This window comes from Salarias fasciatus, chromosome 14 (genome assembly GCF_902148845.1).
Source record: "Salarias fasciatus chromosome 14, fSalaFa1.1, whole genome shotgun sequence".
In the NCBI taxonomy this organism is placed as follows: domain Eukaryota; kingdom Metazoa; phylum Chordata; class Actinopteri; order Blenniiformes; family Blenniidae; genus Salarias; species Salarias fasciatus.
In genome coordinates, this window is record NC_043758.1 from 24,747,607 (window position 1) to 24,878,061 (window position 130,455).

Here is a 130,455-nt window from a genome sequence, read left to right on the forward strand (position 1 = left end):
CATGTACTGACCTGTTGCTGATGGTGGATTTGAACAGAATTTGAAAACCTGACCTAAACTGACTCCTGCTGGGCGGGCGGAGGTACAGACAGAAGCTGTTCCAGCTCCGAGCGAGAGTCTGCTTTCATCTCCTGTAAGTATGTCACGGTGAATAACAATATATAACGTGTCTGCTCACACATAGCATCTCCTCATTAAGTCTTTGTCAGACTATTACACATTCTGTCTGAACTGCAGAGGGTAAGCAGAGGCTGAGTGACCTGATAAAACCAGAAAATCATGACTGGGGGCCCTGAGGCACAAAAATCAAATGTACTCGTTCCAGTATTTATTACTTGTGTAAGGTTGTTAAGCATGAGCCTGGGAACAAGTGAATCTATGAACAAATGGATCATTTTAAACCGATGCTTCCACCTGTTGCTAAGATGATTTTGTCTTATTCTGTTATGAGAAGAGATGTTCTCTTTTTACACTTCCTCCTGGCAGAACAAGGCATGAGTATATTTCTGTTCCTGAATCAATAAATCCTAAAACAAGAGACCAAAAATCCACGAGGTTGCCCTGAGTGGGTGAGCACACAGCCCAAAGCAGAATAAATAGAGCAAAGCATGAGCAGATATGTAGGACCATGGAAAATAACTTTAATAAAACTCCTATGACAACAACAAAAACCAGCAAAACATTACAAAGCCTGTACATTTGACAATATCCAGTGTGTGGGGCTTCTGAAGGCTAGCGGTGCGAAATACAGCTGCGTCACACATAAACCAGCAGACGGAAACCATTAGAAGCCAAGGCTTTTGTTTTCTGAATCACAAGAGGTGGGACATATATAGTCAGATATTGCACGAGAAAAATCAAACTGAAGCGCGGCTGCATGTGGAGCACCGTGAGTCAAAAAAGAAAAGAAAAAAAAAGAAAAAGAAGAGGGGAATAGCTTTGCATCGCAGTGTAATGTCCCTCCTGATAAATCCCACCCAGACCTGCTTGCTGTATAAAAACAAACTCACTTAAAAAGAGAGCGGCACGTTTGCACATTCAATTTGGAGACAGATCAATAAAAACACAGTAGAAACAATTAAATAACATCTCACGCGCTCTCTCTTGTTTTGGTCCTAATGTGTTAAAAACAAAAAGTTACTCCTTTTCTTGAACAGGTCTGTGGCAGTTTATAAGGTACAGCATGTTTGCACCTTCTGCTTCTTCCTTTCCTGTTTGATTGAGGACATGCTGGAAGCTACAGTGACTCATCACACCCTCTGGTGGTACAAAGTGGCATTTCTTGACGAGACGGTCTTTTCTTGTTGTTCCAGTAGATAACTGTGGAGCGCAATGCACGGCCATAATTGAGATGAAACCATGAAGACATAATGACTAGTTTTTACACCGGATGCTGACCCAATTGCAAATAGGTTTCGAAACCTGTGTCCACCTCACATTTCAGGCCAAGACTGACCCGATGCACCACCAAGAAGGACGCCAACATACACATACTGCACCTTTAAAAAGTGTGGCAGGTCGGGGTAGTGACGCCTCAGAGGTGCGAACACTTCTTGTCCAGTAATTCTTTGATTTGATACCGTTCAAAATTAAACAATGCACTTTGTCAATTCAAAATATAAAGAAACTAAAATAAAGTGTTTAGTTCATTAAAAGTGAAAGTCCTCATAGATTTCACTCTAAAAACATTCCAGTGTTCCAAAGGTCCAACGTGGGATTCAGACGGTGGACCAAAAGTCTCAGAGCGTCTCTTTCTGTCATCATTTCCCTGGCGTGATTTCTTGGTGGATTTGTAAAGTAGTCTGGCACATCAATGTCTCATGATATATTCTTTAGTGGGGAAAAAAAAGGGGGAAAATTACTGAAAAGTCATAAACAATACAATCTTCCTGCAGTTTCGAGGCACAGCTGGAGCGAGTCTTGAAAGTCTTGCAGCGATGGTACACGTTGTTTCCAGACGATCTCAGTCCTGTCCGCACCCATCTGTTATCTACGCCCTACTTAAAGCAGTTCAGAGGCGTAGTCTGAGTTCGAGACCCTCCGCAGGCCAGTCACGCCCAGTGTTGAGTCTGTCCGACGACCTCTCCTGCGAGGTCGAGTCTGCTCCGCGTGGACAGCGCAGCTCTGAGACGCTCTGTGGGGAGACTTCCCGGCTTCCCTTCCTTTGGCTGCGAGCTCCATCAGCGGTTGGTGCCTGTGCAAAACGTGCAATGGTGTCCCCCGTCACAAATCCACAGAACTCAGACGTTAGAGGGGAGCTGTGCCGCAGTGGTGCAAGGCGAGAAGGGGACACGGGATATTCAAGGTGCAAGGTAACTGAACCAACTCAGAGGGTATACTGTGTATGCAGTATGAGGAGACCTAGCAGTCTGCTCATGTTTGGGATGTTCTGCCAGATTCCCTTCTCCAAACAGGGCGTGCTTTCATCCCGTCTCTTCTTGGGACATCTTGCCCCCTAGTCCCCTCACTGTGTGCTCGTGGTCCAGGGCAGCCCAGTCTCTGAGGGCTTCCAGCTGCTCTAGGAGCGGTTGTCTTTGGCCACATTGTGGGCCATCCAGTTGACTTTGGTCGTCCAGCTCTCTCGGAGGGCTTCGTCGAACTTCTGGCGGAACTGCTTCAGCGCCTCTTCGTCTGTTTTACCCAGAGCCAGAGAGTCCTGGAGGGGGAGGATCACAGGAGAGGAGGCAGGTCAGGCGACAGGCCAGTCAATGTTTGACCTACTGCTACATTATTTCATACCTAAGATCAGAATCAGAATCAAAACTGACTGAGGTGGAAACAGAATGTCAGAAATTCCTGACATTTCCTCAGTCATGGGTCTTAAATGTGTTATCTGCTAAATACAGAGATTAAATTTGACTCCAAGAACAGTGCAAACACTGTACCAAAAAAGGTGAGACATGAGGTGCAAACTTTTTAACCATCGCTTGATTACTCTTCCACTAAAGACAGTTCATAAGACGGTGTTCATAAAGCTCTGTTCACATCAGGTACATCGATGCATGAGCATTGAACTACTGGCAGCAAACCAGCGACTCCTGCTTCGTCCAGTGTTCAAACTCCTTACTTTTAGATACTGGATGTCTTTGACTGAGGTGAGCTCGGGCAGTCCAGCGGTGAGCATCAGGGCAAACAGCGTGATGAAGAGGTTTCCGTTCTTCCTCAGAACCAGATAGGCCTCCTCGCAATACTGACGGAAACTACGAAGAAGCACAAACACTGCACGTTATTCCTGCTGCACACGTCATCACATTTGGAAACAATGTTTGGAAAATAATCATAGCGTCGTCTGCAGTGCGAGACAGTTTGAATCATTTAGGCCATATTTTTACTTCTCTACAGCTCAGCGAGAAGCCTTGGGGAGGAGTGTATCTACTAGCGTGGGGTAAAGTAGATCAGGCTGGTTAGGGTTGACTTTCTGTATTTACACTTGATTTGTTTCTTGTGTGTCGGCTGCCCACACACTGTTCATAATGGGTGACAAAGCACTTCCTTTATGCTTCAGATGATGCACCCAGTGACTCAGTGCACCTCGATTTCAAAGCAAAGATATAGGTTGCTGCACATTCTGCATCAGAATTGCTGTCATCTACTCTCCCTGTTTTAGTTTACATCATTCTGATAATAGATGTGTCTTCAATGGATCTGATTCATACAAAGATTTTACTTGTTTTTTTTTTTTAAAAACTCAGGCATCTATCTTTGATCTGGTTCAAGGTGTACTACCTCGAGCCCACGAATACCTCATTTGCTGACATAGCAATGCTCCGATGCTCTACTTCTATTTTGACACTTAAACGATTTAGACCAAAACAATGGGTTTCATTCACTTGCTCAAACACGCCAGGCATGATGTCTATTTGCGGGGAGAGTAAAGAAGTGCTCACACAAGCCGCTTGTTAGGTTTCAACACTGCAAATAAAGACAAGTGGCACAGATGTGTGGAAATTCAGACTGCAGCCTTCAACAGTTAAGTGTCTGCAGTGAAATGTACCACGTAAGTGGACGTGAAGCTGATTTTATCGAACAAAACAAAGCCGTGTTTTTCTCATCAAAACAGAAAGATAAGAAAACATTTAAAAGCTTCTTCTGCTGCCACAACCATCAGTTCATTCATCTTCTGTTCTACTCACCGCTCATCACTGGATTAACAGAAAGAGAATCTCACACACACACACACACACACACACACACACACACACACACACACACACACACACACACACACACACACACACACACACACACACACACACACACACACACACACACACACACACACACACACACACACACACACACACACACACACACACACACACACACACACACACACACACACAGATCCAGGCAACTGAGCGTCGCATATGAGTGTTAAATGCACGCTTTACGACTGACGGAAACCCACACATGCATGCACAGGGTGAACATGCAAACTCCACAAAGAACAACTCGTTAGCCAGGTACAGAGTGTGCTGCACAAGCTGAAGCTGAAGAGGTGCAGGGTGCGGAGCCCTCGGGTCAGGCTGCTTAACACCGAGCGAGAGGACATTTTACAATTAGAAATCAGAAACAAATGTACATTTTCGCTGTGTATTTCAGTCAAATCTGACCACACCATGTGTCATACTTGGAGGTCTGGCCACTTCGGCGGCTGATGTGCTTTTTTGGATTATTTCTGACTGAGGGTAACATAAGTTGCAGAAGGTCTTTGATACTTCGCAGGGTCAGTCCCGAGATGTTTATTCTACTGTGGTACTGCGAAGAATGGAGACATGAAAGTGGGTCACAACAACAACAACAACAACACAGATTATTGCACCATGCGGGCATTTCCATATTCACATAATGAATCAGCCGGTGGTTCCCTGGCAGACTCGCACTCGATGAGATGGTGCAAATCAGATTCGTGCATGCCACTCTCTCACATGCTGTGCTTTGCCAATGTGCACGTATCTTATGTGTTTTTGAGGTTTCACCCACGTGATTGAAAATCTATTTGAAGCCTTTCTTAGAAGGCAGATGATGCATTCATGCAGATTTATCAGCAGTGTTTTGGTAATCTCAAAGATCAATTACCATATTGTATGCGAGTCATTCATCTGTAAAGAAACCACTAAAACTCTATAGTAACAAATTACATAATCATGGTCTCTGTTTTGACACAGATTAATTATTCCCCGACTCCAAACTTTAAATCTTTACACCAGTGCCCCTGAACACTGGTTGAAATGTTGAACTGCTGAAATGTTCGCCCCTGTCTTGGGCTGTACTGCCATCTGCTGGAAACAAGTGGTAATGCATGGATTCATACCGCCTTCTTCTTAATCTTAAATTAAAATGTACCAGTTTTTATTTATGCTGTTTTGCTACTGTGCTTCAAAAATAAATAAATGAATAAATAAATAAATAAAAAAATTTAAAAAAGCACATGAAGAAAACAGTTCATTTGCTCTCAGTCAAAACAGAACATAAGATAAGATAAGCCCGTAGGAAGGTTGAATCAGGCCAGCTTGATGAAACAAGCAAGCCACTGTGAGATGGCTGATTTTATTACATTTAAACCTGAGGATCTATAAAACTGGACAGTATATCACACCATAATGCTGTAAAAGTGAATGACATTAGATTGATATTAAAGCGGACCTATTATGCTATTTTTCACTCACATCATATCGGTCACAGAAGCCCCAAAACACAGTATATAAGTTTGTTTGCCCCAAATTCAGCTTATGTTGGGAGTTTGAGCAGTCTAAAAAGTGGCTCCTCTACTATTCTACTATAACCACATACCCGGGGTCCCCCCAAAAGGCTGGATCCTCTTCCCGGAGGAGGGAATCGTGTGTTTGAGTGTATATTTCCTTAAAAGTGGAGTGCACAATTGAGGGAGGTGACTGAATGTTTCACTTTTGGGGGCTCATACAGAGGCTCTGGGAGGTAATATGACTGTAAAGACACCTTTTTAAAGTGAATTTTGCATAATATGACTCCTTTAAATCAACGCAGAGGGTGAATGCATGAAAACGAGCACACTGAGTCGTGCAGAAACTGTGCAGCATGATGAGCTACAGGCACGAGCAGCTGTTGGAAAGAGGTTTTCGGAGTGCAATTAAAAGGGTAAAACATGAAATCTTCTGTATTTATGGGTTATCATGCAATAACTTTACTGGTATGTCGCCAATGACAACAAACAGGGATCTAATTGGCCACTGAACTGAAATAAATAAAAGCAACCTGAGCATTACAGTCTTTCAGAAGCTGAGTGCCTCGATGCTACAGCACTGACACAGGACACTGAGGGTAAAAATAAACATCTTATACAAGCTTCGCTTTCTGAATTTTCTTTCATTCTAAATGACTTCATGAAATACTCTCATTTTCTAAGACCCTAAACCCATGAGCTGAAGGTAACAATTTAAGATATTTCAGTTGCTAATTAAACTGTCAGAAAGAATGACATTTGCATTGCAGGTTTATGTTTTTCTAAAGATGCTAAAGTGTGATTTATTCATATGTATTCAGGCTTATAACATAAATTCAGCTCCATAAAAGTGAAGATCATCTGGGTTTAAACAGCTGGTCAGGACAAAACAATTTATGCTGCGTCTTCGGCTTCAATAAATACTTTTCAAACACTTTCTTACACTCTATGGTAGTTGCAATGCTCAGTCAATGAAAAACAGACTTGTAATATCCTTCTAATGGGGTTTTTAATGGCAATATAATATGATACAAACAAAATGAAAATCAACTGATTACATTTTAATCAAAGGTGGGACAATAAGAGACACCTCAGGCTGTGACCTTTCACGATTACCGAAGGAAGCTAAAGCAACAAATTAAAAAATATTCCTGAATGAAAAAGACTTAACATGGATGAACTCATAAAACTCCATTTAAAAGAACTAGAGAGCGGAACAGACCTGCCAAACTTCTCGGTGTATCCCGTCTTGCCCTGCTGGATGACGTGAATGAAGTCGTGCGTGAGGATGAACGGCACTCGCTCCCTCTTGATGCCAAACTTGGACTTGAAGTTTCCCAGGATGTGGCCGAAGTCTATGTGGAAGAGCTGAACGACAACAGGGCAGAATAAGTGAGCGCCATCAGTATACGGGAGGGAGAGAGCCAAACGCCGAGTGGACGTCGTCAACACGTCTGTCCGACCTGTCCGGTGCTGCGGACCATGATGTTGTCGCTGTGGCGGTCCCCGATGCCCAGCACGTAGGTGGCTACACAGTAGCCCGCACACGACAGCGTGAACTCCTCGATGGCTCGGTCCAGAGCGTCGCTGTAGAAAGCAAAGCAGAGGAATCTTTCACGGTCCGTACGTCTCTCGGGCCGGAGTCGTGCTCGGGTTCGGCGAGCGAGAGCCGTACCCGGAGTTCCTCTCTTTCAGCCAGTTGAGCAGAGCGTCCTTGTTGAACGCGGCGGCGGCCGCCACGTTGCTGCTGGTCAGCTGGATGTTCGCGATCGTGTCCGCCGACGACACCACCTCGATCAGCCCGGCCCGGTCGCCGGTTGCTAGGCAACCATATGGCACAATTCTGCACAAAAACAAAAAGCAATGAAAGAGAAATTTAACAATCCTGAAGTAAAACGGCATCTTTTGCTTTAATTTCAATGTTATAGAAATAAATGAGAAATAAATTTTGCTACTGTATACTGGAGTCAGTAAATAAACCTCACTGTAACTTCACAGATTGACCTGAATTTCAGATAAATCTTCTTAAATGGATCAGAGCTTATGCCAACTGGCAATAGAAATCTACAAGTTAAAGTGAATGGTAAATGGGTTTCGCTTATATAGTGCTTTTCCACCGCTCCAGCAGTCCTCAAAGCACTTTCCAATGTTAATGCCATTCACCCATTCACACTTCAATGGAGGTGGCTGCCCTGGAAAGCGCTCAGTACATCCATTGGGAATAATTTGATGTTCAGTGTCTTGCTCATGGACAATTTGACATGTGGAGAGACGGAGAGTTGAACACGCAATCTTCCGCTTGAGAGATGACCCCTTAAATCTTATGAAAAACCCAAACAGACCCATAACAAAACACAATTGTGCATGGTTGAGGCAAGCTATTCACATATTTGTATAGATTAGAATGAAGAAAATAAGAAAAAAATAGAGTTTGAACAGAGCATGGTTGTCAATCTGAGTATTTTATAAATTTCTGATTGACAGCAATTTAAAGTTAAAAAGAGAAAATCCCCACAGGCAGCAGTTTTCTGGGAGAAGATGTTTGTTTTCTGCCAGTAGACAACTGTTAGATAACCAAGGTCTGCAAAACTGACTGCTCAACACGAAAACACAGACTGACAAACGCTCAAAGGCCCACAAAGAGATTCACTCCTGTTCACAAAGAAATATAGGACTAGTTTCACACGGCCACAGCTGAATTCATGCGGCCTTATCTATCATGTCATCCTGTCATGTCAACACAGTAAAAAGGAAGTGTTTTTTTTTTAATGTTGGATGCCAAGAATGAAGCAAGTTTAGAAGAAAAATGATGGTACAGCCCAATACCAGCGATGCAGTGCATATATTTTGTCCTCGGACTGGTAAAGATGAGAATAATTCAGCTGAAGGGCTATTTTAGCCCAAACCCCTTCCTCCTTCCACAGCAGAAAGATGCAGATCAGGATGCAGCCAGATAATGACAGTTTCCTCTTCACTGAACTTAAGTTTCTCATTCTTGTCACAAGGTGGCAGCAAGTGTTTTCATCATTTTGGATCCAGATCAAGTGACGGGGTGGCAGCAAGTGTTTTCATCATTTTGGATCCAGATCAAGTGACTGAACCCTCTCTCAGTTCCAGACCTGGTGCCCCTGGGTTTACGTTTCTGACAGCCGTAACCCAACAATCAAAGCATGCTCACTTTCAAGGCTTCATTTGCAGTTTGAGCCTTAATGGAGACCAAATGCTACGAAGGCACCGCTTTCCGTGGGTGGGTGTTGAGTTTAAGTAAATTAAGAAAACCGACAGCCGACAGAAAAGCGAGCGGCAACGAACCACGTTGCAGCCGACATCGTCTCAGCGTTTATTCCCAAAGTCCCCATTACTGAACTCTGACCCCCATGCCCCTGTAATCTGAAGCACTGTCCACAAGCTCAACTGTCAAAACAACCCCCCTCCACCACCCAGCTCCAGATGTGTCGGGGCACAATGACGGAGCAGGGAGGCGGGTTTGTAAAAGTGAGAAAAGTGTGGATTTGATTAGAATGAGAGGCAGAGAGTGTGTCCGTGTGCGTGTGAGAGAGAGGGCATAAGGATGTTTGGAGTGTAAAAGGGTCGGAGGTCAAACTAGCATGGGGTAATTAAGTGTCTCCCCCTCCCACCGCCGCCGCCACCTCCTCTGCTGCACCCCAGCCACAGCTTCCCCTTCCCCACGGGGAGCAGGAACAAACAAGCCCGACAAAGCCGGAGCGTGCACGTGAGTGTGCACGCCGCGGCAGGAAGTTCACTCACCTGAGGTCTAGATTTGCTTCCTTCCACAAAAGATCCATTAACCGTAAAATCTGGAGGGTCAGCATGTCTTGTCTGAGGTCTGAAGAAACAAAAAGAGTGGAGGTGAGAACTTTAAAGGAGCATCTTTTTGTTTTTCCTTTGCCCTCCATCTCTGACTCCTACCGTCGCCATTTTTGAAGATGATTCCCAGGGTGTCTCCGCTCAGCAGCTTGTTGTTGTAAACGATCCAGAGCGGCTTCATCTTTGAGTCCATGTACCGACACCTTTCCACACTGATGAGGGAAAAAAAAAAAAGAGACATGGATTGTTGGTGACACTGTTGAGCCGAATCCATTTGGACTTCAAAACTCCGTCTTTTTACGAGCAGCAGCGTCTCCTTACTTGATACCAGACAGCTGGACGTTGGGGTTTAGAGGGGAGTGCAGGTCTGACAGCGTTTCTGTGTAGCCGCTCTGCCTCAGGCACGTCATCATGGCCTCCTTGGTCAGCATCGCCTCCTTGGTTTTGCTCCGAGCGTTCTTGATGGTCCCCAGTTTGATCAGCTCGTTGACAGATTTTAACTTGCTCAGGGCTTCGACCTGGTCCGGGAACAAACGAGGACATTTTCAGTGGCTGAAGCCAGTCAGGCATGGTTACTGACAACTGAGCTCATTGTGACTAAACCGTCCATGTCAGCACTATGATGGCAAAAAGTGTGTGTGTGTGTGTGTGTGTGTGTGTGTGTTCTTCAAAACAGGAAAGTGGGTGATAAAGGATGAGGAAATAGCACGAAGTGCCTTGAGAAGTGACTGTCAAAATAAACACACCAGAGAGCAAAGGTCAGAGGGCAGGATGGCAGACATTGTTGTAGCAGTGACAGTCCAAAAATACCATAAATTTCACCCTCTGTGTTTAACAATACACCGGTGTTTCACTGCATTAGTCCTAATAAGATAGATACAAGTTTTTCTTCATAATCTGATTAAAATAAAAATGAATTTGTTTGTACTGATGCATTTTGTATTGTGCATTTTTGACTCTGGATTTAGTTTCATTTTGGTTTTGCGGCATCTTATCTCATAGATTTACATTCATCTTATGAACCATTGCAAATCCTTACAGCACCGGACAGTAAATCATTCCCACCACTAATACAAGAACCTACAGTGAGGCTGCTTTCCAGCACTACGCAGCACGATCTGGAGAACAGCGAATGTTCATGTTTTCAAAAGCAGGCTCAAGACCATCCTTTCCACCTTTGTCCCCTTTTTACCGGTTGTAGAATTTTTATCTACTCATTTTTGGTAGGGGGCAGGTGAATAAGTTGGTGTCACTTGGTTTTTACTTAGTTTTTAACTTGTAAAGCACTTTGTTCTGCATTTTATTGATCTACAATCAACACATAAAGATGGAGTGTGACTTGCCTGCTTCTTTAAAACCTCAATATGAGGGATGCTGCCCCGACAATACGCCTCCAAGATGAGGGCAAACTGGACTGAAACAGCTGGCATGTGGATCTCTGACCTGTAGAGGGCACCAGAGAGGAGGCGTCAACAGATGAGGGAAACCCTGGCTTTCTAACAAGTCTTCCAATTCAGAGCATGGTGTTCGCTCGCTTTCGACATGTTTGCACGGACTGGAGTGTCCTAACGCACCGCAGGTGCCAGAAGAGGAAGTGTCCGATCTTGCGGTTCCCCTGAGCACGCTCCAACAGGAAGTGGGTGAGGGCACAGTCGTAGTAGGGCTCGTAACGCAACACTTGCACAAGCTGCAGCAGGTACTGCGATAGCTCCTCGTCACTGATCGAGAGGAGAAGTAACAGTTAAAGTGCACGCTTTATGATTCATTTATGGACTTCTCATGTCATAAAATGACATGGCCCGAGAGTTCTTATCAGCAAGAACACACGCGATGCTGCGTGCTTACTGAGCAGAAGGAAGCAGGAAATCTTTGATAGAGCATTGGACAGAGGATCATGATCTGAATGCCTCGAATGAATTAGGCCACACTGCTCCCCACGTGGGTGGACACATGTCCCTTACCTCATATCACGCAGACAGCGCACAGCATACTCCCTGACATACTGATCAGGGTAGTTGAAGTCCAGGAGCTCCAGAGCGTCTCTTGGACTCAGTTTGGGCCAAATCTGTAGCAGAGCCTGAAGCTGAGGAACAAATAAAACAACAACAAAAAAAAAAATCTCAAATGTTTCATCTGCTACGCATACAAACACATAAATGGATCATTTATAAAAGTTTAATTACATGTGGGAACAGCAGCAGTGAAGATGCAAATGAATCATGTCCTTCTCCAGAAATGAATATTTAATTTACAGGATGATCATGAAGAATGTGTTAGTGAGGATGTTGTTTTCACCTAATGTAAACAGATTGTTTGCAAAATAAAATTAGTAATGCTCACAAACATAAATGCAGTTACAAACCTAAAAAAAAACCCCACATGATTTATGAAAAACTAAATTCTTGTCATACATTAGTACTGCATAGTATAATATTTATAAGGCGAAGTTTTAGACTGCATGGCAGAATGTTGAAACCAGCAAACCTGCAGGAGTATGTGGCATATCAGACCTTACTTGCAGTTTTTACTGGATATGAGCTGAGTGATGCGGTTGCGATTTGTGGATGGATTAAAATGCCTCAGTGGAGGTAGTGCTGGCAGATACAGCTTGAGCTCTATTTTCAGGGTTTTGATGCATTGCAGTAAAATGTAAACCACACTTGGCAGCGAGGGCGAGTCCTCGCATGCCTGTGCGAGATGCATTCAGGATCAATTGAATCAGCGAGACACCAAAATTATGAGAGCGAAACAACAGTCTAGACTCTAACGGAGGTCCTGCTGTGGCTCCAGTCTCTCTGGAGCAGGACAGAAGTGCTCTGTGCTGGTAAAGGTCACTGGGCGGCTCACCTGGGCCATGTCCTCGTGTTTACTCCACTTGACGGAGAGCAGCAGCTTGGGCAGAGACTGCGGGAAGTTTTCCCAGCAGTCGTGGCGTAGTGTCCAGATCAGATCCTTCTCGTTCTCACACAGCTGAGAGAGTGGGTCACGCTCCATGATTTCCTTCAGCTCGATGTAGAACTTTTTCCCACCTCGGGCCTGAAGAGAGAATGAAAGATTGTTTTTTTTTTTTTCTTTTTAGAGAGGGTAAAAATGATGTAGAGGAGTCCAGACGAGCAGCAGAAGTGGCTGCAATGAGCCACAAGAGGGCAGTAGTGCTTCAAAGTATGCTTTCACTTTTCACTTTTCACCAACTGCTGGAGAGCTGGCTAAATCTGTTGCTTGCAGGTCATTTAAAGAGCACAAAATGTGCATGTGAAGAGAGTCCTGATGTGCAAACTGTTCCGTGAGACATTCCACAGGAAAATAAAGCACAAAGATGACAGCTAATCCTCAGCTAGCTGCGATTCATAGTTGGAGAGGCAGTCACCTTGCATCAAAGGGCTGTGCTCAGGCATGCCCTCCACATAACACAGGATTACGTAACGGACTGTAACACACCCAGGAGTGGGTTTTCAGTCGAGGGGCGGTGAGACAGGAAAACATACAAGTAATCTGATTAGAGCCAGTAGTTTGAGAGTTCTGTCACAGGGTTTAAGTATTTTTGCAGTTACACCCTGCTAAAATGATTACAATGTGTTTCCAAGGAAACTAGCGAGGGGTGTCTGCCGCAGAGGTTATATTTATCTATAAAGTGAGCATGAAAAGGGGGAGGGACTGATGAGAAAAGGAGTCCGTTTCAGGCCGACATGTAGCAATTCTGCACAGCGTCGTTTCTGTCCTTGTGTGAATCCTGGAGTTCTGAGTAAACACAATCGCTTAATCCCTCCTATTGTGCATCAACTCACTCCGGACACGCAGTCACTCGCTCCGACGATCTCAGCAGCTTTTTCTAGGATCTGCAAAAAAACAGAAACAACGAAAGCGGGCGTCACATTAGCGGACACGTGCCGATACCTCACTGCCACCGTGCATTAAGTGGGCAGAGCACGTTCTGATCCTCTCATGCCAAACAGCCACCACTTCAGCGTAATCACTAGGTACACCACTCTCAGGAGCACTAAGCCATCGTAACGACAAATTTAGCTGCACTCCCGTCTTGAAAGAAGACGCAGAGCACGACTGACAGCTTTGTTGCTTTTAATGAGCATAAATCCAGAGCAAGTTTGTTCAATTTTTTGACACTTGCATTAAGAATTCAAGCTTGGTGGCACATCCCAAAAAAAAAAGAGATTAGACCAAGTCTCGTGAAGGACGGCCGTCTGTCTGTCTGACCTTGTCAAAAGGAGGGAAGATGATAGGGTGTGACGAGTACTCAGGGAAGTGGATGTGCAATGCTGTGGCGTTTTCAGTGTACGGGTTGGTCTGAATGGTTCCTATGGGGTTCAGCATCTCTTCAAGTTCATCTATGAAAGAGACACAGACACAGATACACACTCAGATGGATCGACTGTGGTGGAAGCAACTGAAGTAGCATTTAACCCGACTTTAATCATTTAAGGCACAGTGTGAAGGAGTTTACCAGGAAAGGACGACCAGCAGTGCAGGGTGATGTCGCCAGTCTTCAGCTGCCCTTTAAAGTCGAACACCATGGTGTTGACCCAAGCTATGGGGTAATGCTGGGAAAACAGAGGGAGATTATTCATTAGTCAGCGGCTGTGGTTTCAGGGTCAGGCTTCGGCATTTCTGATCCAAGATCTGAACCGAAAGGTTTACAGAGAGATCATTCCACATGGTCTGATCTTCAAAACACAACAGTTTGATAAGTAATTAACACACAAATTACAATTATAGCTGACTATTAAACTTTTCCTGACAAGCATAATTGTGATCCAACATCTCACTCTTCCTACATGTTTTGTTTGCCAACTCTGGTTTCTTTCCACAATCCAAAAACAAATTTAATCAAGCTTACTGTTAAGTGACTAAAATAAACTGCACGTGAGTGTGAGAGCGTGTGTGATCATCCTCCTCAGTGTAATGGGATGGCTGGTTCAAAATAGACGACAAAAGCCGAAGGCAGTCAAGAAACAGCACATTTTCCTCCAATGACGCAGCCTTGGTATATTGAGACACACGGCGTGTCGGCAGGAACTTAAATCTGTGTTTTTATTTCCACAACTAGGATTAAACAGATTGAATTGTGTATTTTGAAGCTGTGGAGACAAAACGCAAACACAAGTTGAAGCCTAATGGTTTAAAATGAAGATAAATCAAAAAAATATTTTCGTCATGCGCACAACATTTTTAGGATATATGACTGCACCTCTGAGAAAAACTTGAATGGCACGTGGTCACGGAACGGAGTTTCATCTGATAGAGACTGATGTGTTTGTTTGGGCTTTTAAATGAGAACATCAAGCATGATGCACGTGTCCCACACACTCTCACTCCCGACTTACCACTTTCCCCGCCTTGCGGATGGTCTGGTACTTGTTTATGTGGGAGTTTTTGGTGGATTTCTGCTTTTTGACCTTGTCCATGACGGCGTAAATGGCGAAGCAGAGGCGGGTCATGCGCGGCAGGTCGCAGACGGAGATGTCAAACTCCAGCGTGTTGTCCCTCCACGTGTGCTCGGAGGACGCTCGCTGCCCGCTGCTCTCGCTGCTCACCGCCGGCTTGCAGAGCAGCTCCGTGCCGTGGAACAGGCCCGCCCTCACCTGGACCTGAGCGTCCAAGAAGAATATGACTTTATTCATTATTATTTACAGACATTCTGTAAACGATCTAAAGTGATCCACAAATCAGCCTCCTCCTCCTCTTCCTCCTCCTTGCCCAGGTTGATGAAAACCATTAACCCGGGCGACATTTCCCACCCAGCTGTGATGTACCACCATGATAATAATTGACTGTTTTTCATAGATGTGGGTGAAGCATGGGTTTACCTTGGCAGTCTCCTCGGCGTTCACCTTGCTGCCTTTCACCAGGACTATCTTAAACGGGCTCGACACGTCCCACACACACGTCTGTACTTGCTGCAGAGTAGAAAAGTGAGAGCAGAGCCTTGCCATGAGTGAGTAATATCACCATAATGCACTGTGAAAACATGTGCTCCGACGCAGCGCCTTCCCCGTGCCCGCCAGTTCTCCGCATGCACAAACAACACGGGAGGTCAGGCGGGTCACAGTGATGTCAAGCGGAGTTGGATTTGCAAGGGTCAGCAAGTCGGCGGAGCAAACAGCATCACATGACGCCCACAAACGACGAACGTGACTAACAGGCTCACTTCCTGCTGTTCGCTCTCTGTGGATGTTTGCTCCAACGTGCCTCAATGAATGTCATGTGTAGATAAAAGGCAACATTATAACTACACTGAGGAGCGTTGCTACAAATACACACCCTGCCGTCCAGTCACTCGTTCATCTCAAGGAAATAAATCTCACTTCCAAACAGACAGTCTTTCACTCCATCACTGTCTCACCAGTGTCTGCCGATTCCCTCCACTGCACTGATTAGTCCTCATAATAAAGGCTACTGTCCATATGCATACTTCTTAAAAAAAAAGTTTAAGTTCTTAACAGTGCCGATGATCAATATGACAAAACAGAATCACAGAAAACAACTCCTGAAAACGGGGAATTACAAACCGTATTTATAGCCCCGGTCTCCTCTGGTTATTCACAATCACGTCTTTGAATCTGAGCAGCTGAGGCTCATTCATCTCTGTGTCTAAACTTAGACGCTGGAACGATACTGACGATCTCGGCGGACAAAGGGAAGTCAAAGACGTAACACAAAGCCAAGCTGAGAGTGACTTTGAAAGGTTTCCAAAAGATAGTCTCGTTAGTTTGTGCCACCGACAGGCAGAGACAGCCGAACTACTGAGGGATCGGATTGTTCAAGATCAGTCAAAATTTGAACTGGAATTAACGAAATTCAATTTAATTCAATTCAGCTGTATTTCTAAAGTGCCAATTAAAACATAGTCATTTCTAGACAATACAAAACAAAATAAAATAAAAAAAAGAAGACTGTGAAAGCCTCACTGCATGATTTACAGTTGGTCAAATAGAAAAAAAACTATAAAAGAAAATCAACTGGTTATATTTTATCATATTTAATCTGAAAAAAACCCTAAACATTAGAATGATAATTTTTCTTCTAATTTTTCCAAATCACTCCTGGAATTACACAGTGATCCAGACAATACAAGGAGAGTCATTTGTACATTGCCATTACTTTCAACTTGTGGATGTGAAAACCAAACCAGCTCCACATGCAGGACGACATTTCAGTCGCTCCGACTGCCAACTTTTTCAATCAGTCCGACTGCGGTAACATTTATGAGCTGAGTCAACACCATGTCATCCAACGCGCAAACAAATGACTACATCAGAAGCATTGTGACAGGTACAGCTCTCTATTCAACAGGGCTGGGTAAGCAGGACTGTGATTACTGTGGCGATTTTCCAGTCAAGATGGTGGCATTACGCTGTGCATAAGTGTCTCCAAGCAGGTGAACACTGAATTCTGAATTGGTCGTGCATACAAGTCATGATTCAAGAAATGTGGCAGCTAAGAAACATTGGTGGGTGGGTTTTTTTTTCCTATAAAGTCCCAAAGAAATACAGTTTATGTGACGGACGTAATGAGATACTGACACTTCTAATGACCCACACCTGCAATATTTATCCACCTTCAAAAGCGCATATAATCGTGTCAGGCTTTCAAAACCCTGGGAGACTCACTAACCGACGCCAATTAGATCCAGCCTGACATTTGGCGTGTGGACGAGCACACCGAGCAGCGACGTGCACCTGGAAGCAGCGGAGCGTCATGGAATCGGGGGGGATGCTTTCGAACAACCTGGGAAATGTCAGCGGGGGGACACTGCAAGCTTCATCCGACACACTCTGAGCACTGCCCTATAAAAGTCAGGCGGCGGCTGCCTGGCAAGTGTTTACTCAGTAAACCCTCCAAAGCGGCCTCAGCCGGTGCAGGTGAATCAATTCAACCGCGCTGCTTTGGGCTTTTCTGGTGCAACAACAAAACGCACGCCGGCGGATATTACATAACCGATCTTGTGAACACTTCATGTGCATCAGTTTATTAAATCACGTCACGAATTGAAGCCAATAGCTGCAGACGTTCAAAAAGGCAGAGCCACAGAAACGGAGAAGTGAGATTCATCGGCATGAGTTTCTGGACTCACCGTGGGAACCCGTCTCTTCGGAGGTAGCGGTAGAGGTGGGTTGGAGGACCTGCGGCTCACCACAGCCCCGATGGCCGTCATTTCCTTGTCGAACATGGCCTTGACGGTGTTGGTGTGGACCAGAGTGAGGTGGGGAGGCTCCTTGGCCTGCAGGCACGAGCGGATGTACTGCGAACAAGACACGATAGCAGAAGGTTAGATATGTGTGCATATTTGACTCTTAAAAAACACATTTAATAGAGGGAAAAAGTTAAAAGTAAAAATGTGAAAAAACAATCCCATTGACTGACAATGTGAAAACACAGATTTCTTTTCAAATGGCAACACATTATGATGAGAAACTGAGCATATTTGGAAATGATTTAGAGCGTTTGCACAGAACAGATATGGTCTGTTGAAACAGGTTTTGCACAAACAAGAATAAATTGAACAGGAAATCCTGTTTCCACCTTCACTAAAATATAACTGCTGCGATCAAATGGTCAAAGCTTGTTAATATCAGTTCATAACTAAACTCTTCATTGTGTAACTTGCCAATATTTCCTATTGGCAGCATATAAAGGCTTTTAGCCGACAACGACACAACTTTTTCAGACTGAAAAATGTTCACCATACTGGATTAAGAATTATTAAATCTTTTCTGCATCTGCTCCACCAAGACACAAGAAATCAGAGTGAGGATTCGAGTCGAGTCAGTCATTTCTCCTCTGACAAGGCCCAGGTGCCTCTGCTGACCTTGTACTGAATGAGAGGGTGATCTCCACAGAGGAACTCCAGGCAGTGGCTGACCCTCAGCACATGCTGACCCCCCCACGCCTCTTCCTCGGGCCCATGGGTGGTCACCCACTTCCTTAACGCCTGCTCCATCAGCTCGGCGGGGGTGTAGCACGACGGCACCTTCAGGCTGGCCGAGTCCTGCAAGACCAGAGAGCAGAACGGAGAGAGACGGGCTGTGAGGTCTGATTTCTGGAGCAGCAGCAGCTCGATAATCACTACTTAACGGTCAAATTGAGTGGAATTTTGTCGAATCACGACTAAAACTGTCAAAAAGCAGCTGACAGGTGACCTGCCCGATGACAGCATCGATATGCTTCAGGTTTATACAGATTAAATTATTCTAACTATACAGAACTGGCTTATTTCCAAAGACAGTTTAAATTCTTTCCTTCTAATCTGCGGTGCCAGTAACTGAACCGCACTGTAAGCTACTTTACTCAGAATAATGCCGTACTGCTGAACATGGTTCACATTTAGTTTTAAAACTTAAAAGTATCTTTTGAAGTTTTCTTATTCAGCCACCAGTTGCTTATAGAGCCATTTTGGTAATAATGGATGTGGAGTGGCTAAATTATAATGTTACAGAATAATTAATAAATAGAAAATTCTCACCGTTCCAACTGAAAGAACATCTTAAATTGATTGAACTGAAATATGTAATGGTAACTTCTATGATCTGCTGCGTTAATACATACTCTCTGTTAATGTTCAAGTCATCTACTAAAACAATACACAGCTATCTTAACAGTTTCCTCATAGTCCCCCCCCCCCAGTTTCCTCATTGTTAATATTCACAGTTTAGAAGAGGATGCAATGTGTGGAGGTTTGAAAGGAATGTGGGTTCATGTGTTCGATCACAGCTGAACAAGCAGGCTGTAAAATAAAGCGCATCTAAATCCATTCGGGCATTATTAGAGCCAGTCCGACACGCTCCCTCTGCCACTGTCAGCCTCACTGCTTCATGCTATTTAAAGCACGGCGCTGACCTGATACCTGAGATGGAATTTTTAATTTCCTGCTGGGTTCCATCAAAAAAAAAAGAAAAAAAAAGTCATCCATTAATTATTAACTACGAAAAACGACCACGGCTGCATCTGACGGCGCTTCGCACAAACCTCGAGCTGGGGAGACGGTTCAGGACGCTAATGACATCCTCTGATGAGATCAGAGAAAGGAAGGATCGCGCCGCGTCCAGTTTTCCAACAATAAAGAACGCCGGCACACTTCCTGGCTATAATGTGGCTTATTGTGTCTGACCTCCCAAATATGACTTCCTGCCAATGTCCACCTGAGCGCGATGGCACAGATGGTCCGCCGCTGTGGACACACACACTGTGTGTGTGTGTGTGTGTGTGTGTGTGTGTGTGTGTGTGTGTGTGTGTGTGTGTGTGTGTGTGTGTGATGTTGATCAGAGCTGATATTCAAGAGTCTGGCGGGACCTGACCATCTGTTTTATTATTAGATAATATTATGAACAGAAGCAAAGACGCAGAGAGGCCCAGACAGATGGGAGCACGCAGTCGAGTGAGTTCAGAGCAGGAGAGGCAGAGAGAGTTTCATTTTAATCAGCAGTTTGGTCCCCTGAGCTGCCAGCTGATGTGTGTGTGTGTGTGTGTGTGTCTGGGAAAGTGGCATAATTTCACTGATGGTTTTGACCCACTTAGTGTTCGTGTCATGTGTCTTTTGGTGAGTTGGGCTCAGTCACGTGACCTGCGGCAGCATGCGCCCGCGTCGGAGGAGTCACACGCTTGGCTCTGATACGCAAACAAGGTGGTTTTGTGTTCTGTGGCAGTGCGGGAGGCCACCTTGGCATTTGGAGTCATTTATGAATGAAAAGAATTCATACATGAAACGGAAACTGGATTTGGCTGAAACTTTTCTTCTTCTCCTTTACTGTTTCTGTGTGTTTGACATTGAAACACACACATAATCAGGACAAAAAAGTCCAACTCGGAGACGACAAAGGCAGAACTCTAACAGCATATAGGATCAGGCATAGGATAAGGCAAGACGACGCACAGTGGCAGGAGATTAAAGTGAGGCAGACTTTACCAGGTCATGGTTGAAAAAGAGAACAGGTCCTTTACTAACTTGCCTGGTAGACAAAGGTTGAACAGAATTTTAAAAAATCCCAATTTGGCCAAAAAAAGGAGTTATGGAATTAAGCTGCTTGTAATAACTGAAAGTGTTTTCACATTTTATGCGGTCGCTGAGGTGTGAGTGAATCTGTCTTCTCTAAAATTCACTTTTTCATGCAACTCATGTCACCTGCTTGCTACAAATATTGTTCTTTATAATCACTTTTTCAGCTTTCAAGTGTTGCAGTCATGAAATTTCAAATTAGCTATTTTTTTTTTTATGAATTTGCAAGATGATTTACTTCTCACATTTGCCATGTGTGGCAAATCCTGTGTGGAAATTGCATGTTATTTGTCCACTTCTTTTATTTATTTATTTATTTTTTAGGACAAAAGTTTGTTATCCACGTGCGTGCGTGTGTGTGTGTGTGTGAGTGTGTGTGTGTGTGTGTGAGTGTGTGTGTAGCCCATGTGATGAACTGATAACTTTTCAACAACGTGGCAGGTTAATTTTTCTTCATGCCACACAGAGCTCTACTTTATTGATCCAAAGCACACGGTCTGAAGTGCGTATCCAAACCAAGATTCAAGTTTCCACTATTTTCCGCTATCAGCAGATAATCTGCGTGCAAACCATGGCATTTAGTTCAAAGAGGCTGCTCTCGGCTCCCTCATAAATCAAAGACATGTTTTGATGTAGTGTGGAAAAATAAAACCCTTTAAAAGCAAGATGTGCTCGCTCCTTTTCTTTGGGGAGAATTTGCCAAGCTGTAAAAAAAGGACTTTCAGGAGAGGAAAGAATCCGCTGACTGAGTTAAACAAGGAGAATGAATCCTGTAGAACAATCATGTGTACAAACGTGTGGAAATCAAAGAAAAGTGTGTGATATCCTGAGCCGTCAGATCCCGACTGATCCTGTCGTCTCTGAAGGGAAAACTTCCTGTGCAACGTGTGAAGGTGCTAACAGGTGCATAAATGTATGAAAACGATTCTGTTCCCCGTCTGGATCTGCAGCACTGACCTGGGACTGGTCAAAGTGAATGATGACTTTGAGGTCAGCCGCCCGGTCGTTGACCCCGTCCGTGACGGCGGTGGCGGCGGGCGGTTCGAGCTGCGGGGAGAAGCAGGCCTGCAGCCACTCCGTGCACGTCATCATCTGAACTCGCTGCATCCTCTCCTCGCTCAGGCGGAACATCTTGATGCGAAAGTCCTTCACCTCCTGGTCGTTGATGGCATCGAGTTCATGCAGACCTGAGGAGCACAAATGAATGAGATTTAATTTTAATTTTTTTTTTAAAATCAGTATGTTCGTACATTTTTGGATTAAGACGAATATCTAAAACATATAATCAGCCTTTCAATTCACCTGTAAAACATTCATGGAAAATGCTCAACCCTCTGTGAGACGCTTGATGCCCTACAGTAATGAATGTGCAACCAGGATGACAAATAACATCCCGATATTCACATTGATACCAAATACCGGAGCTATGATCTGCTGTCTGGCTGATCACGACAAACTCTCTGTCCCCGGTTGAACCTTTGTCACGCTGTTTTGTTGTTCAGCAGTCTCATGTAGTTTTCCAAAATGAGAATAGACAAGACAATTGATAAATCATTAACCGGAATTCAAAATTGAATCGGAATCGTAAAAATGGATCAGTCTACTCTGATCTGATATACTTAAATCACTTGTCAGTGTGGTGAATATCATGCATTTAGGAATGCATGATATTCACCAATGATAATTGGGGCTGAATGTTTATTTGAATCATGAATTAATCAACTATGTGTCTTTTAATAAGCTACAAAAAAAAAGGAAAGGCTCAAAACCTTTCTGAGGCTAATTGCTCACTCTAAATTTCTGAAAATGTGAGTGTGTGAGACTGTTTCTGTGAAGGACTGGTGACCTGTACATGGTGCATCTTGCCTTTTCCCACAGAGAGCTGGGAGCGAAAGCAGTATAGAAGACCGTAGACCGAGTGGAGAAAATTAGGTTCTAAGGGCCTCAAAACAGAATATTCATGTCCAACCGAATGTTGAACAATCCTATCAGCTTTCGAATAATTAGATTTTTAAAATCAGATTAACTTATGAAGAATTTTTGAAAATAACCAATATTCAAACTGATCTAAAGATGTTAAATTTGTTATAATTTACTTTTCATTATGCAGAAAATATTTCATTGTGCAGAAAGTATATATGAAAACAACCTCCTGAATTTCTTGAACTGTGAGCCCACAAAAGCCTGAAAACTGCTTCAATCGAGGAAAACCTGATAACATGAAACCTGCAAATGTGGCTTCAGATATGGATCAATAGTAAATTATCTGGCAAAATGATTATTACTGTCCAAGTGGAGTATGTGAGAACTTAAAAGGATTCAACCTAGAGAGCCCTGTGTGTCAGATAAGTATGTCTCTTCACTCCTCATACATAAATAAACACTCCGAGGATCTGGCTTTCTTCCCAAGTTTAATCACTTCAGACGACTGAATTGTTATGTAGCATTTATTGATCCCCTCTTCTCCTCTAATCTTCAGCAGAGATAACGCAGAGTGACATGTGATGGGGGACTCATCCAGTCAATCATCACACTCCTTTATCAGCCGCCTGGGCCCCTGATACCAGCCGGCGGCGTGCCAGCTCAGCTCTAACGGTCAGGGCACCCTGGAGGAGGGGCTCCAGACCCGCTGTGTGCAGAAGGAAGATTTACTGTCCTACTTACTGACTCTTAAGTGCTTTCCTGCACTGGGAATGTCAAAACAGGGGCAGTGAATCAATCCAGGGGAGACTAATGCACGTGAAACCTCAACTGATGCTCTCTTGAGCGTTCAAATGTGTTACTCTTGAAAATGAGACCCACCTGGATAAATAAAAGCGTCCTCGGTTGTGGTCTACCTTACCCTTGCCGATGAGCACGCCGATTTTGGAGTCCAGCAGGCGCTCGGCCCGGCCGCAGTTGCGCGTGACCAGCTTGAGCACGGGCAGAAAAGGGCGGACGTCGCACAGGCGGCGGGTCTCGTCCTCCAGCTCCTCGTGCACGGCCGCCTGGTTGACGCACTCGAACATGTGGCTCTCCATCTCGCCAAGGGCGGGAAACAGGGGGAAGCTCTGAGCCTGCTTCCATAAGAGCTGGAACGGAGGGACGGGAGGAAATTACTTCCAACAAAATTTTTTTTTTACATCACTAAAAATTACAGCGACTGTTTTAATTAATAGTTTTATTAGCCTAGTATAAATACAATTTTAATTGAATAAACAGGAGCATGTTTTAGGCAGAGTGGAGATGTTTACAGAAGAAGTCTCAGATTAAATTATGCCAGATCATTCAATAAAGAATCATAAAGACATTAAATTAATTGTTGATAATCTTTACGAGATCATGGCGCAGTTAGCAATAAAGTAAAATGCTGCAATACCGTTTTTAACCACTAAGCGGTGTCAATACAGTAGGAAATGTAGATGCATGACAAGGGCAACACACAAATTCAAAGATGCTGATGTATTGGGAAGTAGGGGGTGAATTAGCAATAAAATAACACACCGTAACACCATTCCTCCTGCGTCAGTCAGGAGGCTTCAAGCGACATGACTTTACCGGATGTGATAAAATGGGAGTAGTTAACTTTGAACACATCAGTAGATGTCCCAACAGCACAACACATGCATCTTTGAGGTTACATAACGACCCCTAAACGCCGCTATATTGCAAACTCCCAGCCTTTTTTGGAGCGTTTCACACAAAAAGTTCTGTATATGAAACACTTGAAGAGTTAAAACCAGCATGTGGCTTCAATGTGACGTCAAGTATTATCAGAAAGTATGTTTTTATGATCAGGAAGACACATGACTCATGGCAACATGACAAAGCTCTGGAGTGAGGCAATCAGGATGTGAACAGTGTGTCTGTGGCATGATTCATGCCCCTGTGTCCCCGACAGTGTGATCACAGGATCGAGAGTGGAGTCGTGCTTGGACGCACAGAGCTCAACACTCGTGGGACGAGACAAATCAGCCCTCCGAACTTATACTTTCTGTACCGGGAAGCCTTGTGATGTGACATTTCTCCTAAATCCCATGAAGAATGCAAAAGAGATTTAATTATTGGGCTGCACAATGTTCCACAGATGAATTACTTTAGTTAATTTCAAGTCATACTGTTGTCATTTGTCACAATTTTTACGAAAATCTGAAAAAAAAGACAAATAAACATATTTTAGGAGCTGTTTTTTGTTCATTTTTTTGAAGATATGTTCCTCAGACCATTTCAAAACAGCCTGTTTTCTAGGAAATCAGATGTAATCTCCACCATGACACAATCATTCAGAAGTGTGTTTGATGGCTGATAAAGGGTCTGTATGAAGCACCCTGGAAGTTTCCAAAAGGTCAAAGGAACCCTTTCCCCTTTGGCTAAGCTATGGTCTCTTCGAATATATCTTTTTCTCCACTTCTGAGAAGAGCACAGAAGGAGATGTATACACAGCACGTAACTAAAAGCTGCTGTAAGCAAATATCTGTGAATGTCACAGTGAAATCCGTCTGTATCTCTGGTCATGATACAGAGCAGATACAAGCCACCAGTGTGTGTTTTTCTCCTTCCTCTCTGAACATGGCAGACATTATGTACTAATGAACAGATCAACTTGTTTTCTATTCAGATGAATGTCCTCGGGCTTTAACCGTGTCTGGAAAACCATAATGTAATGTATGTCTCCATGCAGGATGTGGACGGAGTGAAAGATATCTGAACAGTTACTAAGAAGTATGTGGAAAATGTAATCATGTCATGAATGAGTGACACAGACTGACGTCTCCTGCTTCGCATAACGACAGAGCCCCAAAAAGCAGCTGACGTCTATTTCCAGAATCAATTATTTAGTTATTACACATTAATTTGAATGTCATACAGTAGTAAAACAAAATTTTAGCTTTTTTTCAAATTGCCTTGCTTTCATTTCAACCAGCCTTGTGCAACATTAACAGCTGATCACAGTTCCTCGCTTAATCTTAAAAAAGCATTAGTTACTTCACTAAGTTAGTTTAATTAGGAAAGAAAATTACAAGTAATGCTAGAGTTTCTTTTCCAACCAACTTTTTACGTTGCTGCAGAGACACATTCAGTCAAGCTGTGAGCGCTGTGTGGGTCAATTTTGGGTCAAAGTTACATAACTTAGGAGGAAGATGCTCTATTATCTGGATGTGAGTGGTTTGATCATAAGAAGACATATAATAAAAACGGCTGCCTATGTTACAGTGCGGGGCAGACTGAAAGTTGCTGTGAGAAAACCTGACTTACTTGAAGAATAATGAGTTTCTCTTCCTGCAGCGACAAACATTTTTAATAGTAAAAGCTAAGGAAAAAAAGCACTAAACAGTGGGTATAAACGGTGGCCATTAAAAACACACCAAGTTTAAAGGAATACTCCGAAGATTTTTGACCCATGCCCTATCCCTATCATTGACAAAGTTAGACAAGCTCATTAATACCTTTTTTGTGTCTCTTGGTCCAGTGGCTGGTTCCCAGCTGTTAGCATCGTAGTTAGCTTAGCTCAACTGCTGGAAGTCAATAGGGAACAGCGGCTGAGTCTATGGCTTCTACTGCTGTGCTCCGGTATATCCTTCCACAGAGCACTGTGCAAGCGCAGGTCTGTGTGTATCAAAACGTTATTTTAACGGATTGAAAAGAAAACACGTCTTCTAAAATGTTTTATAACCATTCGGATTTACTTCACGTGCTAAAACGCCGCCCCCTGGACCACTGGAAGGAGTATTTTGTCCACTTTCGTCAGTCCAGCTCTGTTCCCTATTGACTTCCAGCAATTGAGCTAAGCTAACTACGACACTAACAGCTGGGAGCCAGCCACTTGACTCAAGAGACACAAAAAAGGTATTTATGAGCTTGTCTATTATAGTAGTATTCCTTTAAGGTGTCAGTGAAATAACCAAGAAAGAACATGTTTTTTCATCTGGATACAGAGAAATTGACATTAAAAAGGAGCAAATAAAGAACTTACATTTAAAATTTGCTGCAGATTGTTTTTTTTTTTGCATTTGTTTTTTGTCAATGTTACAATCAATCAATAATTGCAGTCATTAAAAAACAAAAAAACAAACATGCTCAGGTCATTTCCTTCACTTCTCAGAGCCTCACTGTGGCCTCTGACCTGACAGCAACAGATCCTCACAAGAAAACCAGGAGCCAGCTGCAACAGTTACTTCAGTCAAAAGAATTGGATGTCTGTACGACTGACCAGGTGCGCCACAGTGTGAGTGTGTGTGTGCGTGTGTGTGTTCCTCCTCATTACAATAACAAGCACAAAGGGCAGGTAAGGACAAACCTACAAGGAATTCACAGAAAGTCCGCTCAAAGCTGATTATGCTCGATTTCAAACGAGGCTCACCAGTTTGATGTGCTGGATCGTGGCCTCGCGTGGAACGTCCAGCTGGATGTAGATGCCGGTGGGCAGCAGAAAGTCCACGGTGATCTGGTCCGGAGCGTGTCCGGCCAGGGGCGAGTGGGCCGCCCATATGTCCAGGAGGTCTGTCATGGCGGGAGGCATGGCAAAGATCACCTGATACCACCTCAACCATAAGGACCTGCGAGGAGACAAAGACAGAAGTCACATCATGTACACCGAAACTCATGGTAGCAGGAAACGGGAATCGTCAGGGAAAGCTTTGGCATTGAGATGTCCGTTATGACAGTGAGTCGTTATGAATAGGGGGATGAGTTTAACAGTTTTATGAAAGTACTTTTTTATAAACAGCTGCCAGTGTTGTCTTGCAACTAGGAAGATTGTTCATGTCTACAGACCTTGTTTGAACAGCAGCAAAAATAACAGCTTTTCAGGCTGTGCAAACAACCCACGATATATGATGCTGTGAAACAATGACTGAGTGTCATTTCATTCTTACATATTTACATATTGAGACAGACCTACACAGAAATACAGGAATCGTAGATAAATTAAGAGATGAATTAACAAGTAAGCCACGATCAGAGGAAACCTGTGCAGAGCCAACAGGGAAATGGCATTCAGGGATCTTGTGAGTGTCAAGTTTGAAACAACCTCAAGTAAACTTCGGAAATCAAAAGCTTTCTCTGCCGTTTCTGCCATAAGCACCACCGCTGTGCTGCTGTCTTGTGCTGGTATATTCATTAACCAGGCGTTGACAGGCACGAATGACTGGGAGTCACTGCGCCCCGTGCAGGGGGGCAGCACCGTGCCGGGTATGGTGGGAGGCTGCTGGCTTTAATTTGGACGAGCGCCAGTGCTCAGAGGAATGCCCACTAAGCAAACAGAACAAAAGTTCAGCTTGCCTTCCCTTCATCTGACAGTCTGGTCCCTTCAGAGCAGAACGCAAACACACAGTGAAAACACTACAAACGGGTAAAAGTGCACCAAAAAAAAAAACAATCGTAGTGAGCAGGATCTCTGCTTTCACAACACAAACCGCTATGGAAACGATCAGGACTGATCCGGGAGGAGGTAATGTTATCGTCATTCCTCTGGAGGGCTTCAAGAACAGTCGCGGCGAGTGCGCAAAACCGACGTCTCGATATTCAGAATGAGCCGGGGTAATCTAGCTCAAGTGCACTTGAAGGACGGCCAGCACGCACTCGCATGTGGAGGGATGAACACACACACACACATGCTGCATGTTAACTGTGTGGAGTTCCTTGGAGATGCAGTAAAGTGGGTTCCCAGCCCACAGCCTGGTTTCCATTCGGGCCCTGCGATTTAACCACAGCTGCTCCGTCACACCACTTCCACCTGCATTTTTCTCATTAGCTTGTCCTCGAGTGGCACCGGCACATTAACTCTTCCGCTTGGCCACAGGTCCATCTCCATGTCTGCTCAATCCGCCCATTAAAAAAAAAAAAAAAGAAAAAAAGAAAAAGAAAGTCCACAGCACTGATTGCCTCTAATGGCCCCCCCCACTAAAGTTAAGTGCCTGAGCGACCAGCAGATGAGCCGCTGCTTCGCCGCGTGCCTGAGCACAGTGCAATATCCACCGTGCATTTAGAGCCGCAATCTCTGCCCCTTATCATTATGGGCCATGGAGATGGAAACTATCTTCTTTAAGTGGAAGATTGCTGTTTGAACAATAGTAGAAGGGACTCTGCATGTCGTGCGCAGTCAGGCAACACAGAATACAACATGGATTTCAATATGGGACGTATCTTGCAATTATAGATGCACATTTTTGCGCAAATCTGACCGTGAGGTCAAGAGCAGCCTTCAACGAATTCACACTCAAATGTCTTCAAAACTTTTTATGACACGTTCATTTCTGAGTGACCTCAAACTGAAGACTTCTCTTCTCAGGGAATCAACTTCCTCCATGGAAACACGACAGTAATAATTTAAAACTATTTACACATCTTACAGAAGACAGGTCAGAACCGGGAGGATAAACTTTCAGTCATTTCAGGCTTCATGTGGTAGAACTCTTAACTTGGTGTCCCTGAAATTGTGCTGTATTAAAATAAGGACCCATTCAACAAGATTCAGCATTAAAATATTAAATATGGACAAGTACAGTGCATCATTTCATTTATTGAGATTACATTCAGTTCCAAATATTACTTGATTAAATAGTTTCCCATTTCACCTATTTAACCCACTTACCATGGAATATTTTAAAAACATTTAACGAAGACATAAACTGAGTAGTTTCAGTACCAAAAAATGAATTAACATTACAAGAACTTGCTAAATCCTTTCTAAAATGCATCCGCCCCTGCATGTCATATTTTGTTCAAAGCTTTTACAGGTTTAACAAGTGAAAGCGGTATTTCAGGTTCATATATAGACCCAGCCCATTTTTATTTTTTTAAGAGGAAAATTGAAGCACAATCCACAACAAAATGTACGTCAACCGAGACAATCATTAAAAATCCAGACAGTTTTTAACATGAAAGTACCCCTCTTTTTTTTTTAAACTCATTCCAGGAAGCAGCAGCATGAATAGCCTCACTCTGACTGTTAGACTAATATCCCTTTCATCTGCAGACACATGACGGTCTGTTGCTCACTACACCGTGCACGCTTTGAGGAACAGCAGGAGAACAACGCAGCACAAGCCGTCACTCACGCTCCGTCTCTGTGCAGACAGCGGCTGAGCCGCTACGTCACAAAGGTGCACGGTTACAGCCGGGGAGAAGTAACCCGACGCTGTATGAAACGCTGACGGCACGGTGTCACCGCGATCAGACGGCGGACTGCGTGTGCACAGCGCACATAGAGACACTTCTCCAAAAAAATTACAGCCTTTGGAGTACACAGCTTGAATGCTGTGTCATCCTGCTGTGGTGTCCACACACACACACACACACACACACACACTCAGCCTTTCTCTCTCACACACTGACTTCACTGTACACATGTACACACACTCACAGGTGAGCGGGGTTATTGAGGATGCAGTGGCACGCAGCCAAAGGTCCACTGCCAGGTCGGGTTTCAGCGGGGAACAAGCGGGTTTGCGAGATCAGGGAAAAAAGAGAGTTTCATGTGGCAACAGAACAGCCTGAAGGGAGACGTCCAGCTCGTCAGCATCAGGAGGGGAAAGACAATGTCGCCTTCATTTCAAAGCTCTTTGATGGATGTCTGCGTTTGAAGACATATGATCCTCACTTACTTGCTCTTTGTCTTCATCTCTATGAGCGCTTTTTTTCATAAATGAGATAAAACAAACACCATCACCCAAAACACATAATTTAATAAATAAAGACCGAAGCCAGTCGGCCATTCACATGTGTGACTCGTCCATCCCATGATCAAATATCTGCAGATGCGGTGAAAGAGGGGTGTGTCTGCCATTCAAAGGCTTGATGGCAGATCAGAGAGAAACGCAGAGACACAGACTGCTCCTGTGTGAGAAAGTCTCTCCCTACCAAAAGTCAGACGCGAACACAGACTAATATGACCTCTGATGTACAGTACATCGCAACCCAGGGATTAAAAAAAGAAATGATAGCACAGATATGAGAGACAAAGCGGATCTTTTGCTTCCTCTGAACCAGTGACATGTTGCGACGGCTTTCATGCGCAGATGCATTTAACAGTAACACTGCTGTTACTCAGCAGTCTCTCTCTGAAGCACTCTCTGTCCGACAGCAAGAGGCCAGTGAGGCTCGCTACAATGGAGTGAGTGTGTCCAACACGTCTGCGTGTGTGTGTACGTGTGTATATGACTGATCGAAAAACAAAAAAAAAGGGAGGACGAGACGGTCTTAAATAAATGATTTGTGTGTGTGTGTGTGTAAGAGGTTATGCCTGGTGATTTAGGGTCCTGTGACACATTTCCTTCCACGCTGCGCTAAAAATAAAGTTCGCAAAGAGGATCTAAGACCTCTTCACCTCAGCGTTACAACCACTGTGCTGCCGTACATGACTGTGGGGACATGAAGGCAACGCCGAGGCTGTCCGAGTCAGCTTTTCCACTGCTGGACAAACAGGGCGGGTGTGTGTGTGGGTGTGTGTGTATGAGGGAGCTTGTCCTCCGCTAAAGATAAGTTTGTCATTTTACATATATGTCCATTGAAGAAAAGTCCCTGGTTGGAATGCCTGTAAACATTTCACATATTTTGACAACAAAATCTGAAAGTTAGAATTGTAGTGGAGTTTGCATGTTTTCACTGTTTGTGCATGGTTTGCACCTGGATTCCAGTTTCCACAGATACATACATTTTCGGTTAATTGGTGACTCTGAATTACTGTAGATGTGAATGTGAGTAAAAATAATCATTTTCTGGACCAGAGATTTTTTAATGTTTGGGTTATTACTGACTCGATGTACAATCTGTTCCTGAGGCCCTGCTGCTCATGAGCAGCGTCACTGTTTGCTGTGAGGTTTTCAATCCATACTGGAACCGGCACTTCCTCCACACCTTTATGACAGGTAAGTGACACAGATACTGTGGTTAAACATGTGAACATCCTGTATCATGATGTACTGGTGTGATGAAGCATTCATACTTCCTGACAAGAAAAATGCCAGAACATGCAAAACATGCAAAATCTTTCAAAAGACCAGCTATAAAGCTCGCTATATTGCTTGGCAGTTTCCAGTGTTTGCCTACAGCTTCAGTCTGTTCTGCCTGGACATTCAACAAAACTGAATAATTTCAAATATTTCCTAAAATCTTCCAGGCCTGCAAAAAAAAAAAAACGTTTTTCTGCTGTTTTTCCAGAAATATCACTGCCATGCAGCCCTTGTAAGCTTCAGTTCCATTTAGTAAAAATGTAAACATGTGCTAATTTCCTCTTGCCTCGTAAACCAGCCCCGCCCACTCCTCATCTGCGTTTGGATTTTGGAGTTGGGCTCAGTCTGGGTAGGAGCCCATAGAAGGGGATTTCACTCGGTCGTGAATCAGCGTTGCCGTTTTTTGTTTTCAAATTTTTTTGGCGAACTTTCCTCTGCAACATGGCGAAAATTCTGTACTTGTGTTTTGAAAAGTTAGCTGTAAAAATCAGAATGAGATTCAAGAAAACCTTTTAAGGCCCTGAAAACACTTGATGACTGTTCTGAGCTTCCATATATCTGATTAAATAAACTGATTATAGGGAAACCAAAATAGATCCGCCAAACATTAAATAGAGGAAAAGATAATTAGCTGCAGTTTTAACAAGATTAATGTCTTCTATTTAGAGTCGGAACAGAGCCTGTTGATTTGACATGTTGGCGCCACCTGAACGGGGAACGGGCTCAGCCGCTAAACAGAGTGCCACAGAGCCGTGGCATTAACACACACTGCGCGGCACTTTACCCACACAACCTCCACGTGTAACCCGTTGATCAGAGGATGGAGGAAACGACCTTGAAACAAGACGCAGCTGCTGCAGAAGACGCAGTTATGAAAATGAACTCTTTCTAAGGTGATCAACAAACACATGAGGCGGCTACTGAAGGTAACGTATGCAGAGCGACGCCCCCGGCCTGGTGGTCAACACGATGGAACTGTACTCCAACACACAATGCACCCACTGTGTTAAAACCTGCCGAGCGTGTGGGGTTAACATGAAAGCTTTTAAGCTATATAGTGTGTCTGGATGGCGTGTGTGTGTGTGTGTGTGTGTGTGTGTGTGTGGCTGAAATGAGTGCATGTTTGAGTCACCTGCCGCGCAGCGCTCCAGTGTTTGGAGGTGGGTGTAGGCGGTGGACGCAGATCATAAACATGTATTCAAGTGTGTTGTTGATCTTGCTTCTGGCTCAGTGACGACACGCGTGTTTGTGTGTGAATGTGTGGTCGTGCATGGTGACTGCCACCACGGCTGAGACCAGTAGTCCGTGTCACCTGCAGTCACGAAGGTGAAATCAGCCGTGTTCATTTTGCTTTGTGCTTTCGATTCTGTTGCTTCATTTTTTTTCAAAAGGGTGTTTTTATTTACAATTTCTTAACTTTTATTTACATTTTTTAATGGAATTATTTGTAGTTATTTTAATAATTTAAATCATTTAAACTATTTTAATGTATACATTTTCATTTTAACTAAATTAATCTTTTAAATGCAATTTTTTTATTAGTATACATATAAGTATATTCCACTTGTTTATTTTTTGAGTATTAATACTTTAACTTAATTGTAAAAAGTCTTTTTTCATTAATGTAATTTAAAAATTATTTTTTCATTTTAATTATTTTTATAATTTTTTTAAATAAATTATTCTAAAATACTCTGAGACTTGGTTAGAAAAACCATATGAGGTTAATTAGCACTAAAAACATCCACTAGTGTGAATGTGAGTGTGTGTTTTCTGCCACTGTGTGCTGACCTGTGAAGGACTGGTGACCTGTCCAGAGTGTCCTGCGACCCCATGCAGGGTTTAGCAGTAAGACGGCTGGACGTCTGCCCCACTGACACATCACAAAGAATAAAACGGTCGGAGCAGCGACGGATTGACATGTTCAAGGTCCAGTTTTTAAAATATAATTACAAAAAGACACAGCACAGTGATGTGGTTGTTATGGAGATTAAAAGAAGGACAACTTGTTCAAAACATGTTGGCCAAAATGTCAAGACAAATACAAAACAACCTTTTAAATTTCTCATTTTGCTTTTTTTTTTTTTTTTGCATTTCTTTCAATGGGATAATACCAAAGAGGAAGAAGTGACGCAAACAAACCGTTTCTTCCTCCCGTTTCATTCACAACTGAGCTTTAATCAGGTCAAAGTCACATTGTTTATATCACCAAAAAAGGTGTGGATATGAATCACGGCCATAAAGTGTCTTCAGGTCGGTCCACAGGAAACACTGGATGAGTTTCAGTCCCAGGTATGGAGAACCCCTGACGGCCCAGACTTCTGACTGTTCCTGCTCCCACACACCTCGCTGTAATGTTTGTTTAAACACTTTCCACAACAGAGAGCGATGACCTCTAGATAAACCACACTTTCAAATATTCTCTGGTGCATCTTTTTTTTTTTCCTGTATCTAGCTATTTAATCTTTTCCTGACAAGGATCCTCTCTCTTCAGGGATTGGTTTCATCTGACATTTTAAAACCAAATCGTTATCTTCATGCTGCGCACGGCGAAGACGCATCGTTCTCGGAAACAGAAAAAGAGGAAGTGCGAGGAAACCGAATCCCTGTGAAAATGTCCTCGCAGCGGCTGGACGACAGTCCGCACTGCATCAGGGGAAATGTGAATGAGGTGATGGGAGTGGGCGGATCCCTGCACAGGCTCGTCTGCTGGATCTGCGAGCGCGACCCGACCACATCCGGGCAGTAAACAACGCTCCGTCAGAATGACCACCTCCACTGACACAGGGGCCCACACCCACTGCCCAGCAGGATGCAGTGACACTGCACAGGAAATGAGTGGCAAACGGCAAGCAGAGAGAAAAAGTCCCGACCAGTCATTCATAAAAAAAGCTGATGCTGGACTGTTATTCCTGTTCCTGAAGAGCTATTTTCAGCTTCATCTGCTTTAGTGCCAAGAAATTTACTAGAAAGACATAAACAGTCTTTAAATACTATTGAGACGAGAAGGAAAACAACAAAACTGACTTCACAACCTCAACTGATTTATTGAGAACTCTGAAGTCTTCATTGAGGAAATTTGTACAAACTTTTGATGGTGTTATAATTAGCGATCAATAATGGCACTAATCACATCAGAACTCAAGACTGGAGATGCGCGTCTTCCTCAGCGGCCTGAAAATCTCCCGAGACAACCGTGAGACTGCCTCCATCTGGGCGAGCCGGCCTGATGCACTGTGACCGAATTGACTTTGAAGGACAGCAGAGGGAACTAATCTGCACTCCTCGGCTTCTATTAGTGGAACAGGACGACAAAGTCATCGTCAGCTGAGCGAAGGAAGGACGGAGAAAGACGGAAAGACAGACAGCGAGGGAGCATCAACAGCACAGCCTGTTTTCATCCATCACATGCCAAATAAATTCAAGGATATTGGTTAACGAAATATAACCTGCATCTTGAAACATTATTTAATCCTTTGTCCAGCTTTCAGGGGCAAAAAAAAAAAAAAAAAAAAAAAAAAAAGCTTTACATAATTTTGTCAACTAGCAGTTTTGATTCCTTTTTGTTTTCGACTTCCACAAAACCCAGGTAAATAACCTTATGATGATGAATCCATTCAAAATAAGACCAGTGTTAATATAGCAGAGAATAGCAACAATCATACAATCATAACAAAACCAGAATGAAAATAAGTATTTAAACTGTTTAAACAGTAGCATGAAACATGCTATAAAGGCTGTCTGATTGTTTTGGACATATCACACCTGGAAAATCTATTGTTTTATGTCAATAAAATACTGTCAGAAAGGCATTTATGGGGCCTGTTGTTTGAAAACACTATCACACACATTGTTTTGTGATTTCAGAACAGTGAGAGCGAGAGAATGTCTCCTTCAAACAACAGGCATCCATCATGGGCTCTGCTTCTATAGTAAAGAAAACTGCCTTAAAAACCAACTGTGTCCTCATTTGACATACTTCACTTCTATAAGAGAATCAGTCAAGACAAACAAGACAACGCTGTGGATATCAGCGCAACTCGAACAGGTGCGGTCAGCAATGACTGAATCAAGGAGCTGTGCATCAATCAACTCTGAATGTACTATTAAACGTGCATTTCTGGAACCACAGTGGCATTTACAGTTTGTTCAACAAAGAGAAGAACCGGAGCAGGTGTATCGTGAAAAGCTGCGATGCCCGTGTTGGGTGCGTGCGTGATCACATCTCCCTGTGTTTGGCTGCACAAAGCCGGTAATCTCTGTGGTTTCTTTGAAACTCTTTGCAAGACCAGGTAACTATCACAAGACGTGGAAAACACCTGGACTGATGTCAACATGTGACGGTGAGCCGAAAGCTACGAGAGGTGCAGAGCAAGGCAACGTTCAGGCTTTTTGAATCGGTTACCAAGCAACCGTGTTCACTTCAGTTAAATAAAAACACAAAAAAAGAAAACACTTGAACACCAAGGCTACTTCACGCCGAACTGTCGGCGCTGAAAACAAGCTCAGATCACAGACTATCAGTTTGAGAACACGTCGTACACACTCAGCTGTAGCAATGAAAGCATCTGTGTTCAGCAGTCCCAGCAGTCCTGGGTCACAAGGTTCAAAGAGGGATGGGAAAATAAATGAATCATATGTACACACTTATACAACCGTATTGTTATTAGATAACAAGAAAGAAAGTCAATATTTCTTGATATACACAAGAACTAGCTTTTTTTAATTCAATATGAGGAAAGCTACAAGATAAATACCACATATATATTTTCATCCACAACCACAACAATCTGCAGTTTGAATCTTAGACCAAGATTCTGCTTCAGCCTTTAATTCTCCCGAAGAAGTCAGTGAGAAATGCTAATTCATTATTAATTAGAAGCATTTGCACATCTGATAAACAAGCAGCTGGCGACTAAATCCAAACATCAGGTGAACATTGCGCGGTGTGTTCTGTCGTCATCGTGCTGCATCAAACCTAATATCGCAACATTTCAGTCGAGCAGTTCTCCTACACCGATATATTCAAATTGAAAACACATTTTCCAAATGAAAAGTTATTCAAAAGAATAACAGATTTTAAAAATGACTTAAAATAGAATCCATAAATCAACACATTTTCTGCGTTCCATTTCCTTCAAGGGATAGCGCCTGCATCTCGTCGGCTGAAGGTAGAAGCTGTAAAATCACATCTGCTGGTGCATATAGTGAAATTCTAGATGATGTTCAGCACTGATGAGCGACGCTATTGATAAACTGTGTCTTCACACTTGCCTGAAGCAAAGAAAAAGCTCATTTTCAATAACATTTTGCCCTGCTGTCAGGGATCATCTCTAAGTATAGCTCTTCAACCACATAACGGCACCCTGCCTGCTTTTAGAAAACATATAGATCCTGTTGTTGTCTACAGCAGCAGGTTTTCCCAAAACTCTTAAGGGAAAACAAGAAGTTTCCTCAGACTGCTGGAAACAACAGATTAGTTGAAATCCACAAATCCTTTCGGTAAAAGTGCCCATGTCGGAAGCCACACGTCACTCTGCATCAAGAAAACACAGCAGCATTAACTTAAGACGTGGTTTAAGTTGGTCAACAGTGGAGTTAGATTCAGTGAGTCATCACGATTCACTTGAGCCACAAACCGCACAATTCCATTAAAGACGGAAACATCTGGGCCTCAACAACATCTGTCACTTAAACAGACTGGCTGCTTGGTGGGAATTTACCAATCAAGTTCATGCCAAATATGAAAGAAAATACTGAACACTGTAGCGGGGAGTCACATTTCCAGGCATCTTGAGATTTGACCTTTTGGACAAACAAAGTGCCCACTGTTCACGAAAGTTGTTTATGAGCTCTTGATGTGCAGGGACAAAGAATTTCTACTCATTGGCAATTTTCGGATACGGGCATAAAGCGTTCAGAGTATGACTGGACGATATCGAGCAAATTTATCATAATCATGATATTAACTGAAGAACTGCAATAAACAATAGCTTTCCTTGCTGTGGGTCATGTGTGTCAAACACTTAGTTCAAAGGTCAAATATGGCTCAAGTGATCTTAGGTGAGCGAGATCAGTAAAATAGTGCCATAAAAAAACACCGTTAAATTTAAACTTTAAAGTTTGTTTTTTGTAGCACAGAGTACATCATGAAAATTTCTGTATTTTTCGTAAAATAAAGCTTCTACTTAAAAAAAACAAAACAAAAAAACTCCAATCTCAACATAAAGCAACTTTCAACGATACCTTCTGGTGCAAAATACAGTGAAATGTTAAAAAAAAAAAAAAAAACACCTGTAAGTGTTGCATTAACCATGTTTCCACAGATTGACCCTGAAAGCATGGCTTTGAGGCTCGTTTGAAGGCAATGACGCAGCTTTCTTCCATCACAGCAACACGGATGTCTCAGTCCGGGTCTTAGTGCTGTATTGCTTGCTTTAATTTAAAAAATCTAGATTTCAATTCACTTGATGGTTTGGCAAGACGACTGGGGCCTATTGTGGGTGTGTTTTGACCCACGGGCCTTATGTTTGACAACCCTGAGATTGAGCCCTATTTCAGAAGATCATCAAGGTCACATTGACTGATTGCAACTGATATCATGACAACAATAACTAAAATCTATGCAGATTAAGACACAACAGGCATCCATTACCCGTTTGCAGGGTGTTTCCACTTCCATATTAAGGTGAAAATACATCTATAGCTATTATTCACAATGCTTCAGTGTTGGAGGAAGTTATATCCAGACAGTGGCGTCTCCGTGAAGTGATTCAGCAGTGTGCTTTTTGTTTTTTTTTCTTCCCATTTTCACTTGAGGATTACAATGTAAAGTTGAGGCAGGCAAGACATTAAAGGCAGCTAATGAGAAGAGAGTGGTTACATGAGATAATAGCATTTCTTATGCATTAGTGGCCATGGTAACGCAGCTCATTTGCCATAAAGGACGTCAATTAGCGTGAACGCAGAGAGAGCTTGGCAGCAGAGCATCGGAAAAAGAGCCGCACTCGAGGGCTCCGATCGCACGGCCGATTATTCAACGGCAGTTGAACGTTTAATATGCATACAGACAGATGCGGATGAATTGTCTGTCTACTAAGGGCGGATTATAAGTTCATCCTTTCAGACTGTGAGAGGGTGGGTGCGAGCTAGAGGTGGGGAGCGCATCAGATGTGCGAGTGTGATGTTCCACAGAGACCGATTCACTTCACAGACACAGACCAAGTGAGGAGACGCGCACAGATGTGAACACAAGTCGCGCTAACAAAGACGTCGACGGGCTGCACAAAGGGAACAAGTGTAGCACATGAAAGAGTGTTCAACACAACATACCGACGAGCACGGACGATAGGAAGAAATATGCAATGATAAGAAGAAGAAACCCTCAGCGGAGTGTGACTGTACAAAGACGGAACGCAAACATAAGAGAAAGAAGGATGGAATTGCTAAATACCATACAATGTGTGACTGTAGTGGGTGGACCCAGCGGGGCTGGGTCGTCCACAATAAGCCTCTGTTTTTGGCAAGCGTGTGTGCATGGTTGTATGTGTGCATGCCACCGAGGACAGTCCCGTGCCCTGCACAAACACTGCCCTTGTGTTGTCCTTGCCCTGCCAGCTTGGCCTCGTAGAGCAACACACACACACACACACACACACACATATATACTGGAGTGAAAACAGTGGCAGTGGGGTCAACATGGTGCAGCTCAAATTCAGATTCAGAGTGGTTTTCTATGCTTCAGCATTCACACTCAGTTTTAATGTACAAACACTAGTTGCGCAAGATTAACACAGTGCAGTTTGTAGCCTTCTTGTAAAGGGGATGCATATGTTTGAAAAGCTTATCTCGACCACATGACGCAAAAACACAAACCCACGCGTGCAAAGTCTTGCTTGCCAATTACTATGAAACAGGAAATTAATAAATGAAACGCTAGGAAAATCCACATGCAGTTTGACAGACATTCTCTCTCTCAAATCTAGGAAGCCTTTTCTTTAAAACACATTACAGAATAAGTAAGTCAAAGATCAGTGTGCTGAAAATCAGAAAAACAAGAATGAACAGCCTCTAAAATGCCGTGTTAAAGGTCTCTTCCTTATTTTTACAGTTTAAATAGGACTGCAGTTACATAGCAGTGAATAACTGGAGCGAGGAGGTCTGACCTTCCTTGTTCTTGAAGTCCAGAGATCACGGAGGACACTGACTCGAGGCGGCCACGGCGGCCCTTCCTGTTTTCATGCGGAGTCGGTTTGTGTACCAACAGCAGCTCGATGAGGGTTCGGCCGTAAGGATCGGCCTTTGTTCTGCTTCACACAACAGCTTCTTTTCTGCGGTGGGCAGAAAAAGCTTTCCACGACAACTCCAGCAAAGAGGAAACAACAACCAGGGTTTGCCAGTTGAGCAATTTTTGGCACAAAAATATGACTTCAATATTAGTCTTAGAAAAGAAGGGAATCAGCCAGGATATGTCTGGTGACGGTCTATACTGGGCTTGAAGTCGGATCAGGTGGCTCTGGGGTGGCATATGTTTTCTGTTGTTGACTGATTAGTATCGGTCTATTGCAGGCCTTAGTGATTCCGACATGAAATAAACATTATTAATCAGTCAAAGCAATCAGAAACCAAAAATCATGCATGATAACAAGTGAAAAGTACAAAACAGAAGTATATCAATGGAGAAAAGTAAAATGTTTCAGATGGAATGGATAAAAACTTTTTCCTGGTACATATTCAACAGTGATGATTGGATTTTCTGAGCTTAAAGAAAATTGATTTCATTCATTTTTGTGGAAACTTTATTCAATTAATTCCTCTGAGTTTTCCATTCCGATATAACGTGTCCTCACTTGTGTTTAGAAAGAAAAAAAAAGATTTCCCTGTACCGTATTACAATTTTCCAATTTCACAATTTCTTGCTCTTCAGCCATGAGTGCTGAAGGAGGAAGCAGAGCTTTAATCTAGATGGCTTATTCACAAGAACAGAGTATAGATTCAACACTGTTGCCATTGGCGAAAACAGGGTGGTTGGTTTTATTTGATGTTATTACTCCTAGAGTTCATCTGCTCTTTTATTGCAGATTTTTTTAAGGGAAATGAAGCGCATGCATTGTTACATTTAGTATTAGATTTTTTTTTTTCTTTCCCGGTTTCTGTGTCGTAAACGGCGGTGCATCAAAAATCTGTTTCTTCTCAATGTGTACAGAGATTGTATCCTTCCATGTTGTTTTGGGTATGACCATAAATCTAAGAGTAATGGGCCGAAGGAGCCAACATTTTGTATAATAAAAATAAGGAACAGGAAGTCTTGGCATTCCACAACTACTGATATGTCTTGTTCACAATCAGATTCATCACCTTCTGCTGATTCAGTGGGAATAACTCAAATGCGTGGGGAGTTTGCATGGTCTCCCCATATCTTTTCTCTGGGTACCCCACTGGTCTTCCCTCAGTCCAAAAAAAATGCACGGTGGGTCCCTGACCAAGACCCTCGACCCCCACCAGCTCCCCACAGCGCCACACTGTGGCAGCCCACTGATGGGTCAATCCTCTAAGGTGATTAAAAAGTAGAATTCCTCTTCATCTAATCATGCTTGACGGCTTAATAAGATCAAACCGATTCCTTATAAGCTTTTTCAGGATATCATTAAATGTTGCCACACTGAATCAAACAACACGCAGCACCTCGTCTGTGGACTCAGATTTCCCTCAGAGGAGCGAGACAATCGAGACAAATTACAGCAATCAGGCACAAAGGGGTTTTCAAGTAGCTAAATTCCTGCTGGACCGGCCGCCTGTGTTAATAAACAAGAGCATATCAACAGCCCAGACTGCACTGCCCAGCCTCCTGCTGATTTTATTACACCTACATGTGGCTTTCTCCTTTATCTCACACAAATCTCTGGTCTCGTGTGTCTCCCCCTCCGCAGCTCTCCCACGGCCCCCCTGGGAGCCCGATTGTTTCAGCTCTATTTAAGTCAGGTGGAACACTCGGTTGCGAATGCACGCTTCATTTTAACCACAATGTGTGTTTCGAACAACTGCGACACTTATTTGTGGAGACATCAGCACAATTTACAAGTTTGTCTCACAGCAAATGGAAGAGGTCGTTTCAGGTCACTGAGGGAAAACTAGTCGCTGCAGTCGGATTCTTCTTGATGGGGGGGGGGGGGGGGGGGGGGGGGGGGGGGTGACAGGATGAGATTTTCAAAGTGCCACACCACTCCAGCGCCTCGTTACATGATGAAGCGACAGAAGCAAACTGTCAAAAATAACAGCAGGCTGCAGTGAATATAAGCTGGGATGGCTCCCACACACACACACACACACACGAACACACACACTCAGTGCTGGTCTCCCACTTACCAAACCACCATTTATCTCCCCGATAAACAAAGAGCCACACATCGCCACTGAGCGACACAAGATTGGAAATGGGAGACATTTCTTGGCTCGGCCATCCTCTCCCTGCAGGGGTGACTGGGTTTGCTCAGAGCGTGTCGCAGCGGCGAATGACAGGCTGATGTCCGCCTCTTCGGTTTGATCAAACACACACACACACACACACGATTTCTGCTGACATGTTGGTGCCTTTGCTTTCCTCTCCGTCTATAATTTGTCAGGTTGGGTCGAGCATGCAGCATGGGCCAAGTCAAAACACAGACGGGTCTCATTACATGTAACCCCTGCGATACCTCTGATAGGAAGGTCAGTGCCAGATGGATAATGCCAACCAAACACACTGGGAGAATGAGCTAGAGGGAGGGGCTTCCTTGGATTGTCTGAGAGGAAAGGTTGAGGCAGATTGCTTGGTGTTAACATGAGAATAAAAAAGAAAAAAAAGTCAATGTACATTTTTTTTTAGGAATGAAACCAGTTTTATACTAATTTTGAGAAGCTATATAGCAGAAGTGCACTGCTAGTGGCAGTGCTGTGAGAATATCTCCAGAGGCATATAAAATACAACAGATCTTATTGATCAGCACATTGCTTTGTTTCAACAGCTCAGAACATACAAAAATTCCAACATCCCAGTGAGTACCCATTATTTTCAGCACCATTTTAAACATGTATAAATATTGATCCAAGTATATTTCACTCTTTTTTTCAAATACATTTTAAATATCATGTAATTAGATCAGGTCATCATTTATAGAAAACGTGAGAGCTACATACATATAAAAGATCAGACATTGTTCTTGCTGTTCAACCTTTCACTTCCTCCCACAAGAGCAAAGCAAGACGGAAATGAAGCTGCGAAGGAAAGTTCAATCTCTTTGAACATGTGCTACAATACCCTCACCACAGAGCTGGAACAAGTTAACTGTCAGCATGTCGAAAGAGAAGGTGGACCGCAATTTTTTTTTTTTTTTTTTTTTGAATTGTGAATTGTCAAAATAAAAACAGGTAAAGAACCTGAAATCTGCAGCATTCAGTTTCCACTACACTAATAACCACATTCACTGTTATCAGTCCCAGACAGTAAACTGATTGACACATGTTGATAACTATTGATAATCACTGATAATCGCAGTTTATTTCACATTAATGGCCGACTCATGTCCCTGTCCCTAGAAATAGTGCCCTGCGCCGTTGAATCTCCAGGGAGTCCGTCTGTTTACGAAGTGGAAAAGTTGACATCAGTGCGAAACACACAGCTGCTGCATATTTTCTGCCATCATATTACGACGTGTTGTTTTTCCACATCGTTACATTTCATGATGTCTCTGCATTCATCATAAACTCTAAAGTGCTATAACTATGTAACCAGGATAGACAAAAAAAAAAAAAAAACTTTTTTCTTCAATGTCCAAACTTTTCCATTGTGTTACTATCAAAAAAGGCTTTTTACACTTTCAAAAACAGCTATTAAAACATTTTAAAGCGTTAGAGGTAGTGAGGTCAAAAGCATGGAAATAAAAAGAATAAAAAAATAAATACTTGTTCAAGAATCATAAACGAAAACCCAAAATGCAATGAAAGTTTTCCGTTCTAACTTGAACATTTGAGTAAACGGGGCCGAAGACTGGAGGGCTCATCCTTCCCCGACTGCTTTGGACTATTGTGTTGCAGTTTGTATTCACATGATCGAGTACAATAAAAATACCATTAAGATTTATGCTACCAGGTTCTGAAAACAATAAAAACCTCTGAAAACATTCCTGAAGTTACAGCATCAAGATTCAAAATTTTAAAAATAAGGAAAAATAAACTAACTCAAGTGAGCTGTGAGAAAGGGTTTTTTTGGCAGGTATCTATAATTTCAACGATAGGTATACTGGCTTCTCACAGTTACCCATAATGCTCACTGAGCGCATGTTAAACCCAACCTCAATATTCCCCGATGCCATTCTTCACTCTGCTCCACAATGACTGAATAATCAAACTGTATAATTTGTGATTCGGTGAACTGATCACACAGATCATCTTAACGACTGAGAAAAGAAACTAAGCCTGTTACTCTGTACAGATTCTCACAGGCTGATAACCAGCGCTGGATTGTTTAATTAGGTCAGCATTGCTGAGGCTGAGGCAGTTTAATTGTTTATCAGCATATGATCTAAAAAAAATTAATAAATAGTTATTAAAAAAAAAAAGGGCCAACAAATCAGCTCACTGGGCCACTGTGTCCTGGATATAAACAGTCTCAAGTTTGGTTAAAAATAGCAAATGGCTGAATGTGGGTCTTGATAGACAGCGTTGATTACAGACAGAACAACAATCCTGATCGCTTCCAAAACCCCTCACTAGACTGACAGCACAACAACACAGGGCACAATACGCTGCACTGTCCGGACAAGTATTAGGATAATTACTCCAGCGAGGAGGATGCAACACTTCAGGTGGTATGGATGTCGTAACACCGGCCTCCGATCGTAAAGTTACATCCGCTGGCCAACTTCCACGCCGCCTCCTACGAACTACCGCACTCCCACAGATTCCAGCTCAGTCAGCTTCTTTATCTGCCACTTTCACCCAGTAACTCGCAGCGACGCCGCAGGTAAAAGTAGGTCAGGAAGATTACAAGATAGAGCATGCTCACACACACACACAAACACACAAATCCACACCGTACCTGCTGTTTCCTGAAGTTTCTTATTTCCTGTGCCTGTGCTCTTGACTGGGGGCGTCTGGGTGGCTTGTGTGACACTGCATCTGATGGGAGACAAGGGTACAAATGTGTGAATGGATTAGAGTCCGAGGACCGTTTTAATCCAGAGAATGGAAACTTGAAACATCGGCTGAGCACATGTCGGCAGCACCTGACGGCCACAGCTGCCACGCAAACGAAAAGGACAAAACGCTCAAAGCCGAGTTTCCCCCCCCAGTCACCCCGATTCAGTTCTCCTTCCACCTACAATCTATTCTTATTTTCTCCTATTTCTACGCCACGTGGTGATTCCTTCCAGCGAAGGTCAGAGTGGAGATAACTTCAAAAAAAACAGAAGGTTCATCCCACCAGCTTTCTGAAAAACTGAAAACTGAAAACAGTCGAGTCCGAAACAACAAGCAGATGTGTCAGAGGAAAATATTTTGTCAAAACTTCCAGTCGGTGACTCACTTTTTCCATTTTTACTCATGTTTATCAAGACGAAAAGCACTGCAGCAGAGATTTCTGATATTGGGTTATTCATTTGTAGAAGACAGAATTATTTGGCAGTGAGTGGAGAACGGTCTCACAGAGAGGAAAACAATCGTGCAAACAGAGTCAGTGAACAATAACATCCTGAAAGGCAGACGAATTCTGTCATCAATAGTTATTTGATCAACTTAGGAGACAAACTATTAACAGAGAATTGATTCTATTAAAATTATCTGTCACACATTTTTTTTCTGAATTTTTAATGGGCTGGAAAAAAGAAAACTCATTCAGTGGCTCTCCAGCTTCATCGCAAGAAGGTTCCAAAGTCAGGTTCAAGGTGCATTTGTGAATCTTTCTTTGTTGAGCTCTGCTCAAAGTATTCAGACAACAGTCCAAAAAGGTGCGCTTAAAATTAATGTGTAACTCCAGATCGACTGTGTGTGCCTCTCTCTGTGTTTGTCCTGTGATTGACCTTATGATCTGTCCAGGATGAAACCCGACTTCACCCACAGTCAGCTGAAGTCCTCTGCAGCACACCCACAATCCTGAGTTAGACCGATGGATGCTTCATCACGTTAATGTATATTATGATCAAACTATCAACTGATCCACAGGAAGGCAATATGTCAATAATTAAACTGCTACAATACTACGCTAAATGATTACCGAGAGAAACAAGTGACTAATGTTCTCATTTTTTAACCGGGTAGCCCAAATATGCTCAACGTTCAATACGTCGGGGGGACTGTTGTGGATTATAACTCATGAGCGGCCAGAAAAAGGAACAAATAAGACAACAGAAATAATGATTCATTCAGCGATATGTCAACAAATACATCCATGGATACAAACTTATCTATGACATAACCTTGACTGGGCATCGAGACAATGAAGCTGCAGATGATTCGAGTGAACAGTTTAGAAACATCTGCAAAAGCAAAGTTTTTCTTTGATGTGATTCATGAAAATATGTATATTTTCATGAAACTAATTTTTACTCCTGAAAATAAGTATCTCACCATAAATCAAAATTTTAATGATATTTTTTGGTGCAAAATACAATCAAATGTCCAAAAAAACTTGACCTGTAGCTTTTGCATCATGCGCGTTTTTACAAACTTGCCTTAACATATGGCTTTGAGGCTAGTTTGTTAGCAACAAGGTAGCTACGTTTAACACCATCATGACCGATATCTCAGCTCGGGTCTCAGTGTAGTGTCTGCTATTCTTCACAACTTAACTGGAAAAAAAAAAAAATCTTTTTTTTTTGATGCACTTTCCAATTTATGACTTAATACTTAAACATATATTCAGCACAGACCATTACCAGCTTAACATCTTATTCATGAAAGAAAGATTTACATAAGAAGAATAATGAAGCGCTTGATCAAAATAGCTAAATGAAGTGGGAAGGAGAGGACGCGACCTCCATATGCACGGTACAGTCAGCGGCGAGCCCGGGGCGGCCAACAGGCCTGTCCATCAGTACCATCTGCCAACAGCTCAAAGAGCTGCAGCTTTGGAAACCAAGATATGAATTGAATGAAATGGCAAACAAGTATACTGTGAACAAACACGCTGATGACACACAACTCTGATTGAGGCCAGTAAACTTCCTGTTTTTCTCAGTGGTTGAGATGCTCTATCTTGTTTACCAGAGTGCAGCTCGTACTCAGAGGAGCCAGAAAGCACAGCTATCAGGGGTTTGTGTGTGCGTGCATGAGTCTGATGTGACTTAGGTGCAACCACGAGGATGTTTTATATGAAAGTCTGATTCTGATTCTTAGAAAGAGGTAAGTCTTGAGCAACACACAAAAGAAACTGGAAAAAAAAAAAAGAACCACGGAAAGTGTTTGTGTGTTCTTGCACACAAAAAGTGCACGAGTGGTGATCAGTTCCAGGAAGTGTACCGTTTAACATGGCGATAAAATCTCAGGCCAGAGACAGTAAATGTTTAACCCCTCGACGGGATCCTACTCAAGCTATCACATGATCCACAGCCAGCCTGTTTGTGCATGTGTTACTTTTTTTGGAGGAGGACTTTCTGGAGAATACAGAGAGTTCACTATAAAGCCCAACAATGACATTTTTGCTGGAGGGCCAACCCCAAATTTAGCTCCTCCACAGCTCTCTGGAAACAGCTTGACCAACACGTCAATGAGGTTTTGAGCTTGTTCTTGGGCAAAGGGCCGAAAATAACGTGTTTAATCACAGACTGTAAAGAAGAAAATATTATCCATGACATCAGACAACAGATGTCTGGAAAGCTCTCTTTGAAGCCTGAGGTCTGGGTTTATTACTTGCCACTACTTTGTGTTTTCCAGGAGCAAGATTGTCCAAATGGCCACGTTTGCCTCTCAGTCTGGGAATAAGTTTCTTGTGATCATGTTACACCTCAGAAAAACACAGTAAATTACACAAACGACTTTCAACGGTCATAATCTCCTGAGATTTTCTGCTCTGTTCTGAAACAGCGGGAATGAAGAATCAGAAAAGCTACCTGATTATTGGTTAATTATTTTCACTTTTTTTTTTTTTTTAAACACAAATATAAGTACACAGTATCTTGCAGCACTTTGTTGGACTGTACTGATGAAATGGTGCAAGAAGTTGCCATGACTGCCGATAATCTTTAAATTTTCTCTTCTGGGTGAAGTTCTTAAAGAGTGTAAAGCGATCACTGTAGAGGCAGATGTAACTGCTTATCTTCACGACTTTCATAAAGCTAAATCTTAATTTCACAAACGTAAGTACATTAAAATGAATAAAGAAAAAGAAACAGACAAGTTAGCTTTTATGATTCTAAGGATTAGTTGTTGAATGATTAAAGATCATTTCAAGTCCCGGATAAGCAGTGGAAGATGGATGGATGGATGGACAAGTCTATAACAGAAATAGTAGCCAGGTAAACAATACATCCATCTTCTGAACACCACACTATCCAATTCAGGGTCGGGGGGAGTGGAGCCGGTCCCAGCGAAGAATGGGTGAAGGCGGGATACGGCTTTGACGGGTCACCAGTCCATCACAAGACAAAAACAGACAGCAACACACCTACGAGCGATTCAGGGCCAACAGTTACCTCAATCGCATGCTTTTTGTGAGGAAGGAAACCTACTAACTCACTAGAACGACATGAAAATCTTGAAGGATTGACATTCCTGCTCTGAGATGAGAGTGCTTCTGACTGCAGCACAATGCAGCCCAGAGGTACAGCAATCTGCTTTGGGAAGGCACTGATTTTTTTATTTATTCATTTACTCGCTTTAATGTTGCAGAAGGAACATTAAAAAGGATTGCCCACCATCAACAGCCATGTCAACATATGACAGCATTCTCAGCACGGCGAGCTGAGCAGACGCGGCAGGACATTGTGCGCGCTGTAAACTGCTGTAAAGTTCATGACCCATTTTCTGTGGTAATAGTTGAAACTTGGAGCCGCTACCGTCTCACTTTCAGCTTCAAGTTTAGTCTTTCATGCTTGCAAGTGCATTGGAGAACAATATCAGTAAAAGTAGATTTTTTTTGCTGTTGTCATCGATTCCAATCATAAAAAAGTAGAAAACAAGATTTGTTTTTTTTTTTTTTTTTGTTCTTTTTAACAGTGGAATCAGTATTTCACAAACTAAGAAAATCTTAAGAACCTTTTTAAGAGATTTTGCTTGACGTCCCAGCAGGTATTGATGATAACTGTACTGGCTGGTCGAAGCAGCTGAGGTCATTCACAAAGCTGGAGTTATTTCTGTGGAATAACAGAAAAGGGGAAACAATTTCCAGCAATGCACAGAGTAGAGGTTTGTGACGTCTGCCTCCAGAGCAACGCGCATCTGGTGTGGTTTTCTTACGCAAAAGGAATCCAGCACAAACACTCCGCTCTGTCCTGAAGGAGCAACTGACCGCATGCGCACACACACACACACACACACCTTGTGCTCCTGCAAATTGTTGTTACTGTCATTAGGCAAAGGGCACCGTGATAGCCGACCTGTCTCATACAACTCCCCCATGCCCCACACACACACACACACACACACACACACACACACACACACCCTTCCTCTTCTCCACCCATCCTCTGGCATGGGAATGTGAGGAATGCAGGAATCCTAAAACGACTGGGGGGCTTCACCAGCGGCCGAGTCTTGAGCCGCTGCTCACCTCCAGTGCACACAAACGCGCGCTCTGTATCCGCCGAAAAACCCAGGAGCTCTCACTCATGGACCAGTCAGTCGGGGAGGATGCTTTCACCTCCTGATGGCCTCATAAATACCCTTAATTCCTCAGCAGCCTCCAGGGTACAAAGACCTCAGAGAGCGCCCATTGTAAACAGGTGGTTTTCTTTGACCCCGAGGGTTGCATAATGATCATAAAGTCTGAGTGGGCACTCCCTGTCTGACACTACACATCTGCCTTCCTGCTGTTTGTGGAGGCAAGTTGTCCTGAGGAAAGATAAAACAATATCATGCATGTTTTCAATACAGTAGATGCAGAGACTGAGCACTTAAAATGCAATTACAACACCCACAACTCTTCCAAAAATCATTTATTTTCAGGTCTGTAGCCACTTTTTATGACCGACATCTGGACATACACACCTCTCTGAACTATAGCCACACTGTCAAACTGTGCTGAGCGCAGGATAGGCAATTAATGACGTGAAATACGGAAATTACAGAACTGACAATGCAATTAAAGGGGGGACTTCCTCTCTGACTTCATATGCTCAGTGCAATTTGGCAGAGTTTAGTACAGCGTGCTGTAAGCGGTGAAGCATTTTCATCGAATGGTGGAGGATCACTGAGCGCAGCTGCTGGAAATTAGGACTTGACTACTGTAGAGACTTTGACACCAAACGTCATTCAGCATCTTCAGCAATAAGCAATGTTTTCCCTCAAGTAATCACTAATATATGATCAGATCACCAGTGGCACGAACTCCGTGAATAATGTGCATTCATGTTTACATTTGAAGTGAAAATCTACACACAGCTTGCACTGCTCCACCTTGGAAAGGATTATCTTCTCTGCAAAGTAACTGATGTTGTTTCTATTTCTAATGTCAACTACTGCTCTATCTGTGAGCCATAACAAAAACAAGACTAAGTGGGAAAATCTTAGCAATACCGTGATGAGTCATTCAAGGAAAATCCCACTTAAAAGGTATTTAGCAAAGATGAGAATTCACGGGGGGATCATCCAGTGAAGCTGATAGAGGTACGCATGCAGAAAGAATCCTAGAGGAATGCAGGAGTACACACATTTGAAGCGCCTCCCAAACCCAGCGTGGCCTGAAAGACCATCACATCGACCGTGCGTCATCACTGGCTCACCGTAAACAAAAGACCACTGTGTGTCCATGTCTAAAAACAACACACACCCGCTCATTAGCACAGTGGGATGTTTACAGCACTCACTCACAGCCACAAAAAGAAACCTGCACACTGGCGCTTTACAGTTATCAGAGTAAAGCTTCAGATCCTGCATGGCAAGTTATACAATCACTATAGGTCTTTGAGGGGTCTGCATGCAGCCGTGACCTTTACCCGGCTTGCTCCTTTATTGAACAATGAGCTTCAATCCCTATTTATAGTGGCTATTGTGAGTCTGCCCTCAGGTGGGTGGAGCACGAACCAGCCTCCATTTGTATTTGCAGAAGTTTCTCTCAGACACTGTAAATCAGTTACCTCCTGCCTCCCCCGACTGAGCAAAGGTCCAATCCATCTCAGTCTGAGGTCAGCCAGGATCACGGAGATGAGCAAACACACACCGGCACGGCCCGAAAATAAAACCTCACAGCGGATATCACAAGCAGGCACACGATGATCGAGCGCGTCGGGGTGAGTCAGAGGTCACAGAGTTTTACGGGGGAATCAAGTGAGGAGATTGACAGACATGAACTCATTACACGGACCAGACCTGTGGAGCTCATGATGCAATCAGAACACAAGGGCAGCGGGAGGACTTCCCTTTGCAATTAGATGTAGCATGAGATGGGATTTTGGCACTGAAGCATGTCAGAGGAGGATCGTGCAGCTTAGATGCTTCATCAAAGTACCACACCGGAAACTACAGCAAATCTTTGTGAGCTACCAAAATCAACTTCCTGAGTTCCTAAAAAGACACACCCTGCTTTCAGCTCAATGTTAGCTGGTCAGACAAGGAACGGATGAGCAAACTTCATGTCTGCAACCATGCATCATTAAAACTGAAGTAGAAAAATGATAAATGAACAATGGGAGAGAAATAGTGGGAAATAAAGCTCTGCATATAGTGGTCCAGTGTGAGTCCTCCACAACCCCACATAGTTAGAACTGACAGTGGGATGACAATATCAGCAGCCTGAGGGCCGGCGGAATCTTTAGTCTTGTTTACATCAGTAGGAACTCTCAGAGCAGTTGAAGATAAAGTCTCGAGGTGAGCCGGTTGAGTTCAGCATGTGTATCCATGCACACTCAGACTGCAGGCTCAAACTTACATGAAGGCCTCCGTGTCCACAATGTACATAACTGAAATTCATATGAGAACTCTGATAACACCGTTTATTGATTGATTGATTGATTTATTTTGAGCACTCGACAGAATACAAACAATTTGAGGAAAAAAACCCTCAAATCCATTCATTAGTACTCTAAGGGAGTTCATTCCAACCATCTGAGTCATGTGTTCAGGTCTTTAAACAGTCATGCAACATGTTTCCAGTAATGAAAATGTGGGTGAAGGAATGTCTGTAACATGCCAGCATGTGGACACGCTACAGTCTTTCTGCATGTTCAAACACATGTATATAACCCGTGTTCACAAGGAGAGTTTGCACGTATAGTCAACTATTGCAGAAGAGGACCAGTGCTGTGAGGATGTGTTGCCATAGAGACATGAGGCTGAGGCTTTAGCCTCTCAGATTGCAAAGTGCATTAGGCTCAACGGGTGACCAGCTGTACGTCAGGACTGGCTTGGAGAAAGCAAACAAGCACAGTTTCTGCACATCATTCTCGGTTTTGTCCAGTTAAATAAATAACTTTCAGTACCTGGAGAAGGGTGAGAGTCTGCTTTTGGGTGAAACCTTTTACTGATTTCTAAAAAGGTTTTCATCGGCTTAAAACACTGCAATTCTGACATAAAACAGTCATTAGAAAAACCAGATCAAAAAATGAAAGAAAGCAGTTTATGAAAACATTTAGTAAAAAGTGTGAGCATCTATATTTGTTGGGTTCTGCCTCTTTTTGAGAGATTAGAGTTTCAAAAATGACAAAAAAGGAACTTACCAAGTGATTATTTATTATATTTGTTTTTGTGATGAGTAATGAAACAATGCAATGAAACAAATGAGTATTTGTAATCATAGTATAATCAACATATTTGGCAATCATCAACTACACACATTTTGAACTCTTGAAGATCTTTAATATCCTGCTCTACCACATTCTGTACAGCTCAAAGGAAACCAGCTGTCTTTATCAAAGAACATCTACCTTCTGTTGCTGGAGCTAAAGTCTCATCAACAGAAAATTAAAAGAAATGTGGTGTGAAGTCTCTAAGTATTAACACAACAAACAGAGAATAACTTAGTGCAGGGGTGTCAAGCACATATTACGTAGTTTAATTTTATCTCGACTGTTCTGAATCAGTAAAACAGTGCCACAATAACCATTAAATGTAATTTTTAAACTTTTTTCTTTGCCGTGACACAAGAGTATATGTAACACAAATGTTTATATTTTTGCAAAAGCAGACAATTGCTACAATCTCAACATAAAGCCAATTTCAGGGATGCAAAAGACAATGAATTGCCAAAAATACTGTTGTATTATAAATGTTTAAACAAACTCGTCCAGCCAGGATGGCTTTGAAGCTAATGGTCGTTTGCGAGCAATGAGGTAGCGAGCTTACATGGCAACATCACGATATCTCAGTTCACGTCTCAGTGTTGTTCGCTACTCTTAAATTTGTTCAGGAATAAAAAACACAGGTCCAGTCCCATCGAACAGCAATTAATAATTGAGAAGAAAAATAAAGCTTAAAATATACAAAATTCTCCATCATTCAATGCCAAGAGCTTAAAACAGTCACGAATCTCATTCCAAATACTCAAACTAAGCAAATGTAAAAATCTGATCTGTCAAATATCAACTTTCTAGTTGAGGCATGCTGAACAGGAAGTTGAGGCCTGGGTTTCCATTATTGATCATCCAGATATCCACTGGCACCACCGCATTCCCTGAAATATTGAGCGCGTTCCTCAGACTCTCAGTGAGCCAGCAAGTTCAGACTGTCTGACTTAGCACATCACTGCAACTCGAGCGCCTGATAGACAATCTAATGATCCAGATCCCACACAACAGGCAGTATCATATCCCCTCAATGTACAGGAATAAGAAATCTGAAAGCAGAGTCTGGTGGCAGACTGAGTGGATCTCTCCTTAAATGTGCAATGAAGATTCTGAAAATTAACCACTTTTCAAACTTACTCCTGGCTGAGCTTGACTTCTCATTTACACTAGAAACAAAAGATCGAGTGCTGGAGGAGTGAAAACTGTACTTACAAATGTTATGAAACAAGGACTCTTTTGTTATGGACGTGTTTGTGTGTAGTGAGCTGAAGCACGTGTAATCAAATATCATGTGTACACCTCCGGCTACACGGGAGTCTCGTTTTCACTGGATGCTCGACAATGTCCCACATGCTCATCTGAAATGTGACCGGCTGATTATCATCGCTGTTAAAAGTGGCGGATCAGCAGACTGAATGGAAAAAAAAAAAAGAAATGGACGCAAAATTCAAACTTCCTCATCATTCATAATCCATGTTTGGTCTTGTGAGTGTCCCGAATAAAAAAAAGCCATCCAGTCAAGTTTTAAGGCCACAAATTCACGTCATTTCAGACAGATGACCCTGAAGCGAGGTCTCAGAGTGAAACTGGATTTCCTGAAATGATGACTGAGGAACAATGACAGAACATCGGTTTCCTGGCAGTAAGTGTTTCACTTGCAGAATGAAAACCTGAAGAATGAACAGCGAGAGCCAAAGCTGGGTTATTACCTGTGGTGGATAAACTTAATACAACTAAATAAAAGGCTTCATCACAGCAGGAGTAAGTGGCGAACTTCTAAATGACCTGCTTGCTTTTCACTCTCCGATGTTAAATATTAACCTGACGGCTCACACTTTGCATGGATAAAACAAAAATGTGACTTAACCAAAGCAGTTAGACTTGTGTACCATAGGCAACACAAAACAGGAGAGTAGAATACGTTTTAAAATTGTGAATAGATTTGGATTAGGGCTGCAGAATTTTCACAAAAAACCTAATTGCGATTTTCTGACCAATCATGCGATTGCGATTCGATTTGCGATTTTCACACTTTATACTTTCAAATGCAGAAAACCGCTAAAATTATGGTAACAAATAATTCGTGTTACTTTTACATGGTCTTGCTCAAGTTGACAAATAAAATTACACATATTGTAAACTAACTTGACAAAGCTTCAGGCAGCGGCAGCCGAGACGCTACCGTGCTGTCTGCATCATGTTTGCAAAAAAAGAGTGCATTGTTTTAATGAAATAAATAAAAAAATAATGAAAATCCAATGCTGTCCAAATTGTAATTCAACACTGGTCTTGCTCGCATGGTTCACAGAACATTATTTAGTAAGTTTTCAACGTGAAATAAATGGAAATTAAAAAACCAGAACCGCAAATAGGCACCACTGTGAAACCAACTTCAACTCGCAAAAAAAAAAAAAAACTCGCCAGCCTCTAAAGATAAAGGGTAAAAAAAAATAATACTTATTGCTGTAAAATTCTTAGATCACACTCAGTTCAGCAATCCCACTCTGGGTCATCTTCCCTCACATTATTGGGCTGCAGCTTCATGTTTTCATGGAGAGAGATGAGCGCATCCACATGCTGGATGAAGGCTGGAGCTGTCAGGTGATCGGGTGACAGAGAGAATAACCTACGACTTGTCGACGTTTCTGTTAATTGTGTAGTGGTGTTGGTATAAATTAGACGTGTTTCCTCTGGATCTGGCTGCTGCACGGTGACACAATTTGGCTCGCTTTTGCTCCACGTCGTTTTTTTCAAATCCAAAGTCAGGCCAAACAACTGAACTACAGTTCTTTTTTGATACCAGCTGCTCCGCACCCTCTTCTGTTGTCATCTCAGCCATTTTCACACCGAGAACGAGTCACACTGAAAACTTTTTGCTCCTCATGACAGCGCAAATTACACGTGCAAAGTTTGCTGTTAGCAACATGACGCTAGTTAGCTGCAGCGGTGCAGCAGTGCATACGTACTTGCTTTCTATTGTCATTTCTGATTGGCCGGTGGGCCGGAATGCGAGACTCGAACGTTGTGATTGGCGGATAGGTCTGTCACTCAAATGCCTCTAAAACCCTCAGCCCTGTGCGGTTCGGTTACCGCAGCAGTTAAAACCTCAATTTCGATGAGGTGTCGGTTAATCGTGCAGCCCTAATTTGGATGTGTTTGAGGCTCTATTTACACGACATTTCATGTAAAAAGAAAAACCGCATCATTTTTTACATTTTCATTTCAGAAAAGTTCCATGATTTGAAAATATTCATTTTACATGAAAATGGTAGTAGCACTGAAAACAATGTAGTTTTTGTGTCCGGCCTCTAGTGGGTGTTGTTTTACGTTTTTATAATGAAACTGCACACTTGCACGCATTCAGAGAACAATATGTTGCAAACATTAACAATGGCGAGTACAATGACATTTGTGTGGACAAACAACGTTTAAGTGCTATTATGAGGTATTCTCAGCTATTTATGACAGAGGTGATGTGTAGCTGCGTTCCATAAAAGTTGGGTTTTTTCCCCCATTTCCCCAGACTCGAACTCCAATGTTTTCAAAAAGTTTCATCTTCAGTGGCTCTGAGCACTGTTGTCCAGTAAACTGAGCCCCAAATCGCTATAAAAGTTTTTTGCTCTCAGCTGAAAATGTCACTTACAGGGGGCCTGAATGAAACTGAGAGAAACAATCAATTAAAAAAAAAAAAAACAACTATGTGGGTTTAAACTACTAAGAGACAGCTGAAGGTAACAGGTATTTTTATTTAATTCCCCATACAGACGTAGAGAGCGTGAGCGCTGCACTTTCATTCCGTTTGCCACACTGCAAGTGGCACTTTTAATGAATGGACTTGTGACTCAGCTAAAACTGTGTGAAAGCCTGAAGGCGGCTGAACAAAACTCCTGACGTCAGACATTTTTCGGTGGGCTGCTGTGACTGATCCAGTGGCCTTTCTGCACACGGAAAAGCAAATGGCACCCGGTCAAGGTGACATCGCACAGAGAGTCCAAAACTTAATTGGGAAACTCATGACCTGGAGTGCGTGCATTCCCCGCTGCAACGTATCCGTACGTGACCCCATCCGGTCTGGCTGCAGACGGGCCTAATCTCTCAGACTGTACCTCCTCCGGGCTTGCTCTCTCTGTTCAGTATCTCTCTCTCTCTCTCTGTCTCTCTCTCTCCTGCTGTCATTCTGACATTCCTTGGCAGGTCCCGGCCTGCTGTGCAGCAGAGTGAAGAATTCCAGCAGGCTTCTCTCGCTTCATAGTCAGATACATTCCTCGCCGTGGCAATTTCCATTCCAATGTACAGTTCCCTAATAAGCGGCGAGGTAGAGTCTGCAGAACGGTACATTCTCTCTCTCCTTGAGAAAACTGCACAGCTTACATAACACAACTGCGATCGTGGAAGCCGGTAGATACGGTGCTACAAAGAGCCATATTGCCCACACCTACACACTGCCTTCCTTATGCTCTTTCAGAGGATGTTATGCAAGCCCGGCACTGTTGCAAGGAATGGTTGCTTTAAAAGCAGAGTGGCAGGAAGTGTGAATGAGTGTGAGAGTCGAGGAGGGGAGGACAGGGAAAAGAAGATAATGGAGATTCCATAAATAACCAAGCTTGCAAACACGTACAGGTGTTCCTCTCCACACAAAAGATGCTGACAACATGACACCCGCTACTGGATCTCTCAAAAATGTGTTTGTAAGTTCAATGCATTTTGTTTTGTTGGCTTTTTTTCCTTCTTCTTCAAAACTAATAGCAATTGATGGCTAAGATGGGATTTTAAAGTAAGATTGCCTTTAAGCACTTTGGATTATGAAGTATTCAAAGACAGCAGGCAATCATTGACAAAGAAACACCACAGGGAGAGAGCTCACCAAGCCCAAAAGAAAAATCAGCCAGTCAAGGACCATTAACTCAAAACATGAGCCTGTTCAATACAAACAGTCTATGAGCGACCGTTCAGCAGATTTCACCTCCAGAACCTGAATGTTTCTTAGCTTATTTTACATCAAACCGTAAATTGAAACTAGCACAAATATTTTACATCATGAATATTCACTTTGAACTGTGTCAAAGGTTGGTGATGATTTGCACCACTGGTTAAAATTTAAACTGCTTTCAAACTATGAAAAAAGTGCACTAAACTGTTTCTCCAAGGCATGCAAAGTGGGTTTGATTTGGGTTTTTTTTTACACTACACAGCAATAGCAGCAATGTCCTCGGCTCTCTGTGCTGAGTTTCCATATATTCCCTGTCCAAGTGTGAAGGTGCGAGAGTCTTTCAGTCCGTGATGGACTGGTGATGTGTTCCAGATGTACTCTTCGCCCAGAGTCAAGTGTCAAGACAACGTGCCGGAGATAGGACAAAGCCTGAGAGGTCGGCGTGTTGACTTAGAGCGTTCCCACACTGCTCACCCAGTATGTCTGTGGACACCCTGAAAGCTGACAGTCAGCACTCTCAGTTCATTGTTTCACTTGAAATCAACCTTGGCAGAGAACGGCCAAGACAAAGACAAACAGATCAATGTCTGCGACCTGACTGACTGTTCTGTATCTTCAGCTAAAACATGAACATGGAATAAAAGCGCACACCTGCTGGAAGGAACAGATAAAATCTGCTATTAAACTGATTTGAGGTTTTTTTTTTTCCTAGTGTAAACATCAAATCTGACTGTAATCATCTCATGCATTAATGATAAGAACTTTTTCTCATAACTTGGAGCAGCTTGTCACAGAGATGAGAAATGCATTTTTTTTCAAGTTGCCCCCCCCCCCCCAAACCCCCCCCCCCCCCCCCACACTTACTCACCCTAGTCTCAAAAATTTCCAAGAAACCTTCAGGTATCTTTCCTTCCACAGAGAGAATGCCTGACATAACTGTACTGTTAGAGTTCAAGACCTGCAACCAATGACACATTTACAAACCTCTGTTTTTCCCTCTTCTTTTTTGTGAAACGCTTATTTAGGATTCTGCTTTCATGTGTGCCCACTTTCCCAGAGAGGCCTGCTTTGGGATTCAATCTGGCTTGGAGTAAATAGCTGCATTGTTGGCTGATGTTTGAAGGGTGACGTCAGTTAGTCTTATCAGTGTTCCCTAACTTTACCTCAGAGGGGACCTGACAGCAGATCCTGCCCAACACAGGGCAGCCAGGGCGCTGCCTGATCTAAATAGCAAAGTGGAAAGAGTGGCGTAAATAAAGTGGCATTAAACTTACATGAAAAGGGAAATGATTCATTTATTTTGAGGTGTGGCTCATCGGTTTTATTCTTTTCATCATTAACATGTATTAGCTAAGTGGCTACCTGGAACTGGAGCCGGATAAAATCCCCTGCCAAGGCACCGTATGTAATGTTACATCATGGCGGTTTCGCATTGTGCTGGAAAACATGGCTGGAATTTCTATTCCTGGTTAATCTGTCCTATAAATCCGATAAGCATGCAATTTTACCACAGAGCAGTAAAGCCGAGTGATTCAGCCCGAGGAGAAGTGGCGGTGCAAGAGGGCACCTGCAAGCAAGTTGCTTGTCTTCCTCGTGTCGTCATGTGACATCAACATCATTATCATCATCATCATCACTGACCTGCTGATCCTCTCCACGCTCACACAGACTGAACTCAGGTTCATAGGTTCCTTCTTTGCTGTATTTATCATGAATGACGGTTTGCGCAGAACACTTTAAAGGTTAAAGAAAAATTTCAAAACTAACCCTGAGGGTGTGTGTTGAGAGTTATGTGGTGAACACAAACACAAAAACCTCAAGCAAACTTCCTTGGAAAGACGTTTCAAGTTTTACAAGCGAGGAGATTATGGGTTCACTAGAAATGGGAATAATCTAAATCCACATTGGAACTGTTTAGCTGGTAAGTCATGCATTGCCTTTCATCCAAGGTCCAATTCACCTGTTTATTCCAAGCTGCCCTGAAACAAGATCAGCATCAACGGAACTCAGTTGAAGACCACAAAGATCAAAAAAAAGTTCAAATCCTGCATTATCTTTTAGAGAAGGGGTGTAAAACATGAGGCCCGTGGACCGATGCTTGTTGTTTCATGAGAACCTGCTTCATTGCAGCCCGTTTGGCCGTCCCTTCATAAGTCAATAGAGTCAAACTCTGGTTTTGGATGGTCCCTGTCCTGCATGTTGTACTTCTCCATACATTGATTATGCCATCACTAAAATTCCCAAAAAGCCTGATAAGAAGAGTTTGAGAGCAATCAGGTGTCCCGCAGCAGAGAAAGACCTGAAACATGCAGGATAGGGGTCCTCCATGACCAGGATCAGACACCCCCCAGGTGTAAATGGTTGCATATAAATTCTAAACCACTTCAATCTCACAAAACAACACAAACACTTGGCAGATTCATACTGGTAGCTGTAGTTTGCAATTAACTGCTTTACAGTGACATGTTTTATTTTTCATAATTCACATGCTTTTCATGTCGACACCCCTCCCTGAAATGAATTACTCACCCTTTTGACCAAGACTCTGCACTCTAACACAAGCTTGACGCGTTTATGAAGGAAAATCTGACAGCTCGAATCACTCTGCAAAGTTTCACATCCTCTTCATTTGATTCGCTCATTTCTTCAACAACAACAACAAAAGAAACTTGAACGTTAAACTGCTGAGGGGTTAAGAAGCGTCTCCACCTCGCCGGGTTTTACAGATCAACGCAGTGCAGGAGCAAAAGCTGACTGACAAGGATCAACTCAATGGCAATACGAGGGCCAAACAAATCCCATTTCATTTAAAAAAAATACGCGTCTCGTGCTTGGTAGAAAATGTGCGCGAGACAAAACAGAAGTGCTGCGGAATGCCACATTCCTGCGGGACGCGGGTCGGAGTTGCTGTGTTGTTCAGGGGACTGTAATCAGCATGAGAACGTCCCAAAATAACGTGGAACATGTGATGAAGGAAGCACTGCAGATTAAAACAAAATGTGCTGGATGTGAAACCCCCTCCTCCGCCCACCGTCATCAGATTCAAGGCAATCAGCTGTAGTCTTTCAATTAAAGTTAAAATAATTTAACTAACAGGATCATAAAAGGTATAGTTCAAGTTGTCGCCTTGAGAGGGTGGATATGATCAGCTCTGTAAATGAGTGATCACTTTGGTGTGACTCCACAAGCGAGAAAATAAAGAAGAAAAAAAGTATGGATTTACCTCTGATCTCTGAGTCCGAAAGCAGACGAGCCGGCTGGAAGCGACAACGGGAGGCGGAGGACGCGGAGTCCGGAGGCGGCGCGTCCCGTCCCGGCGCACGACGGCGTCTCTGCGGGGAGAAGAGGAGCGCGGATCCCGCAGGTGAACAGGAGCGCGGCCCGCTTCCTGTTTGTTTCAGAAGGTGAAGCACCAGCACCACCACCTCCTCCACCTCCTCCTCCTCCTCCTCCTCAGCTGCGTTTCTCCCCGCCGGCTGTCGCCCAGCTCCGCGCCACCGTCAGGTCAGTCAGAGTACTGCACCGACAGCCCATCCGCTCTCTACTGCCGCTGTCGCTTTAAAAGCATCGGTTTTATTTTAGCCATCGATTATTGATCACAGGTTTTTACATCTGATCTGGTTCAGCACTTGAAGTAGGAACTGTTTTTGTCAATTTTCCAAAACTTTTGCAGTTTTCAGACAATTTAAAATGTTTTGTGTTGTGAAGTGGTTGGCACGCTCACCTCACAGCAAGAAGTCTCCTGTTTGAGACTGGGTTTGCAATTTGCATGTTCTTGCTGTGCATGTGTTGGTTTAAACAATAATAACCATTTAAGGCTAATTGGTGCTCTCAGGTGTCAATGTGACTGATGTGCTCTGCTGTTGTCAACACTCAGCCGGGATCGCTCCAGACCTCCCATGACCCACAGTTGAATTCAACATGTACAAAGGATGAATGGATAGTAAGCACAAATATAACCTGCACAATGCTTGCTAATGTAACTAAGTCTAATCGTTTAAAATGTTTCATATTTAACATCCCTCCATCATCTGAGCCAGTATCCAATAAAATGTTGAACTGAAAACTGAAATAAACCAAGTTGTAAGTTTCTAAGCTCTTTTCTACATTTTGCAGAGTTCCAGATGCTGTTTTTTTATTCCCGGTGTGCACATATTCCATGATGTTGGGGAGTAACGGATTACATGTAACGGCGTTACGTAATTAGGATTAAAAAATGTAAGTAATCCGTTACAGCACATGAAAATATGCAATCTCGTTAGAGGTATATCTGATATAAAAAAAAAAACACGGATTACCGAGCGGGATTACTACTGAAAATCAGACAATATGATACTTTACGGCACTTTACAGCACTTTACGGCACAAACCGCGACACCACCATAGATGTATAAAAACAGACACAACATCGACCGCTGTCTTGGAGAAGCCTCCCACTCGTTGCCATGAATTTTGTCACCTGTTACTGGAGTCATGGCTGTTCCCAATGAGATAAACTCATTGTTTGGCTGGATACTTAGTCATTATTTTGTATAAGTCAAAGAAGGCGCATCTCTGTTCAATGCTAATTATGGCTCCCAGCTGTGAAAGTGCTCCCAGCATCCAGGGACTCAACGTCAAACCAGAAGAAACATCTAAAGGTATGAGACACACCTGAACTCAGAGTGAAGCTAAAGTTTTATTAGCTTATTTAACTTGTCAGTAAACTGCCTGTTGAGAACCGCAGCCGAACAACGCCGAACTCAGAAAAATCTGATAGTGGCAATAATACCTTCAGCCTGTATGGAGGATTTACAGGAGACTGCATGTTGCCGTCTGTCACTGAGGGAATGAATGAACTATTGAAAAAATATTGTGCTGTGTCTTGTCTCCCAGTCCCTGCTGCTGATAAACAATCCCACTGCATTATGCTGCCACCACCATGCTTCACTGCCAGGTGATGAGCAGTAGCTGGTCTCCTCCAGACATGATGCTTGGCGTTCAGGCCAAGCTGACATGTCCTTCCAGCTGTGGGACCTTAGACAGACAGGTGTGTCCCTTTCCAAATCAAGCCTAATCAACTGAATTGACCACAGGTGGGCTCCATGTCAAGCACCATCAGTGGAAACAGGATGCAGCTGAGCTCAGTTTTGAACGCCATAGAAAAGGGAGAGAATAGTTATTTACATGTGATATTTCAGTTCATCTTTTTTACTTTGTTTCATGCTGTATTGTGTGTAGATTGAGATAGAAAAGAAATAATCCATTTTGGAATAAGCCTGTAACGTAGCGAAATGTGAAAAAAGTGAAGTTGATTGATTACTCTCTGGATGCACTGTATATGATCAGAATATGAGAGGTGTGTGAGGTTCTTATAGTGAATGTGTGTGTGTCGTGCGCTCTCTGTGGCTTTGACACACTGTATCAGTATCAGTATAATGTGACAGATAGCCTCCTTCTCTCATTCAACCACACTAGACTGCTGTTCAAAATCTGACAGAACCATTTAGATATGATGTTAACCTCTTCCTTGCAAATAATAAGAAAAAGAAAGACCCCTAAAGAATACATTTTCGTTTATCTTGTTTTGATTTTGAGGCACTATAATAATAAACAAACATCATATAAAGTATTATTAAGTATTATTAAAGTATTAAAGTATAAAGTATTAAGTATTATTATATAAAGCTCAAAAGCTTCAACTTATGATGAAAATATGGAGTTTGCTGCCATCTGGTGATCTTGTGGGTTATTGCGCATTGCTCTTTCACTTTTTGTTGTTTTATCGAAGAAAAGTTGATCCAGTCATAAAAGTGAAGCATAAATGTAAGTATTTCTTTCCTAAACGTTGGTGTTGAGTAAATAAATGCCTTTCTCTTTTTACAACACCTTCCACGGTCATTACTCAAATGGAAAAAAAAAAACCTTTTCAGTCCATTCAGACAGCTGTAGCTGTGCTAGATTTAATTTGTTCCCCACAAAGAAAAAATAACTAACTAAATAAATAAATGCAAATTACATAGAAACATATTTATTATGTGGTGCAATGAACAGTGTAGTTAACTAAACTATAAGAGTTGCTTAAAGTTTGGAAGAATTAGTTTTGGGGGCCCTTCCCTGGGAAAAACCTCAGACCAGTGGATACCTCTTCTCACTTTCTTCTTTGAATTTTGACAAGTATAAAAGATAAGTGCAGCATAGCGTTGGGTTTTTTGTAACAGATGCCGATTATTTATACAGATTTAGCAGATCTTACAAATTAAGAATCTAACTTTTAATTGCCTACGAAGCCTTATAACTGAACTTTCACAATGTGAAACACATTTTAGTTCCAACCACTACTACTTGCTGTGAGACAAAGTACGACTAACAAGACACACATTGATTGTTTATAAAATGATCTCAATGTGATAGATAACTTAGTATTTTTTTCTTAAGCTCTCTATAATACTGGGATGTTTTAGCATAACTTGCAAGTTTCTTAGTAGGTAGATTTATATCAATGAATGTATAAATACTATGTACAGTTACAAATGAAATTTGGTGTCGTGTCTCATACTGTCACACAGCAACATTTCAATAATTTAGAATAATGTAGCGTTTCCTGTTTGTACGTAATTTATTCTCTCAAGTGTCCATTTATGTCATTAATCATAACCTTTAGAAGCATATCTGCTCATTTGCATATCTAGGTCAAATTAGACATGAGGTCATTTAAGACTGATACATCATTGCCAACTCCCGTCAGGAAAGAACAAACAATATTGGTGCAAAGTGCATCGTGTGACAGAGATCCAGCCATGGAGAGTCCTGATCATTCAAAGACAGCTTTTAAATGGAAGTACAGACATCTATTGACATATATCTATTGTGTTTGATTATTGTTTTGCAAATGTAGAATGCTATCTAAAGTTACAAATCAAATTTGATTTGTCTTGACTCATATTATCACACAGCAACATTTGAATCATTTAGATTAATGTAGTGTTTGTAATTTATTCTGTCAGGTGTCCTTTTAAAGTAACTTGCCCAACACTGGTGGTGATGGAGCAGATCCCAGTTCATGATGGGTGAATGAAGGCTGTGCCCTGGAGAGATCACCAGTCCATCACACTGTAAACAGAGTGAGACAGACAGCCGTACACCCTCACATTTACACCTAATGAAAAATTTTGAGTCACTGTTTTACCTCAAATAAATGTTTATGGACTGTGGGAAGAGAGTACAGATAAAAAATGTGCAAACTCTGCACACGCTATAGACGTGAAGTATTCTGTCAGAGTGCTGGAGTCCGGATGATGAGCTGTCCACTCAACAAAAACATGAAACGTGACCATGAAAACATGAATCATTGTGAAACAGGAATGAGGAAGCCACAGACCATTTAGAATCCCCACTATCAACAATGTTTACCCAACATGTTACTGCAAAACAGAGGTGAACATTCAACCGCTCCAACGTTTTGATGATCCTGCAAATTAAAAATGTCTGGTGATTTCCCAAATTGCGAATATATTTTGCAGTATCGACAGTTGATTTGCTACATTTTCACTAAAACACATAGCAATCTGCATTTTATTGCATTGTGTTTTCCTTGAATTTTATGAAATGTATCAACTCCTCTTCAAAAGTCTGGATTGTTGCTGCTTGTTTAATTTCTGTTTTTGTTAACGTTTCTGTGGTTGCTGGGAGATAAAACAGGGCGTGGATCAGAGGACAGGGAGAAGTGACTCATAATGCAGCAACACAACATTCACCACAAGAGGGCAGCAAATACATAAACTGTACACACTTGACTGTCACTTTTCAGTGATTTCTCAAGCTGGCACAGATTCTGAGTGTGACTACTTGCATGAATGAAAGTTTCATGATTTTTCCTGGCCGTTGCATCTATGGAGCACATCTACAGCTGGCAGCATATCCATCTGAACTATACTGTCGGTTATGGTTGCTCATGTCAGGATTTGTGCGGTTCAACAGTTTCTGTGGACCTCATGTGAGATGTGAGGGCTCGTCATGGTGCCATGTGCCTGACCCTTGGTGTGCAGGGGTGAAAGGCTCTCCCTCAGAGTTCCCCTCATAATGTTCTCATTGTCTGAAATTTGCTAAACATAGGCTGGGCTCAAAGGGAGCAGCCTGCACAGCCTCCTTCTGGGCCCAGAATGCTTCCATTACTGCTCCTTTTATTTGATTAAATGTACTCTAACTCGGTCCAAGCCCACACTGTGCATAATCTCATCACGGATGATAAGCATGTAATAAAAAACACATTGAACTTGAAAGGATACCTAATGCGAATGCGTATAATTATGGATATCAAAACATAATCATTTGTTTAATTGTGGGGCCTTGCCAAGAGGTATGTAACTGCCTGGAAGACGTCAGGCTGGACTTCAGTGTCTGAAGATGTGACCTGGGACTGGACCTGGCGGCCTGGGGCCAGCCTCCTGTGCATGTGGAGGTTTCAGCCAATGGTGGGAGTGAGACCCACACCCCAAATCCTATTATTCAAATTCAATTCAGCATCCGAATATGACTGAATAATCAATTCAACTGAATATGAAAGATTAAGACTGCGAATTACAAATTGATCCGTAAAGCAAAAACACAGGACTGTTTTGAAATTTCAGAAAAGGACTCCAGTATGAATAGTGGACATCTTTCATTCTGTTTAAGCTGGGTGTTTGGTATTCATATCCGAAGTAGGTTGGATTTCTATTACTGATAGTGAACTGATCTTTGTGTCTCTTGCAATGTGTCCAGAGTTCAGCCAGAGTCTGCTTTATTATCCAACCCTACAGTAAGAGGAGAACAGGTGCCGGGCCTTAATGATCCCAGTGGGAATCTGGCTTCATCTTTGATTAATTGGAATGTTAACAGGAGAGGAGTTATCCTAATAGCTTCTTGCTGCCAACCCTGCGGAAGTTTTTAGCTGGAGGAGGGGGCACGAGGGAGGAAAAGGGCTTTTTTAAAAATAGACCTCCATCAAGAGCGCGATGGGAAAAGACCTGCCATTTAAATCCCCGACAAAGCAATTTGCAGCTCATAATCAAGAGAGCGGAAGCATTTTATCGCATTTCCCTTTACAGTATAAGCCGAGCCAGTTCCGCTACGTCCACAGAAACATCAGAGCAGAGCTGATAAATATCCACTCAACCAGAACCACGTGTGGCTTCAAGCTGGGACCACATCAGATGAAAAACTGCTTTATTTGTCTTGAATGTGACTGCAGATCAGCACGACAAAAAAAAAAAAAAAAAAAAAGAAAAAAAGAAATTTTACGCATATAGATAATTATTTTATGAAATAATTTCGCATATATAATCAAGTTAAACTGATTGGTTAAATATAGATCAGTTACTAAAATGTGAGCTGCCTGTCTTTGTATGGATGGATTGTTTTCTTACCCTAATCCAGAGAGTTTTCCGTAACTGTGCAATAAATTGGCATTTCCATGTTATGCAGCTAGATAAATAAATAAATAAATAAATTTTAAAAATAAAACAAAACAAAACCTTATATATTTTTATTTATCTAAATAACTTGGTCATTTGAACAGCACTAATTTGTTTAATTAAGCTGTTTACAAAACTTAGAACTCATCAACTCAGTACAGTAAAATAATCTGTGATTTGGATGATTCAACAAGATGCAAGCAGCTTTCGTTTTCTTGATGTGACAGCTCGACTTCCTTGGATTTATTTGCCTTTTATATGTTCACAGCTTTTCAGTTGATTATTTGTAAAACTCCATGTTATTTGGTAATTTCTATGGTTTCCCTCTATAAATGTTGTTTTAAATGTGAATGTAGTACATCAATTAAATAAAAGTCTTAGATTAACTGAGGAACAAAAGATTCAATTCGCTAGTATCACTGTCAGTAGGTCACCTGGCTGATTCTACTAACCAGTTTTTATATATATAGCAAGATATCAACACAAGCTCCTTGATTTGACAACAAGGAAATACGTTTATAAATACATAAAAGTTTAAAGTAATTTTTCCCATTCATCTACATGCAGACAGTTTTTCTATTCATGTTTTACCAACTCTTTTGATTTTAATGACCATTTCCTGCTGTCATAAGTAAATAAAGAAATACATAAGCACATTGTATATTCATTCAGAGTTAATTGCTAATAAAAACATGATCGGGCTGATGCAATAGGCTGCCTGAGAAAAATATAGATGCACAACTTTTTCAAGTGAATAATCAGGAGATTTAAATGTGTACATTTTGAATTGTTGCACTGTTGCTGTCATTTTATTAAATTCACTTCCTTGATCTACAGATCACCTTATTCACGTGACTGCATATAAATTAACAAACTTTTTCAATAGCAAAGGCTATTTCACGTTTTGTCTCTTATCAAACCAAGTGAATTTAAAATTTATAAAACTTTCAAAACACACAAAAACTGACACAGGATTGCACAAAATTGAAACAGCTTTTATTTTTATTTCTCTAAAACCTCAGAAAATAATCCAGCTGTCATAAGAATTAAATAAATACAGATTGAAATGTAGCACATTTATTTTTGTTTATGTAACCGGACTAGAGATTGTCATCAATGTGAGGGCATTGACTTTATTACAACTTTGTTAAAATTACCACCTCTACTTTTATTTCTCATTCAGTTCAGATGTTCTTAATCGATTTTTTAGTGCCAATAACAGATGAATAAAAGGAAAACTTAGCAAAATCCTATCGTTCAATCAGCTTTTATTCTCGTGCTTGCTCTGATTTACACACATGTGTATTGACTTGTTTTTATCCATGTGGCAACAGTTTAATAAATGTTATTAAAGCACATGAAATCATTAAAAATCTAAAAAAATCAAAACTTCTAAAAAAAATTTTTTTTAATCTCATGTGAATGCAAGTAACTGAAATGTGCAAACTTTGATTTTAAAATCCATGCAATATGTTTTTTGTTTTTTTTCCAATTGAACTACCATGATAAAACCCTGTAATGTGTCCGCACTGAGCCTGGTGCAGCTGGATGTGCAGACCTTCATCTATTTGGCACCGCTCGCAGGGAACGTTCGGCATCAGAGTATGGTCGGAGGGTAAACAGAGGTCAGAGCGTGATGGGGTTTTTTTTCCTTCTTCTTCGTGAATGCATGACAGTCCTTCACACTCGGTGTATTTATAGACCTGGTATTTATAGACATTTGGCGGACCTTTGTTGACCGCTCAACAAACGCGCAGTTCCCATTTATAAACCATGGCGGCGTATCAACACGTGTTACTGCAATTATTTGGGCTTATTAAAGAATTATGACATGTAATCCATTGTTTCGCCGGGTTGTCACTGCGATAGAGATCAGCAGTCAGTGAAAACATCACGTAGATCACCGTGGCGGGCTGCAGATTCACCAGAGAGGACGCGTTAGGAAAATAAACACCCCCCGATCAGGGAATGCCATAGAAATAGCACAGATGCGCAGCAGCCAGGCTGAAACGTCTTGTCCTTCTGCTCCAAGAAGAGAAAACGGAAAAAAAAAAAATCGCATGCTGATATGAACAATAGCCGGATTTTGTGCGAATCAAATCTGCGCATAATTTTCCTGTTTGGAGCAGATGTATACCAAACAGTGGTGACCCCTCTCTCTCCTTTTCAATGGGTTTGGGGTGATGTGCGCCGCTTCTAAGTGGAAACTGTTGCTCCTCAATCTCAAACATTAGCGGGAATGCCAGGAATTCAATTGTGTACAGGCATTGGGAAACCGGCAACCTGCGTGTGACTTGACCGGCCGGGTCGCATCGCCGATGCCCCGTGGAGCATGCAGACTGTCACACCCGGAACGAGTCCAGGTAGGCGTGTGTGTGTGTGTGTGTGTGTGTGTGTGTGTGTGTGTGTGTGTGTGTGTGTGTGAAACACAAGAGAGGAGGCAGTGAGGGTCAAATGCGTTGCCTCTACAATGAGTTGACCTCATTCGTCTTGTTGATTATAATCTGTCATCTCCGAGAGCACAACAAAGGATACAATCACGGTTATTCAGAGAGCGCTCAGCGGAAAAGACGCGTGAAAACAAACCGCACGTTGCGCCAAAACCTTTTCACCTCGCGGAGAAATCATTACGAAGTGATAGAAACATCTATTCATCAGCTATGCACGCGTATTTATTCAACATGAGCTCCAGCAGAGCGACCTGAGCGCTTATATGTGACCTGTAATAAGTTATTATTACCATGTGTTAAAAAGATAGAACTCATAAAGATGATTAGCATTCAGACTTTGACATTTTTTTAATCAAATTTCGCTTTTAAATGGAAAATAATCAAAGTAAATAAATCTTTTTTTTTTTTTTTTACAAATTTTAATTTAGTGAATGAATAACTTTGACATTTTCCAATCAAGTCCCTGAAAATGTGGTTCATTTGACAGCTCATTTGAAAGCAGCGCCTGAGTCGTTGTGAACCCCGGCTGGCCTTATCTATTCCAGGCCCCCGAGACATCCTGTGTGCGGGCCCATTGTTCCCCCACCGCCGGGCTAAATTGACAGCCTCTGTGCGCAAAGGCACACCTGCCGCTCCGCGCTCCTCAAAAGCACATTTCTTCTTTCAGAAATATCTGTATATTTTAAGATTTCAGAAGCGCCAATACAGACCAGAAAAAGTGCACTCATGTTTTACTGCGTAAAAGTATACACAGTTGTGCGTAAACGTCACACTGTCCTCAATGGAAAATGAAGCGAAAGACCTTATTAAAATAGTTTCAGTAACGCCTATTTAAACTTTATCTAGGGATATAAAAAGTCGTATTTTCTTTAGCCTTTATTCTCTTCTATGATGGATAAAATTGATTAAGCTTGTTAATTTCAGTATTTCAGACCGGGAGAGAAACGCAGTTTATGTAAATGTTATAGTTAGCCTACTCTTTTTTTTTCTTTTTTCTTTTTTGTAAAACACTGGGTATTTATTATTTTTGGAAGTGTGTTTGGAATCCACTTGCCTTTCAAACCCGCCCTTATCTCCTCGTTGTTGACAAAACATTAATGTGAGGAAGCTGAGAGAGTACACAGCTACATTTCAGGCTCCGCGGCCGTTGGTCAGCGTAGCGGCCGGCCGGTATCGTCCCTCTGTGGCCACGAGGCAGTGTCAGAGCTGCTGGGAGCGCACTGATCCCCACAGCTGCGTACTGGACGTCGGTTTGGAAGAAGAGGAAGAAGCTCTGCTTACAATACGGCCAACAAATAAAACCACAAGACCGGACTTTCTCTTCGTCCAATTAATGCGGGCAAAAGCGACTTCACGCAGATTTGTGAAGGGATTAAGATGTTTTGTTAGTGGGGTCCTGTCTTACTTCCTCTATTTTAATTTTTAAATCACTCATAAAATCACAAACAGATTTCTAAACGTGCGTCACAGCCGTGCGTAAAAGCAGTTTCTCAACAAAGGCGCATCACGTGGATACGGTTAACCGACTGGAAAATAATTGAACTTTACAGGAAAATAGAAGTTTTTCCTCAGTAAAATTACATGGATTGATTTGTGTTTAACAAGTTGCTCGATCGATATTACACTGTCATGGTAATGGTTAATGTTTTGCTTCAATTTTAACTACAGTGATCACACACGGTCGAACGCACCCACATGCACTTGATTTTTTTTAACTCCAAAGTATAAGAATGTGGAAAAAAAATTGATGTAATCCTTTTTTCCAGAAATATGTTAATATGATGGCATAATTTTACCCTACTCTGTCCGAAAGCTCCACATTGTTCCAAAACCAGCCCAAAACACAAAACACCCTCAGGCGTTTCGTATTATTGTTTCTCGTGTTTCCAAACGATTCTTGCCAAGTGAACAAATATCACAACCCTCAAATAGTGCTGAAGGAATCTCACTCCGTCGTAAATAATCACTTATGACAACATAAACCCATGTTATGTCATCATAACAAAGCTGTGTGTGTGTGTGTGTGTGTGTGTGTGTGTGTGTGTGTGTGTGTGTGTGTGTGTGTGTGTGTGTGTGTTGAAGTGATGAGCGTGTGTTTGATAGAGAATGATGGATGGACACTGGACACACTGGGCAATCTTTCTTCATATAATTCAATTCATAATTTCGCTTTAGGTTGTTACGAGTTAAAACCAACGATCAGGTTTTTTTTTTAAATCGCTATTTAAGTCGCGTTGTGTTGTCAAAACAGTCATTTGTTGGGAGTGATTAATTTGTAATTGACGTGCTGCATCTCAGAGGGAGGAACTTGCAGAAAAGAGCTTCAGTTCAAATAGAAAATGAAAAAAACAATAATCAAAAACAAAAGCTGTCAGCCTGAATATTGTGTTTCACCCCATAAGAAACATCTCAGACACCACACAAGTCCCCTGCTCTTTGGAGTCAATCTACTCCTGTTTAGCACTGTGAATTTTTCATTTTTGTAACTATTTGTTGACCATAACTTAATATTCACTTGATAAATTCTATGCCAAACGCATCAAGATTGAAGTATTTAAGTAGAAGGGAATGTTTTTATATTCAGGCCACATAAAGAAATAACCATTCATTTTAAAACGCAGTAATACGAAATAGTTATGAATATAATTAAAATATTCTTGTTATTTCCTTATTATTTTACTAGTAGTAGTAATAGCACAGTCTTTGTGTTGCTACTCTTGCTATAAACATTTATAGAAGAAAAGACTTAAATCTTTTAGCAAAAGTTATTCTTAAGCTTAATATTTTGTTGTTATTATTTTGGCTCCCCAATATTTTAGTATTTTATCAGTAGAACACAAAGGGGCCAAAGCATGTACAGGCAAGGTCCGTTTACACACACACAGTCATTTAATATAGGGAAGATATATATTATCTGTGTATTAGAAACAAGAAATTGATGACTTAGTCAGGAATAAATAAATGCATATTTGACTTGTAGAAAGTGAAGACTTAAGGTCAGTTAAACAGATATTCCTGTATGATTATTAGACATCCGTTATTATAAGATGTAATAATGCAATGCTTGAATATTATTGTTATAATTAAAAACATTAGTAAAATCCGCTCTTGACAGATCATCTATTATAATATAATGAAATATTCTGAATAAAGAGTGTTATAATAAAGCTAATAAAACATGATGCAGATTTTTTTTTTACGCACACAGTTCAGCACTAGTCTTTACTCTCCAATCCCGCACCAGAATGGACGATTGGAATTTTGTCTTCTAATGTGTAAAACTATCGACCTCATCATAACAGTACAGTAAATGCTGCGTCTCCTCAACACACTTTTTTTCATGGCAGGAACAGTTGTTTCTTCCTAAAGCGCAAAAAAAAAAAAAAAAAAAAAAAAAAAACAGATTACTTCACGATCACTGTATTATTTAAAGAAATACAAGTTTATTAAGAAATTCACAAACCTAGAAAAGAGGGCAAAGTGCTAATTAAAATGAAACATGGCCCCAACATGAATGAGACATCGCTAATCACATTAAAATAAAAATATAAAAATATAATAATAATTCGAGAGATTAACAAAACCTGGCACTGTCTGGCGTGGTATTGGAATTTACATCATACATACAAATGTAATCAAGAAATATGAGAAGCCCTGAACTGTATTTTTATTTTTATTTTTAGCAGTCTGATGGATCATAATCATATATATATATATTTTTTTAAACCTAAAAATCCAAACAATGACGGGAGGTAAAGTTTCACCGTGCACAGGCCCAAATGAGCCCTGATTCAATTACAAATCAAAGCACTCACTTTATTAGTGCATTTTATGTCCCTTGTAGTTTGGCTGTACTCTGAATGAGCCGTGCGTAAAAGTTGCGAAAAACCATTACGCACAAAGGAAGAGAGGGGAAAAAACACATCTGGAGCGAAATCGGTACTGTCTAGTCCCTTGAAAATAATAATAATAAAAAAGGTTTTCAATTATGACTGCAAACAAAAAAAGAAGTTATGGCCATCAGTCCAAGTTAAACACAGGCGCACGAAATGACTCCCAGAAGTGGTGCTACCTGAAGTGACGACTTCGATGAACCCCGTTTCCATTTTGTAAAGTGTTTATCTCTCCATCTGCACTCGTGGATGTCAGCTGGACCCAAACAGCTCGTCACGGAGGTCTCTTCAAAAATACTGTTGGCTTTTTGCTTTGAAATCACAGGAATCAACTCGCACTGGTTTAGAGTCTTCATTTGTTTTGTTTTTTTTTCTGTCGTTTCGCACAGAGCATTTTCGTTTGTAAACTTTAAATATCAATCCTCGTGTGTAACGCAGAGTGTTTGGTCTCGTGTTCCCAGTAAGAGCAGTGCATCATGGAGAGCTCCGCGGGCTGACGGGAGCACGCGAACTGAAGGCCCGCTCCGTTACTGGAGGAGACCGGCGGCGGCGCGGCGGTGGCCGGGCTCAGCTGCTGCGCATGGTGCGGGTGCGCCGGGTGGTGGTGGTGACCCATGCCGTTGTAAGAGTTCACCATGCTGGGCAGCGCCATGCTCTGCACTCGGGAGTAAGGGTTGTAGGATGAGGGCGCGGACAGCCCCTTGACGTTCACCGGGCTCACGTTGCCGCTCGCCATCTGACAGGACGTGTAGGACATGGGGGCGGGCGGCTGGCCCAGCGACCAGGAGTTGTTCATGAAGCTGGACTGCAGGTATTTGGGCGGCGACAGGTAGCCGTAGCTGTCTCCTCCGAACAAGGACTTCCCCGGCTGGAAGTGGGTCGGCGGGGGTCTGAAAGGCCGCTTCATCCTGCGCCGTCTCCGGTAGTTCCCCTTTTCAAACATGTCCTCGCAGGCCGGGTCCAGTGTCCAGTAATTCCCCTTCCTCTCCCCGCCGCCCTCCCGGGGAACCTTGATGAAGCATTCGTTGAGGCTCAGGTTGTGCCTGATGCTGTTCTGCCAGCCCTTTTTGTTCTTCTCGTAGAAGGGAAACTTGCTGATGATATACTGGTAAATGCCAGACAGCGTGAGACGCTTCTCCGAGCTCTCGCGGATGGCCATGGCAATGAGCGCGACGTAGGAGTACGGCGGCTTCTGGGACGGGTCTGGCTTCTCCGAGATTTTCTCCTGCACCGGCTCCTCTTTCGGACGCTCTTTCTCCTTGGTCGTGTTGGTGTCGTGGATCATTAAGGCCATTGCGTCATCCTCCGTGCTTTGGTAAGTGGCCATCATTGCGCGCACCAAAACAAAACAGGTCCAGTCCAAACTGTGAAAGAGCACACTGTGCGCGCACTGGTATCCCCGGTCACCACGACGCAGCGCTGCAGAAGCCGGAGCCGCACGGCAAATCAAAAGCTGTCCTCCCAACAGCGCGCAGAGGAATCTTAATTCAGCAGATCTTCTTCTCTCTTCTGCTGGGATATTTCTAAACTCAAACCTGATGGAGGCACAACCCAAGTTGTGGTTCGTGAGTCTGTAAGCCCTGCCCTTCTTTTTCAGGGCCGCTGACAGGCTGCTTTTGCTCCAATGTTATCCGCGGTGCGACGTACTGCTTTGTGATTTGTGCGTATTTCAGTTCCGCCTCCGGTGATTGCAGTGAATGAAAAAACAATCCGCTCCCAGAAAACCGTGTGTATTAGCCCATCACTGTACAATATCGATTTTAAACATCTACTGTATCCAGATTTTTAGATTAATGTAGAATTTAAGACCATAGAAACAATTTTAAATTTCACTGAAATTTCTTGTGCAACAATATTACGCACGTTGTGGAAAAGAGTTTTAGTTGGATTGTACAGATTGATGTTTTAAATCAATTTATCAGGAAGTATCTTGAGGTCATTATATGTGCAATCAAGCACACATTTTGTAATATAAAAGGCATCTTACTGTAATTATATATGAACACATGATTATCTCCATTTCATATATATATATATATATATATATATATATATATATATATATATATATATATATATATATATATAATGAGACATTCTCTCAATCCAATCAACATATTTCACTCCAAACAACATAGGTCGAGGCATTTCCAAATTTAGCCAGCCAGCTCTGCCAAATGGAGTCCCTCACATTTGCTGCATGTCCACAGCTCAGAGGGAGAAATCTGGATGACCACTGCCGCTTAATGAGCTCACATATAGGAGAAGTGCGCGAAGAGAGGTATACATTTCCCCCCCTCCTCGGGCCACCCATGAGGGTCCCCTCGGCTTTGCCCCGGGAGTGTATTTCCGTGCTGTGGGAGCCGGTGCAGGTGGAACAGCATTGGCATGTGTGTCATCACCCTGCACCCATGTCTGCAGCAGCTGAACCGTCGTGAGAGCCAACCATCTCTCAACGTGCAATTACCACGGGAGCCGCGGGTACAGGCGCTGCAACGCGATGTTGTTTCTTGTCCCTGTGTCTTTTCCACATGTTTAAGACGCAGAGCATTTCCCCCATAATCTCAACACCACCACTGTAACGCCCGCTCCAGGAAAAAGTCTGGCCCGGTTTTAAACATGGCATCATTCAGTGTGTTAATTAATACAGTATCAAATAACGCCAGACATTCACTTATCAATCCGCAGGCTCATAATTGCCCTCGCTCCAAAAATATATAACACAGGGAACGTGCATTCAAGAGTTGAGTAATTGAACATTTTCATTCTTATTTGCATCCGAAATGTATTAACGGCTGATATACACAGAAAACACTCAAGTCAACTGAAGTGGTTTGTATGTTTTGTGAAAATAGGACAGAAACCACAAAACAAACCTCTTTGTCACAGCCTGTTATGTGTTGAGGTTTACCTCCTGATTTCAGGAGTTGTTTAGTCTGCTTTTATTGTGCCAGTGAAAGTTGTGCGGCCCCCTCGTCCTCCATGGTTTCTGTGGCTTATTCAAACAAACAGAAAAGATTCACCCAGCAGAGCCTTCAAGAAAGGTCTTTCAAAATTAGTTATTTATTTAAGATAGGCTTCAGTATATTTCAGTTATTTCTTACTTGGTTTTACCATAAAATAATTGGAAATTGGTGCCAATTGATTCACTGGTAACACTTTTTCAAAACTTTGAGGTTGACACCAATACTCTTTGCAAAGTGTAAAAATGACATTTAAATATTTATAATTGAAAATGGGGCCTTGATAATTTGTAAAAGTAATTATTTGAGAAACTGCATTGTTCAGCTACATAAGGTAACAGAAACTTGTACTTGATGCATTTTAAAAAGTTCGTTCATTCTCATCAGTCCAGCGCATAGTCAGATGACTTAGAGAAGTGTTCATGGCGATAAGTTCCAAGCAGAAGTGTCATTATTCTTAAAAAGTCTATAAATCCTGCAGTGTTTAGCCTACTTAGATATCATTTTCATCACCTCATTAATTTGGAAAAAAGGAGCAAAAAAGTGCAAACTGAACATTTGCCATTTGTTTAAAATGGGACGAAAAACATTAATGAGCTAAAAAAAAGAATTGATCTTGTTTTCACTGTGCAGCATAAAGTATGAGGTATTACTCTAACCTAAAGTGTTCAGGCTGTTGTAAAAATCTGCTTTGTGAATTTCCTCTCACTTATAACCTAAGTTATCCACCGTGCACGCTCCCTGCTCTACATATTACTCCTGAGCAGTTTTAATGTTTTCTTTCCGCTCTCCTCTATTAACCTGTGCGAAACCTTCCCGGAGTTTGAGCTTTACGCACGCGCTTCACGTCACAACAATGTGGTAAATGCGCGTGTCAACAAGCCGTAAACAAAGCAAGGGTCGTGTAACCTGAACTGAATGTGCACGAGGGGGGTGTTCACGGAAACTGAAGGTCAGTTTGATTTAGAAGGCAACCTGTGATTTTAAAATCAGTACAAATATTGTGATTTAAAAAAAAAATCAGATAGCTGAAAGAGCAACAGTTTCTCTACTGTAACAACTGCTGTGTCTTTATTTGTACAACAGTGATTTTTAGTAAGAGAATATGCACTTTGTGTAATGATCTGCTAATCTTATTGGCTGCAGAGAGGCTTTCCTGGCCTGCGTGAGACAGCAACACACTCCGCGGCGCACTGAGAAGGCCATCAGACAGACGGAGAAGAGTCCGTGTTTTCTCCTTAGATAAATACACATCCTCGAAACGTCTTCTCAAGTTATCGCTCGATTCCAAACACCCCGTTGAATAAACGCCTGAGCAGAAATGATCCGCCGCCTCCCACACACAGAGACAACTACTGTCAGCCTCTTAAAGTTGGCAAAAAAAAAAAAATCGAAACCTATACTCTGTATTTGATTAAAAAATAAACACATAAATGCAAAGTGAAATCTTAAGATAGAAATAAATAGAATAAATTCCACTCGTCGTGAGTTTATGGCAGCAGATCTATCCAAACGTGCGCTCCCTGGACCTTCTGCCCATGCAGGCGCACCGGTGCGTGTGACGCGCCCGAGACGCACGGACGAGACGTCATTGTAACGGGTCCTAATTTCATTTAGAAGAGTGGAATTCCTGTTCTCGCGCACTTCCTGCCCTCGCGGGTCCAGGTCCGGGATGTTTATGATTGCGCGTGCGGATGGAATGTGCTGAACGGAACCGCCGGGTCAGGACTGGGGCCCCCAGGACCCCGGGACCCCGGGACTCCGGGACCCAGGACCCAGGACCCAGCACCGGGACAGGACAAGACTCCTTATTATTATTATTATTATTATTATTATTATTATTATTATTATTATTATTATTATTATTATTATTATCATTATTATTATTATTATTATTATTATTATTATTGTTATTATTACTAATCAAACGGATTGAAAACATATATTGTTACTGATAGATAACTAATTTATGGTAGACAGTAATAATGATCTAATCTGATAGTACATCATTTATTATGTGATAACAAATATGTTTCTCCTTTTTAAAAAAGAGTCAACAACTTCATTTCTTAATAACTTAGCATATATAGCTCAGATTTTGACTATACTGTACCATACTATGACTGAATTTCATCTTGATTGACCTAAAGCTGGACCACACTCAGTGATAGCTGAATCACCCTCTTAAAAACTCAATCACAGTCCATTAAAGCTGCATCAAACTCTTTAACATCTCCGTGTTTTAAGTATCAGTCTCATTCATGCATATTTTTTGAGTCGAAAAATAAAATGTATTGGTAAAAGTGAATGTACGTGCCAAAAAAAAAAGAATATTAGATAAAGATGAGCAGCCTGAGGATGCACTTTCTCTCTCTTTCTTTCTCTCTCTCTCTCTCTCTCTCTCTCTCTCTCTCTCTCTCTCTCCTTTTTTTTGTGGTTGGCATATCTGTCATTCACATGATGCTACTGGTGTAACAGAGTAAAATAAGATTGATTACAATAGAGGAAGTGCATTTTCCACAACTGTTCCAAAACACGATTCTCAGTTTCTGGAGCAGCTCCACGAGGCTCCTCTCCCTGCTCGTCCCGGTTTGATCTCATCGGGTTGCTTTGTGGCTCATTTGCATCTGGCTCGCCTCCACCTTTAAACACCAACGGCACGCCGAGGCCCTTCAATGAGATCCTTATGAGGTGCAGGGGAGTAGTGGAGGCGGGTGTGTTGGGAGGTGGAGAGGAAGGAGAGGGCTGAGCCGTCGGCCCTCATGCAGCGTCTCCAACACGGCTCTTGTCCCTCTCAGAAAGAAGAGAGTGAGATAGAGCAAATAAACACTGCCCCGCCAGATCAGCTTCACATCCCGGCCTGCAGGGACCCGGATTTGAGAGGGGATGTGAGGGTTATGTCTGCACCAATGCATACACACTCACACACCTCTATGTGTGTGTAATATACTATATGCATATACACGGGTGAAATCTTATAAAGGAGGATGCTCAGAGGAGGCATGTGAGGGACTCTCCCTCTCCCCTTTCCTCCAAACATTCATGCCACTGTGCGTGACTACATTTCCATCCTCTTCCCTCTATTCCTCCACGTATCACTCTAATATGGTCTCTCCTCTTGTTTATTTTCATGTTGCTGTCGTTATTTCCGAAAGCTTTGCAGCCAGTAACACTTAGTCCTCGTATGGAATTTTTCACGTCCAATAAGATGTGAAAGAAGATATCAGAGATCTCTGAATGTTCTTCAACATTTAGAATCTTCTAAATGACACAAAACTTTATTTTTTTGTTGACAAGCTTAGCCAAGAAGATGTTATTTTGTTCACAATTGCAGCTTTCAAATCTTGAAGAAAAAAAAAAAAAAAACATGAAAATCTGGATGAAAATATGTGGCATGGTGGAATCCTGGTTGCGACTTTGTGTTCAGTGAAATCAGCACAAACAGGAGGTCTGTGTGTAGCTGCAAAAGGCAACGCTAAGGAGCAGAATATATATGCAGAGGGGGGCGGGTAGGTGCAGGGCCTCCTCAGAGATCACTGCAGCTGCATGTATTCACTGAGAGAAGAAGAAGGAAAAAACACTTTTAAAGTTTATGATGATGAACTGAAAAGTCCAATGTTTTCTAACTTGGAAAAACAGTCAACATGTGCCGCCAGCCACCCAAACCTTGAGCTGAGTGCCACTGCTCAGCTCCTGATCTAAGTCCCGTAACAGTAGATTTTATGACTGCAGATTCACAGTAACCAGGTGTCATTCATAGACAGAGGAGTGAAGAAGAGGGTAACTAATATAAAAATCCTTCAATTATACACAATTACAATAAAAAAGTGCGCTGAAGATCACAAAAGTGAAAGTATTTCTGTTAAAAAGTGTTCGAAGGATTAGTTATTTTTCAACCTCATTTGGTATTTTATTCCGTTTATCTGGATCTTTCTTACCTACTGAAACAATTAAGAATATAAAAGTGAACAATAGTAGATGGAAAACAGGATTGTTATCAGTTAAAATATAAAACATGCACATCAAAAGGGGTGAATATTGTTTTGAATGAGTGACTTATGATTTTAAAATAGATCACATGGAGTAAACTGGTGCATTTGCAGATCTGTGTGTTGACACAAAGCATGTGGGGAATTACCTACAGGTCGTTCAAAATACTAATTTGAGCAAAAATGTTAGCTCAGGCTCCAATCAGGCTGCCAAGCCACCAAAAATGCCAAAGAAGACATTGATTTTGTTTTTTAAAACAAATTTCTTAAGAGCAGCGATCTCAACACACTGAGACTCGAGCTGAGATGTCGGTGACGCTGCCATGAAGCAGAACTGCCTCACTGCTGTGAAACTATCCTCAACGCCCTGCTGTCAGGGTGAGTTTGCAGAAACATACTTAATGCAACAGCAAGAACTTTTCCTGACATTTCACTGCTTAACCTTTTTTTGAGATTTTTTGATATTGACATTTTTGAGATTGTAGTAATTTTCCTTCATTGTAATTTTTTGGTTTTCATGAAAATATGGACATTTTCATCATATATACACAACTTTAAAGTGTCAGTCTAAAGGTTTTCATGGCACTATTTTACCGGTTTGTATGTGATCTGATTTCTAATATGTTTGACACCTTTGGTTATGTCTGTATTATAATTTAAACTAATTGATCACGTTCACCTGGCCATCGGCTCTGACTTTGGGAAGTTGAATGAGTCTAGACACGTAAATGATGCGGGACTTCATCCACGGATTTCAACAGTACACATATACGTGAGTCAAAGGCTTGCATTTCCTCCGTTTAGCTTAAATGTGACTAACATCTGGGTTTGCTGTGTAGCCACGTTGGAAAGCGGAAGAAATCAATGATATGCGATCGCCTCTCCGCAGAGCAAACTGAAAGCAGTCGGGACATTAGTGTGGAAGAGGAGAGAGCGCAGGGGAGCGAGGTGAACACGGAGGACTGAGCAGAGGAGAGCCTCATTGTGTTCCCGCTATAACCTTCACCGAGAGGTGAAGTGCTGCAGCCTCCTGCCAACAGGACTCGCTTTGAGGATTTGTTGAACCGCTGCCAGCGTTTAAATGATTCACAGGAGCACAAGTATGTGCTCTATGTGTTTCTGAGAACTTTTGAGTCGATGTGGAGGTTATGTTCAAACCCTCCAATTCGTGCTTCTGCAGCTTTATGTTTGTCCGTCAGTTAAGAAGAGGAAAAAGAGGAATGCGCGTCTCTCTGCGCAGGAATGGTGATGATAAGTACGGTTGGGTGTGAATATACAGTAACAATCCGAGCTCACACAGATCCTCTTTCCCGTCCGCTGTGTAAACTTCCTTTAAACTTTTTTTCATCAAAGTGGAACTCCGAAATCCCCAAGTAACCTCAGACCCGTTTCCACGTCTTCATCCACAGGCCGGAGAGTCGGATTTCAGGCCAAATCAAAACAAGTCACTTCGTTAGAGGTAATTACACAGGTAGCCTACCTCGCTGGGCAAACAAACATGGCCGCCAGCTGACACCCTGAAGACAGATCAAAGCCCGCTACTGACAAGGAGCGGGAGGAGAGCATTCAGACACGGGGGCTCGTTAGCCGCTCACATCCACCCGGTCTCTCCTGCTCCAGCGCCGATAGCTGCAGGAACATGTTCAGCGTGGGTCCTCCTTCTCAGAGACGGCGAGGAATCGGAGCAGCCTCCATCGTGAAGCTGGGGGTGAGAAGCGGTAATGGTGCAGAACACTATACCGGGCTCCGGGTGGTACTCTGCTCCGGTGGTCTTTGTTTTATCTGGGTGGGGAACGATGGCAGACATGGTGGATGTTTTTCCTGTGGATGGAACAGTTTCGTAGTGACGGGTTTGTTATGGAAGCTACTTCAGTGACTTCTTCCACTTGCAACTTTAATCCTGTCCCCCCTGAGCCGTGCATGAATACAAGCAGAGCATACTGTGATATTATATCTTCAGCTATTAACCTCTAAATTCTCAGTCAACCCGAAAAAGGATGTGCAAAAGATTCCCTACAGGAGCAGTGTTTCAGTTAAAACAAAGCCTTGTAAAAGTTGAGCATTTCAGCCACAATCGTTTCACACAGCTTTTATTAACGATGGCACACACAATTGGAAAGAGATTGCACCAATTTGACCTTATCTGGAAGTGTGTCAGGGGTTCATTTTTCTAGAAACACATCAAACAGACAACCTTCATTGAGCTGGTGCAGTTTAAAGCATTTTCACCAAACCTGAATCTTCTGATTTGAAAGTGGAATATTGACTATGTCTTATTCATTTATTTTTCCAGGGAGCTCAAAACTTCCTAGAAGAGTTTCCTGGGTGTGTCTTGCCTCCATCCTGAACTTCCTGTTTCTTCTTTTTCCTCACCTTGTAGCGCTCGCTCTTGTTTAAGTCTCCACGTTGTCACGGCAACCAGGTTCCGTCTCCTCCACATGCCAGCCTACCCTCGGACAATAGAACACGATCTATGTGAGCCGCCGTGAATAAGGTACAAGATATAATCTAATCTCCACATGGAAAGAGAGCGAGGGGAAGCCAGGCGGTCTCCGCTGAACACCAGCTGCTCATTACGGCCTCCATATTTACTTTCTCTCTCTTTCTCTCATCACTGTCGGTTATCTCTTCATCTCTTCATTATTCATTAAGGTATAGGTTGGTTTCCATGCTATACTACTTTGCTCATGCCAGCTTCACAGAATAACCAAGATTATAGTTTTAATGCACACATATTGGTCAAATCTGAAGAAAAAGTGGATGTCGACTGTAGTATCGTCACGAAAGAAAGAATAATTTCCTTTCTACTTTGAGTATGTCTTTCAGGCCAACTCCGCTGACTTAGAAACAAATCCAGAGTTTGAGGAGGAGATGCGGAAACCACACGAACGACTGAAACACACCAAGAGCGTCACTCTCCGCAGGCTCTGCATGCAAACAGCCCACCGCACAAACCTCTCCGATTCCAGCTCTTCTGCCTCTGTTCTGACCGCAATAACAAACAGGAAAACCAGACGGTGGACACACACACACACACACACACACACACACACACACACACACACACGCACACGCAGACCAAATCAGTCGCATATTTAGAAAAAATGCACACAACCAGAAGAGAGCGAGGTTGTGCTGACCTTGGGATTGCACGATGGCAGCAGGATGAGATGAGAGTTGAAGATTACTGCTTCCATAAGGAGTATTGTAGAATCTCCTCACTACCCATCAAATTGTAATCAGTTAATTTTAACTGTTAAATACACCTAAAAGAGCATTGATGAATGATATGTTTGTATCTTGACACAGAAAGGTTTTGTAATTACTACTTTCCCAAACTTTAAAATAATGGTGATGACCGAAACAAATAAGTTTCCATCAGAGGAAGTGAAATCTGAAGTCTTTCTTACAAAACTGAGATCATCTCCTAATGATGCATTGAGATTGTGCAAAAAAGAAAAGAAAATTCAAACATACTTATGTGTGTATACATGCGCAAAAAGAGCATTTAAACAGGTGTTTTCAAACAATCTGGCAGCATTAAAAAAAAAGAAGGTAAAACAGCTGAATTGTAAATGGTTTAAGAAGAGGAAGGTGCAAAAATAGACATGTATTCATGAAAGGGAAGTCAGATGACACTGACAGCTGATGGAGTGATGCATGGCTCCAATGGTAGAAATGGCTTTTAGCCTAATGCTGAGTGGAAAACTTCCATTTGGGAAACAGGTGGCTGTCACAGTGAGACCGCGCAAGGTGACATCCATCACAGTTTGATTCGGAGTGGCGGAGGAAAAGAGGAGTATCAGAGCAGGAGAACATGTCCCGGAGAGAGCAGAGCAGGGCCAGGGCAGAACAGGGGGGATAAAAGAGCTTCCTTTGGTGCGTTTTCCCCCGAGGGCAGAGAGGAGAAAGACGAGGAGGAGGAGGAGGAGGAGGAGGAGGAGAGGGGGAGGAGAGGGGTTGCTCCCCTGATAGATCTGAAGATGTCCTGTTTTGCTTTTCCTCTGCTCTCCCTCTTCCTGCAGGAAGCAACATCATGCTGGGCACCAAAGCCTTGGCAAGCTCTGGCCATTAAGATCTGGTAGTGATGTGCGCCGTCCGTCAGGCGCAATGAGAAAATATCCAGGAGACGTGCAGATGTGCAAAAACCTCTATACGTCTTGAAATACTGAAGCACAAATATTTATTGATAATGAAACACGTGGAACAGTGAGCCGGCAGCAATGCTGTGAAAAAGTTTTACGAACTAGTTGGAAAATTTGGAAAATGTGATGAATGTCTCAGTAAGTTAAAAATTTAGACCAAAAGTGAGATTTCCTCTGTTTGTTTCAAACATTAGCTCAAACGACTCCCCAAATTTCGGAAAAAAAGAGCTGAAATGTATATTCTGAAGGAAGTTTGAGCTGGAGTTGAAGTTCTGAATGGATGTTTTTTTTTTTTGATGTGTGAGAGATAAAAGAAGCAGTAAAAAGTTTAGCAGCTGAATTGAAAGAAGCTGAGGTTTTGTATTTCACTGGAGGGACTCTACTGTGAGTAAGTGGAGTAAAGATGAAGCGCCAGTTTTTCGAGGAGGTGACAGTCACATTAGAACAGAACTGATCGTAAAAATAGGGATCAAAGTCATACAAATAACTGATTTCTGGCAAATAACACCAAAACACTCAATAGTATTTGAATTGTCAGGGTTATTGTTATAATTATTATTTGTTTAATTTCTGTAAATTCACATATACTGTAACTTTTGTTAAAAATATAGCATCAGTCTGGCTTTCACTTTACATCTCCAGTACATCTCTCATTTTGTAAAGCACTGCTGTTAGAGCATGCACACCATGATTAATATTATAAAATGATGTAGGAGGAAGACATTAAACACTGTCATTTGCATTTTGATATGACTGTAAAGTTTGAGGAATCTGACATAAAATGTCTCTTTTTGATATTGATTCAGTATTAGCAACCATGGGTACAGTAAATACAATGCAAAATGAAAAGACAATGACTGACCAAAAAAAAAACAAAAACAAAAAAAAACACTGAAGATGCTAAATAAATATATTTTATAATGTAACTGAAGCAGATTTATTTCCTTTTACATACTGAGAGTGAAACTCTTAACCCCTGAAGTGTCAATCTAAAATCCGATTCAAACCGTTTTCTCTGGATTTTAAATTTCCTGTATTTTTTGAAAACATTGTATTGATCCCAAGCAATTGCATTAAAATTTACAATTTACTGTTGGATACTAGTTAAGTTTGGTCCATATTAAATCTCTGCAGCTGGAGAGATTTAAACTACTCAACTGGTCTCACATTTTAAATCGTCTTCACTACATGGTTTGCATTAAACATAAAGAAGCACTGAAGAAAGGAAGTTTTGTGTTCAAATCAAATTAATATAAAATATATTTGATGTCCTTTCACCCTTCCTTTGCAAATTTTGTAGAATTCTATTGTTGTCGCAGGGAACATGTAACACATACTAACTTCAACATTTGCAACAGATACCTCTCTCCTCTCATCACTTTTTCCTCTACACACTTAAAAAACTTAATCCAGAGTTTGGACTTGTGGGGTAGTTCCCCGATTTGATTCAGAACAAATATGAACAACGAGAAGTTTCTAATTTTGTTCAGGTTTTCACTTTAACACTAAATATAGGTAAAGAAACGAACAAAAAAAACATACTGGAACTGTGTTTGGACATAATTTCTCCATATAAATGTTGTATGCTGGGTTAAAACATGTTGGAATCCACATTAACAGTGATTAGAAGCTTGTAATAAGCTGCCCTCTGCATGTCGGTAGTTTATCTTAATTGCGTTGTCTCACTGTAATTAATTCAGAAATTTCTTTCTGGAGAAGCACTAACATCCGGATTATAGAGCAACTTCCTCCCGAAAACACAGCAATGCCCAAATGCGTCTAATGGGATACAGATAAAAGTATTACTTTACTACGCAAAAGTTTGGATTTATCCTAACTTGGTAACTGAGTAGCGAGCGCCGCACTAATAGACACATCCTCAAATCACAACCACATATAGGAAAATCTCCTCAATCCAGCATTACAATATGCATTTTTGAAATTCATAATAAAGCTGCTCTACATTTTCTATTGACCTGATCTCCTCCAGGAAAATGATACCAATCTGTTGAACCAGCTCTCAGATTGTAGCCGCGCCGAACCTGATAGATATGCTGCCGTATTTCAGAGAAATTGTTAAGATTTCACCCAAATAACATCCATTGAATATTACTTTGAATAAGAGTTCATCCAAACAACAGAATGCAGCGAACAGGAAGTAACGGCTGAAAAAGAACGTACAGCCGACTACAACGCATTCGACACTGAGTCCAGTGAATGCATGTCACAATCATTCATAAATTTGGCCAGTCAAAATAACACTAACGACTCACGGTGAGGCCCGCGGTGACTTTTTGTTCCCATATCTGTCCACACTTTTGTAATTCACACTGACATCACCGCCAACACACACCCAGAGCAGGCTCTGTGGACGGGCGGTCTCCCAGGACGCACTTATATGTGCTCTTTGAGGCTCCGTCCAGAGCCGGGGTGACTCCGTCTCCTCTCTTCCTCCTTCCTTTCTCTCTCGCTCCTTCGTTTCTCCCCGCTCTCCTCTGACTTATTCATTCACACCGGCTGCCTCTGTACATGTGTTTTCCTCTCATTCTCAGTGTGGAGACCTTATCTCTGGATCAGATAAGGCCTCGGTGCTGGTCTTAAACCTTCAGCAGATCTGTCCAAACACATGAGCTCATGTCAGAGCGCCGCTGCTGCCTGTTAACTCCATGAGCTAATATAGAGTCCATGTGTTCGCTGGTTCATGCTGCGCGGAGGTGTGGCGGCCTCTTTCCTCTGCATCCCCGACTTTAATTCCTCATCATTTTCTGATTAATTCTGACGGTTGTAGTGATGGATGCATCATTTCTTCCTGCCTTTTCTTTTCTTTTCTTTTCTTTTTTTTTCTGCCCGTGCGATCAGTGTTTCTGCTGTAACAGCTTGAATCTGATCATGTTAACACTATCAGATGTGCAGATCTCAAACACGGGGCGTCGTCAGGACAACAAAGCGAAGCCACACAGGCAGAGGTGGGCTTCGGCCTGCATGATGGTCTCTTTTGGTGCGAGTGTGATTTCTGGTGTGTGACTGGCAGAGCGAAGTCGCGTAAATGTGCACGTGTGAGTGTGTTTCACGGTCTACTAGGAAAAGAACAATGGCTTGGTGTGTGATTTCTTTTAAGTGTGTGTGTGTGTGTTCCTGTTTGGCGACTGGCTTGTGTCTGCGTGTGTATATTACATCCCCGCTGGGGGGGGGGTACTAAGGTTACCCCCCGATAGAGGCAGCGAGGGGTCATCCCGCGGCGGGACACTTCTCAGTGGCGACCCCGCCGCCCCTCGTGGCCCCCCGTGCTGACGGGACTTCTGAAGGGAGAGAAGAGGAAGGGACCAGAGGAGAGACCCCCAGAGAACGGGACCCCCGGTCTGCCCCCAGACCCGGGACCTCCTCGCCCCGTCAGGGCCCGGCCCGGGCCCAATGTGTTCCCAATCAGGAGAAACACAAACAATATTTTTATTAAAGAAAGGAGACCGCCGAGGCTGGCTGAGCACGCTCACACACACCGACACACACACACACACACGCAGGGAGGTGCAGAGGCTCCATGTTTTTCCCCACTGAATCAAGATGGAGCTAAAATTCATGTTTCCTCCACACACAGATTACGCAGCTCTAAATCCACGCCGGCTATTAGCAGCCAAATCATTTTCACCCACAGCGCCCGAACCCCGCGGTCCCTCTCCTCCTCTCATCCACTCTTCTCCCGGTCTCTATCCGGGAAAACAAACGGAGGGATTAGGGATTTGTGGAGGAGTAATAGGAGCCAGGTGGAGGAGTGTGACTGCGGGGGTCTCCTGCCAGATTAGGTGGTGGTGGTGGTGGTGTTTGGAGGAGGAGGTGCGGAGGGGAGGGCATGCAGCAAACCCCAATCCCTCTATCACACTCCTTCCTAAAGGCAGCTAATGTTTCTTTTGGAGAAATAATCCCTTTTGGCAATCATGAGCCTTTGCGGCAGAGCAGGATTGTTTGGTATGGGAGATATGAGAGCTGCTACAGTACAAACATTTTTCACAAATATGGAAATGTAATCAGATGTGACGATATTTAGATGAGCACCTGAGTCCTTTATAATGTAAATACTTTGGATAATTTGTGAAAGAATTCCACAGACACAGTTATTAGTAGTTTCAAAGTCTTGCCACCGACTGTTAGATAAGACAGAGTAAACATTGCAGGTGAAAATGAAACTATATCCAGAAAGGTGTGCAGATAAGTGTACCAGGCATTACTTGTAGGGAATGCTTGAGGGCTTTAATTTAATAATTGTTTGTGAAAGTGATTGCAACTGTGACTATACAAACAATAACTGTCTATTCTTTTTTGTTCGTTCTGCCGGCCATCTTCAGTCAATCTTCTGTCAGCAAATAAAAAATTCAAGAAGGCCACTCTGCTTCAGATCTTATAAAAAAACGGATTATGCCTAAAATTCAGCTCTGATCAAACGTCCCACAGGGTGTACACATGTGTCTGGGACATCAGGACTAGTTTACTGTGATTATTGTTTTGTTTTGTTTTTTTAGCATGTGAGAAGAAAGGAGTGCTTGAAGGAAAAGCATTTACAGATAGAACATGCAAACGTCACACATAAAAGCCCCCCCAAAGAACACACTTGAACTATGAGGCCATTTGACACACCACTCCTTCATCATGCAGCCTTGTTGGGTAGTTTTATCCATGAATATAATCTACAACAGTACTTCTGATCATTGCAAATGTTACTCAGGCTGTCATTCGATCTGTAACTTCTTCCTTCGTTACCAACTTCCTTCTGATAAAATACATTTGGCTGTTGTGAGCAGCTCCTGCAATGCGTCTTGTGCGTACAGGATCCATCCTGTTATTAGCTCAAACACGCTAATAATCTGTTCATGTCTATGTAAATTCCAAAAAAGCGATGCAAAAGATGTACAGCAAACATCACTTTGAGCAGTTAATTATCCTAAACCTGACAGCGAGTCTCTTTTGTTCGTGTGCATGTGTGATGACAAACTAATCAGAAAACCTGAAAAACAAGGCTTTTCAGGTACAATATTAAGTGTGTTTTTGACAGAAACTATTAAAAACACCGATTAAAAAAAGCAATGTGAAAATATGACATTTCCACTAAGCTCACCACAATATATCCGACAAAACCCGGCCTGTCCAGTGTTGTAGTTTTACTTTGTGCCACAAGGTGGTGTAGTGAGTCTCTGTATCAACTAATCTATCTAATCTAGTATTCGTAGGTCCTGGCAAAAAATTGTCGCTGTTAGGCTTCTGTTTACAGAACAGCTGTACTTGGAGCAACTGAAAATTAATTTTTTATGAAACCCTGCTACTGAGCACACGCAACACCACCAAAGGAAACGATTTTTCTCTGACAGGAAAAGGCAAAAGTGATTGGTCTTCACTTATAACACCATGAAGATGGGGTCTTAAACTCATATGAACTGGTAGCCACTGCACAAAAGCCACTGATATGATAATAGTACATAAAATAGTACTTAACAATATTAAGAGTTGTTTTCTGTCACTAAATTGGTATTTATATTTTCTTTGTAATTCACAAAAAACAGGTGTACACATTTTAGCAACCACATGTTTTTAGTGGCTAATACTCATAATCATTTCAAGCAAACAATAAATTATGTAGTACCTTCAAGTAAAACACATACTTTTTCTTGCTGTGCTGGTTCTTTTTGTTTTTAGTCAGTTTTTGGTATAGAATTGATTTTCCAACTTTTATTTTTTATTTTATTTATTTTATTTTATTTTATTTTTGGTTATTGTAAATGGAAACAATATAAACAATGTGCATTATCCTCCTTTTTTTAATTGTGAGTTACATTCTAGAAGAGTTATTTAACCTGTTGGCTTCTATTATAAACAAACTGACAGAAGTTTGAGAGTCAGACTGAGAACAGTCACTCACTCCTGCCACCTGATGGCTGAAAGTGGCGTCTGACATATTATACCTTTAATGCGCCCACAGGAAAATGATTAAATATTGACAAGACTTCAGGTTGTGTTCAACAGTAAGGTACTTCAAACGGAGACAGGTCATTTAGTCATCTGTTGTCACCTCACACACTCTTTTATAAATCTCCAGTAAGCCGGATGGAAAGGAAGAATTAACCCGTATGCAGAGAGGGGTGAATTAGAAGTCACAATTTTCACACCTTCTCTAATTTGTCCCTTTCTCTCTCTCTTTCTCTCTCACACACACAGACACACACACACACAAGGAGCGCTGGCATTCTCCTTGTGAACTCATGCGTGATATCCAGCAGACGATGGAGAAGTGTGTGTGTGTGTGTGTGTGTGTGTTGGATTGGGGGGATTCATCAGGTAACACCACCTTATCGCTGTCTGTGTCTTCATCGTCTGTCTGTTTGTCTGGGTCTCTCGGAGAGGGGACTCCCGCCTAATCACAGAATCTCGTCCTTTCTGACAATGATCGTGTCCTTTCTTCTGTGATTCAGAGTCGGTCTAGACGCACATAACATGAGGTACAACTTTAAAAAGAAAAAAAAAACGCAGTACAAAGACCAGTTTCCTTTCGATTAGCAAACAAGTCTGACTAGTTTGAGCTAAACTTAGAAGTGGCCCACATGGAGTTGAAAAGTTCACCGTCGTATCAGCTGATTGCACACAGCTCGAGCGAGAAGTCCACCGAGATGAGAGGATTCTGGGTGAAGTGTTCAATTGTAAGAAGTTTTCTTTTTTTAATGATTGAGAAGGAAGGAAAACCGATCTGCTCTCCTTTCGTATCCCTCCCTTCTTCCTCCCGCCTCTCATTCGGTGGGTGGCTGGACGCTGGCGTGTTGCACATCAAAGGCCGGTCCGAGCACACTCCTGGAGAACCACGCCGGCACAAAAAACAAACACCGCCCTTTGTTTTCCGAGAGCCAGGGTTCATTGCGGCCTTGATTAGAGAAGAGAGCGAGGGAAGAGGAGCAGGCGAGCGTGTGGACGACATAATGAGCGGCCATATTTGCGTCGACGGGGTCTTTGAGAGCCGTCCCGAGCAGTGAAAGAACCGGAAGGTGTCAGTCAGCGGGAGTCCCGCCGCCAGGAAGCCTCACTGTGGTGGGGTTGCAATGGTGGCACGCCAAGGACAATCACTGATTAACTTTTCTGTGCAAAGAGTTAGCTGCTGGAGGTGCAGCGTGGATGTGTGGCTCTGAGTCCTTTTACCGTATAATATATATGTATTGTTAATGTTCATAGCGCATTGTTCTCGACGTGCATGTGTGTAATGTGTATGATTTTATTTAAAAAAGAAAACAAAGCAGCAAATAATCAACAATTGTTTTCTCTAAACAAGGCCTCAAAGTCAAATGGTTTAATTTCTTTTTTTAACCATATCAATTCAAAAAAGGCTTAAGACCATTCCAATTATTATTATGGGCCTTTTTTTTCTGATTGTAATGAGGAAGTAATCAAGACAAAAACATCATCAGAAACAAACACCGGTGCAACAGGTGTGACACTTGCAGGCTTATATATAAAGACCCGTTGATTCCCATTCCACTTTTGAAAGATTTCATTGCTTTCTGTATCTCAGTATCCATTACCAACAAAACATATTGTTGAACCTAAATTTGCTATTATGTGTGAGAATATATGAGCTACATGTAATGAAGTTGATAACATTCTCGATGCTTTGCTTTACTTGGACTGAAAAAAAAAAAAAGAAGCATCTGATCTGTTAGTAGCTTTGGTCACCGGAGAACTGATTTAATAAGATTCAGTACAAAGTGTTCTAAAATGAAGGCTCTTGTAAATAAATTGTCCTTTTGGTTTGTGTGTTTGGGGGTTGATGCTCTAAAAATAATACCAAGAGTAACACAATATATTTCTTCAAATGAGACTTTTGATTGCATTCATCTGAGTTTACATGACAGTAATCTGCTGGAAACAACATTATTCACGTGATTCTTTGCTTTTGTTCAGCATGGAATTATGGGATGGAGCTCCTAACAGCACACAAATCTGAGTTTCGGGAGAAAAAAAACTCATTTTGGGAGATTATCTGTCACAAATTCAAAGCATTTGGACAATAGAAAAAGAGAAGAGATTCACAAAAGACTGTGTGGAGGTGGGGGGGGGGGGGGGGGGGGCTGCAGCAGAGAAACAGCAACTCTTACAGGCTGCAAAAATGATAATGATCACGAAACCTTTTCAGATGTGAATCACATTGAGCGTTGTGAGCAAATCCATGAGCATAAACACCTCACAGTATCTTTTCTGATCTGGTAGACACATCTGATGAAGCAGACACGCTGAGCAGCCGATCCTCAGTGCATCCTGTTTGGAGATCAGCTGCCACACGTGAGTAACCATGATCAGTTATGCACAAGCTTTTAGACACGTTAAACCTAGTAAATCAGCCTCAAGAGAGACGACTGATGTTCTCCCCCACACTGATGAAAACTCATTCAGCCAAAGACAAGTTCCAAAGAGAATGAAATTCATTTGTTACTTTCCATATTGGTGTTTGTAATGTGTCATGTTGGCCTTTTTTCAGCCGGTATGATGTTAGTTTTTCACCACACTCCTGTTTTGTGGAGAGGGAGTCATTAATTTAACATGTAGCCTCTGTCCCAGAAGAACGATCAGACCCGAGGCACCCTGTGTAACGCGTGTTCTGCTGTCTGCAGACTCTTCAAGGCGGTTGTGTTGTGTGATTATCACTTTGTCTCGCTCCGTGACCATTTTTTAAGTGTTTTTTTGTCCCTTTGCAGTAGATTCCCTGTATAGATAGAAATGAATAGACTGTTAAGTTATGTTTTCTCATCACATTCATGACTCTGCACCATGTAATTTTGGGTCAGACTCAGACAATTTGTGCCAAGTGTCCATAAGTGAGAGACTACACACTAATTTCACTGCTTTGATGATATCGGAGTCTTCCTAACGCAGCTCGGCTGTACAGATTACTGTGTAAATTCTTCTTCACCCCGATTATCCAGCAATATATTTTATCTCCTACATACACAAAACAAACCTCTGACATTTGAATTTCAGCCTCTTTGATCTCCGAGTGGCTCAGCCATACGTTTCCCATACCGCAGCGCCGTTACCTCCTTTGTTTCATATCTGTCATCGGATATCAATAACAGGCCTCATCCTACGCCGTCCCGTTTGAGCATATCGATCTGAAAAAAGAGTTGTATCTCTCGCTGGTCAGTCAGATTATATCCGACTGCTGTAAATCAGACACAGGTGGATGAACTTCCTCCTTCCTACCCCTGCCTCCCAGCTAACCTCTCCTTTACCCTGCCTTTCTCTTCCTCTGTCACTCTCTTTTCTTCCCCCCTTTCCACTTTCACGCAACACTTTCTTCTATATTCCAGTTCAGAGGATCATGGAAATAAAAAAAAAAAAGTGACAGCTGAATAATAACAGTTGCAGTTGTGTAAAGAAAGAAGATTTCTATACTTGCATGAAGTCGTCTAATAAGGAATACAACTGTAATCTGTCAAACACCAGTTTTTGCCTCAACAAGTTTCAATCTGCATCACTTTGTGGATGTTTTGGGTTCCTTCGTGGACAAATTGAGCTTTTTGTATCATTTTTGTCTTTGCAGATGTTTTGTGATTTTACCACATCTCGTTGCTTCTTAGACTTTGTGATTGTTTTGCATCTCTCTTTGAGCTCTTTAAGTTAATTTATGGATGTTTTACTTGACTTGGTGGTAGTTTTGAGTCTCTTTATCGTGTTCCCACTGAATTTCCTACTTTTGTGAATTTGTTTTGCAGCTATCAATAACAGTTTCAGTTGCATTTGCAATTTCTTTCTGGTTTTAAGTTGATGGTGGGTTTTTTCAAAAAATTCTCACTCAGTTTTGGTGCTTTTGTGGTGTGAAATTGTAATATTTTTCAGTACCTGTTCACATAATCTGGTATTTGTGTCCACTGTCTGCCTAATTACAATTTACATTATCATTAATTTTGGAGTGACACTCGTTTTAAACTCTCAAATGTGGAGACTGAATAATTTTCCCTCACAAAATGTGGTTGTCTGTGTGGGAAAAATAAACCAAAAAAGACAGCTCCATTATCGACTCACCAGTCTCTCTGCCTGCTGTTTGGTGCTGGTTGAGGAACTACAAGTATTTTACTGAGTTAATCTCCTTTCACAAAATCCACAGCAAGATGTGCATTTTCATAGCCGAGTCATTTAGTAAATAATTGTCATATTGACTATTAAAAAACAACTTACCGTTCATCATGAAGTTGCTGTTTTACATTAAAGCCTGCGATCACATAAAAGCCTGTTCAGTCATTCCATAACACAGTCTGGTATTTTTTTTTATCCCTTCTTTATTATTATTATAGACACACTGATTGCCCCAGAAATATGTTGCTCCTGAAATAAACTTCCCCAAAACAAAGGCAGATAAGAGAAGCCAGTTTCAAAATTCATGTTATTTGTTGTGAACAGGGTTAAAAATAAATAGGATGATTTGTTGTAATAAGAAAGACATTTTCACAAATGGTTTGCAGTGATAGATTGGAATTAAAACCAGTATGGTTTAACTGTTTCTATGACTCGGATCCTTCTTAAATAAACACTTCCGTTTCAGTGCAACTTCTCAGCTTCACCGAACATAAAACAAGGTTTACTGTTATTTCAAGTGAGGAAAAGGAAAGTTGATTGCCAGGTTAATCTGTGTGTTTGTGTTTTTTTTAAACCACCTTAGGCACTGTAGGCCGTTGCGTGTTATGACAGATGTAACACCAATATTATGACAGCACTGTAGAGTGTTTAAAAGACGTCTCAGAGCTAATAGGATGGAGAGGATCAGATTTACAGTTCCAATCAATTTGCATTGTGTAAACCTCTGTGTGCGGATGAGTAGATACGGCTTTGTTATATCATCAGTGGAAAAGTGGATGTTTTTGTCACATTTACAGAAGTTTTTTCTGGAAACAACACAACAGCGGTTGTGGAAAAGGAGCTCACATATTTACAGTTGTGTCGTATCAGTCGTCCTTCGCTTCACATGTCAGGTCATTTAGGAGCAAATTCTTACAGTTCATCGCTATAACAGGAGTGGGAGTGCAGAAGGATTCAGGCGGAAGACAAAAAAACACTCAACGGTGAAGGACGGGATGAGATAATAATTTAGAATAACAATAAATAGACAACTACATGCAGCATAACAAAACAGGAAGAACGGATGATGAACAGGCAGGGAAATTTTTTAAACACTGGAATAATGAGACACTTTACAGGTCTGTTAATTAAATAAGATCATTGGTCTGTTCAGCTGGGCTTGGTTTGTTTGCCAAGTGTGTTTTTAGTGTTGTTTCAAGAGCTTAAAGGGTTTCCACAATGTTTTCTCACCAGGGCTAGATTAACGCGCCGCAGAGCCCAGGGGCAAAAATTAGACGTGGGCCCCATTTGATCCCTCAAGTACACATTTCCCTCTCCCCAGCATCCCACTTTTTCTCACAGAAATCTACTAAAAGTCAAAACTAGTCTCACGTTTTGCTGCACTGGTGGTCTTGTGTCCTGCATGCAGTCCCTCTTGTGATATTATAGATCGTAGACTGCATCTTTAAAGTCATCACAATTCTACAGTGAGGAAACTTTTTCTGAAGTTGTTCAGAAGTCATTTGTTCAGTTTTAGATGTCTTTTTCTTTTGCATATTTTTAGAAACTGTGCGATTTAAAATGCTTTTTTGTCCAATCCAGCCACATTAGTAATCAAACTCAATGACTGTATAAATGAGAAAAAATATGCATATATTATTATATCTTATCACATATATCATACTCTATATATTATATGCATTCAGTTTTTTCACAGCAAAATCTCATATAAAAGAACAATACACAATGTGAACTAAAATCTAAAATGATTTTGTGTCTTCTATCTTTTTGAGGTTTGTTGTTGCAATCATATTAAAGCTTACCTCAGGGTTTCCATGAAATAGTAAAATGACTCACTTTGAACATTAAATATTGTCTTTTTTTTACATTGATATATATGCGAACTATATATTTTAGGGGAATTTTACTGTCTCTTTGTCTACTTTAAAAAAAAGATTGATTTATTTGCATGTTGTACATTAACACACTTTTAATAATTTAGACATTAGTGTGAAACATATTTGTATTCAGTTAATGGCACGAGCTTCATTAGCTTTGCTGTTTGTGTATCGGTTTTATTACGAAAATAAAAGTAAAATATCCTCTGCTGTATAGTATAGTTTCTTTCACAGAGCAGTTTTTGCTTAGAAAATTTTGATTGTTGTTATTCTGTTTGCTGCAAGTTATAAGCGTATTAGAAGATATTGGGGGTTACATAAAAGCAATTTCAGATAAAAGTTGTTTCCCGAAGTAACAAATTCTTCACATTTTTTCATTGACAATGTGTAATACATTTTCTGATGACCTCGACAATTTAAAGGAGATTTATAGACAGAATACACAGAAGTATTATGAAGCAATTAAGAAAGACTGTGATCCATCTACTGATAGTTTATCCAGATCAGCCACAACAATATGATCACTGACAGGTATTCAAAAGATAAAACAAGGATATTCAACAAGCATCAGGTTGGCTTTATTGGCACAGTTGGTTGTTCTTTTCTATCTTTCTTTATGTATGTTGATGTCTGACAACAGTCAGTAATGTTAATAACTGAGCCTCTGGGAATTTCTTTGGAGTTTTGGTATAGCAGACCGATCGGTCCGTTATTTGAGGGGAAAAAATTCCCTCAAAGTGCACCTTGTTGAGAAACGGTTCAAACATCTGCCGCTGTAGCAAATTCTCCAGCGTCTATCGCTCGTCTGTCTCATCCTGACCTCACCCTATCTGTTGACACTCACTATGTTCCTGATATGTGGGAACAACCAATCCTACAGCCATCCACCCCCCCCCCCACGTCCCCTCTCGTCACCTCCGCCCACCTCTCCCTCCCCGTCCGCCGCCGCCGCCGCCTCCGCCGAGGCCACGGGCCTCATGGGAACCGCCTATCTCTGCCCGACGCGCTATCAGATTGTTGACACGAACAGATACCCTCGCAATGAAAATATTTTGCTTCTGCTAACACTGACATTGGCCTACATGGACCTACGTCTCTAACCCCATCAGAGTAAACAGCTCCTGTGTTGTTTGGAGAGTGGGTGGGCACACATGATTGTGGGTAACTGCATCTGCTGACAGGTGCATTAAAATAATCCGTAGACTTTCTTTGTGTCGCTTTCAGTTGTGAGTGTTGAACGGTGTAAGTCGTCAGACGATGGATATCTGACTAAAACAATGTTGAAAAAGTGAATTTGTATACACGTGAATAAAATCAAAGAGTTGCCAGAGTCAGAGGAAGCTTCAACCGCTCGAGAAGTGTGGAGGATGGTTAAACTAATAATATATGAGCAATAAACTAGTAATTACTTCGTTAACTTGTAACAAAACAACAAAAATGTGTTAGGCTGAGGAATCATTATGAAACATGGATATAAATACCACTTGCATCATCCAATACATGAAAAACACAGGTGACAACAAAGCATAGGAAACAAAGAAACTTTTTCAGTGTCTATATTTCCCCCGAAAAAATATTCAGAAAATGTTTTCACATGCAGTAAATAAACATTTGAAATTAAAAGAAATAAATCTTAAAACATAGAATAATTAGAAGTAAAACTAAAGCTGGCAGAAAGACACAAGGATTGTTTCTGAGAGGCATTCATCCAGGTTTGCTGAAAATCCAGTGTACATGCAAAAGAGTGAAATTACCATATTTTCCGTATTTGCATGTTTGTGACTCACAACACACTGCATCTGTTGTTATACTGTGAGTCGCTGACACCACACGAGTTTGGGTGTTGATGTGGTGCTTTGAGAGCACACACATGTTTGTTACTACACTTTTAAACATTCAGATGGAAAATAAATGCCTGTCAATTACTTCATGAACAGAGCATTTCTGTGATCTCCCACTATTGATGTGTTCATTCTAACAGAAAACACCTCTCTATCTCTGAGATGAGCGGTACAGTAGATGTTTCATTTGGGGAGAGTGAAACAGTAGCGAGCTACACACGCTATTCGATTGATAATGAGTTTGTTGTTTATACGAGGTTAAGCCAGATCCATTTTCCTTCCATATGATTGTTTAAGGAGTTGCGTTTTCAGGTAAAATGAGAACCGTTTGGAGGCGCGAGGGCAGCATTCCTGACCACAAACTGAAAAACCTAAGTCACTTCCTTCCTGCCCTGCCTCCGATCCAACATCTTCCCCCCAGAGATGCCGAAATAAAAACAAATCCGCCACGTCGGACCCCCGATCTCCCCCGTGGCTGAACGTGTCTGTTGAGCAGCTCGATTATTTTCACCTGACACAGGAAAGAGCGCACTCATAATAAACGCAGGGCGAGGTGGTGACAGATCTCGTTAACCCCCATTTATGAATGAAAGGAGGGAATCGGGACAAGGGTTCAGGAGGGTGCGAGGGGAACGTGTGCCTGGATGTGTCCCTACGGTTCAACCTGACCTTCACCACTAACGAAAGGGAACACACACGTGCAGAATACACCCGTGCTTTAAGCATATGCAGAGTGTTGTGAACAACTGCAGAACTGAGACCGAAAGCATCATCTTGGGACTAAAAACCTTGTGGCCAGCATGTGTCCGTTCCCCTTAATACTTTACCAGCTACAACAACAGTAATCTCAGCCAGACAGGCACTGACAGATGTGCACCGAGAGGCCGACCATACCTGATTCCACCAAAGAGCGTATGTCCACAATATGCGATGACAGGCCAGATGGACCTGGTCTGTGTGCTCTGCACTTGTGTGACTGATGCAATATCAAAGGCAATTAAGAATAACTCTTCAAAAATCATAGTGATAATAGATGTAATCCATTAGAGGACTCCTGTGCTGTTACAGTCCAACATTGAGAATAATGGAACAAGACCTACGGTGAGCCCCAGTAAGATCTGGATCAATCGCATCAGTTGTCTTTACTTACTAACCGTCCAGTTATGCTGTGAACAATGAAAGAAACAGAATACACAAAGGATGAAGAGGTTTGTTGTGCTGCAGTTGTTGTGAGGCAATATCTATTCTCATGGACATGACTGTAGATAAAAGGTGTTGACATATAGAAAGAAAGTAAGCGTGGGCGGTGTGTAAAAGCAGTAGTTTGAATGTGGTTAATCATCTCACACTTTTCTTTGTTTGGGATCGGAAGACGTCTTGCTTTACGAACGAAGCCACAACCTTGTTGGGAAACCTTGTCATCAGCCTGAGTGAGCCTCAGCCAAATGTCACTTTTTAAAATCCAGTCGCAGAATTTGTGTAGGGGTGAACTTCTTCATCATAACATGAAAAGTTGCTTGTTATTACTTGGTTTTTTTTTTTGTTTTTTTTGCAAAATACCTCAATTCTCTCTGAATCATATTACATGGTGCAGCAGGGATTGAAAAATAAAGTTAGATTCAAAGAAAAATAGAAAAACCGACACAGATGTGTTTTATTGTTTTTGATGCTGGAAATCATCCTGCAGGGCCCACTGGATGAGGAAAGAAAGGAGCAAGGTCGAGAAAGTTGGCAAAAAAAAGAGAAGGAAGAAGCCGGATATGCAAAAAGTGGGGAATCAAACACAATTAACAAGTCGGAGGGAAACGCGTCACAGTGAAGCCGGCGCAGACTTGGCCGGTGGCCACCGTTCTAATGAGGGTCCATTAGGAAATGAACTGATTCCCTCTCTGTGACTTTAAACTAATTTCCTGAGGCCTGGCGGCTCCTTTGAGGAGCGGGAATACTAAGAGGCTGCGTGTGCCACTGGGTCGCCAAGGTGACGGGACATCCTGGCAGGAAAAACAGGAAGTGAGGGCAAGGAGGGACTCTGATTGGACCCTTCCTCGTTCGCGTGTGGGCAGATAAGAAAAAAAGGACTGAGCAGTTCGAGGACTAATGAGCCTGTCGCATCGAGTGAACATGGGCCCCCAAGAAGACCTTTTCACAGCTGAACATCGATAGCGACAGCATTTCTGATTCAAGGTTAAGAACTAAATGCATCGATGCAGTTGTCAAGGACAGAATTCAGTGCCATCTTCCCACTTCCTGCCTCCAAATCACACCACCGTACCACTAAATGATAGGGTACTAGTCTGGGGAAGGTCGTTGGTAATCCAATCGTCTATTCTCTGTGTTATCTCCCTTTCCTCCCCTCTGCCAAGTCCTTGGGACATATCAGACCAAACACCTGCTTGTCTACTCTGAAGACAAGTCCTTAGGTTCATCGAGTTTGCAGAGCGAAAAGGACTCTAAACGCAAAATGGTTCACGCATCTTTAATTTTCTCGTTCTGTCATGGCTCAGCGTCGTCTTTGAAATGCTCAGACTCCTCGGACCACTCAACCGCATTGAGATCAGTGTAACCCAGCTCGACCTCTTTGCATGAGAAACAAAGCATTCAGGCAGATTGTTTTTCCCAGCGCTTTAACCATTACCCTCGGCCCCCCTCTGAAGCTGCACTCTGATGTGTGTATAAAGGACACAGTGTTTTGACATGTATAATATGTTTGGTATTTCTTACTGAAGGAAATCATTCTGGATCCCTCGTGAATCAATGGTTGATATGACCACAAAAGATTACTGCACTCATATCAGATGCATTTTGCCTTTATAATGATCTCTGCAATTTTTTTATTTATTTATTTAGTTAGTTTTTTATTTGAAGGTGATCGATCGGCCAGATGACTGATGTGTGAGGTGTTACTTGTGGTGAACCTGGAGAGAATTACCATCTAACTGTATAACTTGATTTGGACAGTTCCCTCTGCTCTGAAGACGGATTTATCTGAAAGTTCAGTGTCCTGGGTTGCGGGTTGCTCTCACATCTGAGAATGAGGTTGAAAGATGTTACCTTTGACCTCTGACCTCTGACATGTACACCAGCTAAATATAACTATGGTTACATGGATGATAAGTGATTTATTAAAAGAAGAGGTGTACGGAAATACTTGTATGGGTTAAACTGGTCATATCAGATTAAAGTCTGGACTGGATGTGGTGTAATCCTGTTTATGATGAGGAGAATGCCACTCTTAAGCATATAAAAATATTGTAGAATAGTGAAATCTACAATAGTAGCATGAGAGGGCGACTGAAGACAACTTGCAGTTAAATTAAAAAAAACATTCAGTTGAGTTAAATAAGCTATTTGAGTATCATATTAAAAGAGCTGCTCTCTTATGTATAATCCAGTAGTTTTGCTGAAAACCAATAAAACCTTTTCATGTGTTTATAGATGTCAGAAGGGCAACAAGAGAATAAAAAACACGTTTTACCTAGAATAAAAATCAACCTGAAACTGAACAAGTTGTTCGGGTGACTCAGACTAGTAAATGAAAGTTTTGACTCAACTACAGCTTCCATTAGATTGCATGGATTGCACATAGAGGTCAGTGTAAATTTGATTACTGATTCCATGCCATGACTTTAAATCCAATCACTGCCAACATTATTGTACAATACTCTCACTGTTATTGTTTTAGTTTTTGTTTATTATTGTTGTTTGTATCCATTTTATTACTGCTCACCTACTGTTACAATGAAAATTCCAGCTTTGTGGGACAAAGAAAGAGTATGTATTCAAAATGTAAGCCTGTTTGGTTGCAATGATTTTATGAATCAGGGAATTAAAACGTTTGACCACAATGGGATCCAGAGGAAGACCTTATCATGACCTTTGGACCAACGAGAGATGAAGAAAACCGTATGTGGGTTGAGACTCTTTGAAGCAGGTGGGTTCAAAAAAGCATTAGCTTCTCTCAAATGCTTTGACTCCTGAGGTGTGAAGCTATGGATAATCCTCCTGCTTCCTCTCCCACCCCCACCTTGAAGCCCACCTGAGACACCGCTGCACCTGACGGAGGGGCGCGGGGGCGGCTGGGGGTCTGAGGCGCCCGTCACAACACCGGGCTGCTCACACATGTCTCAGGACAAAGACCCCAACACCTGTGGGTGCAGAGGTCGGAGCCGAGGTGGGGCGGGCGGGTGAGCGGAGCGCATGAATGTGACGGAGACATGCATGGTGACCGAGCTAAGTGCTTGAAGGCCTTTAAGAGGATGTGTGTGTTAGGGAGGGAAATGAATGAGAATGTGTTGAGCAGCGTACCACATGAGTGTATTGGTGTGTGTGTATGTGTGTGTGTGTGTAAGTCTCTCCACGTCGCTGCATTTCCATACAGTCCAGGTGCGCGCTGGGCTCTATTGTCGTCCAACTGGACTTATCGGCCCCTCTTCTCCCTGTCAGTTACCTGCCTTTTGATGTCTGGGAAGCCTTTCACCCTCTTTCTGTGTGGGTCAACATTCCAGTCTACACACACACACACACACACACACACACACACACACACACACACACACACACACGCACACACACCTGCACATACACACGCAGACATAAAGACACACAAAAACACAGAAAAGAGGGAAGGACGAGGAGAAGGAAGGGAGGAATAACAGAGAGCCAGGAGGGGCGTGAAGTACAAGTAAACACTTGCTCTGTATCAAAGTGACAGGTGGAAAACCGAGCAAGTCTTTGGTGGGAATCGAGCCGCCACATAATAACAGCAACACTCGTCTAATAGTAGCTAGAATGTAGTTAAATTAAAACCAGCGCAGTCTTAAACTGGCAGAGGTAATGTTTGCTTTGAGGTATTTTGATCTGTTTTGCGATCTGGTATTATGACAAATGCAAATTCAGCAAAGTCGGATTGAACAGACATCAATCGCTAGGTTTTGTAGCGTATCATCTGAAAATCAGTAAATGAATAGGCAATCGGTTTGTTAACATGAGAAGTGATTAAATTAGTTATTGTGAGGAAGAAACTACCAAGTTCTCCATAGATTCACAGTTACCGACAAGGCCCATATGTCTGGCACAGATCATTTTGTTGATAAGGGAATTTAATAAAGAATTTTTATATTATAAGTTTAGAACCCAAAAAAAGGTCTCAAGATCCTCAAGTGTATGTTTCTCTTGAACTGTGAGTATAGGTAAATGTAAAATTTGAAAAGGATAAGATAATTCTGAACATTGGAATTGAGGGAAAATTAATAAATACAGTGTAAACATACTTATTAAAAATAAAAAAAAACAAACTAGCAATTTGACACGTTGAGAATGCATTCACTTTGTTTTTGTCTCATGGCTTTTACCAGGTCAACTTTACATCCAGTCGGATCGTCAGGGAGATGATTCCTACCCTCAGGAAAGAGGAGGTTGGCAAAACTGAAACTGTAAATAGCATCACTACCTTATTTATGTGTTTGTTTGTGTATCCTACTTGCAAAGTCCAGTCGAGATAGAAATCTAATGTGCAATAGAGATTTGGCCAAGGCAGCTCTGCTCACAGAGGGACAGCAGCTTTCAGCAGCTTTTAGCAGCTCCAGAATCATTTTCATGTATGACAAAAATAAGACGCTGCAGCAAACTTCAGCTACTGTAACTGTGCCACATAATTTCATACTACTTTGATACAGCTTGCAGCTGTGGCTTGACTATAACGCGTCACTTTCAAAGGATACATTCATAGAAACACTATCTTCGCGCAGAGTATTGTCTTCTGTAAGAGGTTTCTCTCCTCACATCGAGCCCCTGTCGGTCTGTGGTTGTTTGCTCACCGCTCTTGATGACTGGTGCTGACAGACGACAGACTGTCAAGAGCCTCTGATCACACAAACATCTTCCCCGGCACACTTTCACTGGCTGTTACATCCCGCTTTGATACAACACTCAGCATGACGGAGCAGCAGAGCTGAGGAAGTGGGAATCTGATCGTGTTTTTTGGTTTAATCGGGAAATGTATTTGTGAGGGCCGAAGGAGAGACAAAACTATTGGTTTTATGCTGTTGGGAAAGAGGAGGAGGAGGAGGAGGAGGAAGGATCGCTGGGTTCAATTTTTCCTTTTGACCTTTGCGCTTGATGGTGTAGTTTTACATTTCAGGTTAATTGGTGCAGAGATGATGCCCGTGCTTGTGCGCTGGCTCCTGTGCATGTGTGTGTGTCAGGGGTCCGGGTCATGCCTGTGTGTATCTCCGTCTCCCTTTCTCAGCCAGGTGCGTCGTAGCGCCGTGGAGCTTTTATCCCAAGCCGAACCCTGGGAATGCAGGGAATTCCTCCCAGACGCTCCTGGTCACAGTGCCCCGGCAGCTCCTACACACACGCTCTCACACACACACACACACACACACACACACACACACACACACACAGGCACTTACAGACAACGCCGCCATCCACCCCCACCCCGCCTCCACCCCCACCCAACCCCGACACCATTGACAGACACAGCCCAAAGAGCAGACACCTGGCTTTGCACACACACACTCGCACACACACCCTGGGGAACCTCAGGGAAAGTCAGGGATCAGCAGAAACACTCTAGAGAAACAGGAGAAGACAGAAGGGACCAGATGCAAGATAGTACTCAACAAGGGAGACAGGGATGGAGAGGAGGAGGGGGTGGAGGGCAAAGGGACAAGAAAGCGAGACTGAACATCCGCCTGAAATGGGCTCAGCTGAAAGGCTTTTTGTTGGAGATCGTCGCTTCATGCCATCTGAGCCTGAATCATCATGTTGTCTTTCTTTGACCACAACAACAAAAACACTTGGTCAATTGAAATTCTTCTTGCATGGAGAAAATATTGAAATATTGCACTTTAAAGTTGTTTTTACAGTTTCAATTGCGTGTTCATAAACTCTATCCTTTATAGTTTTGTTTGTGGGTGGCCGTTATGATCTTCTGTGAGTGAAATGTAATTTTAGGAATTTGTAGTTGAACTTGAATGCAGCACTTTGTCCACAAAGAACCTCGCTGTCCTCTGACATAATTACTTCCACTATATTTTACCTTTTGCCAATGTCTTGAATAGTTACGCTTTTTTGTTGAATGGAAGAGAAACTATCAGGCACCAGTAAAAGTCGAAAGACAGTGATGTTTCTAGAAGATGGCAAGGAAGAGTTAATGGGCAGCCGGTGAGGGTGCGTCCCACCTGTCAGTCAGTGGTTAACACCACCTGAGAGTCCTGTCAGCCTCACTTCCTCTCCTTTCTGCTGCATGCCAATCAATGGCGCCGCTCTACAAAAACCCCACACCTGTGGCGTGTGTGTGGATGTGGGAAGTTTTTCTGGATTGAAAGTAACAACACGCCAGTAATAAATGGCGGGGCGGAGAGAAACGTGTGAAAGGCTCATCAGACGAAGTGTAAACACAGCGCGGAGGCCGCAGAGAACCTGTTACTCACAGCACTCCCGTGGCATTTCTCCTTGTTGTAGCGCTGACTGGCATGTGTGATAATGTCTTGTCTCAATTCACACGCTGAAAGAATGAATATCATTTAGGTGCCGGGAAGGGAATACACACACACACACACACACACACACACACACACACACACACACACACACACACACACACACACACTAGGGGTTATTATCTAAACACTGCAGGGCATGGTTTTCACTCCCCTCCTCTCATCTCTCAGTCTGTGTCTGCACCTCAGAGGCCAAGGCAAACACAAGGTGTGTGTGTGATACACTCATATCTTAACACACACACCTCTCCCCCCACCACTGTAGCCACCCAGATGTTCTGTAGCTTAAAGATCTATTTGATGGGAGTGGTTTGAACTGCAATCTGCGCTATTTAACCCTACTATACTTTCATTGTTCACTCCTACAAGCTGCAACAGCTAAAGGAAAAAACTGGTGTGATTCAGTGGAAGTGAGTCAAACTGGTCGGGCACAGCTGATAAAGTTGGAAAAAAGGATGCGAGGACTGTTGCCACTTTCTGAAAGTGGTGTGGAGCACAGCTTGTCAGCAGCAGTGCTGCTTCAGTGCAGCTGTGTGGCGTCTCTGTCAGCCGCCCGGTCTCTGTTTCACACTGAATTCCTCTGCGGCTCTCTAATAGGCTGACATCCTCTCCCGGCCTCACAGCACAGACTTGCTATTGGTTCCCCTGGGGGTCCGACGGACCTCCCCCAGACAGATACGCACTGTGTCCTTAAGTTGGGTTGTGTGTGTGTGTGTGTGTGTATGTGTTTGCTGGGGTTGAGAAAAGAGACATAACGTACACCTGTCCGCTGGGCTGCTCATATAAAGGAGGAAAAAAAAATAAAAACAACGTGCATGAGATCAAATCGCTGTGAACAGCCGCCCACACAACATGTTTGTCATTTGTATGAGAGAAAATTCTGGAGCAAAAATGACAAAAAGAAAGTGGAAGATGAAAGTGGCCGTGCTCACAAGGGGACTATCCGTCCCCTCTTACTCACATCCGGTGGGAATTACCATATCTATGAAAACAACCCCTTGGAAATTATTACATATGAGAACTGAAACCACCAGGATGTAATTGAAGTTTTCTGCTGCCCTTGGACTTTCTGGGTCAAATTCTTACCACTTAGAAAAACATGCATTTAAGTACTGGGATTTTCTTCTTAATTTTTAATTATGTTTTATACATTTTTATTTTTGTAGTATTATCCAAAAGCAGAAATCATACCGTTTTATTTAATTGAAAAAGTAAAACTTGCTCAGTTTCTTTTCTGTTGATATCCCAGATTTTCATAAGATAACGTGATGCAACATGCAATTCTGTATGCTTCCAATCATCTCATAAAAATTTGCATTGCACTGAAAAGATTTATCTCCGAAAAAGAAATTGGTAAACTGCAGCTTCTCATTGTCAAAAGTGTCAAGGTTCGCTGTTGGCTTTACTATCATTTTGTTCCAAAACCCAGATGAACAAACATACTTTGTGTTAAATAATTCTGTTAAGTTTATGATTGTGGTTAAAAAAAAAAAAAAAAAAAAAAACCTCTACACCGTGGTCAGTTGTTGCATTGATTGCAATCTCACTGACAGTGTTGATTTACTGCAAGAATTTGAAAGTCCAAACAAAAAAAAAAAATCATTAAAAAAGATAATCAATCGGCATCCACCCACCCATCGATATACTGATCCATCCATCACAGAAAACTAAACTTCAGGATAAATTGTGGGAAAAGAGACAGACTTGAAACGCAGAGGACTTGTGTCTCGTGGAGCTCAATGAGAGAGCGAGCTCGACTTTCAACATATTGAAAAGTCTCTTCTTTCTGCTCATCCAAATTGAAATGCAATCCCAGAGGCACTCAAAAACTCTTCGCTTTAACAGTCTGGAAATGCCAAAGTGGTGTTAAAGAGCTGGAGCTGTACTTTATACAATGAGCCTTCAGTTCCTCTCCTCCTACAAGCCTGAGTCAGGAGATTAAAGAGTTCCCGAGTTCTGCTAGTTTGAACATTTGGGCCGCGGCCAACCTTCTAAGTGCGAAGTCAAAGGAGGTCTAAAGGAGAGCAGGAGATGTGAAAGAATTATGTAAGCTTGTGTTTGATCCTCACTAAGCTTAACCCCTCAAACCCTGAGCCATTGTTTGAAATCTCCACCTGAAATAACAGTAACAGCTCTGCATCTGTAAGGCTCCGACCAACTACCTTCAGCTTTAGGGATAAGGACACAAAGTGACAGTTTTGATATTCATCAGGTCTCCTTGTCCCCATTACCAGAGCAAGGTTTGAAGAACGGAAGTGTTGCGCAGTCTCTTTATTGAACATGCTAAGCTCTGCAACTTTTAGCAGATGGTGCTCAGTGAGGTGTTAACGTGAAGAGGAATATTATCTTCAGAGCACAGTTTTTGCTATAGCTAAACTTCCTAAATTTGTTGGAAGTCTGTTTACTTCTAATTTAAACAATGCCAGATTTGTAAGAAACATGGATGAACAGAGGAACTGTGTGTTTTGTTTGCACCCATGTAGAAGTTAAGCTGCTCTGATTACATAACAATGTTTTCATGTGACAATGGAACATTTTTGTTGTGTTTTCTGTGTGTCTTGTTTAAATGAGAAAGAGACTCAGAGTCACTGAAAACACAGTTTTTAGAAACAGCTACCCAGGTGGAACTTTTTGAAAAAACCCGGACTCTGTCTCCATGGAAACAGGGAGCTAAAAGTGCATGCACACCACAGCCATAGTACCGCTAAATGCTGAAGAATGTCCTTTAATTTTATAACAATTATGAATTGTTAGAAAATTAATAATTGTTAGCAATTGTATTGTTCTCTAACCTGGCAAAAGCCATATTGACATGTGCAGCTACGAATTGCTTCACATGTCAATCTGGGATTTCACTCGGCAAATCTGTTCAGGGAAGGAGGGACCTGCTGTCGAACTCTTTGCGTTCATTGGACGGAAGGACACAGTGCACCCGCCTAACCATGTTTGGTTTCAGCCAATCACTGCAAAGAAAAAACCTCTTGCTGATCGTTTTTCTAAGACGCAATACAGGATTCATCCAAAACAGATTTAATCGCTCTCGGGATATCCATTGTTTTCGCTAGCCATGCTAATATTATTAGCAGTCCGTCACTTCCTGCTTCCGTCAAAGCTTCATGTCCCGCCCTAAGCGACGCGTGATTGGTCCGTCCCAAAAAAGTCCGATCCCGAGCACATAGGCGCGAGCGGTACAAGATGGATTCTTGTGGTATGTGAGAACAAATACCACGAGAATTCAGCTTGCCGGCAAGGTTAATTGTTCTCTCTAGGCTTTTATGCTTTGTTTAATTACAAAAACAAACAACAGCACCCACTAGTGGCCCAACATAAAAACTATACCATTTTCAATGTTTCTGCTGTTCACGTGTACACAGAAATCTTTTTCAAATCATTACATAAATGTGCAGCTTTTCCGAAACAAAAACTAGGCATTTTCACTCGAAAAGTTGAGGATAAACGTTTCCTCAATGAAATGAATTTCTGATCTCATATCAGTACCAAGAAGTGGTGTAGAGACCCTTAAATGTTAGGTGTACTAGGAATAGTCTGACAGCAAATAACACACCTCTTCCCTTCATTAATAAAAAAATATTTGATGTGTATTCCAGCACCTGCAAAGTATTTGGAGGAGTTTTTGCTAAAAAAATAAATAATAAATAAATAATGTACCGTGTGATTTACAATGTTTGACAGACATTTTTTTGTTATAATTGCATCTATTTTTAACACCTTTGAACGGAGGTGCAAAAGGCGATGAGAGGCATTTCATCTCCTGGCTGCCCACGACTTTTAACTGCACATTTTTATCATAATTTTTGGTGTAGTATCCAAAACTAGGATGTATTTGACATCTTTCTCTACCGACACGTTCAATTCAATCGTACTGCTCCCAGCAGATCATTCCAGTACAAACATAGCCTAATGCCTGCAAAACCCTCATTTAAATGCTCCTTCTTGAGTGGTCTTATTCTTCTTGATAATTAGCAAAAGGCATGCAAACTGAGAATGCGATATATTTATACAGGCTTGCAGCTTTGCACATTTATTTTTTGTCTGCAACATGTTTTCTGTCTGGTAGGAGATTTCTGAAGCTGTTATGATATATTCAAAACGCCCACAGTACAACTAAGTGACTCCAGTTAAAGTTATGGTGGCAAAATGAAAACAGAAAGGGTTCAGAGAGGACACAGAAGGAAGGACAGGGTTTGTTCAAAGAGAGCACTGATAGGAGGAAGGCTTGGGAGGAAGAGGAACTGAAGGCTACATAATGAACTTCCAGTACACAGCAGCATCAGCGGAAGAAATGCGACGATACACTCCCAGCAATCACACTGACATTGTGTGTGGGACTAATTAACAAAAACAGGAACCGGGCAAAAAAGATGGACGAATGAAATTAAAGAAGCTGAATGCAGAGAGTCTTCTCTTTGGCTCCACCTTGAGCGCTTAACAATCTCTCCATCATCATCATGTCATCACTCAATTAAAAGGTTAGGCCGTGTTTATTCTTTCTATTAGCAAGCTTTGGAAAACATCAACAATCACTTATTGCCAAGACTCCGTGCCTCCGGGCAAAGCCACTGCTAATTGTGTGTGTGTGTGTGTGTGTGGGGGGGGGGGGGGGGGGGGGGGGTAGTGATTCCCCTGAGACAAGACACTGCTTGTCTTTCCAAACTTCACATCACGAACAATACCAACAGTCATGTTTTCTTAAATTGTCAATATCTGGATCCTGGCCAGACATCAAAGAAGATCCTATCAGGTCATTATTTAGCCCCAGTTCGCATGATTTATTGCTCTTTACACTTAATTTTCACACTGCCTCATATGCTTTGATAATATTTAAATAATTATTGCCAGACTGAATATGGTGTGAGTGACTTGTTCAGATCGAAGCGATGTCACTGTAATGAATGAAAGCGTCTTTTACACACACTCTGGACGATTTTGAGAACGGAGAAAACTAATGCAGTTTTATATGCTCAAAATATTGCCTTCTGTTTGTATTTTTATTTCCTAACTTTGGTCAAATATTTTTACTGGATGTCTACATGAACAGTTTATGACCCAGACAGTTTTTTTTTTTTTTTTTTAATAATACTTTTAGACTTTTAAAAACAGATCCATGCTGCTGTAATGTGACCATAATTTCTATTATTTTGTATTCGGAATTAGCATTGTACTGAGTAGATGAAAACATTGATTATGCTTTTTTGTTTCCAAACATTTGTCATACCTAGTGTGCATGTGTTAGTGCTTGATTCGCAGTTTTACCCGTTTTTACACCTGCGATCATTTCCTCGATCAAGTGCACAAATGGTGATTTTAAAAACTTGTGAATCCTAAAATATCTCTAGATTGTTGACTCAGTTTAATGATATAATCAATTGCAGATGGAAAAATTCACATCTATGCACAGTTTCGTAATTTTCAAGGACCATTCTTTTTCTTCATCGTGCCACATCACCTGGAGGAAGACTCCCGGGATGCACTTTAATATATTGATAAGAGGGTTGCGCAATGAGACATTATGAGATGTTTTCTATATTCTGTCTGTGCTGCAACATGATCTTGATCTGTAAGTCAGCTTGGAGGCAGAAGATAAACACCTCGGTCCTATCTGTGTCTCCGCTCTGCTCCTTTCTGTCTTCTATCTCTCCCTCTGTCTTCCCATCTTTTGTCTGCTTAACTCGTCCCGTAGGGTCCAGATAGGCATCTCCTCCAAACCCTGAGACAGGACGGGACCCACACACACACACACACACACACACACACACACACACACACACACACCACACAGCGCCACCATCACCAAATACCACGAAGCAAGTGAGTGTACGCCTCCGTCCAAGGCCTCGCCGTGTGTGTTTGTGCACATCAAGTTCGGTGCGATTACATCTGAGCAAATGAGATAAGACCTGAGCTGTGATGATGCCATTTTTGAGAAGTGCAAGAGGGTGTGTGTGTGTGTGTGTGTGTGTGTGGTGTGTGTGTATGTGTCTTGGCAGTTGCGTGTGTGCATGTCTGTGTGTCTGAGCGAAGCAGGAAGCGGACTCCTCTGCAGCTCGATGGTGGCGATAAGGGCATGTGCATGTATGTAGGTGTGTTTCTCAAACAAGTGTGGTGCGCCTCAGCTTGTGTGTGGTGTTGTCTGGTGTGTGTGTGTGTGTGTGTGTGTGTGTGTGTGGTCACCAGGGTGGTGGGACGGGTTCAGTGGCAGGACAAGCTCGTCCATGCTGGTATTCGTGAGAGGCTCCCAAATACCAGGGTGGGATGGGTGGGGAGAGGGGGTGGTGGGGGAGGAGGAGGAGGAGGGCTGATGCACAATCCTGGTACTTTTATCTCCCAGCAGAAATTAGTCGAGGTCTCCTGGTGAAAAACAGTTCCACATAACGACATGTTTACTTGATGGAGAACAACACATTTCAGCTTGAACTTTTATCCCTGCAGTGATTACATCGAGACACTTCATCCCTTTAATCTTTAGTATGCAACACTGTTTGTGATATGAATCTACACTAATTTAAATCCAGTATATTCCTCAATCTTGAGTGAAGTGGTTAGAAACTGTTGCCTCACAACAGCAAGGTTTCTGGTTTTCAGCTAGCAGAACTTCAGTTTCTTTCCCTGGGAGATTGCATGTTCTGCTTGTGTTATGTTTTAGTCATTGACATTGACTTCCTCCAAAAAAAAAAAAAAATAAAAAGATCAGGTGACTCTCAGTTGGTAGTCACGTCTGCTGGAAGTAGTAATCTTTCTTTTTAACTTTGATGCTGCAGCTTTAAAAAGGTCCACATTGTTATGCTCCCATCATCCACTCTTTTCATGATATCCATGTCTTTGAAGGTTTCCTGTTAAATAAATTTCCTCCATACAAGTTGAACCGCGGGCCGCCATCTTGGCAAATTGCATCATTGAGAGGGAGACGAGCATGTGCAGAACGGCCGGAATAAAGTCATGTCTAATTTACATCTAATTCCGTTCTTGAGTGAGAATGAAGAGGCCGGTTTATTCGGAATTAAACTTAATTCAGATTTCTAGTGTTTTACATGGTAACTTTTAAAGTGGAATTATAAAAATCCAATGTAGCCATTATGTCAACATATCTGGAGGAAATGCAAAGAATGCGCAGACAGTGGGACCATTTTGATCTTTTTTTTTTTTCAACATTTGCACCTGACAGGGACTTTGATAACTTTCTGTTTTAGTTTAATAACTGCGCCACATGAACCAGACAGTACGGTACAGTTTTCAAAATTTATTAATCACATGGGATGCAAATCAGTTTGTGTCTCTGCTCAACATTTGATAATTCAAAAGTTAGTGTCACATGACTTTAGTTGAGTTCTGACTAGAGCTGTGGGTCATTAATACAGGTATCATTATGTTACCATAAGTATCTGATTGATGTTACGAAATTAAATTATTAATGTGGGGATAACTGCTGACCTGCTACTTCTATGTATGCGAAGAAATTGTAGAGCTACTGTCTTCATTCAGAGTTGGAGTCTTAGCTGACATGCTACTTCAGTTAACATCCACGTAAGCAGGAGGAGTTCCCTCCTAAATACTGAACTAACTCAAGATGCTGAAGCAAAGAAACACACGTCTGCCTCTCTCTCCTCTCTCTCTCTCCTCTCTCTCTCTCTCTCTCTGTCTCTCTCCCAAACACTCCACTCACACACACTATGCACAGGAAGAGACCATGAAGCGTCTGATAGGCACAAACAAAAGCCGTGCCCCTACATAAACACACAAACACAATGAGCATTGAGAGAGCTAAACAACACCACACACACACACACCCCCCCCCCAACACACACACACACACACCACACAACACACACACACACACACACACACACACACACACACACGTCACATTAGTAGCCTTAATTATAAACTGTGCACTGGCTATTTAACCAAAGCATATCCTTCCTTTTCTTGTTGCACCTCCTAGCTGCCATTGGAAACGTGTGTGTGTGGTGTGTGGTGTGGTTGTGTGTGTGTTGTGGTGTGTGTGTGTGTGTGTATGTGTGTGTGCGTGAACAAGCAACAGCCAGAGATCAAGTATGTTTATTATTTTTGAAACAAGTATGAAAACAAACATTGGAGCGCTGACTAAGATCTGACTGCATGTTTATGATAATATCCCAAAGCATTAGAAAGTCTGTATGAAAGGTGTGTGTGTGAGCGTGTGTGTTTATCTTTGTGTTTTGTGTGTGTGTGTGTGTGTGTGTGTCTGTGTGTCTGTGTGTCTGTGCGAGATAGAGTAAATACTTTAATATTTTGAAAGAGAGAATGAAAACAAAAGAATGTGTTGCGGGCATGCTCGTCTCTCCGTAGTTTTGGGTAGATTCCCTATATGGCACCTGTCGACACTCTTGCACACACACACAGACACACACTCACTACACATTCACACACTCCTGAGGCACAAGCCACCGCCCTGGGGGCTCCTCATGCTGGAGCCAAATTATCGATACAGTGAGTGTGTGATATGCATCAGCCGGCGTGTGGCACGGCGAGGTGAGAGGCAGGCCGAACAGAGGGATGAACGGGGGCGGAAGGTAAATATTTGGTCTGGTTTAAGTGCTGGTGTTTACGTTAAGAGTAGCGAAGCTGTTTGTCTGAAGCCCCCCCCTCCAAACCCTTTTTCAGTGTGTAAACTTGGCTACCAGATAAAGAGTCCGGCCCCCGCTCGCCTCCCTCCCCGACGCGAAAAGAAAGCGAGTGAGGGAAGGATAACAAAATAAACACAAAACAAACCCCAAGGCTCATATCTCTATCAGAAACATTTACTGTACCGTGGCACAACAAATATCGAGGTGACAAACGAGCGAAAACATAAATAGCACGGGCCGCGGATCTACAAGGAAGGAGGAGAGACTAAAGAAACGGGCGAGGACGGGAGAAAATATGTCTCTGCCGAAGGCCCGCGGCTTTCTACGTCTAAATCGCCCTGTGAAATATGTGTTTTGGCCTAAAGAGATTTGTAGGAAAATGCGATAAAATGACAGGAGAGAAGAGTGAAGAGAAAAAAAGTGAAGGGGATAGACGAGGACAGAGACGTGCAGACCGGGGAAAAAGAGAGGCAAAGGAGATGTAAAGATAGAGAGCGGGCCAGAAATGAAGAAGTTCAGCCGGGCCAAAGATGGAGAGATATCTCAGCCAATAAGGTTCAGAGTGAAAGAAGAAGAGGCTCTTCTGTGGAGTTCAGACAGGCTGTCAGTCCAACTAAATCCTCACTCCAGCTTCATATTTATTCAACAAATGGAATAAATCGAGGGGGAGGAGAGATGGATCAATGAATGGATTGATGGAGGTGTGCTTTCTGTTTGTATGCATGCATATGCCATGCAAAGAAATTCCAGTTTTACTAAAAAAATGCAAATTTTCCATGTATATGAAGTGAATGTTCTTCTTATCTGTGATATGTAAGCATGCACAATATGACTTTTTACCATAGCTTTCTGCATCTCTATCAGTAATGACTGTATTGAATGCACAGGTCTTCTCATTGCATACTAAATGTTGGTAGTTTCTCTCAGATAGATAGTCGTGGCTTCTTCTTTTCATTTATTCCAATTCCTCACACAACGCATGCTTTTTTCCTGACATTTGGGAGCACTGCGGTAAGGCTACTGCAGATCCAGCATGATCCTTCAAGACTTCTGCAAACTTCCCCACAAAAACCCAGCAATAAAGTGGCTGCAGCTAAAGTGTGGTGAGTTAAATTCTTCTTCCTTTCTTTAATAAAGGGTGTAGTGTGACTTCAGCACAGAATTGAACTCAAATGACACCGGGGTAGAGATGGCTGAACGGGGTCTGCTCGTGGCTTTTTGACAGTATTCATAATCAGTAAGAATCGATGGAGTCACTCTTCATGTTTTATTCCTTCTATGTTGAGTGGGCGTGTGAACATTTGACTCCCCCGGGTGCGTGTATTCCGTGTATTTCCTCTTACGGCTGCCTGTACAGTGACCAGACGATCTGTTTGTTTTCTTTCTCATTGCGAGATGAAGACAAGGAGATAAAGATGGAGAACAGATCCAAATGAAGGCTGCCAAGCACTAAAACAATAATCTCTGGGTGTTGTGTTTGTGTGTGTGGATGTCGGGGACGGGCTCGGAGTCGAGGCCTCCCTTCCCACTTTCCTTGGAACACGATTCCAAGATGTTAAGAGGTGGAAGGAGACCACAGACATAATGACCAAATGATCTGGAGTCACTTCTACAGCCTGTTTTCAGCTTGCGGTGTTTTACGTGTATTGGTTTGCTTTATTTTCTTTGTAGTTCTGTGGTATATTTTTGAAGGTGTTTTTTCTGTCTTCTTCAATGTTTTGTGTCTCTTGAGTTACTTTATGTCACTCTAGTTGTTTTATATCTATTTGTCATATTGTGAGTGCTTGCAGTTCTCTCGCTTGTCTCTGAAGTTGCTTTTTTATTCACTTAATTGTACACTGGGATGGTTTTTTTTAGCCTTCAGTTGTTTTGAATCAGTTGGATATTGTGCCATGATTTATTGTAGCTGCTTTTTGTTGCATTTTAATTATTGTGTCTTTTTTGTGTTTGTGGGCATGAGGCAACATTATTGCATCTATGTTCACTGGAGTTGGAGTTTTTGAATGGCGCTTTGAGCAACCGCAAGTACAAAATAAAATGTAGTAGTGTTGAGAAAAAGGTATTTGATCACAAAAAGCAACATGAAGGGTTTCCAAAATGATCACTAATGAAGAAATACAACACATAAAACAACTCAATCCGCAAATAAAAGTCAATGAGGGCCAGCTGAGGAAATGCTTCTCACCACAATAAGGGCAACGTCTCTACTAAAAACTGACCCGATTTACATATTGTTTGTAATGCATTATAATCTGGGGATATAATCATAAAAAGATGTTTGGAGAAGTTGTTTTAGTTTCAACGATTAGCAAACTCCTTCTCATATTTTGGGCAATCTGGAACACAAACCTGTTAAAGAGAACTATGCAAGATTTGCTTTAGCGCTCCCCCTACTGGTCTCCTGTGAAAGCTCATTGTCGTAAACATTTTCGCATCACCCCCATCCCCACCCCCCGCCCCCAGCATGCAGAGAGCGTCCCACTCCTGTTTCCTTTTTTTCCACTCGTCAGACAAAGGTTTTATCTGTCTTTTTGGTTCTGCCATCCGTGAGCACCTGAGGGTGGCGTTGCTAACGCTAGCGAGGGTTTTACGTTCTTTTATTCTTGTACTCCCGTATGAGTGCCGTAAAGCAGGTTTGTTCTTGCGAGATGTAGTCGGGTCCGCTCCCCTGAAAGTTACAAGATTCTGAAAACCATTTATTGAGGCAAAAAGTTTCATAGTTCTGCTTTAATTCTAAATTAATGACAGCAAATGTTCTGAAGAACCTTTCTGTGAGCTTATTTGTGTGTCTGTCTGATGTTATCCTCACTGTCTGCTGTTAGAGACTCCCATGTCTGTGCTTCTAATTAGCAGTTGTTGTATCAAATGACCTGAAATTTGGAAATAATGTCTTGAAAACTATTTGTGATGCCATTTATAATATTCAGTCATATCCAGTATGCTGATGAGGACTGTGGGTCACAGTTAGATCTGCTAAAACATGTTCTATTTAACTTTGGTTCTGTTTTCTTCACCAAAAAAAAGACCTGTTCATCCTTGGTGTTTCTTCACAGCTAGCCAATAGTTGTATCTGTGGAATAATTCTGTAGGTATCTTTCTTACCTAGTGTGAACGAGATGCTTTATTTTTGCTGAATTTTTAAGTAAACCCGTGCTTCTGTTGCCTTATTTGCTTTTAAAAGATAACGTCTTGTGTGGCTTCACTTTCAACACATACGTGATCTGATCTAATGACACATTGGAGCAAATCTAAAGATTCATGCAGCCTTTGAGAATAAAAGCTAATTTCTCAACTAACGACTTGGAAACGATTCAGCTGAACAGCCTGTTGTTCAGTATATTCCCACTCAGTCTGCTCTCATTGTAATCACAACCTCAAGCATGAAATAATAAAGTCTCAGTCAATTCCTAATTAACAGATCATTCTTACCAGTTTAAGCTAGTTACCTTCATCCTTGAGCTTCATTGGAGGCTCTTTGATGCTGAACTATTTTGATTAGGAATTACTTTTCCCCTCCCCCGCGAGAGAATCAACTGGCTAAACAAGAGCCAGCTGTACAAGCCTGCGATTGCATCTCGTCTTCCTACTGTTTGTCCTAAATGCCCCATCAGCACCACGGTCGCTTCATTTATTAGCGAATCGGAGTCGAGGTCCTGGCAGTCAAACATGTTCAGGTGTATGTAAAACCAGAAAGATTTCAAACAGTCTTAAAGTTGAAAAAACAGATGTGCAGTTTTGATAAAAACTGCTATTATATATATATATATATATATATATATATATATATATATATATATATATATATATATATACACACACACACCACACACACACACACACACACTGAGGCGATGACAAGGAGAGCGGAAAAGAGCAGCCTACACATTCTCCAGATAGTTGTGCTGCTCATATGAAAGGCCCTGGCGTGGCGGGGTAGCACGCTGATTCAGCTGCAGGTTATTGTGCCTCAAAGACGCTTTCTTACAGTGAAAATATTGTGATACATCTGCACATATTTAACTCCCAGTCCGATGCGCACGGGCGCGAGCGCGCAGAGACACGGAAGTACATGCATGAAAAACACTTGCGTCTCCGAGAAGTCAAGCAGAGGAGCCTCGGAGGATCTGGCAGTCGTGCTAAAATGTCAGTGGGCGCTCAAAGCAGTAACAAAAAAAAAAAGAAAAAAGACGGCATCCGCACATCATGGGCCGCCCAGAGGGAGACCTATTGATCAATATGGCGGCTGATCTGAAAGTGACTGACCCACAGGGGGATTTCCTTCCTCCTCCAGTTCAGCTCAGTCACTTTTCTTTCCCCTCTCCCTGCCACACGTGTTGAAGCCTTTTGTTATCCCAAACACAACCACAAATGTTTCTCACTACCACTCAGAACCACTGTCAGGGCTGTGAGCATGGCGGGAATGAAAAAAGACTGTGGGTCTCAGTGGGTCCGCAAGATCTTTGAAGCGTGCTGGATAAGAGGTCAGAGTTTCTGCACCAACCTACACACACATCCTTCAATTGTTTGTCATTCTGTTGACTTATATTGTCTCTTTAACCTTTGGAGTTGATGTGCCAGCACCCAACACTGACCCCCAACCCCATCTTTTACCTTTAGTTTCACCCAAAATCAGCCACACTGGTAAAAATAGTGTCACGCCTGGACTGGTGAGGTCTCTTTTTCGGACATTGTCTAAGAAGTTTTTACAGAACTTATATTTAACATGCCTAGCATATGTCTTTATCCGATTCAAGGCCTGGAGCTGATGCCAGCCGACAGTAGGTGTTATAGTCTGGACAGTTAGGGCAAACAGTGCTCGACGGACACACTTTCACACTTCCGGACACTTTGGACTCACCACTTAAACCTCACACGAATGTTTTAGGACTGCGGGAGAAAACCGGAGTACCTACAGAAAACCCACACGCATGCTAACCACTACACCTCCAGACCTGTCACACATTGGAAACATCATGAATTAATAACAAATTATTACTACTGAGCAGCCAAAACCTCGAATCAAGCAAGAATGGAAATAATCTTTACTTTTGGTTCACTAAACACTTCCAGCACGCTGAATACTTGAACACAGTGGTTCTCACAATTCTGTCCAAACTTTTTGGATATACTTTTCCACATGAAGATCCTTTAGAACATATATTCCCATGATCGGAAATCTTGCACTTATTTTTTTTCACGTGCAGTTGCACGGCCTTTTGGGACTTGAAATCTCTACATGTCTCCAAACAGCACTCTAATATAATAACACAGCCCATTGCATCTACTGGAGGAATACATGGCACGAAACCTGGCGACCTGGTAACCCCACATGACCCTCTGGGCCTTCGGACTGAGGCGCCATGAAAACAAAAGGCCTCCTCGCTCGCCTCTCTCTGCCTCTCCTCTCTTGTTATTTGTTCAGTATGTAGTACAAATTTCCCCCCGTGTTGCAGGCGTACAGGGATCAGCGCGGCGAACTGTGCCCAACCTCGGCTTACCTTATGGACCTCGTTACCATGCCACAGAGTTCAGGCCTGACAGATCCAATAACCCCTCCCGCCGTCGTTCGGGGGAGAAATTGCTCGGAGCGATCCGCGCCGGAGAACGCCCCACGCCTCACCCCGCGTTTAAAGTTATGATCCTTATCGTAATTAATTCAATAAAGCGGTAATGTGCTGCAAACCCGGCACCCCCTCCCGCCCGGTCCGCCGCAGAGGGGGGATATAGACTTTCAGGTCTGCGCTCTCTTACTGACTTCAGTGTCGAAGGTAATAGGGAGCAGACAGGAGTTAGACAGCGATAGGTATGTCTGCACCGGTGCGAGTAAAGAGGCCTAATCGAATTTGTTTTAGACTTTAAAAAGATACTTTCAGGGGTTTGTGTTAATAACCTAATAATAATAAGAAATGGAAAGCTGATCCAAGGTCAACAGTGGAAGGAGGCCATTTTTTAATTTGGAAACTGGAGTGGGCTCCGGATAATTGGCTACCATCCTGTGGATGCACATGCTGGTTTCCAAGGTTGCCACAACATCAGGGCTGCGTGGAGGCGGGGGGAGTAAACCCATGGAGCGACAGTTAAAAGAACTTATGATTGTAACACATAAACAAAATGACATGTAGTGAATCGAAATGATCTCAACATTTAGTGAAACAATTAAAAAAGTGGGAAGTCTGGTTTATGACATGTGTGCTTATCTGGCTCAAGCACGGATGCAGCGTTTGTTGAAATAGCACTGAAGAATTTAATGAATTATAAATTACAGTTGCAGCTTGGTTATAAAAGTGAGCGTCTTATTCACGTCCCCTGTCGAGACCCATTACCTGGAATAATATAAATATTATCAGTGAAAACAGTCAGCATGTCATCCCAACATTTTAGAGTAATTGGGAACGTGACCTGGCTTTAGATGAAAAATAATAACCAGTGGTGTGTATTGTTTTTCCCAAGCCTTAATTATTTCAACAGACTTCTGGAGATCAAAACACTGATTAGACATGAACTCTCTTCACACACGGCAAGGCAGTGTGTGTGTGTGTGTGTGTGTGTGTGTGTGTGTGTGTGTGTGTGTAAGTGTAAGTGTTTATAGACATGGTGCTTTTGAGCAATGCATTTAGTCCAGAGGTTTCAGACTGTGGGAGGACGACAGAGCTTAAAAAGCAATGCACCACCTCCAACTGTCTCTCTCTCTCACACACACACACACACACACACACACACACACACACACACCACACACACACACACACAGTCTCACAGACACTTTTGTTGTCAGCAACTCCCATTTTTTGAGTTGTTTCATTTTGAACTTGAATGGATTCAGTGAATTCAGTTATTAATTGTGTGTTTTATTAAAATAACTGCACCTTCCAGTTTTTTTTCCTTTTTTTTTTTTTCTATATTCTTTTTCTTAAAAAGTGGGAACGGGCATCCCACTGAACCCTAGATTGTTCCTGTAGCTTCCCTCTGGCGTCCCCCACGGGAAACACCCTGCCCACAATAATAAGAAAACCACTGACCAAAACTTCAACAGCTCTATTGAAGCTGCCTTGGTGGACATTATCAGCCAGCTAAAGCTTTGGATTTGGCTTTTAAATGGTTTCAATGGATGAGATGAATGTTCGTGAAGAACACAAGAAGAGGTGAAAATCGTTCTGACCTCGTGTCTCCTGTGCACACACACTCTGAGTGATTTATGGCCTTTTGTTCCTGCTTGAAGTTTTCTCTTCTATCTTTGTAGATGTAGTCTTTAAGTGGCTCCTAAGAGCAAGGTGATGTCCTGATTGATTGAAAAAATGTTTTGGGCTGTGTTTGCAGCTTGTGAAAGAAATAAAAAAAAATATGTTGCATAATTAAACTGGTGTTTTTAAATCACAGCAGTGCATCAGTATTTACCTCACTTTCTGCTCCGCTTAACAACTCAGTGCTGTGGCTGCACATCCCACCAACTGCTAGAACCACATACCACGAACTGGCTGCCAAAGCTTCACCAGCTTTGCAGGTGCTCTTTGTCCCAGTTCTGAGTCCTTCAGATGGTGCATTCGAAAACAGGGCAGTCTCATTTGGAAGGGTCCTTCAAACGCAGCGCACTAATGTGTCTTCAACAGGTGTATCCTTCCCGCTGCACAAAATCCATTAAACTATGTTTTATGTTCCTGTCCGCCCTCCACATGAAAAACAATTAAGCAAAAACAAAACAGACCAAAAATCGAGTGAAATTCCTCAAGCTCTTCAAGCAAAAGTGTGATTTTCTGTCCCAAAAGAGACATTGAGACTTTTAAAGTCAGTTACATCTTTTGTAAACATGAAGCAGCTGACACCTGGACTGAAGCATGACCAATTCCGCCATTTTCTGCTACTTCACGGTGGAAAGTGTCTGTCCTTACAGGTCTTCTTCTTTAGTTTGAGTCCAACAGATCTGATTCAAGTCTTTGCTTACATTGAGGGTGTCACAGGTGAGACCCACGGACCAGAACCTTCCGGCCAGAAAGTTCAGTCCAAAAGAGAAAAAAAAAACCAGCTGTGAGAAATTATGACAAAGAGTGCAATATATTTACTTAACCATCACAGGCGCACGGGGTAAAACTTACTTTCTTATCTTTTTAATTTGTATTATGTGAGTCATTTGGGGTGATCAATATTTCTACACTGATGTAGAAATGTGTCTACATTGAAGATCATTTCTAGAATTTGACCAGTTATTCTGAACATAGTATGAACTAGCCCGCTGTATTTTTTTTTAGTTCCAGCTGTACGTAGCCAAATGCTTTATTTGCATTTGAGGATGTAAATAGCAGAACAAAAATCCACTGTGATCCGTAAGTTGTAAAGCACAGGGTAAACTGTTGGATATTGTTGGAATTGCTTTCCTTTTATTCAAATTTCAAATGTTGGAAAAGGATGTTTCATGAAATGTTCTATTTATTTATGTATAATGAAATTATTTACTCATCCAGCTGACTTGAGATCAAACTGCGCTGCATGTGGCTAACAAAATCAATTTCACACCCCTGGATCATATGAATTCTGAATAAAGTCATCAGACTGGTGTGCAGATTTATACGCACCAACAAAAATCCAATTCTGCCAGTAAATCAATCCCATAATGCCTTGCCCAGTGGTGTCAGTCAATACCACATCCATCCCCATCAGCAATCAAGCTTGTTTTTTTTTTTTCTTTTCTTTCGTTTGAAGCTTGAATACAAAATATATAGTCCCCTTGTTTAAAGACTGATCAGGATACTTGTGTAATAATATGTTCCGTGGTCTCTTGCTTCTGCCAGTTGTGCCACTGTTATTTTCTCAAAACATGTACAGGACTTTTCATATGGTGACTTTGATTAATACTATACACTGGAAGCACAACAGGAAGCAATCCCACTGTGTCGTTGTGTCACGCCACCACCTACAATCTGACAAGTATGATCTAATCAGATGAAAACCTTCAAATGTCATGATGTTAAAAAAAAAAAAAGTTATTGATTCATACGTACAGGTAACAGAAGCTATTGTTGCTAAGAATGCAAAGTCAGTTTGTGCTAAATGTACAGAAACTGTGTGCACCTTCTAAATGGCTTTAATCATGAAGTTCGGGAGAAAAAAAGTCCTTTAGAATCAAAGCAGTGACGTTGAGGTTTGTTTTGGACCATGAACTCGTTCAGATTATGTTCTTCCTGATGCTAAGAACTTTTCTAAAGGGACTAAATATAGACCCCGGTACATGTGGCCAACACAAAGGTAAAGACGTATAAATTCCAGAAATGGTTCTGAGTTGCTTGGAAAGGTCCCTGCAATGAAAAAGGGGGGGGGGGGGGGGGGGGTGTAAAGTATTTGTACCAAATAGTTTAACTGTTATCAATTGGGAATGTGGATCATTCCAAAAAAAAAAGTATGAAGGAAAAAAAAAAGTGTTGAAACAACAGTGTTGCCGGACCACCATAGAAAACAGGAAAAAAAACATAGTTGAAATCCAAACACTAAGCCCCGCTAAGCAGAGGGATCCAATGCCTGAAGGCAGAGAGAGCTTAGCTGTATCTCCTGTTACATTTCCAGAGGAAGAAATGGTGTAAAAAGACAGTCCTGGAACAAAAAGAAGAAAAGAAAAGAAAAAAAAAAACTAGCATTAACAGATTTACCTACATTTTGAATATTATGAAATCATACTTTGAGTTGTATTCATTTCCTGCTAATCCGATCTCTGGCGCTGGAAGTGATGTTTGTGAGCGGATTGTAGACATGAAGTCTCTGCGAACTGAACGTGGCTGCATGGAATTGATCAAATATTGGTCACAAGTTCAATGACTCCGGGAAAAAAAAATCTGCGATGATATGTTTACAGAGGTATGAAGAGACGTGTGTGTGTGTGTGTGTGTGTGTGTGTGTGTGTGTGTGTGTGTGTGTTTGTGTGTGTGTGTGTGTGTGTGTGTGTGTGTGTGTGTGTGTGTGTGTATGTGTGCGCAAGCGGGTGGGTGGTTTTGGTGAAGGGGGGGGGCAGCCCCTCAGTCAGCTCAGGATATTTGACCAACGTTTGCACCCGTCCCGCCACTCCGCCCGCCCCCCCCCCCCCCCCACCCCCCCCTTCCCCTTCCCCTCTCTCAGATTGATTAAATTGGATCAAGATGACACCAATAATTGGCTCAAGCTGCGGCCGGCGCGCAGCCCCAACGATCCATATCTAACTCCTTTTGTTGCGACGGTGTCCCTTTTCCCGCGCCGCGCTCCATTTGGAACGGTTTACCTTGGCTCCGCCACAAGCGCTTTAGCCCCCCAATCCCCCGCTGAACACAACAGCCTCGCTGACATCATGAGAGCGACAGGAAAGGTTACATTTTTCGCAGATGTCTGGGAAATTATCGGCGCGCTGACTTTTTACGGTCGCTCGATTCATCCTTTTAGCCCCGCGTCCCTGGAGGAGAAGAGCAGAGGGAGCGGACGAGGTGTTTTGGTGTGAAATGTTTCCGTTTTCATATCAATATTCACAACTGTAGTCAGAAAGAAAACTGATTGAAAACACCAGGAGATTATTTAGTGTGAGGAAGCAATGTATAGAAGAGGAAAAAACAAAGCAAATAGTAAGTTGGAAGATAACACAACTTAATTTCATCTTCCAGTAGATAGAGACAGGAAGAGAAGCAGTGTCGCTAATCAGCTCCCTCAACACGACTGATTTATTTTTGATGGCGATGGCAAAGCTAAATGTTTACACTCTAATGAACTGAAAGTAAATTGTTAGAAAGTTCGGCACAGAAAAGCTTAATCAGAAACAATATACACCTCGCAGCTCGGCCTAGCGACCCGCTGTTGCCTGCTAAATAGGTCTGACATGTTTGTTATGCTTAGAAATTCCTGACTACTGGAACCTACGTTTCTGCCCTTCAGGTTGCAGATCTTCCTGTCCGCTGCATCGCCCTGGCTCCGCTCTCTTCACGCCCTTAAAAAGGCTCGTACACCATTCAAAAGCTGTGTGAAATTATTAGATATTAACTGAAAGCTTTTCATCCAGCGCCTTTAAAAAATAGAATGTTGCATGTAGGGTACGGGGAGCGAGTAAATCAGGTAAATGGTGCACGTTATCAGTGCACGATCATATGTCTGTCTACCACCCTCGGTTGATGCATTCAATTAGGCTGCACAGCACTTTATCTAATGCTCTCACTCAGCCCTCAAGGTCGAGGTGATCCCGCTGTGCCGTCGGCCGTCACATTTAATTGAAGCAAAGCCTCGCGGATCCTGTTGCTTTGTCACCAAGGTTACTAATCAGATTTCCATCCAGTTCGGCCGCATGCAGGATCTCCCCGATCAAACGCCGCGACTTCGGCCCCACCGGCCAACCCGGGCCCATTATCTAACATGTTTTCTATGAGGCCGGGGTCAAGCGCAGTGTAAAGCTCAGAGAGAAACACTATACCTGCCGTTTGGAGCAGGCTGGAGGTAGAGCCACCAGCAGGTTAAAGAGGAAAGGATCTGATGTCAGGAGGGTCACTGTCGGGGCTCCACTCTCATCAGCGGATGAATACGGTTAAGTAGCATTTTTACGCTGTTTTTAACCATTTCTTGTGCAACAGTGCAGTTAATACATCCCAAGCAAACGTGCAGTAACAGCATCAATTAAATCTATTTGTGAATCTCAACTACAATAATATGTCAGAGGTGGTAGCCCTGATTTAAACCAATCAAAGAGGGCTACAGTAATGCTTTGAGTCACCGTGCAGCCAATCATAAAGTCTTTGTTTATTGACACAGAGCTGACCTTTAAACTCAGCCTGTGCCTGCCAAGAGGTACGGTATTAGTCATGGTAATGGTGTGTGTGTGTGTGTGTGTGTGTGTGTGTGTGTCTTCAGTACCTTATGGGGACCAGCACTAACAGAACACGACCGCTTTAATTTTTTTTTTTTTTTAACAAACTTCAGTCAAGATATGTTTATAGGCTTGGGATTATGATTAATTTCGGATCAGGTTCAGGTATATGCTAAAGATTTGGTTGGGAGTGATTTGTAAATGTTCAGTCTCAATAAATGTGCCCTTCTTGTGATGCTGTGTGTGTGTGCGTCTCTTTCTGAGGGACACACTGGACTGCAATGACGCGTCCTTCAACAGCGGCCAAAGCCAATACCTGCCTAATTCTCCACATGATGGGAAGTGGTGAAGATAAACATGTTGAAAATAATTATTGGAAGGGTTAAAGCCTGAGAGACATTTTGCAGGAGCAAACTCACCTCAGAGCTGCAGGACCAGACTTGATTTGCTTATTTGCTTTCTTACTTAAATGGAAGGATTCATATCACACTGATTCAGGCATGTTAAAGGGTGAAGATGCCCTAAAGGTTTTACTTTAGTAATTGTAGATATAAACTAGTTTTCATTGCTTTGTCCACATTGAAATTAGCAACAGCAACAACAAAAAAGTATAAGATCATGTTTTGACAGTTACTTGCCTGCTGGTTGAGCGAAACCTGCAAAAAAAAAAAAAAAAAAATGTTTGGGACAGTGGTGCTAAACCAGGGACCAAAGGAGTCCCACAAAAAGGCAAAAGCTGACCCTGCAGGACAAAAAATAGTAAAGAAGACATTAGCTGTGGCTCAGTTCATCTTTTGATTGCAAGGTTGCAGGTTGAATTCCTCATTTTACAGCCTTTTTATTTCCAACCGAAAGCTCCAGTTGGCTTCAGTCACCTGCTGTCACTGGTTAGACAGCGCAGTATAGAAAACAAATGGACGGAATTAATGACAGAAAACTGACCTGGACTGCAGATGGGCATGGTTCTTCAAGCCAGTCGATCAGTGACGCGTCAGTGAAGTGTTCATTACTGTGGAAGGAGCCGTGAAGTAGCGTCAGTACACGAGTGCTTTTAAAATCACGTCTGATAAAGGCTGCCCTGCCTTTTCCCACATTAATATGATGACCACGGCAGGTGGAGGCCCAGAGGCAACAGTGGTTCAATCCCTACAGCGCACAGGCCACAACCACGGGTCCTTGAGTTTGACCCTTGACCCTTGACTCACAGTCTCGCCGTAGCACCGTCATGTGGCCACTCACTGGTGGGGCCGTTTGGAAAATGAAAAAGTATTTGACTAAGGAGATTGATAAAATGTAATTACCTTAGTTTCAGGTGGGATTTAAGGTAAGACCAGTAAATGTAAACTTAAGGTGGTTCATAATCAAAAATGTGAGAAAAAAGCAGGAAAAAAAATGTATTAAATGTTTTCCTTATGTACTTGTAACGGCTTCGCACTTTAATGAAATTCCTGTTAATGTTGAAATGATGCTGTCCTTGATTAGGCAGTATGTGGCCTTGACCTAACTTACTTAGACACTCGTACTTTCCCAGTAAGTTTTTGGGTTGCAGAAATTAGTGTTGTGGAGCGGTGTGGCCGGGATGATGGGAAAACTTAATGCTGGCATTGATAATCTCTAACAATGATGACATGAAGATTAAACAGAGCAGTCAAAAGAGTGTGAAGGAAAGAGACAGACGGACAGAGTGTGGGGACAGAGACGGAGTGTGTTGAGTGGTGAGGGTGAGGCTGATTCTGTTTCACTTAATGTAACCGTGGAGGGCTGGGAGCCCCAGCGCTGCCCGCTCTGGGCTCCTTAATGTAAATAGCCGTTGCTGCCTCCATGCTCAGGCACATGTGAACGCGCCATAGCCGTGTTATATGACTCTGTCTAACCAAACAGCACTCACAGACACAGAAATTCCTGCTCTTGCTCTTTTCCCATCACTGGAGTGAGACACGGGGCGGAGGGGGACGAGGGGAGACAGACAGAAAAAGGAAAGAAAGAGGGAAGGATTGAGTGAGGAAACATTTCTTTGGCATGAGGCAAAATACAATTACCAGAGAGACATACTTCTCTAAGATTGAAAAAAAAAAAAATTATGCAAAGAGAAAAGGAAGCAGAGATCTCCTGGAGTGAAAAGTTCATGATCTCTTCAGAAATGTCCTCTGCATGGAGTTCACTGCTCTCATGGGAACCCAAAGTGCCATGACCTGATTGGCTGTCAGCCTGAAACTGAGGCGCCTGATTGGCCGTGGCACATTCCACAATCTAACCCACTCCAACTTACATTCCCATTGATGTCGCCCTATCAAATTATACATGGCTGCTCGAGACGGCTGAAATGTGCAAAGTTTGTCTTCAGGAGGATCCAGAACCCTTGACAATACCAAAATTGGCAAAGGAAAGCCTTGGGTAAACATTGTGCTGCAGCTCGTGTTCGGTACTCGTCATTTTTCACCTTTTCTCCATTCATTCTTCGTCTTGTTATGTCACCGTTAACCATTCTTTGCACTGCTTTTAAAAGTTCACAGTTTCCACGCGTGCCGGTCCAACTCTTACCGCCATCAATCATCGGCCCGGTCGCATGTGTCAAACCATGACGTTCGCACCCCGGTCGCCCTCGCCCCGTTGCCCCAGAGGCCAAAACAATACATCACATCCTCCCATTGTGCCCGCCGTGCCCGCTTCAGGCGGCCGCCCGCCTCGCCGTTCGCACCTCCCGGGGCCCGGCGGCGAGGGGCGTAATGTGTGGGTGCCCATCCTGTCGCCCTCAGCCTGGCGCGTGTGCGTGGCCACGAGTGCCTGTGCCGGCGGGCCGGCGGCGAGGGGAAGCGGACGTTCACACATGCACGCATAAGCGGGAATCCATTAAGCGGCATGTAAAACAAACTCAACATGTGCCGCTTCCTCTTCCTACGATGGGGAGCTTTCATCCGAGCTGACCCAGAGGCGAGCAGCTTGAGGACCCGTGTCTGCAGCCCAGAGTTGAAAGACAGGCCCGGACCCCGAGGGTACCTCATGTAGGTGAGAGGTCAGTGTGAATTCAACCTGTTGTGCGTTGCTTGATGCAGCAGACAGACCCGGGCTGAAGGGTGAACCTGTACATCTGCAGACTGTGGTTGTGCGTCATAAATAATGGCATCATTTGCATCGGATTTTGTAATTTTGTAGTTATCATGAACACTAAAACACACGCTAGTTTGTTGACATATTCTTGTGTAAACTATGAAAAATAAACAGAACAAACTGATGTACAAAATGCTTGAATCATATATTAAAATAGGAACAATGCAAAAAAAAAAGTCACATGTTTAAACTGAGATGTTTGGTTTGATTTACTGGAAAATTTGATTCCAATCACAAATTTGAAAGAAAGCAATCAGGACTGTTGCCTTTGGCCCTTACATACAGAGATTTCTCTAAGCCTTCTGAAGTTTTTCATATTTGAGGTAGATGCTGAATTCTTTGCTAATTTAACAACGAAAATTCTCCAAAGAATGAAACACATCTTATTTACTTCAAAAAGAAGTTACGGTATACAATTACTACACATGAGTAACATTAGTGCTGTGTTTCTCAATAACTTTGTTTTACCTTAATTTTATGGGTGTTTTCAAAAGGTACTTTTGCAGTGGAGAAAATGTTGGTCTGTTTTGCACATATTTTGTATAGTATGTGTGTTTGTCTGTGTGTGTGTTCATTTCTTTTTACAAATGGGACCATCATTCATTTCCCTGAGGTAAAAACATGTTTCAAACTCAATTTCATTCGAGGAAATCAACGTAAGAGGATATGTAAACTGGGTGTTATTGGCTGTTGGGATACATGCTCCCTATCGTTTGTGTATGTGTAGATTAATTTTTAAACATCATTTACAAACCGAACCGTCCTTTTAAATCTAAGGCTAAACTTTGATTTCTTACATATGTGTGTCTCATGTCTGCAATGGTTTTGCATTTTGTTCCCTTTATATAAAATCATTTTTATGTCTTTTTTTTCCACACACATGAAATTGCTATTTTTTAACCAATAGTATCAGTGTTTTAGCATGAACTGCATCCTGCCTGTAAATCATGTAAATGTAAGTGTGTTTGTCTTTGTCTGCTAATGCCTTATGGATTTTTTTTTTTCTGTTATCAGGTGTACTTTTGATTACCTCCCTGGAAATTCAGAAATTGTATGAACAAAAGTGGATGAGTCAAACCTTTTTTTTTCTGTCGACTGGAATCACCTTTTTTCTGTATTAATTTCACATATGAAACACTTGATGGGTGTCATCGTGGATTTGTTGAATGAGTCACAGGTTTTAACGTTCCTCAGCCTCCAGGCTGCATTTCATTCTTAACAAACAGGCATTACAAATTAGCAAAATGATAAAGTAAACACAAAGTACATTATAATAAGTAACATTAAAACACATTCAGGATATGAAAGAATAAAATACAATACATTAATACATGTTAATACACACTTATTTAAACCCTCACACTAGTACCTGTGGGGGAAAAAAAAGCTGAGCAGAGAAGTGCATTTCCTGAATTTAAAGT

The 130,455-nt window shown here is 42.2% G+C and overlaps 2 protein-coding genes across 3 annotated transcripts; both read right to left on the reverse strand.

Annotated features, from left to right (window-relative positions):
• Nucleotides 1-2,087: 2,087 nt before the first annotated feature.
• pik3cb (phosphatidylinositol-4,5-bisphosphate 3-kinase, catalytic subunit beta) lies at nt 2,088-60,724 on the reverse strand. 2 transcript variants are annotated; one of them, XM_030108332.1, is made up of 24 exons: nt 60,531-60,724; nt 44,544-44,623; nt 26,878-27,073; nt 23,380-23,608; nt 21,495-21,724; nt 18,354-18,533; nt 17,619-17,786; nt 15,352-15,441; nt 14,869-15,132; nt 13,989-14,085; nt 13,742-13,872; nt 13,315-13,365; nt 12,377-12,565; nt 11,491-11,612; nt 11,104-11,247; nt 10,873-10,972; nt 9,851-10,047; nt 9,632-9,741; nt 9,470-9,548; nt 7,377-7,544; nt 7,165-7,288; nt 6,924-7,069; nt 3,068-3,200; nt 2,519-2,656 (listed from the first exon to the last, which is right to left on the reverse strand). In XM_030108332.1, the coding sequence occupies exons 3-24, from the start codon at nt 27,034-27,036 to the stop codon at nt 2,519-2,521; spliced, it is 3,249 nt and encodes a 1,082-aa protein (XP_029964192.1). In that variant the 5' UTR covers nt 27,037-27,073; nt 44,544-44,623; nt 60,531-60,724. The 2 variants fall into 2 exon arrangements, with proteins under 2 accessions (XP_029964193.1, XP_029964192.1); XM_030108333.1 differs by lacking the exons at nt 44,544-44,623; nt 60,531-60,724 and having other exon boundaries at nt 2,088-2,656; nt 26,878-27,036.
• A 12,601-nt stretch (nt 60,725-73,325) lies between these two features.
• foxl2a (forkhead box L2a) lies at nt 73,326-74,644 on the reverse strand. Its single transcript, XM_030109169.1, has one exon. The coding sequence runs from the start codon at nt 74,412-74,414 to the stop codon at nt 73,494-73,496; it is 921 nt and encodes a 306-aa protein (XP_029965029.1). The 5' UTR covers nt 74,415-74,644; the 3' UTR covers nt 73,326-73,493.
• Nucleotides 74,645-130,455: the final 55,811 nt, after the last annotated feature.

Coding starts and splice junctions, on each gene's coding strand:
- pik3cb (XM_030108333.1), bottom strand. CDS start 27,036: ATGCCTCCCGCCATGACAGACCTCCTGGACATATGGGCGGCCCACTCG. Junction 21,725..23,379: donor CGGCGTGCTCATCGGCAAGG/GTAAGGTAGACC, acceptor TGTGCTCCTCAG/GTCTGCATGAACTCGATGCC. Junction 10,973..11,103: donor TTCCTCTTCTGGCACCTGCG/GTGCGTTAGGAC, acceptor TGCCCTCTACAG/GTCAGAGATCCACATGCCAG.
- foxl2a (XM_030109169.1), bottom strand. CDS start 74,414: ATGATGGCCACTTACCAAAGCACGGAGGATGACGCAATGGCCTTAATG.